Source organism: Taurulus bubalis (genome assembly GCF_910589615.1).
Source record: "Taurulus bubalis genome assembly, chromosome: 21".
NCBI classification, from domain to species: domain Eukaryota; kingdom Metazoa; phylum Chordata; class Actinopteri; order Perciformes; family Cottidae; genus Taurulus; species Taurulus bubalis.
The window spans coordinates 9,667,241-9,805,298 of record NC_136609.1 but is presented as its reverse complement, the minus strand read 5'-3'; the positions used below and the strand labels follow the sequence as shown (position 1 = coordinate 9,805,298).

General features: G+C 47.8%; 1 protein-coding gene across 1 annotated transcript; it reads right to left on the bottom strand.

Annotated features, from left to right (window-relative positions):
* Positions 1-29,018: 29,018 nt before the first annotated feature.
* Positions 29,019-136,247, bottom strand: LOC306753021 (partitioning defective 3 homolog B-like; the record flags this gene model as incomplete). Its single annotated transcript, XM_079236852.1, has 24 exons — positions 29,019-30,258; positions 40,913-40,989; positions 53,132-53,243; positions 59,731-60,021; positions 60,093-60,203; positions 72,095-72,284; positions 72,813-73,028; positions 81,337-81,381; positions 84,085-84,185; positions 84,883-85,030; positions 86,064-86,181; positions 90,929-91,015; positions 92,246-92,416; positions 94,744-94,929; positions 100,571-100,699; positions 100,877-101,016; positions 102,536-103,134; positions 103,385-103,510; positions 103,722-103,808; positions 107,396-107,478; positions 111,403-111,515; positions 117,410-117,578; positions 130,933-131,031; positions 136,131-136,247. 24 exons carry the CDS (start codon positions 136,245-136,247, stop codon positions 29,835-29,837), a joined length of 3,939 nt encoding a protein of 1,312 aa, XP_079092978.1. The 3' UTR covers positions 29,019-29,834.
* Positions 136,248-138,058: the final 1,811 nt, after the last annotated feature.

Genomic DNA, 138,058 nt, shown 5'->3' with positions numbered 1-138,058 from the left:
ACAGATAACACACATTGTAATGGTAAACCAGGATGCAGAGCTCCTCCTGAGGCTGCCTTCAAAGGAGCACAGAGGGAGAGAAAGCCCTCAGAAAGTGAGAGAGCGGCAGGGAGGAGTGCCTCACTGGGGGTAGAGGGGTGGTAGCGCAGCAAACATGGCACAAGGCCGCCTTTCACCACAGCACACATCAAACTCCCCCGGCCGATGTCGGAGCCCTCAACTCAACAGAGGGAGACCACCACCTCGGCCCTGCCCAATCTCTGCCCTGCAATCAGCAGGCCTAAATACAGAGCTGGAGGCCGTGTAATGACACAGCGCGTGAGCCCAAAATAATCTGCTGAGAAAGGCCTCCGGCGTCCAGCCCATGTGCCGTGCCTCTGGCTTGTGTTACCGTGTAATGTAAGGGACCGGCTGAGGCCTGGCTGTGTAGCGAGGTACAGTATGCAGCCTCGCTGGCATCTTTATTTGGAGCGGCTATAGGTGCATTCCTGCAGGCGGCAATGGAACACGCGGCACACCTCTCCTCTGCGTGAACTTTTCACCTCTTATGCCAGCTATTTAACTTCACGGTGAAGCAGGAAAATAACACGCTCCCGGAGTCTTCATCATCTTGTTCTCCCATGACAGCCATGAGCTGTAAACAAAGTCAACAAAAGACCCCCAAATGCCCTTGACAGAGGGCTGTGTGACAGGCCCGGGTGTCACCGTCTGCCTGTCACCTCCGTCAACTGTCATCCCCTGCTGCTCTGCACCCCCACAGGTTGACTAGATGCCATCAACTTGCAGCTTTCTTACATCCTGTCAGTCATTTCTTTAAGCCCACCTCTCGCCCGAGGGTGCGGCGGCTGTCAGACGTCAATGTGATTGGCTAATCTGAGCCTTTGGGGGAGGAGACTGGGGTATAGCAGTTTGCCATGTGCTGTGCTGTGTTGTTTATGCTATGTGTGTGTGTGTGTGTGTATCGATGAGTGGGCATTGATTAGACTCTTTTTGATGAGCGGCGGGTGATCTTCACTTAACCCCCCCGCGATGACCCAGAGAGAGATAAAGGGCGATAAAGAGAGAGAGAGAGAGAGAGAGAACACAGCCACTATGAGACCTTCAAGCAACACTGGGTCACTTCTTACTCCCTCCCTCCCTCCCTCCTTCCCTCCCAATCCCCAGTGGTCATTTGATACTCCTCTCTCCCATTTGTCAACATCTCTGCCCCCCTTGGCCCCCAATCCCCCAAAATATTGGGTCAACGCTTGGCTAATGGAGGGCAACCGTCCACCAGAGATCCAGAGAAAGACAGAGATAGAGAGGAAATGTTGTATTGATCCCACGAGGGAACACTGTCGCCTTCATGTACACAACAGGGTGAAGCTATTTTCTTCTTTCCCTCCATGCAGAATGAGTTTCTGCCCGAGTTCTTCTCCTCTTTGTATAAAAGAAGCTCCAAATAAAGAGGAGCAGGATGCACATTTATCTTCGAGTAATGAAACTCATATCCTTTCGAGCGCATGCCATGCCACTGAGTGTGAGCTCCGGCTTGGCCAGTGCGTGTGTCGGTGTCGGAGGCTGTGTGGCAGTGGAATCGAACACTCGACCTGCAGCCGCGCCGGGCGAGCCTCCTTTTCCGACGATGTTTTCCGGGTCTTATCATCTGTATTCCCACCGTCGTCTCCCATGCCCTAAAAATACAGTCGACAAATGGCTGCCATACAGTCCAGCACACCTGGGCTGCGTTCACTCGTGGGCGGTGGAGGGGAACACAACAGGGCCTTTCTCCCCCGTTTTGTGCGTGTGTGTGTGTGTGTGTGTGTGTGTGTGTGTGTGTGTGTGTGTGTGCGTGAGAGAGAAAGACGGGGAGAGACAGAGAGGGAAAGACTGATAGCAACCGCTGCCATACTGCCTCTCTTATCACAACCTGCCCCGGAGACTGACAGCATGACTGATAACTCTCCCTCTCTTTCTCTTTCTCTCCCCTCGTCTCTGTCACACACACACACACACACACACACACACACACACACACACACCTCTCTCTACCTCTTTCCCTCTCTCAACACCTCTCCTCCCCCGTCTTTCCCGTTTTCGCCAGTCAGCCGGCTGCAGGTTCAAGGAGGAAACCGTACGAGAGTCTGGTCGTCTCCTGGAGAGGCTGAGTGATCGTAGTCGAGGCCTTCAGCTTTCCTCTCTTCATCACCGACGGACTCGGTTTTAGATCTAACGGCCGGGGAGATAAGCTAGAGATAGCCTCGACTTGAACCTATCAACATCTTGAGTGTGTGTGTGTGTGTGTGTGTGTGAGGGGATGAGGGCATTGAGAGCACATCAAGGGTCAAGGAGGGAGTTTTGTGATCCTCTTTGATATTCATTGTGACACCTCAGCTATAGCGAATATCAGAGCTTTCCATCCATGTTATGGATGTATAAGAACATGAACTGCTACATGCACACACACACACACACACACACACACACACACACACACACACACACACACACACACACACACACACACACACACACACAGGTTAGAGGCAGAGCTCTTTCAAAGCCTACCCCCCGTATTAAAATGCTGCATCTCTAATCTTCAAACTGTTCTGTTTGTTGTATTTTTTTATCTTCACACTTTCCTTTGCTGCCGCAGTGACCCAATTTCCCCTTAGGATCATTAAAGTTTCATCTGATCTTTATCTTGTAAGCACATCGACGCGCGCACACACACACACACACACACACACACACACACTCTGCCTTGTGATACTTTTTCCAAATACGCCAATTCCTCCAGCGAGGAAGGTTCTCCCTCCTTTCACCAGGAGGCACACATCTCTCACATCTTGAGCTATTTCTAGACTTACTGCCACCGTCGAATTCCTGATAGGCCACCCAGGCTACGGGCATGCCCTGGCCAGGGTAATAATTACACACACACACACACACACACAGTACGGCATACACTAATCTTGCCTCTGCTGTGCTGGCTGGATTGTATGGAAACATCTGGTGTCTGGCTGCTGTCTCACCCTCACTCCTCCTCCCTTTTCCTCCCTTCTGTATGTGCTACCTTCAATACCAAAAACGTCTCAATCCCCGAAACTATTTCAGCTGCAGTTGGAAACGGCACGCACAGCAGACGCAGAGAGGAAACCTCAAAGCCGAGCTCCGTTGAAACGCACGTGTTTGGATTGAAGATGTCATGCTTTTCTCTCTCTTCTCTCCATGGCCGCTGCTGCTGTCAGCGCCAACACATAGCACCTAATCTTGGCGGGTTGCTAAAACCAGTTTGCCACCCGTTCAGGCGGTAGAGATGCACAGGAGGATTCACGTGCAGTACACAGCTGAGCCTAATGGGGGCAGGCAACTGCATCAAGCCGAGGCGTTTACGGAGACCAGACTGCAGGCAATCTTTAGGAACATGCATAAATATGATCAAACTCGATGTTAGATTATGCATACGGAAACGATTAAGATTATTAAAATCAACATGCACTTGACAGCTATCTACACATTTAATTTGCTTCATGGCATAATCCGCGGCGTCTGGGAGTGCACTTAAAACCAGGCGTTAATCATTCAGTAAATAAGTCACAGTGGATGATCAGCATGTGCCAAATGCCCTATTTTGATGAATTTATTAACCTGCTTCATAAATTGCTGTTTTTGATTCAGATAGCAGCTCTCTGCCCGTTTCACATTCTACGCTGTATAGCTGCTGTCAGCTCGGTTCAAAAAAATGTTGTTTGCTCACTTTAATTGCAAGATGCCGGCTCTATTCCCCGGCCGCCTCTTGTTTATGATACAGCATCATTATCCTGTGTATGTTGCAGGGCAGAAGGGAGAATGCCTCTCCTCTTCCCCGGCTGGTCCACCAGGATGCATTTTACTTCTGCTCCGGCTCTTTCATCTCTTTCCACTGGCCTGCTGTGTGTCTTTATAGTCACATCAAAGTGACCTTTGTCACCCTTTTCCCTCCAAACCCCCCTAAACCCCCCTAAACCCCTCCTTGTAGTCTGGAGACCAGAGAGAGGGGAGGAGGCTTTATCCAGACAGCAACACAATACCTGACATGATGAGCAGTTTTCAGTGAACAATGGAAATACGATTGCATGAAAACTTCCCTGCGGATGTTACAGCTAATCTGTTTACGCATTGTCTCTTCTGCTTGACATGAAGAAGAAAAAAACCAGTTGTGATGAAAAAAATGAAAAGGGAGAGAATCCACTTCAGTGTGTATTTGTGCATCTAAATGTATATATTTGAGTGGGCCTCTTTTTGTGCACTCATTCCAGTGGCGAGGCCCCCCTCCACCCCCCTTCCTCGCATGGCGTTTGTCGGTTCCAACCCCACTCCATCACGGCAGGAATGAGTGCTGCATTAGGAGGCAATAATAAAAAGACAAGAGGCCATTCTCCACGGCTTGTTTACTCTGCGGGGCCTTTATCACTCGGCCTCTGAAGGAAAGATCAGCGCTTGACAAACCGGGGAGAGAAAACACTGGAGGACAAGTGCATGCTAATGAGAGAGAGAGAGTTTTTGCATTGGGGGGATACAAGTGTTGCACGACTAAAAGCTACAGTTTGGTCTGCTAACACCAGAAGAAGAAGAATCACGTTGAGACATACTGTGATGTTACATCACCTGTGGGTTATTCTTGTATAAATAGACCCATTTATACTCTGCATAGGCTAAATGGAGAACTTTGTTATTCTATATTTTGTCAGCAAACAAAAAGATAAGTAGTTTTTCATTCAAAGTCAAACCCAAAGGTTTGTCCTGAACATGTACACTTATGTAGAATTCAAACAAGAGCTTCAATTGGAAAAGTATCTGTTGTATATAAAGTACAGACAGTCTATTTCTAATTTTAGAGTTAACAGCACGAGTTATGAGGTCACTGGAAGATATAAACTTTGGGTTGGGTGGAAACCAAGAGGACCGGGAACCTTTGTGATGACGACCGCTGAGGAGACTTTAGTCAGAATGTAAACAGAATAAATTATACAGAAAGGTATCAATTAAAACAGCCATCTATATTGAAGAACGCTTTGTTATTACAATCAGATAAGCCATTTTTAAGAACATCCTTCCTTTGTACTCTCAACACACCACGCCATTGTTGATTGTTGTTCATTTAAGTTGTGTGTGATTGTGATCATGGTCCTGAGACATATAAATGAATGATAAACCTTTAAAAAACATGTTTTTTAAAATACGAAATGATGTCCTAAAACAGCTGGACACTATATTTCATAGCAAACTTTCCTAAAGAGAGCATTTCAGAGCATTTCAGCAGACTGACTCATAACAAACTATGGTGTCTGTGTTCATTTTAATAAAGGAACATGTCACAGTGTGGCTCATTGATGTGTTTTTTAAAATAGTTTTTGGACACCGATGGAGCTCTATGGCAACGAAGAAAGAGGTGCATGAGGTCTGGCAACACAGGAAATATTACTAGGGTTTGATTTATTGTTGATTTAATTTGTTTTATGACATGTGTCAAAAATGATGAAACAGTGGCACGGGGAAGAGGAGGAAAACGTTCCTGAAGAAGGATCATGCCACTGAGTCAGATGCCAGTGACAGAAATGGGGAGACAGATGGGCTGAGGAAGTTTGAGATGTAAAGTGGAGATTTGCTGTGCATCTGCTGCGGAGAGAAAGAGGATGAAGGAAGAGGGGAGCGCACAAAAGAGGAAAAGTCACATTAAAACAAAGAGGCAGACGGAGCGGCAGAGGAGGGCACTTAGGATAAGATGGCCGACAATTTAAAAGAAACAAGGATCTTTGAGAAAGGCGGCTCCCTTAATGTGGTTTAACCCTAGTGCATTCACATTACCATGGTAATCTTATCAATATCGTGTGTGTGTGTGTGTGTGTGTGTGTGTGTGTGTGTGTGTGTGTGTGTGTGTGTGTGTGTGTGTGTGTTTGAGACAGCTAAGCACTCGGCCCCATTAGCAAAACCTAATTGACTTACAGCCTCCTGACCACAAAGGTAACATCTGTGTCAGTCATGTAAGTGAGTGCCCCGTGTCACCTCTCACACACACACGCACACACACACACGCACACACACACACAGGTTTAAATGACATTTGCTTCATCGTGCATCCCTTTGCCACTGATTGACCTTGATATGCACCAGCGGATGCAAAATGGACCGTATCTGTGTCTCCTTGAGAGGAGATGGAGTGGGAAATGGGGCCAAAAGACACACGGAGACACACTCTAGAAGCACGTATACAAACTGCCGGGTAAACAAAGAGCTCTTGTTAGTGTCCCATCTATGTTGTCTACCAACTTGTTCCATCTCTTCGTGAAATAGTCAAACCCATTTGGGAAAAGCAATATCCTCAGAGTGCATAATTGCATACGCGCCCTAATCTTTATTTATCTGACACATGTGGTCATTTTGAATGTTTAGGATCTTTAGGATAAAAGCACATTTGGAGCTGCAGTACATCATGTTGAAAACATTGAAAAACACCCCCAGGGTGCACTGCAGTTTTCTGTATCAGACTTTTTGGGGATGGCGGCCTTCCAGGAAATTATAGCAGCAGATGAATCAATCTTGGCATGGCACCTGTTTGTGGTGGGTTTAATGTAATTATATATTATTTTGATGTAGCTTAGCTTGAGAGGGCTGACTGAACAGAATGATGACTTTGCAATATCAATCCATTTTTAAAACAAGCACAAATATGGCAAATGAATGTGCACTTTCTGATTAGAAACTGTTGTCAAGCTGATCATCAAATATATAATGGAATACCATTAAATTGAAGTTATTATACCAGTATGATGGTGTAGCACCCACGCGCCGGTTCCCCCTAAAGTTATCACTCTTAGCTCTGCCAGAACTTTAGCTTTAGCTTGCACTGATAGCGCTGTTAGCTTCGTTAGCCGAGAGCCACCCACTCAGTTAAGAGCCGTTGAATTTCTCCCAATCAAAGACTGACATCATTATTACATTTGTGTAATTTGTGAAGAGTTTATATTGTTTATTATATGTGCAACTGAGGAATAACCACTTCAATATTATATGTGCAACTGAAGGTAATTCTGCATTTTAGCATTGCAGTTCCACAATGTTTTGGGACTTGCAAGAGAATCATTTGAACATGAATGTTGAAAATCATTACCGCAGGGGTCGTTATCTTCGCTCTCGGGGTAATAACACTGGATCCCAGCTCAGTAGCAAGGACATTTACCAGTTGGTAACGCATGCTTTCCATTAAAAACGTGTCTTTAAGACCACGCTGTGTAACCCTAATGACATCATCAGGGGTTATTCTCAACAGAAATGTCCCTCCAAAGCCACAGAGGACACGATGCGGCCATTTCCACAATCAGGGAAGCTCTCCTCAAGAGTTGAGTGCTATCTTAATTTCAGTGCATCGAGGATGAGCGCCTCAAACCAGCAGACGGACAGATTTAGAAAGCGGGAAAAGGCCGACAGGTGAACAAGACAAGCCCAGGGATCCATCATTATTTAGCCATGGATATAGAATATCAAATGGAGGACAGGAGACGCCTCCATCTCGGCCGGCCATTATTGAAAATGACTAATATATTCTGAAGAGAGATGGATGAGATATGGAATCCGATGGAGACTGACACTCAATCTTTCTGAGTAGTAATCCAATAACGTCTCCTGAGTTTCCTTATGGACAATCAATTGTGCCGCAGCGCAGAAACAAATCACCATATCGCCGAGTCAATAACCGTCAGTCACGGAAATACCTCGCCTTCAACTGTCAGTGTTTATCAAGCCCGGCCGAGTCTCGGCTCTGGCATCTGGCGGCGGGGAGAAGGGGCGACGCGGGTATGTTTGGTATGCAGCCGCTTGTAATTTAGATCGCGATAAGAGGGAGATTGCGAGGCGTTATCAAACGCGACCTGACCTCAGGTGAAGCCGAGCTCGACCAAAGTCAAGATGGATGATGATGTATGGCTGACAGGGCAAACACAACAAACACGTTTATCAGGCGAGGGGAAGAGGTCACCTCGCACCTTCATAGCACACGAGATACGCCCTCCAAATGTTTCCCTGGGATATAGCATGTTCAATCAATGAGGCTCACTCCGCTGCACATCCTATGAACACACGCATGAAAACCGATCTCACTCACTGACTTCTGAAGTGTGTGATCTTCACACTGGGAATTTCATCAACAGATCTTCAGGATCGGGATGAATAGAAAGCAGGAAGCTGCAGGTCAGATTGCAGGTCGCCTGCCACGCTCCGTTAGCTGTAGCCGTTCTGTGGCTGCAGCTCTGCTTTCAGCACCTGGGCGCAATAAGACACATTGCTAGGGTGACCAGACGTCCTCTTTTTCCCGGACATGTCCTCTTTTCGAGACCTAAAAAATGCGTCCGGCAGGGATTCCAAAAACGTCCGGGATTTTGCCTCGTTGGATATTTGTGTTTCTCTGGGTCTTTCACAAACTAGTTATTACCCCCTTACAAGTTTTGGAAATGGTATCTCCCTTACGTTCCACCTTCTTGTGCAAGCTCTGACTGTAGAGAGAACATCATTGGTCGACCGATCTTAGTGTTGCCAGATGCACCATAATTATCCTCCAAATACGACCATTTTGAGCCTTTGGTACGATTCTTCGCCATTTCCAGTCAGGCAACACTAAGCACCTTGCCACCTCCACTAGTTGCATTGTTTACAACAGCACATGACGTCTGCAGCCATGCCGAAACGTAAATGTAAGTTCAAATCTGGTCACACTACACATTGCATTGTCACTAATTAGCAAGCAGAGGGCGGAGTTAAGTCCCAGCAACAAACAGAAGATTTGCCAAAAACAAGCCAGTCAGATTAATTAACCGTCTCACCTTGGTTAGAGAGCATCTCGATCTTTTCCGCACACGTGTGTCGTCCTTGGGGCTGCACTTACCTCGGCTCCGGTGGTCGGAATGGAGTCCAAAGTTTAGACTAAAAGTATCGGCGGACAGGAAATACCCCGTCTAATCAGCTGCTCAATTAGACACACCTGTGTCTGCAACCCACCTGCACTATGCAGTCAGGGGTTTCCCGCCACGATGATGACTGAAACATGGAACTGCTGTCACTGCCAAACCAGGATTGACTCATGTTTAGCTCTGACCTAGATAAGCGGGGTGTTGTGTGTTTTAGATTTCTGTCTGAAGCATTTTGCATTAATATATAGCCCAGAGCTGGAAGGCCGTGCTCTTACCTTCACTTCCTGTCCTTCCGAAGAGGATGGGCATATTGGAAACCGGCTGAAAGCCAATGGCTCGGTGACCCAACATTGGTGATTAGGAATGCGTTTTAAATTCCAGATTTAACAGCATTATTCCTTTTTTATTTGCTTGAATTGGCAGAAAGTGTCAAACGACTTCCTTAACGACTTGCTTTGATAAGTGAAAAAGAAAAGCTTTCCAAGTGAAGTTCTTTTGTCACCAGATTAGAAGAATCCTCTGTGTCTTCACAGCCTTTAATTATCAAATATAATTAGGAGAGCTCAACTTTCTGACTTGTTATTCTTTCTTCAAGGGATGTATAAATCCAATGACATACAAGGACACGAGAAGAATAGTGTGAGATGTTTTTATTGTCAATCTGATCATCATTGTTGTCCACCTAGTGATGGATATTCCCTCATCGCCACAGCGGCAGACTGTAAAACAGCTCATGTCTGCTTTCATATGTGCATACGTGACTACATTTTAGATATTGATAACTGATGCTCTGTCTGTGTTGAATGTCACATTAACAGTGTTCTGCTTTGGCTTATTTTACACACACACACACACACACACACACACACACACCCACACACACACACACACACACACACACACACACACGCGTGTCTCGTGCCAGTTGAGCTTAATAAACTTTGAGCAGCGCTGGATGTGATGAGGGAGACATTAAAACAAAGCTCCTGTGGTGCAGAATTGACATAATGGGAATCTACCCTGAGGTCAAAAGTCTAGCGAAGTAATAGTATTTATTACTTAATGAATTACTAATTAATTAGTAAATGATTGCGCCTCCTCAGGCGGCTCGCACTGATAGGCTGACCTAGTATCCCGTTTGCTGATTTTGAAAGCAGACTTTTTTGGAAAAACTCATTCCTGGTTTTGTCAGAATGAGAAATGTTTGATTTTCTATTAGTCAAGGTTGAATGTTTTGAATGCCTTTATTCCCCTCACTGCTATTAACTTCTACTTTAAAAGGTGTATTTTCCGAATGGAGCGCACGTTGCCTGATAACTGCCTCTTTATGCCGCCATGCAGCTCAATTCAACGCACAATACGAGTGTTTAATCTCAATTATTTCCCTTGTAAAAAGCGCTGTAAATCATCGGTTTTTCCTCCATGCTTCCTGCGATGCTCCGTCCTCACAGTATCCTGATAAATTAGCATTCTCGTTAGCAAAAAAAGCTGCTAAATATACACGTTGAGCCCCGTGAGGAGTCTGATGTGTGTCAGTGTTCACTTTGGATGCTCGTGAGATTCACTCCGTGGCAGAGTTGTGAGTAGGAAGCTGTGGGTTTGGCTGGGTTTCACTTTGTGTGTGCGTACGTGTGTGTGTGTGTGTGTGTGTGTGTGTGTGTGTGCGCGCCATCTGTAAGTGTGTGGTTTTGCAGTGACAAGCCCGGTTGAGAGTCAGATGTGGTTCAGTAGCTGCGAAACCCAGCGGCCATCTTTGAAGGAGATAATGTCAGTCGTGTGCAGAAAGTTATTTTTTTAAAGTTGATTTGGGAAAAGAGGACGTATCCTAATTAGCTGAATATTCCAACTGCTTTAAAAAACCATGACTGCAGGAGTCAATAGTCGACTAAATTAACTTTTCTCTCTCTCTTGCAGTGTATGCGTGTGTGTGTGTGTGTGTGTGTGTGTGTGTGTGTGTGTGTGTAAGTGTGTGAAAGGGACAGTGATTATCTTCCTTTCCCTTTCATTCTCTTCCTCCGCCTCTCACCCAAGAGGTTTCTTCTGAAGAGGAAACAACAATGGCGCCATTAAGTGTCCGAGGGGGTCTTTGATGTGAATGGACCCTAAATGGTCCTTTCAACAGCCAGTCAGGGGCGGGGGATTAGTTAGCAGAGAATAAATTAGCTGGATGCGTAACCTTGCTTCAATGCAGTGTAGCCAACTTGTTATTTATATATATATGTAGTGTATATCATGCATTACTTTATCAAAAAAGTCAAACCAGGGGTTCACTGACATCGAAAGGAAACTATATCTAATTTGGAAATACTCGCAAAAGAATAACCTGACAATCCTTTTGATTGATATGAATAGCCTAACTTCACCCCCTCCACCCTTGTCTCCCCATTAAGTACCATTTCCCCGGTGCAGATCCATCTCCTGTATCTTATCAAACCATGTCAAGCTCGCCCCCAAGTCACCCGCCAACAAGCAACGAGCTCTCAATAAAAATGGAGTAAGTTGTCAATCATTTTGTCTGCATAGCCCATCAAACATGGCAGACAGAAGTGCATTCCAAAACACAGAGATCTGTATCAGTGAGTGGGATCTCATGAGCAATCGGACGGAGAGGTTGCTGCATGTGGGGGGCTACTTCCTGGTTTGGCTCCGAGCCCGCCACACCCCTGCACCGCACGAGCAGGTATGGATACAGGGCGGATGGGAAGCTTTATGATGTTGGGGGAAAGCCATTTGTTCAATATGAGGATACATTAATAATTCAGAGAAAAAGTATGATTGGGGAAATCAGTAATTGGGATCAGGCCACACAGAACATCCTCCACTTGCCAACATTTGACTTGAACTGAAGCTGTCCCAGACCAGAAATGAATATATATTGTTTTCTTGACTTACGGTGATGATTTGCATCGACAGGTATGAACAAGAAAGGAGCTGGAATAAGGAAAAAAGTGGAGGTGGATGATAAGAAATAAAGAAAAAGACATCGGGAAAGAAGGAGGGAAGAGAGAGGGGAAAGAAATGAGAAAAAATCATAATGCAAGGAGAGCAGGAAGGAGAGAGAAACTGTCATATCTCTGCTGTAATAGGGGAAAAGGAGCCTTTGCTGATTGGAGTTGCCATGGCAATGGTTGGCACCGAGGGTATGTGTGTCTGTGTGTGTGTATCTGTGCATGATTGTATTTGTGTGTGCCTGGTTTTGTGTATATGAATGTGCTTGTGAGCATCTGGAAATGTTTGTTAGTGTGTGTGTGTGTGTGTGTGTGTGTGTGTGTGTGTGTGTGTGTGTGTGTGTGTGTGTGTGTGTGTGTGTGTGGAGGTGGGGGTTTGAATGGGGGGGATCTTGTTGGGGGATTATCAGTGTTGTCAAAGGCAAATGAGGAAGGGGACCGGAGAGGCACAACAAAGCGCCACTAGCCGGCTCTGAGGATGGCAAACACACTGTAAACACACAACCAGGAGGCAGGCAGATGAGCGAGAGTGTGTGTGTGTGTGTGTGTGTGTGTGAGAGATGTCGATCTTTTACATTGATGCAACGGTAACACTGTCCTCTACTTTCACGCAGCTACGCCCGTCGATCTGATTGAATTCTGGCGCCGCAGAAAGAGGCAGAGGGAGCCGGGAGACGGGAACCGAGCCGGCTTGGACGTCCCCGCGTGTGAGAATAAATGTTCGTCCAAATCTTCAGACGGCGACACAGTTGCCTGCTTGAGCTGCGAGCTTCTTCCTGCCAGAGAGTCCCGCTGACATTAGCCAAGCGATGGGAGAATTTGCATGTGAAGGCGTACAACTGCACAGGAAATTACTCTCCGGCATCGACAACACAAAGAGCACACGGGAAGGTAAACACAGAGCATCTCCTTAACAACGCTGTGTGGGCTGTCAGCGCAACTTTTTGACAGCAACACACACGCAAAGAAATAGTAAAAATGAACCATATTGAGGGCATTTGTAATCCAATTGCTCTCTGACAGTAATACGCACACAGCCCACACTCCTCTCCTACAGGTAATGACTACAACCAGACTCATTATTTTCAATCCCAGGTTCCAGGGTGGTTATCGCCGAAAGGTCAGGACAATAGCCTCTAATTGTTTTCGGAGGGTCACAAACCTGTTTGTCGAACCGTCCAAGCCAGCACCTCGTGTCTCATGCTCATTATTAATAATGGCCACAGTGCTGTGGCGTCTCACGGCCTGCTCTGGGTCAATATGCTTTCAATTCGAGCAAGACAAACTTCAAAAACTGGAGATGGTAAGAGAAGCAGGCCGGATGCCATGCTGCTAGAAACCCACACAGGGACAGAATGATGGATGTGTTGAGTCAATTGGCCAGACTATGTCTTGGACTGTACATGTGCAGAGTCTCTAATAGGATTAATCTTTGACATTCAGTTTTCTTTGGATTCATGGATGTGTTTTTTTGCTTCGCGCTTCCCACAGTCAGTCAACTGTGTGGGCAGCATTGTTTTGTTGGATTTTCTATTGACAAACTTTCAATTTCCGCGTTCAACTTTTCAAGTCTTTTTCAACCCCAGTTCTTCTATTTCACATCAAATGTATCACTTGGTGTGTGTGTGCCAAAAGTTTCCCCATGGAAATAGCCACCAGACGCTGGGCATCAACAAGGCTATAGGCTGAGCCACTAATCTGTGATAGACAGGTGCATAATGAACATGTATTTATAGGCAAGGCAAAGAATGTTTATTTATAAAAGGTTCGTGTCGCACACAAAGGCAATTTAAAGTGCTTTTTATAAGGCAACACTAAATAAAATACTCAGCATGAGGCGCTAAGACGCGATGGAGAACATAGGCATCTTCAACATGTATTTAATGGTCGTCATACTTGAGCGAGTCTGCTATGTCATCTAGAAGTTTGTTCCAGATTTCATTACAATTCTGTGGAGCAATAATTACAAGATGCTGGTTTTCCATGAGCAATTTTTGGCTGGGAACAGTGAGCAGAGCGCCAGCAGACTGCAGAAGTGCACCAAAGGGATTAGTTCAATGCACTCCGGTAAAATTGGATGTCATCTGCATGTTAGCCGATGGATTTATTTGACCAAATGGATGCACATAAAGGGTAATTAGAAGAGGACCAGGGATGGAGCCTTGTGGATCTCCACGTTACGACGACAGTACATTAAAGAGATTTGTTTCATGCAGTGTCATTTTCATTTGCGTGATAATAGACCATTCATTTTGGCCAAATGGAAACATAATGGTTAAATAGAAGAGGTCTCGGGATGGAGCCTTGTGGATTACCACACGGCATGTATTGTATGTTTGGATACATGATTGCTCAATAAGACGGGAATAAAACCACAATCACAATTTGACTTGTTGGGCTGCAGTTTGTAATCACAGATCCATCTCAGATGTTAGTGTTCGTTATATATACTGAGTAAACTGCCAAGCTTTTGGCTGCTGTGTCACCGAGACCAACCCCTGCATGATTGTTGTGACTGATTGTGATTACACAATTATTAATATCCCTGCTATGAAGGAATAAATGGCAACAGCAGACCTGTCATTACAGCGGACCAGTTTCAGTTTACACTCGGCATTCCTGCTGAGTAAATACAACAATCTGCCTGAGCCTGTTGTCATTTCACTTCCACTTCAAATCCTCCGCAGCTGTGGGAAAGGGCTCCAGTTCATAAATCATTCACTTGTTATTCTGCAACCCAGATATGGAGGAGACGAATGCATTGCAGTCTACAGCCTCCCATTCCACATTATATCCGTCTTTTCGGCTCTCTGAGACTGCGATCGAAAATCCCGGCGCAAGTTTCCGACTTAGTAAATGCTAATCTCTCGGAGGTTTGTGAGGAGACTTGCTCCCATGCGGACACAATGGGCTTTTTATGACAGCTTCAGTGCCATGATAATTAGGCATTGGTTGGAGAGGCAGCCTAAAACTGGGACGCCATTTGCAGCGTTTTGCATGTGTGTGTGTGTGTGTGTGTGTGTGTGTGTGTGTGTGTGTGTGTGTGTGTGTGTGTGTGTGTGTGTGTGTGTGTGTGTGTGGTGGGGACAGTAACTGAGCTGAGCCACGGTACACAATGGACTGGCAGCTGCTGTAAACGATAGCAAGGTCATCACTACTGCAGCCGCTCGATCAGGACTGTGTGTGTGTGTGTGTGTGTGTGTGTGTGTGTGTGTGTGTGTGTGTGTGTGTGTGTGATGGAGAGTGTGTGAGAGCGAGGAGAAAGTTGGCAAGTGTGTGTGTGATAGAGTGCAGCTACATTTCCATCCATTTGTCAAAAGGTTTTTAAGAGGACTTTCATAACTTTCCAAATAAAATGCAAATTAAAAGCATTTCCATCAACTTTATTAGCGCATATAAAATATCTTAAGCAGAATGTATGACAGGTGTCTTGTGCTGATGCATAGTTACATTGAACTGTCTGGTAAGAGGAGTCAGATAAAACAAAACTACACAGAGAAAAATGGATCAAGGCAGAGATGTTTAATTGCTTTTCATGTTGCCATATTCATGTTGTCTGGAGACTGTCCGGGATCACGGCCAAAACAGCTCATCAGTCATGTTTCTTGTCTGTCCGTTGTCCTTTTTAAAGCATGAACTCCTCAGCGATAAAAAGCAAGCGCAGGCTTGAAGCATGAAATCTATTTTTATTGGGTCTCATATTTCTCTAATGTGACACTTCATGATGTGCAGAAACAGAATAATAACCTTGCTCGTATGCGAGTAGAGTGTGAAACGGAGGAAGTGGAGCGCCGTGAGCACGACCAGAGGAACAGGCTGTACCTGTGAGCTGATCGGTAGTGAAGCTGCTGTTGCTCAGGTGTTTTTCCTCAGTGATGGAGACTCTGACCCCCCCCTCCCACCCACCCCGCAAGTCCACTCTTAAATCAGACGTTTCCCGCTCGGTGACTCCGAACTCTCCGACTCTGAAATGCAAACAAGCCGAGCCATCGTCGCATGGAGGAACCGCGCTTTCAAAGTCGACGGAAATGCCAATTAAAACGCATTGCAACACAAGCACAGGTGTTTTTATTTATTCCGGCTGATGGGCTGACATCTGGATGACATCTGCAAATGTCATGTACCAAAAAAAACACAAGTTGGGAGTTCTGTCCTAATAATCAAGCATGGTTCGTGATAAGCAACAATAAAAATAGGTCTTATCAGACAGAATTAGACAATAAATGTGGGTGTTGTTATCCTTTTCTACTGCAGCTCTTTTCTGATTTTTCATCCTCTTTGTGATGATCGTAAAAAAATGAATGTCTGGATTTAATGAAGCCTGGCGTGTGAGTAACAAATATAGGAGTGCTTGATGGAGAGATGGCTGCACAGGTCCAAACTATTTTGTGCAACATGAAGAACAAAATTCCGGCACGTAAACAGAGGAGCAGACTATTGGAAATGTCACATTAGCTATATTTATTAAAATCTTCCTGCTACGCCTCACTGAGCTCTAGATTTCCTTCTGGTGCGATAAGGTTTTTAATGAATTGGCCCGCATCCAGCAGCACAATATTACCCCAACAATAGAAGCCTTTGCATGCCACTAAATATCTGATGGGCTCTGCCGATTTCTCTGCTGATGTGAAGCGCTAAATACGGAGAGATGCCATTAGTGTGGGCCAGGCAGTCCCCAGCCATTATCTTAGCAACGCCATCTTGACATAAACATTTTGGAGGCAATTAAAGCGCATATGTGTGAGTGTGAGTATGTGTGAGTGTGTGTGTGTAGCTGTCAAAGAGCAATTACGGTGACAATGTCCTCAATGTGGTTCCGGACGGCTCATTTTCATATCAGAGGAGGCCGTGATGTTTCACAAGTTGATTAATGTGTTTTCAGAAGGAGTCGCGCGGGGGACGTATTTGCACGAAACCCACGCACGAAAAAAAAACGCATCTGAAAATCACACACGCATGGAGACGAGATGGATGCGAGGCAGTAAATGGCTCTTAATTGATGCACGACATCCTTTGTTTCATTATTTACAGGCTCGCCTCATTATTCAAACGTTCGCAAACTCGAAGTACTCCACAGAGCGGCTTCCGCGATAGAAGCAAATAAAAACAGGAGCCTAGAATAGAATAGCAAATATAATAATAATAATTAATAATTCTTTGATTTTATATAGCGAAATCCAAACATCTTAACTGTACTGGTTTTACAGAAATATTGTAATATGTCAAACACAACGTACTGTTAAGATGTTTGGATGTGGTCAGAAATGTTCTGAACACATTCATATCAGTTAGTATTTTGAAAACCGGATGTTGGGTCCCGTCACTCCTTCCGCCCGTTTGAATATATTTCACGTCAGATTCTGCACTTGATGTGACCTCAGAGATCCGAGTGTCTGCTGATGATCGCAGTGGTTTACTGCACTAGATGGAGTTCATCACACACTTTGGGCTGCATTCACAAACAACCCGACTCAGAGAAGACCGGAGCCGGCGCGAAGGAGGCTGTTACCGACGGCCTGACGGCGGCGCCAAGCGTCTGGAGACCGAGCCCCGGTGCACGCAGTCTGAAGACCGGCCCATTACCGGCCCATTACCGGCCTAACAACGGCGGGCAAACGGTCTTCGCCTCCCGGTGCGGCCGGCTCTCACTGGCCGGCTGTCACTGCCTCACCCCGCCCCTCTTTTCTTTTTTTCTCCGCAGAGTTTAAAAATTAAAATATGCTTAAATAAAGCAAGAAAACAATAACACAAACACACGATTATAAACGTATTTGTAATACGTCAAACACAAACATAAAAACAATAAAACAAAAATACGTATAATACGTCAAACACAAACAGGGAGGAGATACGTTTCTGATCAAACGTATTTGGGAATGCGTATTAGTTCTGGGGGAACGTAATTTTTGGGAGACAGGGTTGCAACACAGGCTGGCGGAGCTGGGGATCGAGCCGCCGATCCTCTGATTGGAGGACGACCCTGCTCACCACTGCGCCACGGTCGCCCCAAATGGCCCAACTTCATTGCGGGAAGACGCGGTTGTGTGTGTGGGAAGTGGAAGTGGGGTGTAAATTATTTTGTGACAGAAAGTGGGATGTGTAATAGAATGTGAAGCCGGTTGGTTTTTTATGTTCGGGTTGACCTGAATTGAAAACGCGTGTGATTTCCCTTCGTGCCGCTCATGGTCGCACGAAGCAGACCAACGCTCGTCATCATTTCCCTTAAAGTCCATTTTCATCGTCAGCGCTGAAGTGCAATGCGCAACGCTTTCCAAGAAGCTCGGGGAAAAGAAACTGGAAGAAAAGGCCGAAGCGGAGAGGAATAGATGTGTTGACATTCAACCGGCTTCATGCCTTGGACGGGAATAGACGGCACTATTCTCTGTGCCATTACTTCTTCAAAGTGAAAGGTGTTAATACGTCTCATAACGCTAATAATAATGACCTATAATCTGCTTAACTTTCCTGCCAGCAGCAGTCAATTTATATGAGTCGGCGTGGATTCTTTCCAAATGATGTAAATGTCACTGTGGAAAGAAAAACCTGTGAAAATATAATTAAATTCAATGAAAGATGAAAAAAAAGAAGAAGTGTGATCCATTTGTACTGTATGCGTGATCACATCCGGGTGTGAGTGAGATCACATTATTCTGCAGGGAGTGTGTGTGTGTGTGTGTGTGTGTGTGTGTGTGTGTGTGTGTGTGTGTGTGTGTGGCTCTTAATTGAAGCAGGGTGCTGTGCCAGACTCGCCATTATGGGGCTGAATCTTGATCTAATCCACAGAGTTAGTGGCCTTAAATAGATAATGCTTCTGTACTGGGGTCCAGTCACTGGGGAGGCTGAACATCCATGTGTGTGTGTGAGAAAGAGAGAGAGAGAGTGGGTGCAATTGTGTGTGCATGTGTGTGTGTGTACAAGTACAGGAGTAGACAGCTGAAACCAAGCCAAAGGCAGAACGGCATGCCTGTAGCATGAGCAGCAAACTTTCCAGAGTAACCGAGACCCCCAGCTGGTCTCTGCAGAGCGGTGTAACTTTAACGCCCGCTCCGCTGCGCTAACATGAGCTGACACCCTGGATCCAAGAGGAGGAAGGCCCGGGTGTAGGACCACGAGGAAGATGAAAATACAGAAAGTGATGGAGAGCGGGAGCCGGACGGACGGACTGACAGCCCAACAGGCTGCAGAAAAAACACAGCGGCAGACAGATGAAAACTAAATAAGTGTGTGAAAATGCCAAGCGCCAGGCTCAAAAGAGAAAAAAATAAATAATATAAAATGTGTGTGTGTGAGGGGGGAAATAGTAGATGCCAGAGAAAACAGAGTGGAAGAAACCCCAGCGTACTCCAAATTGCAGGGCGCTAGAGTAGCTTGTCAATCACGGACCCCCTGGACGCGCACGGAGCAGGTGAGCCGACGTTTAACTGATACACACGCCGACGAGTCAATTACAGGCCGGCGAGGCAGAATGTCACGGCCGCCCGGACACTAAACCGACGGCTTAACCTCCTCACACTGCATCAATATGCCTCACCAGAGAGGAGAAGGAGGAGGAGGAGGAGGGCCTGGATGCTGCTGGAGGCTGGGGGCACGTGCATCCCCAACAAATATGCATGTGTACTTATAGTTTCAGACTTCACAATAGAGGAAACTTAAAGTTTCGCTGATTCAATTTCAACCTGGACTTCATTCCCCCAGTGTTTGCCAAAATCGCTTTCAGTTTGGTATCGCAATTTCATCACTTACCTCACTGAAAAGGTTGACGTAGTTGCTGCAAGAAGCTGGGAAACACACACACACACACACACACACACACACACACACACACACACACACACACACACACAAACAAACTGTGCCAGGATGCAATTAAAACTTTCCCTCGTAATAGTCACACTGCAATGGAACCTGACCGGGCGCCAACCTCCGGGTCTGGAAGAGGAAAGCCAATGCAGAAAGCTGCTCCATCAGTAGGCGTCGCCTGTGGCTGCAGAAAGAAGTCGATGAGAAAATGACCCAACTTCTCACCTGATTTAATACCTCTTGATTTATTACCTGAGTAGTTTCAAGTCCTCTTCAGTACGGCATGATGTCCACTTTGTAAATGATGGTCCCATTTAGAGTGAAAAGGACAATAAAGAAGGGTATCCTTTGGGCCGGGGCTACCTTGTGATTGACAGGTCAAACACGTTGTTCGTCTGTACTTGGCTCCACCCACTTATGTCAATTCTGGTTGCAGAAAAACCAAGATGGTGAAGGTAAAAACCAAGATGGTGACGGTAAAAACCAAGATGGTGACGGTAAAAACCAAGATGGTGAAGGTAAAAACCAAGATGGTGACGGTAAAAACCAAGATGGTGAAAGTAAAAACCAAGATGGTGACAGTAAAAACCAAGATGGTGAAGGTAAAAACCAAGATGGTGACGGTAAAAACCAAGATGGTGACAGTAAAAACCAAGATGTGACGGTAAAAACCAAGATGGTGACGGTAAAAACCAAGATGGTGACGGTAAAAACCAAGATGGTGACGGTAAAAACCAAGATGGTGACGGTAAAAACCAAGATGGTGACGGTAAAAACCAAGATGGTGACAGTAAAAACCAAGATGGTGACGGTAAAAACCAAGATGGTGACTGTAAAAACCAAGATGGTGAAGGTAAAAACCAAGATGGTGACAGTAAAAACCAAGATGGTGACAGTAAAAACCAAGATGGTGACGTAAAAACCAAGATGGTCACAGTAAAAACCAAGATGGTGACGGTAAAAACCAAGATGGTGACAGTAAAAACCAAGATGTGACGGTAAAAACCAAGATGGTGACAGTAAAAACCAAGATGGTGAAGGTGAAAACCAAGATGGTGACGGTAAAAACCAAGATGGTGACAGTAAAAACCAAGATGGTGAAAGTAAAAACCAAGATGGTGACAGTAAAAACCAAGATGGTGAAGGTAAAAACCAAGATGGTGACGTAAAAACCAAGATGGTCACAGTAAAAACCAAGATGGTGATGGTAAAAACCAAGATGGTGACAGTAAAAACCAAGATGTGACGGTAAAAACCAAGATGGTGACAGTAAAAACCAAGATGGTGACGGTAAAAACCAAGATGGTGAAGGTAAAAACCAAGATGGTGAAGGTAAAAACCAAGATGGTGACAGTAAAAACCAAGATGGTGAAGGTAAAAACCAAGATGGTGAAGGTAAAAACCAAGATGGTGACAGTAAAAACCAAGATGGTGAAGGTAAAAACCAAGATGGTGACAGTAAAAACCAAGATGGTGACGTAAAAACCAAGATGGTCACAATAAAAACCAAGATGGTCACAGTAAAAACCAAGATGGTGACAGTAAAAACCAAGATGTGACGGTAAAAACCAAGATGGTGACAGTAAAAACCAAGATGGTGACGGTAAAAACCAAGATGGTGAAGGTAAAAACCAAGATGGTGAAGGTAAAAACCAAGATGGTGACGGTAAAAACCAAGATTGGCAATCGCCAAAATGCCCAAACTCATGGCTTCAAAGCTTGCAAGTAGACCAATCTGCCCTGATGGTGAGTTCAATGGCGCTCTGTGAATAGTGACCACCAAACACAAAAGAGTAAACAGCATCAATTCTACTGATGGTGGCCGAGTAAGATATCAGTAATATTCACATCAATGCAATGAACTGCACTGAGCAAAATAATGTGGATGCTTTTCTAAGCACTGAAATTAAATCCTTTTGTTCCGCCGTTTCCGAAAATGGCGCCGCCATCGACACTGAGACCGCGTTCAACGACATTGACACTGAACCTAATCTGGGCTTTTGCAGAATCATCCAATATCAATGTTTTGTTTGGCGAGTGGCTTCGTCTGGAATATTAGGAGTGGAGCAGCGGCAGAGAGGAAGCGTGAGCTGTAGTGTTATCACAGAGCCCCGAACAGCTGCTTGAAAGTATGCGTCGTGTTAGAGAGCGGGCCGCTTGGGACACGGGGACATAAACTGTTCTGGTGATGTGATGAATCTTTAAACGCGGCCGATTGCACTTTGTGAAACTACCGGGGAGAGCGGACCATTTCTGTTCTTCTCGCCGACTAAATTCCACTCTTTTTAATCTCATGCATTGTGGGCTCGTCCCCTGGAGCGCCATCTGTAGAGTTGCTATCTTAAGAACTAGTGAGCATCAAGGGCTCAACGAGTCGACCGCAGAGCCCTCAAACACTTGCCAAGTCACAGCGGGACAGCCCTGAGCCCTTGTGGACGTTTGAAGTGGGCCAACAAGTCACCTAGCTCCATATTATGCTTTTTAAAAACTCAATACTATGAAGGGATTCATATAGAAAGACTTCAAGGATTCAGCTTGTCGGCACCAGAGAAGATCTGTCACGTGTACGCGGCCTGTCCACACGCTCCCCACTGTCAATCCTGCTTAACTGACTCACATATCTCCTGCCACACACATACACGCACACACCCACCCCCACACACCCACACACACACCCACCCACACACAGAAGGAGACTTATAAAGGGCCATTTTTCTCTCCAGTCGAAATGAGGAATAGGATGTGACTGTCCCTCACGGACATCCATAGGCCTTCACCCACTCCAGGGTAACTCCATACGTGTGTGTGTGTGTGTGTGTGTGTGTGTGTGTGTGTGTGTGTGTGTGTGTGTGAGCTAGCTTGGAGAATTAAGCAGAACACACAGGGAATCCCCGGCTCAGCTCCCCCCCGCCCCGTACCCGTCCTTCACCCTCTGAAGTGGGGTGGGCTGAGATAAGGCGTGTTATAAAAACACTCTCTCTCAGAGGGTGGTCAGAGCGAGCAGGTCACATATCTCTGATGTTTACAGGGGAAATCCATAAAGTGTGTGTGTGTGTGTGTGTGTGTGTGTGGTGTATTTGCTGAACTCTGGCTGCATCTGGGTTTTTTTTTTTTTTGTTGGGGAAAGATTGTTGATCACTCAAGGCGACAGTACACTGCGAGCGCGAGGCCATGCCAGGGAATGTGCTTATAAATCAGAGAAGAGGTCACACAAGTGCAGCGGGGTAACAAGGACTCTGCCCCCTGTAGGACAAAGTCAGCATCAGCATCGACGCATGAATAATGAATCTCCTTTGCATGTCTCATCTGCAGTTTTTTTTTCTTTATCAAAGCAACTTGTGAAGGAGATTAATCAGGCTGTGTGTGTGTGTGTCATTCTCATTTCCTCCCTATCATGGAGCTTATCTGTGGACTGCAAAGAATTGGTTGGGGTGGAGGGGGCGAGGAGTGACAGAATGGAAAGAGGAGACGGAGGAGAGAAGCACACAGACGGAGGCATGGAAAGTCAAGCCGCCGAGTGAGAAGGGCAGGCAGTTGGGAACGTGTGTTTGCGTGTGCGCAAAATGTGTAGTTGTGGCAGTTTGACTGTTATGTCTAGGAAGGAGGCATAATGAAGGGGAAGGCGCACTGAAATGACTCAGTGAAACTCCCTACTATGCCTTTTTCTTTGTGCATCGCGACGTCGTCTCTGCAGAAGAAGCTCTGAGCTGTCTCAGCAAACGGCAAAACATACATAATAAATAAAACAATTATGCAAAAAGGAATAATGCGTCGTTGTTTTCATTTTTCTTGCGTCACAAAAAAGAAAGAGGGAAACTTCTCCATGTGCTTTGCTCCTTATCTCCGTCGGGCTGCAGCTCAGTCCAAATGAGCTCGAGGTGGAATCCAGATGCGTAAAACTGGTCAAAATGCTCACGTTTGTGTGTGTGTGTGTGTGTGTGTGTGTGTGGGATAAGAGAAGCACAAGTTTGTCTTCACTGCAGAGAGCTTCTCAATTAGCCAGTAATTGCCTCGCCTTAACGAGCAGGACATTTCTTAGCACTAATGAAGCTGGTGGCAGCCGCAGAGTGTGTGTGTGTGTGTGTGTCGCTCACAGCTACAGTACGAGGTGTGTGTGTGTGTGTTTTTGAAAGATAGAAAGCCTGGAGACAGAGCGGAGATCTAATGGAGTCGGGTCCTCAGCTCATTTTCAGCGAGCTGTTTGGCATTCTCTGGAAGGAATGCGTGGATGGATTACACTGCTGGCTGCGACGGAGACTTTCCAATGAGGCTCCACTTTGTGTTCGCCCCCGTCTAATCCACGTTGGAACGGACCAGTGCAACATGAAAACGAGGCCGGAAGTCAAATGACCTGCCTGTCAGCTAAAGTTGCATTGACGGACGTGCAATTTATAGAATGAAAGTCCAACACATCACATATAACACACAGAAAGAGCAGGACTGTCCCCATCATCATGGAGGACATTAAAGGGCTAAGGCTACAGGAAGTGACTGCACCCGACCAAGAAATACCCAAAAAAACAAGACTAACAAGATATAATATGTGAATAAAGGAGCTTTAAAGGAGATGGTAGACCGATTTTTGTCACTTTAGCTAGAGCCAAGTTAGCTGTTTCCAACTGTTTCCAGTCTTTGTGCTAAGCTAAGCTAACCGGCTGATGGCAGTAGCTTCATATTTATCAGACAAATATATAAGTGGTATCAATCTGCTCTTCTAACTCTGCAAAAAAAGTGAATGCATGGCCCAAACACCAACATAACTCTTCACCAGTGCTTTTTCAAGCCCATACGGAAACTAAGCAGTCTCTAATTCCTCTTGGACCTTGCGGCGGCTCGCTCACCGGGCTAACAGGGACACGCGACATATAACCCCATCCTTTCCCTGCCGCTCACAGCAACCCAACACTCCTGGCACAAGCTCACCCCCAGCACCCCCGCACTGCCAAGCAAAACACCTGGCATCTGCACGAGAAGGGCGGCAATTTCACAGTGACTGCCAGGCGGTCAGCTGAGCCTCTGACACACACACACACACACACACACACACACACACACACACACACACACACACACACACACACACACACACACACACACACACACGCACGGAGGTTAGAGCGCTGCGGATGTGCTGCTGTGTCAGGAGAGACGTGTAAAAGTAAGAGTAAAAACTTCAAAAGCAAAGCATATGACCGACAGGAAACCGCAGCTTGGCAGCTTCTGAACTCTGGGAACCTTCACAGCTAGATATTCGCATACACAGCCACAGCGCTGCGCCCGAACTCGCACGCCGCTTTGTACCGTGTGCATACCAAGCGCTGGACAAAGTGTCGACATATAATTTTTTTGCGGTTCCAGTGTCTCCCCGACATTCATGCAGTTCCCCCGTTGCGTGCCTCCATTCCTTGGCGGAGGTTTTGTGCGAGTCAGAGGCCGGGGCGGGTGCTGAAAGCCTGATGGATGGGGTCCAGGGGTCACGGACTTCAGCTGTTGCTGGCCACATCACAACCCGCTGATCCATGCTGCTAGCCTTGGGTTAGCACCAGAGCGCACAGCACTTTTTTGGGGTGTTTTTCATTGGAGGCAGTGGGGGGAGGCTCTGGGGAGATGCATGAAGAGAGGCTTCTGGAGGGTTTGGACAAGAGGAATCTCACCAGCCTGAGCCTCTGCAGCACAGGAAGCAAACACACAATGCAGCTTGTTCAATTCAGTGGGGAGCCGGCGGGGAACTGGCAGACAAACCATTCGGTGGTTCTCAAGCTCATGTTGCATCCACAAATAATTTCTTATTTCAAATGTATGAAAAAAAGCAGCTCAAAAAGCAGAAGAAGGAATGCTGTGTGCAGCTTACAGAATATTGCTCTGTATTTATGCTAACTGGCTGAACCCACAAGAGCTTACCACACTGAGCTCAATGTAATGCAGATGGCATTCCAGCTGCATGCCCCCCATATAGGACAAGAACAAAGGGACCTGGTTTGATGGTGGATTTGACAGTACATGAGGCGCTCATCGATCCGGCCGCAAAAAGAAAAGGAGAATAATCCCGCTCTTCCCCATAATGGGATATATGAACCTTTCATTGTTGCCGCGACGATGTCATCAGCTCCGGAAGAGGGTGGGGGGAGCGGCGGCCCCCGTTGCCATGGCGACGGCTGGCGTAGAAGACGGTGGGGCCTGCTTGGCACGGCCGGGCGCTGCTCGTCGTGGGCCAAATAACGCCCTAAATTAGCGGCGTTTCTGTGTGTCGACTCGGCAAAAAAAAAAGACATTAAGTAAAAATGGATGTCTTAAACACAGCGCAAGGGGAAACCAAGCAAGAATATTGCACAGGATATGAAATTATTTCCAATATCAGCCCAACTGTGGAAATTCAATTTCACAGCTCGTGAACAATATCAAACAAACACCCTGGCTGAAAGCGCACACACTCCAACTTGAGTGATACTGTATCAAAAGGCTACACGGAAGACATAAAAGCGAATGAGGTGGGTGAAGGGCAGGCTAACGGGTAACGGTAATCCATAACTCCGCCAATCTCCATATTCAGGCCGTTTAAACTGCACATTAGCCACCAGCTATTCCCATGGCCTGCCTCAGCCCTGAGAGGAGCGGGGCGGGCCGGCTTTCTAATGAACTGTATAATTAAATGAGGAGCTCCGCTCGGCTCCATTCCCGAGACCGCGATGCCGTAACGAGGGCTGAATTGAAACGAATGGCAGCAGGTGAAGGACAGAAGGACAGCGGGCTAATGCGGTGGAATGTGCCTTTAATGAAGAGGATGAAAGCGGGAGAGGGTGGGGGGAGGGCGAGCGCAGGCCGAGGTCACCGCGGGCCTTCACCCACTCCTTTATTCTGCCCGATGAGGGGGTGAAGTCCCCACACTCTCTCCAACTACAGTATCTCTTTTTGGGAGCATGTGTGAGAGAGAGATAACTGTTCCAGCACCTCCGCTTTGCCCTCCCCCGACTAGGCTTTTGATTGACACATGCTAACAAGCTAAGGTGTTCGACAGGGGCGCGGGCAGAATAGGTAATGCTAAGAGAACATAACCGGGGAATACTCCCACAACCCGTGGTTCATGACAATCGACCGCGGGGAACAGCATGTGCTTCTGCATTTTTACTTTTTCAGGAAAGTGCGACAAGAAGGCTTATGAGGTGTCAAATTAATTCACACACACACACACACAAAAAAGAAAGAAAAATGCAAAAAAGAAAGGAAGTGACTTTTCAAAAAGAAACGGCCCAGCAGAATCGGAAGGGAAGAGAAGAGACAAATAGCTTCTTTTTTTTTAGGAGTGAGGGTCCTTGATATCATGTGAGGAGAGGAAAAGTCGCTGATGTGAGGCATGAAAATATGTCTGTCAGTGCATCAGCGGCCATGACCGCGTCCAGGGTGAGTGTGTGTGTGTGTTATGGGATTGAAACTGAAGCATCTCTTCCAAAAGAGCGTGAACAAAAGGACACACACACTGCAGAAGATGTGTGTTGCAGCCGAGCAATCCCAACAGCTTTTGTTTAATGGCCGTTAAATGCAGTTAATGCGAGGATGTTCCGTTGCTGTTGTTTATTGTCTTTGGCAGCAAACTGACCACAAGCACTTGAAGGAGGCTGTTTACTGCGCAGCTATTCTTTAAAGTACAGTGAACAGACAACTTAAGTGCTGGAAGTTGTTTTGCCCTCAGCGAGAGTGAGATAAGGTGGAGCTGGCTGGAGATACCTCCTTAATGGTGAGGTTAAAGGGGGCATATTAGTAAACACATTTGGGTATCTGGGGTGTCCACCAACCCACAAACTGTGAAATAAGATGAGCAGATTTTTCTTTTGTGGGCTGCTAAAATCAGAATAACATGCGCAAAGAATCACAAAGATTCGGCCCCTCTTCCTATGTCACATGCACTAAATGTTGAGGTATAGTTTGGGTATTGGAACTCTCAGTGGCTTAAAGAGACAGGCGCTAAAACGGAGTGTTTCCACCAGAGTGTACACACAGGTATGTTCAGATAAAGAATGTGTTTTTTGAACATTAAAGCATGTACACGTTTTAGTAGAAACCCCAAATATAAGCAACACCCTGAAGATGAGCATGATACGCCCCTTTAAGGTTCGTCTATAAGCCCCTTTACTTTTAGTGGAACGTGTTGAGCGGGGAAGTCCATTCTTGACCTTGAAAAACAACACAACTCGAGGCCTTCTGAGTACTTTTTTCTGGAGTTGTTAGAGAAAGAAGCTCCGTTGTCAGTGTGTGAAACAAGAGGAAAAAGAAAGTAAGTGGACCTTTAGTAAAGATTAATTTCTGGTCAAATGTATGTTGTTGTGAGGAGGAACTGGTTTTAAAAGAAATGTTACAGCTCAACACAACAGCCCATAATGTTTTAATCAGCTGAAAAAGAGCGTTCCATGTTTGCCACTGCATTACCATCGCATAATGCCATTATCGTAAGCCTTTAGTAGCGGTGAGGCAACAGTGCACGTGACTGTTAATGCACTAAGTCTCTTTACGAGTGTGAAAACCCGGCGGCTCTGCGTCGTTGCACGTGTTTGATGAATTCAACGCGGCGGCAAGACATTTGGTCATCACAGGATGGTCAGCAGGCAGCTGCTGTGCGTTTACCTTTGGTTGTTTATCCAGCTTGCTTCGTGACGGCGGCCTGAAAGGGACTATAGGAATAGAACGGTTATAATAAGCGTGTGTTTACAGCGTTACTCAGACGGCTCCTGCCGCCCCTGGAGCAGGTCGGGGGTCCTGGATGTGTGCATTCGCTCCGTCTGGGGAAAGAGTTAATTTGCTTAAAATGTGGAAGGGTATTCCAGTTGAGGAACAGGCGGATCAGCAGAGGCCCGGTCCTTGTTGGCCTCGGCGCTAATTAAACACTAACTGATAGAAAAAGCCGTCTCCACACTCTAATTATTCCCCTTTTAACGTCTAATTTCACCAATCAGTGCCATCTTCATTTCTGAGAGCAAATTGGGCAGTAATCATTTTCTAGTGGAGATTTCCCGGCCTCTAATTGTTGAATATGATTCAGTCATTATCAGAACGCTGGCTACTCTTATCAGTCATCTCACAGGGCAAATTTATCTAAAGATTGTGCTCAGAGAAATGAAGCCGAATATTTTTAATGAATTTTTAAAAGGGATGGCTCATGGTGTTGTGGTAGTTTGACTGGATATTTGAAATATGCATAGTCTGGATAAATGGGTGAAATGATTTGGTGGTGCTCGGAGAGAGAATATTCAAAACGTTTAATGCAAAATATATATATATATATATAAAAAAGAAAAATCATGCATTCATTGGATAGCCTGTTTGAATCAAATCAGTGCAGTGATTGAAAGCAGTGACATGTCAAAAGATAAAACTATTTTATTAAGCTCTTTATTAGCTGCACCATGTGTGAGGATTCACAGAACACTTTTATAATCTGTGTGCGGATCAACATTTATACATTTTCATTAGAAACACCACCAAAATATCACAAGTAAATTCATATGCAAGGCATTTATACATCTGACACATTCAGTAAATATATCAGCCACGTCCACATCCAAATAATCAAAAGGCAAAAGTACAAATATCTAAGTGTTATAGCCGGATGGAAAGGAAGTCCGAGAGACGAAACCTCAAGGACAAGTACTTTGAAGGGGAGTTGCTTCCTTTTCCTGTTTGTCCACTTCAACGTCCTGTGTCTCCCGGCTGGTTAAGGTTCTTTATTTCCTTCAGTTAGGTCAGCTTGTGCAAAATGCTGGAAAACGAGTCGATTCTATACACTAAATATGTACTGAGTTTACTCTATAGATCTTTATCATTAATTTAATTTCAATTCTACATCATAAAAACTGCCAGAATAATGTCGATATAAACATCGGCACACTTGCGTGTATACACACGCGGTTGCAAACATGTACCCACGCACACACACACACACACACCGCTTGTTAAATCCGTCTTGGCCTGTGGAGAGAGTTATGACCAGATGGTTGTGACAATAAGCCTTATTTTAGCCTCCCAGCTTGTCACTTAAAGCTTTCAGGGTTCCTGATCAGATAAGTTAATATTGCCAAATCTCACTTATCCACACTAGTAGCCCAGACAGCTGATATTAGGTTTCACAAATCTGGAAATGCATGAATTTGGAGTTATTTATATTCTTTTTTTTTTACACCGCACCAATCAGGGGGTTCTTCCGCCTGGGGTCGGGTTGTCTTTCGTCCCCGTAGCCGTAGCGGTCGGGGCTGGTGTAGCGCTCCCTGCTGTCGGGGTAACTCTCCGGGCCGATGTAGCGGCCCGGGCTGGCCTGCCGGTGGCCGTCTCCCCGCCCTCCGACGGCTTCGTAGTAGTGCCGCCCCCTGCGGCCCGCGGTGGGAGACGGGGGAACGTCCTGCCTTACTGCTGCGCGGTGCTGCTGTCCCGCGCCGGACGGCGGGGGGTAGTAGCGCTGGTTGTCGGCCGCCTGATGGGACTGCGTGCCCGTCTGGGGGAGCTGCGCGCGCCTGGAGGCTGTAGGGTCAAGGTAGGGGCCGGGGTAGGCTGGTTCTCTTGGCCCGGGTCTGGAGTGGGTGGGGTAATCATATGGATCCCTCCTGAAAGATTAGAAAAATCAGAACAGGCACACACACACACACACACACACATATATATATATATATAGCCTATTTATGTATGCTTCAGTGCACAGAGGAAGACGATATTTAACACTGGTTTAAACTGGTTTGGAGGAGAGGACGTGCCAGAGATTTGGCCTCCCTTGCAGTAAGCCCCCTCCTGTTATTCAGTTTACGTGGTGAGGCCGCGGCCTTGGCAGGATCGAGTTGTGGGGGGGGTGGATGGAGAGATGCCAAGAGATAACAGCAAATGCCTTGGTAAGCATATATGAGGTTGTGTGTGTGTGTGTTTAGCTGGAGTGTGCAGGAATGTGTGTGTCCCATGGGGTCTGCTGCAGTAACGAGGCAGCCAGCTGGAAGTCTCCGGTTCCCTCCTACTAGCTCTGGGTGATTAGGGGCTAAACCCTTGGGTAAGGCGACACGCGGGCCTCGGGGAGACGGAAGGAGAGAGACTGAGGAAGAGGGGGAACTGGAGAGAAGGTAAGAGAAAGAGAGAGAGAGAGAGAGAGAGAGAGAGAGAGAGAGAGAGAGAGAGAGAGAGAGAGAGAGAGAGGGGGCTGCTCACCTTTCAGACCCATTTGAATGTTTTCCATCTTATGTGCTGTTTCCAGTGCCGAGTGACACGCATGTCTCGCAAGTAAGCAAATCTAAAAGTCAGGTCTTCTTCGGCCGAGCTGTAAGGGAAACGCTCCTATTTATAAAAGTGGTGATCTACAATGAGCCCTGTCAACATCGTAAATGATCACTTTGGGCACTACAGGAGCCACATCGCCACCTCGTTTTGGCCATATATAGAAGTAAAGGTTACACTCAATCCACATGCAGCGGTCTGGCTGCAATCATTTCTTCCTCCATCTCCTGTTTTTGGGGATAATTAGTCACGAGGTATTCTACAAGTTCATGTGCACAAATTGCAAACGACTTTTCGTGCAATCTGAGCCGTTTCTATTGAAACTATTGAGCGACGTCAATCAGCAGCAGAGAGCTGCAGATCAGATTTGGACATTTACTTCCCACCCTTCAAAACAATGGCTCCCACTGTACTTATTATACAGAAGCCTTGAGCTGAGCCTCTCCCTTGTCCTGCAATCGTATCCCTGCGTCTCCTCTGTCCAGTCCCATGAGTGGAGCTCAGCACCTGTTGACTGGCCAATTAGAATGACTCACTCACCACAGATTAGGTCGCACACAGCTTGTGCATAAGAGGACTTCCCTGGAGGATATTCGTGGACTGTGCTGACGTGGATTTCTATATATGTGTGTCCCACATATCAGTGGAGTGTGCTTCATGGCCTGACCACCCAAACAGAGCGGGGAGGGGTTGGTGGGGTTGGGGGGGGAGGGGGCAGGAAACACAGGTGGTCCCAAGAAAAAACAGCACAGCCTTGTCAGTCAGCAGAGACGGAGCCGCACACATACACACACATGCATGACATTGCTGGAGATAAGGGAAGGAAACATACAAAAAAGAGAGCAGAGAGAGAGAGTTCATATAGAGTTATGATGTGAGGAGACAGCAGCAGATGTGGAGGGGGTCTGGGTGAGAACGGCATATCCCTCCACGTAAAGCTCGCCGAGGAGCGAAACAAGCGGCGGAGAGAAGAAGAGAGACGAAGGTCAACCTCCTCATTAATCCAGATTAAACGGCAAAGGCCACCAGGGGAGGCAACGAGGAAAGGAAAGAAAGGATGGAGGGATATAGGGGTAGAGGGAGGGGCAGCACCTGGGTCCTCAACCCGTCTCAGGGCCACCCAAACAGGCAGGAACCTCCGCCGGCTTCCCCATTCTTCTCTCATCACTCTCCTTATCCCCCCCCCCCCCCTCGAGATCTTCAATTTCCACATCTTTTTCCACCTCAATATTCATCTTCCTCTCCGACCTGTCCTCTTGCTATCCCCACTCGCGCACGCCGCTATTTTTGGCTTCTCAGAGGTAACAACGAGGGCAAAGTTGTAATTTGGAGATAAAACAAATTAAAATGTGATTTACGGAGGAACGTTGCAGGAAAAATTGAAGGTCTAGTGTCGTAACTTTGATAGACAATCACAGACGGACTCATCTGTTCAAACTAATTAACAAATGTTCCTAATTATTCAATAATAATTAGTCAAATGAACCAAACGCACCGGTTTAACATTACGTTTTTGTTCAATTTTCGGAATGACTCTGGGATTAATTAAGTAGGGTACATTCCTGTGGCGGCGTGGCACACAGGTCTGGATGACCTTTGACCCCGGCATGAAACGGCCTCGCAGAACCGCACCAGTGGCTGTGCTTGGGTTGCCTTTTGTCTGCTCATATGGGAGCACTTATGTTTCTTCAGAGAGGGGTCAGTGAGTATCCTTTTATTTTTAATGATTTAACCTTTATTTCATCAAAATATATCATTTGCGATATTATTGTCGCACCATTGTACAGAAGCAAACACAGGGGAATCCCTGACATATTGTGGTTCATAGCATTTGTCTATCTGTGTGTGCGGTCAAGCAGCTGGGGGATTAAGGGGGTCCCAGTGACCCACAGAGAGTCCCCCATCCCCGGGTCACGCAGCTGGCTTCAGCCGGGTGGAGAAGAATGAACGGGTTCAGTCCGCAGGGCGCCGCTAACCTCAAGTGTTCTCAGACCGCGTCGAACGCCCGACATGAATTAGAATTTAACGTAGCAGATCCAAATAAAAAGTGTGTGTGCGCCTCGGCGAGCAAGAGAGGAAGAGCGCACAGTTGCGTTTGTATATGCCAAGTGTCAGAGTGTTTACTTGGAATCGTGCGTGACTTCATCCGAGCATCAGTCGAGTATGCGGAAGAGAGGAAGCGTGGGAAAGGAAAAGAAATACAAACATTTACACCAAAAATGAAGTGACTTTAGACTTCCTCTGATTATTAAACTTGATGTAAAATATATTGAGCATTGGTCTCCCAGTCACATCACAGCAAGTGAGTAACAGTTTCAGGACAGGGTGGAAATTCCCTCCAGAGCTTTTGATTTTCATGCCAAACATGCCGAAAACACAATGCCGCTTGGCGTCAGCAGTGACAATTAAAAGAGCTCCGCTAATCTAGCTTGAAAAGAGCTTCTGACAACGAGAGACGTGCAGACAGTAGGTGTGTGTTCGCTCGGCTGTCGAGACACTTTTACGCACACAAAAATAAAATAAAAAAAAAATGAAATCAAATGCAAATGAGATGTTTCCATGTGATGTGGAAAGAAACAAAGAGGTTTGAATCAATGTCAGAAAAGCACAAAAAAAAAGGAATTGGTTCTTGGTTGGTTGCTATTTCTCTCCATGTTATTATCAAATATGTAATATCGTAAACAAAGTGGCTATTTGCAGCGGTGTAGACACAGACAGTGACGGTAGGTATGACATAAACCCCCCAAAAAACGAGGAAACGGGAAAAGGAGACGGCGTAAAGGCAGAATAATGAAGGAGAGGACAGATGTAGACACTCGTCAGTCCCTCTGAGGTCCATCTGGAGCGGTGGAGCAGGGTGTGATGTGAACCGCGGGGCGCAGCGAGAGTGGAGCGCTGTAATGACACACCGTGTAATACATTGAGTGACTCACACTTGGAGGACATCAGCGCCATGTAGCGCGCTCCCGGCCGCCCTCCGAGAGCGCGGCGCCGCCGGAATATTACATGCAGGCTCGCGTTGCGTGTTTGCGGATGCGGGTCGGGAGTGTGCGTGATTACAACAGCGAAAAGGGAGGGATGTGTGTGAGCGTGCACATCCATCTGGGACCATGAGTGTGTGTATGTGTGTGTAGCTTCTCCCTTATGACAGTGAAGAATGTGTGTGTGTATGGCGGTGGCATGGGGGATACCTTGCACCTGCCTCTAGGAAACGGAAGGCGGAAATTAGTTACCCCCCCTCCCAACTGCCCATTAGACCCCCACACTCACCAGGCTGGTCCCCCCAATACCCCCGGTCCCAAACAGCTGGAAAACACCCATGTCTCTGTCAGACTTGCACACAAAAAACAGCTTTGTGTGTTCCCACATTTTATATTTCAGAAAGGTCAAGGGATATGCATGCTCGGATTTTTTAACATTTTATGTAAATGTGTTTGTATCTAAAGAAAAAACAGGCCAGATTTCAGAGTAGTTAGAAATGCGGGACTCCGCAGATAACATCCCGGGGAAGATTTACTAAATCATATTAAGAAAAAAAGTGTTCAAAAGTAGAGCAATTTTGTAGACGTTGTTCTCCAAATCTTGTTTTTTCTCTTATATTATCATATTTCCATTACTTTACAGAAGTGTGGGGCGAAACATGATAAACTAATGAATACATAAATTCTATATATTACAGTGAAGAGCAAAAGGAGCTATAAAAGTCATAAGCAAACTGTTTATAAAATGAAGACACAGTTGTATACAGCAAGGTAAAAATCTTTGCTCATTATAGATATATGTACATAGATGTTGTGTACATTGTATAGCGTTTCGTAGATTCACTCAAACGCCTCATGCTGCGACTTTTTTTGCTGCTCGGAAAAACTTTTTTTTCAGGGATTTAATCAGGGGTTTTCATTTCCCCTGATTAACTCGACAAGAGAAGTCTCTTGAAGTTCGCAGGCTCTGCGTGCTCAGAGAACCACCAGTCACAACCATTCTTGATCAATGCGTTAAACAAAATAAAGAATCGACCACGACTTGAAAATGACCAAAGAACGGGAGGAAAAACACGTTTTGGCAACAGGAAAGATGATGTTGACCAAAAACAGGTGCACGCGAATAGCAGAACAATAAACTACTTTCCCAATATGGTGCAGCACGAAGGCCACAAACAGATGCCTGGAAGTCTGCGCTGTTTGGAGGAAAGTTTAAGGATGTTTCTATGTATGTTTATCTCCCTTTGTTCTCTCTCACACACACACACACTTAAAATTTGAGCGGCAACGCTTAAACACTGAACTGCATTCACTTAAATTACATTTGCACACGTAATTAATTCATGTGAGAAGACACAGATGCAAAACGTATGCACATGTACGCACATCTGTCAGCTCTGTGCTCACCTGTTGCTCGACTGATGAGGAACAGACACGCGTTGCATGCAAAATGCATTAATTTGCTCTGCAGGAGAAGAAAAAAAACAAACAGCTGCTGCACATCACTGCCAAACACTCTTCCCCCCCACACACACACACACACACATCCATCCATATGCATGTCCGCACACTCTTTTCTGGGTAAAATGTTTCACGTGTCCAGCGGCGTTGCAGGAAAATAATAATAATAAAAAAAAGTAGCTGGAAATGCATCCGTTTATTTTAATGTAGTGAAACCGCTGTCGGTGGTTTCTAGATGAGAAGCTGAGGCCAAAACATGGTCATCAATTATTATAAAAAATGTTTATTTAAAAGATGTAATACAGTATGTTTAGCAAGTTGGCATATTCATTAGTGGATGATGCATTCTCCACATTCTCCAAATTCATCCTTGTCCCAACCCCACACACACACACACACACACACACACACCCTTAGTCATAGCGCTAATGGCTGTGCTAGCTGAGTGCTAGAGACACAGAGCAGGCCCGGCTGGCTCGGCAGCAGAGGGAACCATTAGCCGGTCCGGCCCCGGCCCCGGCCCCGCCGAGGCAGCTCTGCTAATCAAACCAGGGCTATGTCAACAACAGCAGTGGAAATTGGCTCTCACCTAGACGCACGTGCCTCATCTAAATGGGCCCCGTGTTTACACTCCCCTGCTACCATATACCGAGCGGGGACGAGGGGATGTGTAATGTGTCGGAGGCAGCGGGCTCCGGCTGCAAAGTGGGAGCTTCGGGTTTGGAAATGAGAAGGCGAGGAGTGACGGCAAACAGCCACTAAGCAGAGGTACTCTCTGGTGAAGCTGGCGTCGAATGACTCATTCATCATCCCGAGTGATGTCATGCTTCGGACGGCTATCAATAAGCGGTTGTTCAATATGATTCTAATGAGTTACATTAGTAAAACTGCTGCTCTCATCCAGGGTGGATTCGAACGACTGCGAGCGAAAGCACTTTGCCACGGAGGTCAAAGGTCGGGTTCACTTCTTGGACAGTACTGCGACAACAGGCGCGTAATTGGAGACGTGCTTCATGGGAAAAAGCAGCAACAGTTAATGACGGGAACAGATGGGGAAATGCAGAAACTTTTAAGGCTCGCCACAAATCATATTCAATTTCTCAGATTCCTGGCAGTTCAAGCCAAGTTCACCGTCGGCCTTTTCTGCTCCATTCTGTTCGATTCTGGAGGAGAGCGTTTGAATTCTTGCTGACTCCTCTTCCACAGAGCTGCCCGTCCGTCTGTATTTGCCGACTGAATGTCACGCCGACTTGAACATGACGGTCTTTGAATTTCTCGCTGAGCTCATGGAGAGCGCCGAGTGTGTACGTTTTGTTTTATTTATGAAGCGGAGATTCCGTCTCTCCAACACACACACACACACACACACACACACACAGCCTCTCACACACGGAAGAGACGAGAGACGGAGACGAGATACGAAGGGATATAACCAGAAGCGATGCACAAAAAGTGCAGACAAAAAAAAGGATTGATGGAATCAGAGAAAGAGGAGTTATTGTAAACAGGTAGAGCCACTGGTGCCTCAGCCGGCCGAAGCCTTTTCATTTCTGATTCCATTACGCTTTGCTGTGTCTGAGCGCAAACACCGTTAGCTGGACACACAGCACACCGGCACCCTGTTCCTTCATAAAAGGGCCCTCGAATAAGAAAAGGGTCAGGCCGCCTCTCGGGAAATCAAACAAAAATAATCCGCACATCGCTTCAGATGCTCTTGGGTTGCTTATTTAACAATAAAATAACAGGGGGCGGGGGGGGTGGGGTCACGTGACCGTTTAAACCAATCACGTAGAAGACGACAGCAGCTGTTACGGGGCAAATGCGGAAAAACGACTGCGGCGAAAGACTCCCCGGGACCCGGGGAATGAAATGAGTTTCGGAGACAATAAGTCTAACTGAGTTTGGCGAGTTTAAAGTGAGCCATTCGACAGCTGGACAGCAGCGGGCGGGGAAACACTTGATCACTGATAATAAAAAAAAAAACGAAGCGCAATCGGTTTTTAATAAAGATGCTGGAGAGTGCAGAGAAAATATCACTTCTCCCCTGACCTTGAAAAAGCCATCCGGATTCATCGAGAGCTCCAAACGATGTTACTGCGCTGAAATAATAACGGGCCGTTTGCAATAAATACAAGCGAGGCGTGCGAGGGAGGAGTAGAAATAAGTGACGAAATAAGAGCATTTTAGAAGGTTTTTTCATTTGTAACATTCCTCTCATCTTTCGCTACTTATTCATCCTACTCTAATCAACACATTGCTTTCACTCAGGGGATACTCTGTGTGTCCGGTCTGGACGTGGCTCATTATAGCCTGAGCAGACACTGCCCAGGGGGTCAAATGTGCTGAGACGTGCTGGAGAAAACCAAGTGGCTGTAAGACGGGGAAGTGGGTCGAAGTGTGTGCACTTTAACGGGAGGTCAGACGAGAGTCCTTAAAGGGGACACTTCCCCTGCTGAGGACAACCCCTCTGGTTCTTAAGGACGGGGCCGAGGGCGCTTGATAAGAACCGAGCGCTCACTCCAACAATTACGAACCGGAGAGGCTGCTCAAAATGACTGATGGCGAAGCAAACGCACGCCCAAAAAGAGGCGACCGGGTCCAAAAGGGAACCGAAACCCAAGCAGGACCACAGTGGGTCGCCTCCACTGTCCAGATGTGACGGCAGCTTCGCGAGGCCAGCTTCGTCCTCCGGGGTCGAGGCTCTCTCTGACTCACTGGCCATCGGCTTCACATCAATCGGCCAATTATCAGCCCCGGCCAGCGACGTTTCCGCGCCAACCCGGCCCGCTTAATCCAATCACCTTTTGAGCTGGGGGAGTGGGTCAGGGGCCGCTCTTGATTGGATAACCCGGGGCTGGGTCGCTGGGTCCGTGACCCGCTGCTTTGAATTGGTAATGATGTTAATATTCTCCATATGGCCCTTGTGTGTCTGTGTGTGTGTGTGTGTGTGTGTGTCCCCGAGCGTGGAGCCTCAGCAGGCTGAGCTGCACCCCGGCGTTAATGGCCGACGGAGAGGGAGGTTAGAGCCAAAATAGCACTATCACCCTCCCTGGAGGCAAACCTCTCCACGCCGCCACTTCCAGCCCTCGTTCCAAATCCTCTCTCACAGTCTGCAGCTCCCAGGCAGAGGTGCTCTTCTTTCTGTCCACCGCCACTTCGTCATCCGCTCCTTCAGGTTCAAAGAAACTCTCGACTTGACGGTACAACTGCACTTTGGATCGGGATGAGAAATGTTTCCCCGATACCGGAGAGAGCGTGGCGGACTCGTTTTTGGTCGACTGTGAGAAAAGTGGAATATACTGTGTTGCTTAAAGCTACACACACACACACAGACACCCCTCAAAGATATATAAAACACAATAGACCATACTTGTAGCTGAAATAGGAATGAACATGTTCACGCTTTGCAACACTGAAAGTGAAATATTTAAATGTCTGCCTGCTTTGATTCAGCCTCGATTCCATCCCCATCCTTCTGACTCATACCTCTCCTCTCCTCACTCTCCATTTGCTCCCATCTGTGAGGTGCTTTGAAAAATCTCCTGTACTATCCATCCACACACACACACAGACACACACACACACACACACACACACACACACACCTCCTTCACTCCCACCCCTCCAGCTGCAGCCCCAGCCGGCTCCACACAAAGGCAGGCCAAATGTATGCTAATGAGAGCCAGGCCAATGGTGGAGCCGCACTCATTTTGAGAGGAAATGGCTTTCAATAATGGCGGCCCCCGGGGGGATTTTGCACAAAGTTCAGCTCCACTTTGAAAAATGCATTCAATTCACTGCTGTGTCTGCTCGCTCTTTCTCTCCGGTTTTTTTTTTCCTCCCCTCGATGAGAAGAAAAAAAAGGGAAAAGAATCCCAGAAAAGATTTGCGTCTCCTCCTCTTGCCTCTGTACTTATGCTGGGGGAGTCAGAGGAGGTTTTTTTGAGGGGGACTGAGGAGTCGTGATTTATCTTTACAGGAACATCAGAAACAAGAACACAAACAAACGACTCTGAATCCTGTTAAAACTCTATCTGGCACTTTTCCTCCTGCCGTTTCTTTGCTCTTGCTCTGCGGAGGCAAATGTCCCCAGAAGCATGTTAACTGTAGCATTATGCATTTCAAACGAAGGATATCCTCTAGGTCCTGGGCCTAAAAATACTTCAAAGAGGAGATGAACGCAGTGAAATAACAATGAGGAGATTTCTTGAGGTAATGAACATTATTTGAACTTGACTTATAATCTTCCTGCCTCGTCGTATATAAACATATGATGAAGTCCATTGGCCTTGAGTTTAACCGCTGACCAAAAGTGTCCCGATTACCTTTTCATGACCTGAGAACACACTGTGGAAAGGGTTAACGTTGTCGGACGAGAACGCGGACCACACTTGATGATGTTAAGAGGCAGCTCATCCTCAAGTCTGGTCTCTTTCTTGAAAAAAAGATTCCAACGATTAATAGATTATCAATTTTTGCTGTCGACTCATATCAGCAACAAAATGCAGAACGCGACTTTCACTCCCTGCCAGTCTGACGGGCATCAGAGGATCCTCAATTTTTCGGACCTGCTTTGATATTATTCCGGGGGAAAATGTTGATAAGTGGACGCCGCAACTTCTTTTTACCGTATACGAACCTAAGTATAGTTTGAGCTCTTAAAAAGGTCACGCGAGTCTCCGTCGGCCTGTCTGTCTCCTTTTAGGGTTCGTCTCCACAGTTGCACTTGGCCAGTCTCTCTGTCTCCCTGCTGCCGGGCCGTGTCTCTCCCTCTCTCCCCCACAGATTCTCAGTGTGTCTCGTCCTGAGCCGGTGCCGATGTCTGCGCTCCCTGGTGCCTGTCATATCAGGAGGGGCAATAACCCGTGAAATGACTGTTCTCTTTTTCGCACTCTCCTCCTCTCCCATCCCCCTCCCCCCCTCGTTGCCTCATTTTCCTCCTCTCACTTTCCACCGCGCCACGCCGCTCCACTTGGCTTGCCGGGGCACGGCTAACGCCACAGAGATGGCACACACACACACACACACACACACACACACACACACACACACACACACACACAGGTAATGCTCCGGCGTGGTTGGACTGATGTATGCGTGGTGCGGCCCTGCTGGGAAATGTGCATGTGCATAATTTGACATTAAGCAAATAGAAAGAAACATGTGCAGTTCCATTTAACCCACACTAGAGGTTATAATTTCATTTTAAGAGCAAACCATCCTCCGTGTGTGTGTGTGTGTGTGTGTGTGTGTGTGTGTGTGTGTGTGTGTGTGTGTGTGTGTGTGTGTGAGAGAGATCCCGCCTGGGCCTTGCTCTCTGGAGAGCTGAACACTCCTATTCCTGGGATGAGTAGACACTCCCAAGGCAAACACTCCAGATTTAATTATAAGCTCCAAAGAGGATTAGTTTGTGCCGTGTGTGTGTGTGTGTGTGTGTGTGTGTGTGTGTGTGTATGAGAGAGTGATGGAGACACAAAGGGAGGGAGTGGTAAGAAGTTATCCCTTAATTTCCTGCACTGAGGAATAAAACACACACACACACACACACACACGGTCTCACCTGGGGTGTGTGGGGTACAGCCGGTCCACCTCTTCGTAGCGGGGCGCGGGTCGAGAGTCAGCACCTCTGGGTGCCATCTGGTGAGGAGAGACAAGGAAACGGACGGTAAGCATGTGGACAAAAAAAATAAATCCCACGGTTCAGTCACCCAACAGTCAAAAAATGCCCTCGAGCAAGACGCCGAACTCACATCTCCGTCAGTTAGATGACAAACCAAAAATGTGTGAAGCTGTTTGCAGATTCTAAAGCTATTGATGCAGAACACATGCATCCTCAGGCTATATGTTTAACCACAGCGATATTTCACATCCAACTCGGTGGACGTACATCATGTATTCAAAGCTTGTGGTTTCAGTGAAAAAAAAAGAGGAAGAAGCTAAACATGGAATGCCCCACATGTGGCAACACAAACACATGCAACCACATGCAAGCGTCCCTCCGATGAACATGTGCGGGTTCGGTTCATGCAAATACACCAGTCATACGAAGATAAATTGCATTGTGGGTTGTTTTTTGGGGGCGGGTGCAGAGGATTGTTCGCGCTTTTCATCTGCGCACACGAGGAAGTGATGGACCGGGAGCCACGTCCACGCTGGTGGCGGACAGATCTGGAAGCTGTTTGCGTCTGTCCGTCTGTCGGCAAACAACTGCGGATTACGGGCCTCGCGCGGTGGAGGACAAAGACGTGGCGTCAAACTGTGGACACGGTGTCAGGTTACGACGACACAAGGGGGGGGAGGGGCATACAGTTTCAATTACCTGCAATCTGGGTTTCCACATACAAACACGGGCTTGTTTACTCAGTGGACATTTTATTGGTTGAACACACCAACCGACGCTGTGGCGTATTGTGTACACACACACACACACACACACACACACACACACGCGAGCGCCGACGCGTTGGCCAAACGCACCAAAAACATGTGCAAGCATAAACAAGCAATCACAGGTCTGACGGTCTGACGGACGCACGAATCTAGAGAGGTAAACAGCGATGTGTTTGATCCAAGCGACGCCCACGTGCACAGAATTGAACGCACGCACGTGGCGCACTATAGGAGAGTGTAAATGACTCCGTGGTCCGTCTCCGTGTTTTTGCACAAACGTACGAGCTCAAACTCATTGTGCATGTCAATGCGGCAGCGGAGCATTACCAGATATCATTAGCATGGAGCTCTAATGTCTCTGAATGGGAGCCAGGAAGTGAAAGCACATCAGAGGCAAGGACTAATGTGGCTTTGTGCCTGTGTGTGTGTGTACATGTGTGTGTAAATATTGGGGTAGTCGGGGGTTTAATATGATGTCGGGAAGCGAGCGCTCCATCTTTGGATGGTGGTGCGTGTGTGCGTTAGGTAGGGGCCATTATGCAAAGGGCCGCATAATGTGAAGTAAAGGGGACATTAGTCTCAGCAAGGAGATGGGACTCAGGTGGAGGACCTCCTGTGTGCGCCGAACGACGCACAATACATCTTCTGAGTATGGAGGAGGGCGAGGGGAAGAGGATGAGGAGGAGGAGGGGAGGAAATGTGTGTTTGGACAGGAAAAAAAATGAGTGAAACTCCATTGATTGTATTAGCATAATAGCCTGGAGCCATAGGTCTGGTTGTTTCCCTTATTAACTGACACACACACACACACACACACATATAATATGGCTGTCATATGGATGCTTTTCAAGCGGAAGCCTATTTCCCCAAATTAGAAGAGCCAGCTTTAGTGCCAGATGATGCGCTTTGAAAACACTGCTACGCCGCGCTCACACACAAACACAAACAAACACACAAAACAAGTCTTACTCTCACCATGGCAACTGGTAAAAAAAAAAAAAAAAAAAAAAAAGCAATATGAAATTCATCCAGGTTAGAGAGAAAATGCAAGCAGTCGGACTTCTGAGGAAAAGACGCCTCGTCTTCACAGCTCCGGAGGTGGAGGGCGACGACACTTTGCTATTGCCTCACGTCCTCGCCCCGAACCCGGTGACATCATATGTGTGCGTGCATCTACAATATATATATATATATATATATATATATATATATATATATATATATACACACACACATACTGTATATGTGGCATGTGCAAGTGGTTATTATCAGAGGATAATGCAGACAGTAGCTGAGAGAAAGCCAGATTCTCTCTGGACTCCATCCCAGACCACAACACACACACACACACACGATTGGGAATGTCCTATTTCTCATGTGGGGGGAAAAAATGAAAAAGATAATCGCAAAGCTGAAAAGACTTTTGAGCGTAATCAACACCCAAACCTGCCAATCAGCAGATCTTCCGGCTGCTTTTAAGACGTTCGTCACGAGGGAAAGCGAAAATGAGCTTCAACATATCGGGAACAATCTCTTATAAAGTGTATAATTGTGTTGAGTCATTGCCGCAATTCAGCAGCTGACAAACGCTCCGGCAAAATGCTTGGCACGTGTGTGAGTGAATGAGAAAAAAAGAGAAGTCACTTTCCCATTTTTCCAAATTAGAAAGCCGTGCTTTGACACACACCAATCAACTCTAGCAGCACAGCTGTCGCATTCATCAGAAAGTATTGCCGGAGCTCAGGAAATGAATTTTCCTGAAGCACTTTTGGCTTTGCTGTAAACTTGCGATGCTCCCATATACAATAAACCATCAACTGAGAGTCCAAGTGCTTTGACTCGATGCCTGAGATTTCATCCCGCGACTGAGATGCTCAGATTTGCCTTTTTTCCCAAACCGCTTTTTCCCGCGTTGTCTCTTGCCAAACGGCATAATTAGCCTCCTGTACTGCTATCTACTCCTCTTCCATCCCCCCCTCCATCTTGGAGGATAATTAAGCCTGCGTCTCAGTGTGGAGCCTCTGCCTGTTAGCAACCTCGGACCCCCTACGCCATGCATCCCACTGGCACCACGAGGCGGAATCGTCAATGGACTCTTCTCCGATTGCGAGCAGTTAAATGTGAAAATGTTACGATGGCTACTTCTGTTGTTTATATGATCATTTCGGAGATTGTTGGAAAGACGGTAAAATAAAAAACGGTTTTAATGAGTTTCTGTCAAGTCTGAATGAAAAATGACTGTCTGGTCGCTTGTAAGATTTGTGTTTTTTTTGTCATGTTTTTTCGCATCTAACGCGATGAATTAAGGGTTTTTATTTCAACCAATTGATTGTTGGAGCCGTGGAAAGACAAATCAAGTTGTAATTAGCTTCTAATGAATGAAACGTGTTTGGAGGTGAAACACCGGTTGTCTGACTGGAGTCTGGTGGCTTCAAAGGAGAGCATTGTAATGATATGTTTTGCATGTTCATAAATTATAACAATTGTCCAAAACCTTGATTTCATGATGCCGGTTGTCACCTCTCCCTCTCAGACAACATCCTCATGTCAGAGGGTATTTCTTCCAGTAGGAACGGAGCTTGAGCGTCTTCCTTCCAACTGAAATATTTAACAAATTGCCAATATTCCTTGTCGGCATAGTTGCCAACTAATAACCAACCAAATCTCGCAAAAGGTCAAAGCACCTCTAAACCGGCGGCACACGAGATTATGCTGCATTAGGAGGCGCAGCGTGGATCTCAAACCGGAGGCTCACTTGCCCCCCAGTGTACACTAAACACTCCCACACCTGGACCCTGCTCACTCGGAGCTCGTTAGCAGCAGATGGTACACACACACATACACACACACATACACGAGGGACCAAAGGTTACGCACACTCAGACTGGAATGCAGTCTATTTTGGTAATAGGCCAATCTGCTGGTAATTGTCTTCATTGTTAGTGTTGGTTTAGGTCTCAACTCTTGACCTTGGAAAGGCCTTCTTACATACAGGATGTGTGTTTGTGGTGTAATCCTCCCAGGTGAAGGTGTAACAGGTAGTTGCTACGTCTCCACGCAGACCGTTTCATCCGTCAGCGCACATTTCAAAAAGGGAGAATGACTTAGACGCTCCCGGAAACGCGCTGATGTCACTGGCTCCGAGTGGACAGACACAGAGGAAATAAACATGTTGTGCGGCCCGAGAGAGTATTTGATTTGTCTAAGTGGCTATTAGCCAGAAACATTTTTGGAACTGGACGATTTATAGCCCTCTTCAGGCATATGACAAAACGTGGGATGGGCCGGCTTCGTCCGACATGCGCTACAGAAAGCGCGCATTCGGACTGGAAACTGGAATATTAGGTTCCGTGTTAATTAAACTGCCAAATCAAATCATGGACTTCCAGAAAAGGGGGAAACCTGCACGTGTGGGCGTCTCGTCACTGCAATCAACATGCATGTTAAACCTGTTCCATGTGTGCGTCGGTGTGTGTGGCCGTGGGGTGTTGCATATTTACTGGAGCCGTGTCCTCCCTCCCACCCCCTCTGTGGGGGTTTGTTTGCCTCCCCACTGTTCACTGAAATAACATCCGAAGGCCCCTCTGAGTGTGTGCATGTGTGTGTGTGTGTTTGGCTTCATTCTTCCCCCTCCAGGTTTTGTACGATGCCCCCAAAAAGTACCTCTTGGGGCCAAATCACATCTTCCAGCAGCCCTCCCTCTGGTTCTGCCGAGTCACGTGTGTGTGTGTGTGTGTGTGTGTGTGTGTGTGTGTGTCATCTACAGCACAGGTTATTCAGCCTTCTGTTTCCCCCGCACCCCCCTTCCTTACAGTAACAGATTTGTGGATGTGGGGGTTGACGCCGCCACCGCCAGCGAGGCTTTTGATGAGTCAGTCCAGCGCCTCATGCCCTCCGACGGCCTGCTGCAGACGTCGTGAGGCTGAAGCGCTTGACCTTCAGATACTTTGATGCGGCTCCAGACCCTCCGGTGTGAGCGCTTTAAAAAGGGGTCCCGTTCATCCGCAGCGGTTTGTTTGTATGCAGCAAAAGAAAAAAGTAGTGTCTGGATTTGTCTGGCCTTAAGCCGCCTGTTCAATGTCTGCCTTTCAGTGTAATGTCTTACAAGGTTCCACTGAGTTTGCGTCCTCCATCTGTTGAAATTCCTCATCTTCATCCAGCAAAAACTGTAATTTGATCCATTTTCTCTTTTCCTTCTCTGGATAAAGACAATACGAGCATTAAAGGGAATAATAACTCAAAGTCATTGGGGCCTCGAGAAGGAGGCGATGGAAGAACAGATGTTCTCTTGCTTTTGTTTTGTATCCAAGATGTGTTCTTATTTGCATAGTATCCGATGATTTCTGTTTTCTTATTTTTGCTCTTCTCCCACGTAAGAGAACCCTTTCTCAAGAGCACCCTCAGCGAGACGGGGAATAAACGCCTCGTTTTCACACTGAACAATTTTGTTTGAACGGCAGTTTTGAATTTGAGGAACATAAAAACAACCTTACTGCCATACAATCAAATTCTTCTTCTTCTTTTATGCCATTCCTTTTGGTGGCTTCTCTCAAATTCTTCAGTGTTTGTGCACACGGCACCGCACTATTGAGGGTTTACGGGGGGGTTGGGGGAGGGGCTGGGATTCGTCATCCAGCGTTTGGTGCATCTGTAGTTGAGTTTTCTTTCATCTTTCCAAAAAAGTTTAAGAGTAAAGAAATCGAGATTTAAAGAGGATGTTGAAGGTGCATTATCCACAAGTCCTTTTCCTTTGGTAAGACGTTAAAGTGTGACACTCACTCACTCGCTCAGGACCCCGCTGAAGCTCCCCTTCTTTACCTCGAACACAGACCGGTGACGAGCTTTGAAGAGCGAGCGAGGAGCAGAATGGGAGATTTCTATCAACCTGCAGACAGATCACACTCTGCAGTTTGCCCGTAGGCCAGAGACAAGCTGTGGGGATGAAGACAGACACCACATACGTCCCCTGTAGGACTTTGCTGGCCCAGATGGGGGGGAGGGAGAGGAAGGTAGGGTGAGGAAAGAAGAGAAAAAAAAACCTCACCCGGTTGCTGCGCGGCATTGGAATGAAGTGACTTAAAACAAAACGAGAGGAGAGAAGAGCGTGTTGCGCCTCGGGGAAGAGCTGAGGAGACAAGGACAGAGGGGAGGAGAGTCCGTGGACGGAATCGCTCATTGTGACTTTGCGAAGAGAAGCTGACGGAGAAAAGGTGTGAGGCGTGTGTGTGAAAACTCTTGATGGCGGTGGGCGGAAACATAATGCCGGAATGAGATGTTCGCGCTTGTCTTCGTCTCTCAGGAGTTCAGCTTGTGCCTTGAGTCTCTATCTGTGTGTGTGTGTGTGTGTGTTCGAGGAGGTGCCGTCTGTGAGCGCCAATCAAACAACGAGTTGATGTAAAACAACGTGGGTGGTCCAATTCAAATCGATATGCGAAAGGTTTCAGGTGATTTTAATTGTTTAAAGAGCTCATTTGCTTTCATGAAGCGTCATAACCAGTCGTAGTCTGGAATATTTAAAAGGGGATTAGTGCGAGAAACAATTACATTTGCAATCAAAACATGGATTCATCTCACCTCGCCGGCAAATAGCTTCACCTAAAAATGATCTGCCAGGACTTAATCCTGGAACTAAGAGGCTTGTAAAGAGGAACTATCTTCCCAGCACTATTTTTTTTTATAATTATCACCTCCCCCAGTCCCCGGTGAGCTCTCCCTCGTTCCCCTTTCCTCCTCTGTACTTTCCCTCCCGCTCAGCCTCGGCTCTCCAGCAGCCCACAGTAGCTGGTTCGGGGTTTTATTCTGGGGCGTACGACCCGAACACTAACTTGCGGTGCGGCCTGCTGTAATTACGCGGGCCCAGAATAGCAGCGAGCCCGGTCCGCAGAGCCGGCACCGACCAGCAGCCTTTGATCGGCACGCAGGCCGGGAGGATCACGAGGAAAGGAAAAAAAAAACAGGATCAGGAGGCTGCATTTCTTGTAATTACTGAATTACGAGATTTCCTCCTCAAAAAAAGTTTGTGTGTGAGCTGCCAGCATGGACCTGGCTGGAGCCTCCTACCGAGAAATGAACTCTGAAAGCAGCTTCAGTTTTGGCCGAAGCTGAGGTTTGCAGCCCTTTGATGGTGTGTGTGTGTGTGTGTGTGTGTGTGTGTGTGTGTGTGTGTGTGTGTGTACATGGTGCCTTTCCATGGCTGCGTGTGTGTTTTTATGTGTTTGTGGTATGTTACCTCTTAAAAGTCCAAGTTATAAAGTGTGTGTGTGGGAGCGTTCATTTATATGCTAAGTGTGTGTGTGTGTGTGTGTGTGTGTGTGTGTGTGTGTGTGTGTGTGTGTGTGTGTGTGTGTGTGTGTATTCAGGAAAGACACGTGACATTTCTTAAACTTGTGAGCGTGTTTATGAAAAAATAGAAAGCAGGACTTCATCCAAGTTGCTAGGATGCCTCAAATTGCAGCTTTCCCCATGGGGATCGTGTGTGTGTGTGTGTGTGTGTGTGTGTGTGTGTGTGTGTGTGTGTGTGTACATGGTGCCTTTCCATGGCTGCGTGTGTGTTTTTATGTGTTTGTGGTATGTTACCTCTTAAAAGTCCAAGTTATAAAGTGTGTGTGTGGGAGCGTTCATTTATATGCTAAGTGTGTGTGTGTGTGTGTGTGTGTGTGTGTGTGTGTGTGTGTGTGTGTGTGTGTGTGTATTCAGGAAAGACACGTGACATTTCTTAAACTTGTGAGCGTGTTTATGAAAAAATAGAAAGCAGGACTTCATCCAAGTTGCTAGGATGCCTCAAATTGCAGCTTTCCCCATGGGGATCGTGTGTGTGTGTGTGTGTGTGTGTGTGTGTGTGTGTGTGTGTGTGTGTCACTTGTCTTTGTGAGGACCGATTAGAGTTTTAGACCTTCAGACTGGGGACATTTTTGAAAAGGGGTTTTAAGTTTCAGGTTAGAACTCATGTTCAGGTTGGGGCTAAAGAGAATGCATTATGACAATCCTCACAAAGATAGAAGTGCAGGGATATATGTGTGTGTGTGTTCATATGTGTGTGTGTGTGTATGAGATGGAGAAAGAGAGGTGGACAGAAAGAGAGAGATGTTGAGTGATGGTGTGTAGCCCAGTCATCCCTCTCTCTTTCCTCATTAAAATATGGCAGGTGCATCAGTAAAAACTAAAACCTCACACACACACACACACACACACACACACACACACACACACACACACACAGGGCATATGCTAACCTGATTAACACTAACATTAGACTAACATTAGTGAAGCCTCCTTCAGAGAAACTCCCCCGTACCAGCTGCTCCCTCCTCCCTCACTTCCTTCCATATGCACAAACCGGCATCTCGGCCGCCCACGCCATCCTTCACCGATTCATCCTCTTTCTGCGCATCTACATTTTTACCCGTTTATTTGACAGGAACGGCTCTGATTAACTGGACAGCACGGAGCGCAAAGAGGGCAAACAAAGCCTGTGCAATACACTGCGTGTGCTGCAGCATTCACGTTGAGGTTCGCCGACCTCCCGCGCTCGCTTCGGCCTCAACGATCCCTCCACCAGCCCAAAAACCTGCCACGTCTTCCTCCCACGCTCCATTCCTCCAGTCGTTTAAGTCAACGCCTCCGTGTGTCCGTCAGCACCTCCGTCCCATCTGTCTCCTCCTCGTGCCAGCCCACCCTCCCCATGCTAGACCCGTCTCTCCCCTCTTTAAGTCTTATTTGCTTTACTCTGCTTTACCGCTTTGTCATGTTCTCTCTCTCTCCTTCTCCCTCACTTTTTCCTCATCAACACACATGTTCTCTCTCTTCCTGACCGGCCCCCCCTTTTCACTGTTTCCCATTCCGCTCGTATATTCTCTCCCTCGTTTGCTTGCCCGCTCACTCCTCTCTCCCCCGGGTCCTCCTCTTGTCTTTATAAGCAGCTTTCTGCTGGGCTACAGCTTCTTTTTGTGTTAGTGTGTGTGTGTGTGTGTGTGTGTGGCAGCTTCCCCAACAGTGTGCACACAGCGGGACAAGCCCGCCAGCACATCCATTACACCCGCCGCTCCGCGTGAGTGTGCGTCTTCAGCCGGGGGAGACGGAGAGAGAGGGAGGCCTGAGCGGCTCGCAGCAGAAGGTGTGCGCTTGTCAGGTGGGAGCGGAGAGGGGAAACTGGCCGGTAAACACAACTAAATACAAATATCACCACAAAAAAGCGCCCGCGGACACATTTCTGGGCTTTCTCGACGTTTTTTTTCTTCCCGAAAGTGAGCTCACAGATGAATTTGAGCGCATTCATTAGGACTGCGGGCGCAAAACCCATCGGGGGCTGTTTGCCTGTGGGCACGACGCACAGATCACCAGCGCCCGTTTGTGCGTGTGTGTATGTGTGTGTGTGTGAGTGTGTAGGCCATCTATCACTGAGACAGGCTGGTGCGTGTTTACTTAATGATGTGGGGGGTTTATTTATGAAGTGATGGCCGGCGTGTGGGAGGCAGAGAGAAAAGTAAGAGAGAGAGAGAGATGGGGGGGATTGAGACAGCCTGAGGATGTGACATTAAAATATCATCAAGGTGATGGATGTCCACACACACGCGACATTAGAGAGTACAAAAATAAAAAATAAAAACAGCTGCGAAACGGAGGACAAGTCCTATCTGGACTGGAGTGGGAGAGTCTCTCTGTGTGTGTGTGTGTGTGTGTGTGTGTTTTATAATGACTTTGAGTGTGCAGTTGCGCGCGTGGTTTTTCTGTGACTTCGCCGTTCATTAAGGTGTCACATGTGCTGCCGCTGTTGTTTACGATTCACGGGGTAATGAGTTGAAGATAAGATGCATGAGTTCATGCATGTGTGTGTGTGTGTGTGTGTTTGTGCTGTTCCGCGTGCCTTTGTTACACTGTCTGTCGCTGTGGAGTCACACGTTATGCGTGGTCAGCTGGAATGCACATGCAGTGCATCTACAACCTAATAAACATGCCATGCAATCAGGACTGCAGTATACACAGTATGCAGTGCACAAAGGCACAGCATGTGTCAGAGGGAGGGAATAAGTGATAAGTGGACGCACACTAGCGCATGTCCAATAATGACCACTAGGGGGCAAATAGGCCAACAGCGGAAAAAAAAAGTAATAAAGAAGAAACAAAAAACGAAGGAACTGAGTAAGAGACTTTAAATTTATGGAAGCTAGATTGCTGAAGTGTCCCACATGGAAAAATTCAACTATTGCACTCAGTTACTGAAATATCAAGTTGAAAACTGCATTAAGAGTTATTCCCGACTCAAGCTATGGAACAAAGAAGCCCATAAAAAGAAACGGCTCGAGCACTTTTGTGGCTTAATTGGCCATCAAGACATTACAGAGAGCATATCATTAGCATATAGAGAAAAATAGCCAGAGAGAAGTGGACAGTGTGATTGTCATAATTACAAGTGTGACCTATCCACAGACAGGGAACATGGGGGAAGGGTCACATTAGAGACGGATAGACGGACACAGACACGGCAGGGAGAGAAATGAGGAAGGGACATGAAGTCCTTACTTTGAAGACCAGATTCAGCCGCACACACACACACACACACACACACACACACACACACGGCCGCTGAGAGGACAGACAGACGTGAATAGGTACGGTAACCACAGCCTTTTACACCGGCTTTTGTTCATACGTCTGCTCATGTTAGCGCGTTACCCGGGATCCTCTGGCTCAGGAGAGAGAACGGAGACACTCGCACTCGTCCTCTCTTTTGATCACACAAAAAAGCCCACTCAGAGAGGGAGAATGGCGCCTGGCCTTGTGCGGAATGTAACCATTCAAGGCTACAGAAATGTCAAAATAAAAGAGCAGCTCGACGCTGGTGATGGCGGATGAGGAGGCAGGCAGCTAAAAGGCTGATCGCACAAGGCCGGAGCGAGCGAGAGTGGCTCCGCATTCACGCTACTGTGGCGCCGCACGGAGAGAGGGAACGGGTACACATGTGAAACACCTCATTCTAATCTGATGCACATATTTCATATCTACTGGTCATCTCAAGTTCTGAGCCACCTGCCGTACTCAGGGCAAAGGGAACTCGTAGAAGACCATCAGCTTGTTTTTTTTTGATCACAGTTGCAGTACTTTTTTATTTCCAGGCGTTGGATAAAAATATTCTTTCAGTGTTATTTTTCAGCCGTCATGTTGCGTTTCAATACAACAGTCCATTATCACGTTCTCGCTCTCTATTGTTCCCAACATTACTTCCCAGGTGTTTTACTGTTTCTATTCTCGCTACGTGTGTGTGTGTGTGTGTGTGTGTGTGTGTGATTGTGAGTGGGGTGTTTCATTATCGGGCTCCTCGGGGGAGGGACCCACCGCTGGCTATTTCTTTCTGGTGGGGTGAAAAATAACAAATCAGTGCGGGAAGTTGTGTCTCACGCTTGTTGCGCTGTAATTGCATCAGAGCTTCGGTACCGGCGGAGTCACGGGCCTCGAGTTACCGGGCCCTTCAGGCCCCAAAGGAAGAAACCTCGCCACGTGTCCGTGGATGAGGCCGGGTTTGCAGAGCTTCACCGCTCAATAAACACCGTGATGAGCGAGGAAGTGAGCACAGCATGGCGTCAGGCGATTGGGTATCGGCGTTGCCGTCTGTGAATCCATACCATATTTCCCAGATGCCTCTGCTCGCGGAATGAAAAAAGAAATCCAGCTCGGAGGAAATGCCTTTCGCAAATCGCTGCGGCCAGATTCAACGATTCCGATTGGGATCAAAGTGTGATTTTCTGCATCCTTGGGCTCACTATTAAAAAAAATAAGAAATCCCATTTTCAAAATGGCTGATAAATGGCTATTGATTTTCATGGCGAGTTTGGGAGTGTACGGAGGTAAATGATATGATTCCTCAGGCCGGATCAATACAGGTTCAGGGACATTTAGCAGTGCTGCTTGGTTAGGAGAGGCAACTACAGTGAGATTTCAAGCCGCTGTTGTCTCTGCTAAAACAGGAGAGAGAGGGAAGAGGGAACGGGGGCAGTAACACCAGAGAGGAAACGTAAAAAGAGAGCGAGAAGGTTGCGCTGTCGAGCTGAAAGAAAGGGTGGATGGAAATGTCACTGGTCTAATAGATCTCTCCATAAACTAAATGAGGAGGCGAGCGGGCGCCACCTCAAAATGTTAACAAGAGAACTGAAAATAGCCCGAGAAAGGCACCGGGGGGGGGGAACCGTCTGGGCTCGCAGGAACACCGGGAGCGCTCTGGAGATAAAACACATGCTTCCATTCTTTCAAACGAGTGTCCCTTGTGGGTGAACATGTCTCGCTGTGATTCTGTGGCGTTTGGGTTGGATGTTTAGGGCGAGAAGCCATCAAGCTCTCGCTGTAATCTGATCCCCCGGCGTCCCCGTATTTGTTTTAAAGGCGTGCGTAGACTCACCCGGTGCGGGTCGTGCTCCAGGACCCTGCGGCGTTGGGCGTCGAGCTCGTCGTAGCCCGGAGCGGCTCGGGCCTGCGGGTACTCCCTGCGCGGCGCCTGGAGACGCTGATCACTGCGGGAGAGACGGAGAGGGGAGGTCAAAGATTTAGGCAGAGAAGGGACCAAAAATCTACCTGTATATATATATATATTTTTTTTTGCTTTAAAGTGACAACCCTTGACAGCGCAGCGAGACTGACAGGCCCCGGCAGACAGATAATATCCACAAAGCGCCGCCTCTGAGAAGACATCGGCGGCTGAACTGAACTTTCTACAGCTGACAGACAAAACCAAGGTTGGAAAAAATACAAAAAAACCCGAATAAAAACATTTGATGGATGTGCCTTTTCACTCTGAAGGCAGCCTGCGGCCGACCCTCGATTGAAACTCGCCCAGACACGTTGGCGAGTCAACGATAGATCGACCTAAAAGGTGAAAAAGAGAAATAATAATAAAAAAATAAAGAGTTAAGAAAGAGATAAGAACCCAGGACAGAATGGGGACAAAACTTAAAGAGAAACGTCATCATGCTCACTGGACCTTAATGCCAGATAAACCTCACACACACACCTGAGAGTACAGAGCCGTGCGCGCATGAACAAAGGAATTGGACACACACAAAGACACACACACGCACACACAAAAGGCGACAGACGGAAATGGCGTGCCTGAGCGAGCACAATCCTTCAGGATGTGCGACCCAAAGTACGACGCCGCGCTGCCGTTTATCTGTGTTTACCGGCTGCATTGGAAACAGGTATCTCATATTGACACTGATATGCCGCCCGCTTGCTATTTCGCCCTCAGGAGATAAACGCTGCATGACAATATTCAACGGCAAAAAAAAAAAAAAAAAAAACTTTACACCCCGTCCTCTGCATGCACCCACTCAAACACCTGGAACGGCTAAACAGGAGGAAGGCCTTTTGAACGACACTCATAACACGGGACGGTGCGCCGCACATCCTAATGGGATGACCCCGGGCGGATATTGACCGGAACGGGGGGAGAGAGAGAGAGAGAGCGGTGCGAGAGACACAGAGCAGATAGAGAGCTTCATTAGTGGAGTACATAGCTTACATCTTTAAGTCTCTCTTGTGACCCTGCCTTTAATTAGAAAATCTGGCCGAGGCTCCGAGTGTGTGCGTGTGAAGAAGACGGGGAGGGTGTACTTTTCTGCGTGCTCGTAGTTAATCCTTGTAATGCGGTGTGTGGGAAACGCCGGGACAGTAAACCCCTCTATGCAACTCAGCGGGGACTCGGGAGGCCGAGTCGCACACACACTCCTGCGTCTCGATATGCAAAGCGCCGCGGTTCTTCTGCACAAAGTGCTGCAGCCACGGGGAGAGAACTTCAACGGGAGTTTCCATGTCTTTAAATAGATTGGAATATCTGGAGTTTACGAATAGTTGCTGCTTTAACGTGCAGCTAATCAATACTAATCTCTGCCCCCGTGGCCTGCAGACAACCTCACTGTGAAGATATTCACACTTAATCTCTTTTCATCATCATTTTTTCCACTTATTACTTGCTTTTTATTACTCATACTCACCCTCGGCCCAGCAGCCCATGCACAAACAAACAAACAAACAAACAAACAAACAAACCCCTCAGAGGACGGTTGCATTTTTTTTTTTCACGCCACCCAACTTCCAGCGAACCCATTAGCCGATCCCTGGGCCCGTAATTAGGGCTGCCATTTTTGATTGAGCGTGTGTGTCGCTCTCCCAGTGAAACAACACCGTAATTATCTCATTATGCCGTGGCCTCCATCACTGACAACGCCAAATATTATCATATTAATAGCTGAAGACAGAGGCTGATTCTGGATAAAACATTAGAGGGGGGGGGTAGATAGCAGTTTGATGGGTTGACAATCCAGGCAGGCTGCTTTCTAAACAGTGACAGAAAAGGGAGAGAGAGAGTGTGTCTGTACAAGCACACACATGTGTCCTGTCCTGTGTGTGTGTGTGTGTGTTTGGAGGGAGACAGGTAGGCTCCCCTGTTGTCATCAGCAGCTAATAACGGCTTTCTGATTGCCTGTCTGCAAACCCGAGGCCAGGAGCATAAACACAACAGATTGGAGCTTTAGCGATAGGACGGTGTGATGTGAGGCTGTTTGTCAGATTAAGTTAGATTGTGTGGGGATCTTCTGATGTTTTTGTTCTTTTTTTTTACCCCAATGTTTCTGTATGAGACGTATGGAGGGCATCAATACACAACTGATCAATACAGTCTTATTTTGGAAATCGCTGCCACTTAAGCCGTCAGATGTCATCCACATTTCAGAGTATCTGACTATGCAGGTTGATCAGAGAGCGCGCTGAGGAGGAGGAGGAAGAAGAGGAAGAGGAGGAGGATGGAGACCGAGGGGGAAGAGAGGGAGACGCAGGAGCAGGAAATGAAAGGTGCGTCAGAAGACAGAATGAGAGCAAAACCAAACAGCGGCAAAAAAAAAAAGAAAAGAAATAAAAAGACGGGGATGGGAACTTGGAGAAAGGAGGAGCAGAGGAACTGGAGCGGGAACAAACAAAAAACCTGTCTGCTGTTTGAAAGCGAGCGGGGGGGGGGGGGGGGGGGGGGGAGAGAGAGGCAGAGAGGTTGCAGCTATCCCGTGGTGTTAGCCAGTGTGGGGGCAGACTAATTAGGAAGCGTGCGCCGCCGTCGGCCGGTTTGGCGACTTCTTCTTGCTGCGGCCAGCTGATTCAAACACAACACACCGGGGGGGGAGGGGGGAAAAAGCCCGGGCAGGCGGTTTATTCTTTGCTGCCTGCGCGCTGGAGGTGAGCTCACAGCGAAGTGCACGGCCAATGTTCCATCTTCTGTTGTGGCATCGGGAGCAGAGCCGGACAGAAATGCAGTCGCGCTCCAAACCAGAATCAATGGGGATTCCCCCCCCCCCCCCCCTACTTCACATCCCATAATGCAACTCAGACTAAAATGCTCTCATCTTCCAAGTCCTCCCCCTCCCCCCCAAAAAAATAACTTTCTCCAGAGACACTGGCATGCAACAGAACAGACACATTACTCATCATGTATCTGTGTTCTGTTAAGTGCACCGCCATAGAAAAATGAAACTTGATTAGCTCCCAATCAAACACCAGCTTCCAGTAACCGTCGGCCTCCTCCGTGTAACTGACCATGAACAAAAGAAGAGCTGGGGGGGCTGCTTGGATGCAAAAAGAATAAATAAAAAAGGAAATTGCTCCAATGAAAGAGGCTTTAGAGGACGCAGACTTAATGTGCAGACTGCACTAATGATGTGTTGTTTTCAAGGGAGCAACATATTTTCTCTTTGAGCTCTTCCTCCGGCAGGTGTTGCCTGACAACTAAATCCGCAACAGAAAACAAGTTGATGCATTTTCTGTTGGCAGAAATAGTGAATTTTCTGCATCTGCCCTAATGGGAAGTCTCCTTATATAACGTCAGCGTTCGCATGCTGTCTGCTTCCTGTCTCTCTCCTCTATAGAGGAACACAAACGTGGCATCAGTGTCACACCACGGGGGAAAAAAATAATGAAAAACGACAACATTCAGGCCGACAAAACGACATCCAAAAGAGCTTGTAGCCTCTCACGGAAAAGCGTTTCGGCAATTAGTCGAGGCCTGTCTGGAGCGATTTGAGATTTGGACTTTGTCGCCGCGTCAGGCAAACTTAAAAGGTGCGTACTTCTGGTGACACGAGGTAGGAATGTGGGAGCACGCTCGTCTTAGCTTACAAGCTAACCTTCATCTTCCTTTTCGGAGCACAATGGGGCTTTTTTTATATTATTTATTTGGTGTGCACCTCTCTCCAGAGAGAGAGAGAAAGTCTTTACATCTCTCTCTTCGCCCTCGCTCCTCTTTCATCTCATCTCCCCCCGTTTCTTCGCTCCAGCCATGAAGAGTGCCTTCCGGCTAATAAAATTTGACAAGCATAGCTAACCTTTTTTCTCCACAGGTCAGCCCGTAGCGCAGCGCTAATCAAATGTGACGCCCATCACGGCACACACCTGCCATTGAGGGCCTAATGAAAATGTCCCACAGTAAATTAGGGAGACAGCGCTGGAGTCCGCTGTTCAGGGCCGAGACGGGAGGGAGGGGAGGGAGGGAGGGAGGGGCACTAATATGTCTCAGTTGGCAAAACTAAGCAAACATAGTGGACGCCGAGGCATGCACATTTACCTCCAAAAACATTAGCGTTAAGTAAGTCCCTCTTGGATAATGAGCACTTTCTCCTCAGCATCAATAAAACAGTGGAAGATGAGAGGAACCAGATATGTTGTTCCCTTGGAAACACTAAAACTTGTGCATGCTACAGCTATCAAAGAGAGCTTTGTGTGTGTATGTATAATATACATACACACACAGTAAGTAATCTTACACCTATGATTTTAGCGCAGTGGTATAAAACGCGCCGGGCCACACACAGCATTGTTGCTAGGTTACACTGGGCTTCCTCGCCGTTACAAGTGGGTGGCTGTGTGTGTGCGTCTGTTTCTGACCGCGCGTGTGTGTTCATGTGGACGAAAGGCTCCGAGGGTTCCGGCCTCCCGGCGGGCTCTCTCTCTCTCTGTGTGTGTGTGTGTGTGTGTGTGTGTGTGTGTGTGTGTGTGTGTGTGTGTGTGTTTAAACAGATGCGGCGACTTTGTGAATGGAGCGCCCTTGCCCAAGCCGCAGGTGGCGGAACGGAGGAATAGAAATAGCCGGCGACGTGTGTGTGTGTCTGGGTGAGCGACCATGGAATACATCTGAGGTCATCCAACATGGCCGACTGTACTTAAATATTAAAGACACCTTCATTTTAGCGTTGAATTGTTTCGAGCTTCCGCAGCACGACCGCCGTCTCCCTTTCGTCCCCGGGGGACCCGGAGGCAGCGCTAACAAGCCAAACGGAGGCTCCTCATCCGTCATGCTAACGCTAAAGACTATCTAACATACATTATGAGCGAAACCGGGGAGGGAGAATGGACATGTGACACACCGAGAGTCTAAGAGAGAGGGAGAAAACAGGCTGGTAATGAAGTAGCCACCACTAGTGGATGAGAGCTAAAGTGGTCTAACGGATCTGTCAGGCTGCTAGACTGTGGCTAATTATCCCTCCTCCTCCTTTGTCTGCATCCTCTCCTCTGTCACTTCTTCCCTCTCGAATTTACTCTGCCTATCTGACGGGCTTTACTCGCTCTCCATTTTGTCTTTCCCTACACTCCACTCCCTTCCTTTTTGTCTTTTCCGTCTGTCCCTCCGTCTGTCACTTCGTTCCATTCCCATCTGTCTCCTTTCCACCTCCAAACCCCTCTCTCTCCCTCTCTTTGTATGCTCCATCTTTCCTTTTCTCTTCTTTCCTGGAAGAGATTGGGTGTCGGGGGCTTAGTTTTTGATTTGCAAGTCAATAGTAATTTCTGTCAGAGACTTTAAGTTGACGGAAGTTTTAATGTGGCCTGTATTATTTCACACGGGAAATGATACATTTGCATGAGAATAAGTTTTCTCTCATGTACAAAAACGGCTGCGAGTTAAACTCGGAGGTTTCAAAAACTTCTGCAGTAATAACACATAATAAAGAGAGGAACAACGGCTCTTTCTGCGAGCATTAACCCTTTTTTTTTATAAACTCGCAATTCCATATTTGAAACTCATATGGGAAATACTTTCAAATTCAACGATGAACAGGACTACCTCAGGACCGGGCCGAGGCAGTCACCTGACCTCGGGCCTACTGAGCATGTGCGGCATTACAGGGCCGAGCATCAGCAGGGAAGCAGTGGAGAAGACATATTTGACGTCTGTCTTTCGAAGGTTTTAATGACTACCGGCAAAGGATTTGTACCAAACATAAAACGAGTTGAGAATTGAAAAAGCCAAAAATGTGTCACTGGCATCTCGAGCGATTCCAGCGCTGCCCACTGGGGATGTATCTGCCCTGAAGCTTTCCAGTGAGTGGCCTGAGGAGTGCGACGGCTTGAAATTCAAACAGCGTCGCGTTGAAGAAGAAGAGGGCAGAGCGCAGGCGACCTTGTGCTTTCAGGAACATGTTCTTTCTCCACCTGGAGATATTTTGTTGTGTAATTGCTCGCAAGGAGAATGGGACACGGGGAGAGAGGACACACAACGCTATTGCTGGGGTGGGAACACTGTTACAACATGGACAACATTATTAGTTCTCCATATGTTATGCTTGGCGGTCAAACTGACCCAAAACAAACTTTTTTTTTTTTTTTAAATAACTTGATGCTAACTTGTTCTTGCTCTGCAGGTCAAAGTAATCTCATCAGAAGTGTGGCATAAATCCTGCATGGCATTACTGTACACGTGTGTGTGGGTGGGTGTGCATATTCGAGGGTGTTACTACAGTGCGTTCATGTTTTATGCATCTCTGCGGCTCGGCGGCGCATGAATGCAAATGCTCCCTCAGGCATGCCGGTCGAGCCGTGGCCCGTGACCTTGTGAGCGCGCACCGGCCTGCACAACTACAGATGTGAACGCTGCGCTCGCATTTAAAAAACACAAACACCCGCGAGGGGAACCAGCAGAAGTTGGGTCCCCGTAAGTGTAGAAAATGTAAATGCGCCCTCCCTCACCTGTCTGGCTGTGTTTGATGCTGGTTCTGGAGAGCCGGCGGGGGCCTGGACTTGTTGACCTTGGCGTAGAGCCCATCCAGCTCCTCGGAGGAGGCCCTGAGGGGGTTGGGCCCGCCCGGCGGCGCCGCGGGGGAGGGCGTGCGACTGATGAACGGCTGCGGCGAGGGCGGCTGGCGGAAGTTGTTGATGCGGGCGTAGTTGGGGTCGCTGTCGTCGTCCTCCACGTCGGGGAAGGAGGCGGAGTCCGGGGTGCTGTAGCCGGCTTGGATCTCGGTGTAGCGCGGGTCGTAGCTGTCGGAGAGGAGGCAGTCAGACACCGATGCATGCATTCTTCACTTATTCCACCCAGGTCTGGTTCCTACCTGCCACGTTGGTCCTGGTTCCTGTCCACCTCCTCTTCACTGAGGGCCTCCAGTTTGCTTTTGGAGGCTTTGGCAGCATCTTTGCTCTTGTCGTCTTTCTTCTTTCCAAATCTGGACAAAACACAGAAAGGGACACGGATGTTAACGCGTGTTAAACAACACGGCTCGGTCAGAAGCGAAATAGTTTATTTAGATTGGGTGAGTTACGCCCTGCAACTTCCTGCTCATCTGTATGAAACCTGGACACATCACAGGCTGTGCTTTTATTTTGAAGGCAAGATTCATGCGCAGACTTTAATGATGAAACGATAAACTTCACTCAGGCTTTGATTGAAGTGGCTCTTTAGCTCACATAACATGCAACCGCCACACACACACACACACACACACACACACACACACACACACACACACCACCTTGCATCACATGTCTAAATGTCAACTCACACACACATGCACATTGCTCGGCAAACTCATTCTCACTCCTGTGTGTCCATTAGTGGCTTTGCCTGCTCCATGATAGATGTGGGTATAATGTCTCAGCAGGCATTGACAATCCACAGTGTGTGTGTGTGTATGAAAAATGGGTGTAGTTGTCACGCAGCATATGGAGCATGAATATTTGAACAATTTGTCCAATAAAATAGCCGTTAAACCACAGCGTGCCGTGTTTTTCTTGTCATCTCCGCCATAACGACCATCATCATCATCCCTAAACTCTTATTCTTCAAAATATACTTGTCACCTCTGTTCGAGTTAGAATAAAAGCTCCACTTCACACTTTCAAAGTAATTTAGCAAGACTCCCCCTCTAAATATTTAATAGTCTTCTATCTCTCCTTCACATCGTCTTTCTCACCCCTCTCTCTCCCGCTCTCGCCTCCTCCGTCTCACCCAACCAACCTACTTCTTCTCTCTCTCTCTCTCTCCATCTCCAAGCTCCTGCTGAGCCAATCTAGCGTCCGTGTTTATCTCATTAACTTCTCGTTGCTGCTACAGGCAGATATACGTGGCCCGAATGGCAACCCGCCGGCCCGGCCGGGAGCGCCGCGGCGGCGAGAGCTGGACAGGGAGGCCACGCCGGCCCTGCCACCGCGCCGCACACCAATTAGTGTTGTTTATGAGCTAATCCAGTCACCTCACTTATTCATGTGTGTTTACCGGGGGCAGCCGCCGAGCTGATATTCACACTGCTCATGTTTTGCTGTGAAGAAGGCAGAGAGGGGACATCTTTTTCTTTTTAACAGTCACTATATATCTGTATTTTCTCAGACCTGACACAGACGATATTATACAAATAAACAGGCTGAGTCGCCGCCTTTAAGCAAAACCAGCATCCGTTACAGTTTCAACCGGATCTTTGAGCCATTTTAGCAAGTATAAATGTGTCATCTGCAACATCCTCCCTTCATTTTCTATTTCGTCGTCAGCCCTCGTCGCTTCCTCGAGATCACTCGCCGCGGAAACTGAAAAGTGTGGGCGCTGCCGCAGCGGCTTTTGTTTTTCGGCGAGATCCTTTTTCTTCTCGGGAACTATTTTGATTTTCTACGCACTCCCACATTATGCGGGAGACAGAAACAGACTACCAATTACTTCCCTGATGAGCATATAGAATTCAGCGTAAGTGTAAAAGAAATATCTGCACTATCCCTCCCAGCATGCGTCAACCGACGTGTAATTATATCACACGTAAATATATGATTAAATCCAAAAATCCCAGGTTTCTCTCGTCTTAGATCCCCCCCTCACACACACCTTAATCAACATTCAAAGGGGGCAGAGGTCCACAGTTGGACTCATCATTATATCTGCATTAATTAGGAAAGGCTCTTTTTCTCACTGCGTTGTCTGAGAAGTAGATGGAAGGAGAAGGTGGGGGATGCAGAATGGGTGTGGGACTCCCAATTAGAGACATGTACCTGCCATGAGGGAGGGTGGGTATCCCCCCCGCTCTCCCATTATCTTATTCCTCCTTCATCGCCAAAACTCCCATCTTTTCCCCTCTGCGGTGAGCCAACTGTTTGGTAACGATGTCTCCTGTCTATTTTCTCCTCTCTTTTCCATTACTCTCTCTCTCTCTCTCTGCCCTTTATTAAGTTCTGTCTCTTCTTAGGACAGTTTCTGCTCCATCACTCTTTCACGGTTCATTTCCTGTCAAGTGCCCGACTGTTGCTAGATAAAAAAAAAAAGAAAAAGAAGAAGAAAGGAATAGAAATAAATGACAGAACGGTACGCGGAGGTAAGCGAATGCACCGACACACACACACACACATACACACACACACAAAAACAACTTCACAACTACACACGGCAATCTAGAAACCAATATATTGCACACAAGCGCAGGTAAGCGGCCACACGCGCTGGAGCAGACAGCAGCATACATCAACACACACACACACACACACACACACACACACACACACACACACACACACACACACACACACACACACGGCAACTCTGTGGGGAACTGCAAACAGTCTCATGGAGTAGGACATCTCATTAACTTAGCATTATCTACCTCCACAACCACTCCATCAAACCCTCATTAGAGGGGAAGTAGGGGGTCCGGGGGAGTCGGGCTGCTCTGGTGTCCCAGTTAATACACTCCCCACTGTCACCGGAGCTACTGGGAACCATTATTAGCGCACCGCTGTCATCATTAGCCTGCCGGCGCCACATCTGCGAACCCGGCGTCATGGCGGGCCACGAAGCTCGACTGTTGCACTGAACTCTGGGAATGAGAGTTCCCTTGCTGGTCACGAAGAGTTTATTGCTGATTTAGTATTCATTGCTCAAATTCACAAGAAGATGATGAACAAATTAGTTCTTCAGCATTTCCTTTTGCTGGTGAAAAACTGTCGGCGATCATGGACGATGACCACGGCCAGTCGCACCGGAAGAAACTGGAGTGTAATTACTACAGCTACTGTCATCTTCATAGCTTTAGGAAGGGGAGGCTCAGTTAGCCGGGCTCTAATGAGGCTCTCTATGCAACATGGAGATCACAGCCAGCCAGGGTGCTGAAGTCACCAACCTGACCCGTGCAATTAGCCCGTCCAGAAAGGGAGGGAGAGCTCACTGCATTAGACAAACTTATCTATTACGGAACATCTTCTTAACTAAGGGCATCAGATCGCTGCGCACACGATCACAACGCTTTCCGCCGCTGCAGACTAAACGGCCGTTCAGGAAATCATCTCGCAGCATTGGGGACGCTTCTTCTTGGGGGCAATTGTGACAACAACTCTGCCGGTGTGTGCAGTGTTGTGAGTTGTGCGTCGCCTTAATAAGCTTTCCTCTCTGGATGCAGCGGGGAGTGAGTGGGTGGCTGGGTCGGGCATAACGAGAGCACCGTGTGTGTGTGTGTGTGGAGGAAGTCGTGTTTTCAGGATTTAATTGACACGAGTGCATGTGTGCCTTGTGTGTGTGTGTGTGTGTGAGCTCACGATCACGCAGACTTGACGAAACACCTTGGCATACGGTGTTTGCACACACGGACACACACACACCTCAAGTCAAGAGGAACTGAAAACACACAGCGACACAACTGGTTTCGGGCTATGATGAGCCTTAAAAGTGACGAGAAAGATCTTAAAAGTGATCCTCAACCGCACTGGGAGCCGATGCCAAGAGCCTAAAACACACTTCTGGTTTTAAACGCTGATGTACTTGCTCTCAACTACACGTTCATGGGTGCATCTTGCCCCCATCCCCACGTGTCCGGGATTCCTTCGTCTTCACGCGCCTCCCTGAGAAGATGAAATCGGTCTCTTAAATGTGCCATTTTTAAAACATGATTGGACAAGCCTCATGGTGTGATGCTCGAGACTTAAATCACAGCAGATGCAGAACACAGAGATGTCTTGCAACAGGCTCTATGCGCTTTATGGAAGAAGAAGAAGAAGAGAGAAAACTGGACAAATATCCCATTTGTTTTGGGGGAATGAATGAAAGTGAGATACAGAGGCAAAAAGAAGCAGAGAGGATGAAAGAAAAAAAGAGTAAGGAACAGCACGTCTGCCTCGGAGAATAAACGAGAGACCGGGAAGAATGGGAAGAAAGAGAGGAAGTAAAGAGAAGTGAGAGAAAAGAGGAGAGACGGATGGGTGAGCCAAAGCTTCCGTGAAAGTGCAGCTCGGCTGTGGAGGAGTAAGGAGCTTAGGAATATATGGAAGCGATGCGGCGGCGTTCAGAGGCACGGGGAGAACAGTTAATCAGCCAAGCAGAAATGTTATCGCAGTAATCAGATTGCTCTGTATGTATCTGGAGACGAGCGCGGGCATCTCAGTGGGGTTTGCTGTTAGAAAAAAATGCTAAAAAAGGAGAGAAGAGGGAGACGGATGGAGGAAGGGTGAGAGAGAAACAAACCGAGGAGCAGACGAGGGAGAGAGAAATGGGAGACAGAGAGAGATTAACACCATAGAGGGTTGTGACGTAACTCGGAGCCTTCCTTCTCCCGTTCTGGCTGCTTCGCGGTGAGACAAGTCGGAAAATATTTCCGGCTCAAAATAGACAGAATGACACTGGCGGCAAAAAATAGACAACAAGTGCGCTTTGAAAAATGGCCGCGGTTTCCTGGTGGAACCGAGGGATCGGGCTACAAGGCTGCAGCAGCGAGGTCAAGCCGGGCCGCCGAGCGCCCTTGATTGACGGCGGCGTCAGCCAATCCTGGGCCTCTCTGCGGAAAAGCCCCCCCCCCCGTCTCCATCTCAGTTCGGTAATGAAAACCGCCGGCAGGTCCCAAGTTTTCCCCCACTGGGCATAATTAAATCTATTTATCAGACTTCCTCTCCGTGTGCCCTGCGCCGCATCCCCACAGTTTGGCCCAAATCAGCTCCCATTCATGGATGATATTAGCTGAGATAAGACTGGAAAAAAAAAGAAAAAAGAAGAAGAAGAAGAAGAGGGAGAGAGTGTGAGAGATCCGCCCGGCGCTAATCGTAGTTAAAAGAGCTTCGCTTATAACGTATTAATAATGTAGGGAGGAAGATGCGGGTGGAAAACTCATCCGCTAGTTCTTATTTTAGGATCTAATTCCTGAAACTGATTGAACTCAGACAGACAGACAGACAGACAGACAGCAGGTTGGTCTCAGGGGACCAGGAAGCTGATATGAAATGCTTTCCTTAATCAACGCCTGATACTTCAGTCAGACAAAAGAGAGAGTGGTGGAGGGAAGAGAGGTAAAGGGAGGGGAGGGGGTGCCAGGAATGGTGATAGGAAAGGAAGGAAGACACCGGGGAGAGGAAGGAAAAGAGAAGAAGCGGCAAAGAGAGAAGAGGCAGGAAGGATGGGAAGGGGGGGCAGGAAAAAGGAGGTGAGATAAAAGAGAGTTGGAGAAAGGAAGAACGAGGTGTGTGGCTCAATGATCTAGGAAACAGGAAAGTTAAGAAGAAAGAGGGCAGAGGGGAAAAAAGCGAGAAAGGGGTGCAGATTGAGATCAATGAATGGATCGGTACAGAGAAAGAGAAGGGAGAGACAAACGATGGAGGGAAGGAGAACAGAGGAGCGGAGCAAGGAGGCAAGAACAGTTCGAGAGTGAATGGGGCAAGAGAGCTTCTGTCAGGGAGGGCATTAATATTGAAACAAGACCACTGGGCTACACACACACACACACACACACACACACACATGTACAACCAAAAAGGCCCGGCGGCTGTTTGGTTGGAGCGAATGGGGGGGGCGTGGTTGGAATATTTCAGATTTAAATTCGCCGACATTCCACAAACAAAACGTGCATTTTAATTAATGTTGGCTAGTTTTTAATGTGTGAGGTGTCAACCCCTTTTCCTTTTCTGAATTCTTCACATTCTCCCAGCTGGCGGCAGGGGAAAAGGCCAGGTCAGCGGGACTCCACATGAGAGCCATTGGCAGACTGGGAAAGGTTAGACTCTTGGCTCCTCGGGCCCTCCGCACATCCTCGGACAAGAAACACTTAACCTTCTTCGTCTGGAAAAGCAGAGGTCGCGCTCTGTGTGTGCGTGTGTGTGTTTTAGAGGGAGATGTGTGTGTGTGTGTGTGTGTGTTCTCTTGCATGTGTGTGCCATTAGACGTTCGATGCCAGAGGAAGCTCATCGATCACGCGCGACGTGAAGATGACTGTACAGGACATGACCGCCATCGGAGGTGTAATCGCTTCCTGGCGAGATCCAACGCTAATTGGTCACGACCGTTTCCTGTGGCCAGATGAAGACCTTTAATTGGCCGGTGAGCGATGGGCAGCCGGCTGCCCGAATGCCCGGCCGATATGGATGCGTCTGCGCCTTGAAGCGCCGCTCCCTCTGGGTCAATCCAAAATGTCATAACTCGATCGGAACTGATGGATCGCGAGACTGATCGACAACAAATGGGAGTCCCCGGCTCGGCGTCTCATTTGATAATTACCTCATGGGCAATAATTCACCGTACAAATGCGGGTATCATGTTCCTCAGCTGGATGAGTCACAGACGTTACCGGTGGAAATGAAAAATAATCCCAAATGAGATCGGTGCCGTTTGAAAAATGTGACAGCTCCTGGAAAAAAAAAACTCAAGAGGACATTAGCGAGTGATTACCGCTCCCGAAGATTGCTCCTTACATTCCCGTATAATAGATAATGTGGCTGGCTGAAGAAGTTGGACAAGAGAGCGTATAATTGCACAGTGCAGACCTCCAGAACTTCCTGGGAAAACTCTGGAGGGCGGAGGAGGGAAACAAGCCGTTTGAAGCCTATGAATGAAGTCATTAATTCTTCCGGCGTGCGGTCAAACCGCGGAGGAGTGAGTCGGCATCGCCGCCGTAAAGAAGAGGGCGCTCCGAGCCAAACGGTGTGGCTGCAGAGAGGGGAAGGGAGGCAGGTGTAGCCAGCGCATGAAAGACGAGCAACATAAAAGGCCTTTCGTGTGAGAAGAGGAGGGAGGAGGGGAGGGGGGTTCAAGGGGAAGGTGTGAGTGATGTAGAGAGAGAGGGAGAGAGGGAGGGCCTGTTGTGACTGCCCCTTTATCAGCTGATATATATGCATGAGGATTTCCTCATCATCTCCGCTGTCAATTCCCCATCCCTCTGATATTTGACTGACAGCTCGCATCAACACCAATAAACCCGCACATCATTTCAGGGAAGCTGCCCATCGCGCCGCATTGGAGGGTGAAAAAAAAGAAAAGGGAAAAAAAAGAAAAAGTTAATTTGTTTTCCGGCGGCTGCCGTCGGTGATAGCGCACCGCGACTGTTTGCCTCCACGGCGAAGTTGTAAATTAGAATTATGCCTCAATAGAGGTTGCATGGAGGAGGAGGCGGCTTCTGCTCCTCCAACGGCGGGGAGAACACTTGGCAGCTTTTTACATGTGGGCTGGCGGGAGAGGAGCAAATTGTGCACAAATCTGAATTATGAAAGGGAAAAAAAACAAAAATAAATCATTTAAGACGTCAATGGTTCAATGTTACGGCACCTTTCTGGAGTTGAGAATGTAAATGATAACGACAGATGTAATGGCTTCAAATTACAAGAATTTGAGGACATGCCCAAACGCCACGTGGTCATTGTGGGTCCACACGCAGACAACCAACTCTCCGTCCCCCTAATTGCGGGTTGAAGCCACCAGCGGACAAGAGAGGCGCCATGAACCCCCTCCCCCGAGGGATTTGCATGATTGCCGTCTCCATTTCAAATCATTCCAACCTCCGACCGACACGTGCGGCGCGTACAAGTGCGCGAACGCGGTCCGAGAGGCTTCCCCTTCTTCGCCGGGAGCGTGTATCCAACGCAAGCCCTGATTAGCGAGCCGCGGCCCCGTGCTCCATGCATGTCAAGTGTAGCAAAGAAAGTGATTTGTGGTTTAGCATCTATTATTAATGCAAAGATAAAGACATGAATAGAGATGAAGTGTGTGAGAGAGAGAGAGATAATGTATATCCAAAGGAGATGGGCTTGTCCCATGTGCAAAACGTATGGCCCTATGCATATTTTACAAAAGAGAATACCGACATTAATAAATACTCTGTTGAAGACTCCACTCCGGTGTTCAACGTCAAGCGCCGCTAACCGCCCTTAAATGCCAGAGGAGACGGCGGATCAAAGAAATCCACCTGCAGCTCACTCACCGACGGTGGGATTAGGTAACGCACCTCCACATTAGCTTAGAGTCACGGCTAAGACGCCCACACAAACATGTCACAGGGATTTCGGTGTGGAGGCAACACGTTTGACAACCGAGGGGCGATCAAAGAGTCGCCTTACATCTACCCTTCCTTCCTTTTTCCTTTCCTTTCCTCGCTGTGTTGAAAGTCACAATCGCCGGCCGAAGCTTTTACTCCGACGTCTTTTCTCGGCTTTTGTTTGGAACAAGCGGGAACGACTGAGGAGACAAAGAGAAGAGCCCCGACGACAGGAAACCTCACAAAAGGAATCCGGGGGAACAACATGCTTCGCGCCTGCTTAATTGGCAGGAGGTCTCTGGGGCCTCACAGCTCATATTAGCACTCTTAATCGTAGATAATCACAAACTTGTGTGAATTCAAGTGGGACTTGAGAGCTCATGTTGTCTAACGCAGCCTGGCAAATCAATAGTTCATTCAAGGAAATAAAGAGATGTAACACACGTAGAAAAGGCAGCAGAAGGAAGTTACGGAGGCAAATGAAAAGGGCAGAGTGAGGGGCGGGGGACTCACGGTGAAACTTAAAGAGGAAGGGAGCAAGTGCTCAAGGAAAGGGAGCGAGCATCAGAAATAGCGGTGTGACAACCAGGCTTTGGTTTCCGTGGAGCACAGCCCACCGGTGTCTGCCATTCAGCATCCTGCCGCTCCGCGATAGGACGGCAGCGGAACGGACGGCGCTAATTGGCTTGCTTCCCCTTGTCGGATTTCTTTTTTTTCGGGGGGCCTGCAAACAAGAGGACCGGGGGTAGAGGATGTATATGCGGATTCGCAAAAAAAAAAAAAAAAACAGGGCATCAAAAAGAAGCAGCTTTCATGTCTTTTAAATTACCGGCGGGGCGGTGGGCGGCGGGACGCGCGTTGATGGCGACAGATGAACGTTGATCCTGAGTGACTGGCGGGACAGACGGGATGCGTCAGCGCCCAGCAGGGCTGACGGGGTTGAGAGGCGACACACAGAGGACGCTAGTCACAAGCTATATCCTTCAAACCCTGACCTCCTGATTAAGTCGCGTTGGCTCACACTTATAAGGCGTCTAATCCCTCCACACACACACACACACACACACACACACACGGCGACACAAGAAATGACGCCGCAGTTCATGGGAAACTGGAGGAAAAACCTACTTCGTTTGTGTTGTCACACCCACGGCGCGTGAAGGCCTTAAGTAGGCCAATTACTGTCATTTGCAATGACATTTGTAAACGTGTGGCATGTTTAATATCACTTGGACTAAACTTTGACCACTTAAATACATACATCCCCCCCCCACCAATCCTTAATTGTTGACCTTTAAAAGACGCACTACCATTATGCCAGCCGGTGACAATGTCAAACGGCGGTAGACTCACACCAGCTGTGCTGAGGTGGAAAAACACTGGATGGAAGTGATGCTCTTCACATAAAGAGGATCACGATATGGATTTAGCGCCAAAAAAAAACTAATGTTGCCATAGGTCACCTTACATCCAGCTGTTTGCGATGCCGCCAAAACTTGTTCTTCAATTACTGCCGCGGCTAAACTAAATATCGATGGCAAACGCTGGAAGGACAGAGCACTTCCAGCGTTTGTTGTGCGAGCCGCTATCGCACACACACGTTCACTGCGGAGGTAAACTGAGGTCATGTGTTTGCAATTTGCCCTTTTCCTAATGCCGCCATTGGAGTAAAATAGCATTTGAGAGCTGCAATTAGATTGAACCGTGCAATACTGCGGCTAATTAAGTCATATTTCAAGTTCAATAACGATCAAGTCGGCCAGATAAAGGCCAGAGAGAGAGAGAGAGAGAGAGAGAGAGAGAGAGAGAGAGAGAGAGAGAGAGAGAGAGAGAGAGAGGGAGAGAGAGACTTTGTTCTATTGTTGAGGCACTGAACAGTGGGCTGGATTTAAGTGTTTGGGACTATTGTTGCCAGTTTAAAAGGATGATTTCGCAAACAAAAAAGAGGAGGTGTGTGTGTGTGTGTGTGTGTGTGTGTGTGTGTGTGTGTGTGTGTCAGCTTTCATATTTGTGTCAAAAGGCGCACAGAAGGATTATGGCGTAAAGACTCCGGGTCGTGTTACCCACTTCTCTATTTTTATAAAGAACGTTATAAATAATAAGAAATTGGATCCAGTGCATTTTCATCAATCAACCTTGAAATGCTGTATTATTCATACGCCACAGGCCAGAGCGCTTGCAGAGCAGTCGCCACACGCTAATCTACATCTACGACATATCGATGTTACCTGTAAGACTCGAGGCTTGACCGGCCTCGAACGTGATCGTCATCTGTGGTGTGAAGAAGTCACATTTCCACACAGTCCCAGAAATACGAATAAATGTGCATCCCAAATGTGTAAAATGACACGCGTCTTTTAATGAAGTCAACTGCTAGTAACCCTTTCAAAATAAGAGTAGGCAAGAGCAAAAGAGGGAGATGGAAAGAGTTTAGAGCTGCAACGATTAGGTGATTGACAGAACATTACTTTTTTAAACCAAAAAGCCAAACATTTGCTGCTTTCGTGCTTCTTGAATGTGAGAATGTGATGCTTTTCTTTACCGAACATGATCATAAATTGACTTTTTTTGGACTGTTGGTTGGATAAACATTGGAAGACGTCACCTTGGGGCTCTGGGAAATTGCACACAAGCTTTTCACTATTTTTATCGGCCAAACCATTAATCATGGAAATAATGGGCAGATCAATCGATCATTAAAATAGCGGGGAGATGCAGCCCCCTTGAAGATAAAAGGAAGAGAAAAACCCCAAGCTCTGACGTCTGAACTGAGAATAAACAGGAGACGGCGCTGGATGCTCGTGGAGTATAGATGCAGAGACTACCTCCCAAACACATAAACACAATCTGTCACACAGCTAGCGGTGTCAGCCCCGACATCGTCCGCCGCTGAGACACAGCAGAGGCTTGATGTGGGTAATAGATGGAGCCATAAAGTACATTTTGCCGGGGAAACGTAGCGCTAGCTGGACTGGATTCGGAGCCTCTCACACGCCTTCCCTGCATGCACTTCTTCTTCTCTGCGCGCGTCCTTCGCCTTGCCCTTCTCTCCACTACCAGCCTAACCATGTGAACATCTCCTCCATTACCGCCCTTGACACTGCGACCGATTGGATTCTTATCTTCCATCTGTGGGCCGGCGCGCGGCCAGCGCTATCTCTCGCCACGGCCTAATTGAATCTCAAGTGTTGGAAGTGCAGTGATACACTGACCACACCGTGTCACTGCCAACAGATAAGGGTCGCTGTTGGAGGATTGGACCGCCGCAATCACGATGGGGACGCGTTGATAAAGGGCTGACAAGCGGCTCGTGTCGGTGGGACTTTGCTTGGATTGAGAGATAATGGATACCCTCCATTACAGCGAAGGTTGTGTTCATAGCCAATAATCCAATGTCCCATAATCCTGCTGGGCTCAGTGGCTGATTTGTTGAAACTTAACCAGGGGAAAGTAGGGCAGTTGTTCCCATTGATTTCCACATAAACCCTAAATTCGACTGTATACAGGGGGGATGCGTCGGGTATTTTGTTTCTTTCACTAGGAAGTAAAATCACCAGCTCTCCTCTGAAAATGTGTTGAGCTTGAACACAGAAACAAAGGTAATCACGGCTCTGTTGATGCTCCAGGAAGACCTTGGGGTTTTTGGAGTATTGAAGCAGCGCAAGCCTCATTACCTGCTCTGTTTTATCCCACAGGTGACCTTTTCAATGTTCAGTCTTTGAAGCTGCTTTGCTTGATTTATTTATTTAGAAGAGTCACCTTGATGCTAGAAAGTTTAAACCCCACATATGTTGTTTAAAGAGCAAACGTGTGACTCATGGCGGAGGACTTTTAATGAGGTTCAAGTATGAAAGGACTCCTACCTTAAGAGGCCGAATCCTCTCTTTTTGGTCTTCTTCTCCGGGTCGTCCACAGACTTCCCTTTGCTCTTTTTCTCTTTCTTCTTCCCTTTGGTTTTCTTCTTCTTCTTTCCGTCCTCCGTGTCCAGGTCCTGGCGAGAGGAGCTGCTGGCGGGCGTCTCAAAGCCGGAGCTGCGGTCCGACAGGTCGTCGTCTGCGGAGAGGGCGAAGGGTAAGCATCATTTCATTGGGTTAGCATCACCTGTCCAGGAAGCTAGTTAGCCAAACGTGTGTCATTGTCATTCAACGCCAACCGCCGCCAAAGTGAGACTTCTCCTCTAATGCGACCGCAGATGGGTAATTTTTCACACTCCAGATTCCTCCAAACATCATTAGTCAACATTCTGCATTGACTCACTCCTCCCAGCTAACGCGGAGGATAATTTCCTCAGTAATCATCGCACACGCACACGACATCCAGCGTGTCCGTGGGTTCACAAGGTAGAGCATTAAAAAATATGCTGCCGTAAGATATAAAGTTGCTCTTCCTAAATTGCTGAGTGGATAAAATCATGTAGCATTTCATTAAGGTACTCAGGCTAAGCACCGTCCCTTGGCAGGCCTCTGGCTCTTCTTGAGTGCCAGTGTGTTATAAAGCCTGAGGGATGTGCGGGGTCCAATTTAAAAAAGGATACAATGTCTCAGAAAGACTCTTTTAAGGCAGCAACAGGGAACGTCTTACCGTCTTCAGAGGGCCCGTCGTAGGACTTGTCGATGGCGATGCGGAAGCTCTGGTTGCACCCGCGCCCGCGCACCATGTGCGGCCGCGGCCGGTGAAAAGGCACCTGGGCCTTGCTGCGGCTCTGATTGGCCTCCGACACGGCCGTCTGGAGACTCTCGAGGGAGCTGGACTTCCAGAGGCCCAGGGTCGGGCCCAGCGCTCCGCCGGCGGAGGGCTCTGGGGGAAACAAAAGAGACGAGAGAAGAGGGAGGGAGGGATGTTTAACAGGATGAGAGGGAGAAGGGAGGGCAGAGGACGCCTCAGTGATGGAGGAGGAGGGAACGGGGCCTCTACAATGAGATGTGCTGCCGCTGATAAAATGGGCCTGAATGATTTTAAGTGACTCTGGGTATTGAGATCATAAGCTTTTAGCTAAATTCCCCCACTGCTTACAGGACATTATCATCCACGGCATTCATATTTCCTTATTTAAAGAGCATCTGCATTAAACTTTAAGCAGGAACGCTGCCTTAAATTGAACTGATTCAAGTTCATTGCAGGAGAGGGAGCTGGGACGAGGCATTTCGGATGAGTTACGGGACGGTACACTGGAATGAGTCCACCGGCCCAGTGGGGCCCGATTAGGACGGAGCCAGTGTAAAGTTGTGCATTGCGTCTTATGAACCAAAATTAAGTTCATGCAAAGTTTATAACGGCGTTTAGCCAGCATGCCACAATTTAGCCATTTCTTTAAACTACTCTTTGTACTTTTTTTAACCTTTTCTTTCTTGTGTTTGGTCACAATTTGCTCGATTCCTTTAGCTTAACATGAGGAAAACAGCAAATAAACGTAAAGGAAGAATACAATAAATAACACATATTTTAAGGCGTGAGGTCAAGCAATGTTTATTAAAGTATAAAGGAAACTATTTTGGAATCGGAATCAAGACATACATATTTGAGTTGATGCTTATCTATATTCATTAAGAATATATAAACAGTATTAATATCTCGACTTCATCAGCCGGATTTTAACCTGAGCAATCAGCTCACACACTCTCTCCCGTTTGGACGAAGCTTTTTGGAATAAAGCTGCAGAGGAGAGAAAGTGAAGAGAAAGCCGGAGTCCTAAAGGAGCAGCATAGAGGAGGTGGGGAGGAAACAATGAATGAGGTGGAGTGGTACAGGGACGGCACCGCGGGAACTGACAGGCTCATGCATAAAGCAAGAGGGAGAACAAATGAACTGCCACCATACTGTACTCAGGTGTGGCCTCCGACTCCAGAGAGGAGGAGGCGGAGGAAAGGGATGAAGGCCACGGCTGATTCAGCGAAGACTTGCAGAGAAAAGGGGAGGCGGCCCCGGGTGAGAGGGAGGGAAGACTTTAGGGAGGGCGGCGCTGTGGGGCAAACGGAGAAAAAGAGAGGGGAGAGGGTAAACGTCACTGTGAGGAAGTGACGGAGAGGTGAAGAAAACGACAGACAGGTAGCGAGCAGCTGCTTTTTTTTTTGGCTTTGTTTTGTTTTTCCGTCCGAAACTTCTCTCCGGTAAGGGATGACTTTCTCGCATCGTGGCGCTCGCTGCTTAATACGTCATTTCAGAGGCTTCAAAGCTCCGAAGTGAAACTGAAGCCGGCGATAGAGGGCGAAGCGGTGGGAAAGTAAGCGGAGCGCCGCTGCCTTTTAAGTCCTAAATTGACTTTCTGAGAGGAAGTGGGATTTATGGGGAATAAGGGGTTATAAATAGAGAGGGGGGAGCGCTCAGGAATAAAACGCTCAATTTGAGAGGCAGGATTTGTGTCACAAATGTAATTACGGCTGTCCAGCTCGCAGCCTGATAGAATTAAGCTCCTTGCCAGCGCGCTTGCTGCACTATGCACATAGAAACTGAGTGTGTGTGTGTGTGTGTGCTATAAAATGTGAGAATTGTGAAAAGGAACAAATTTAGAAGTCCCGATACTGCCTGTATGAGATAGCGGTGTGTGTCCTTGACCACTTTAGATGAAACAGGAGAAGAAACACTTTTGCTGGCGCGTGTGTGTTAGTGTGTGTGTGTGTGTGTGTGTGTGTGTGTGTGTGTGTGTGTGTGCGTTCCACGCACGTCAGGCGGCCCAGGCTGGCGGTAAATGAATAATGAGGGTTTAATAGGATGGATGAGCGGGGGAGAGGTGGCTATCATCGCCAGCTCGATCCAATGGAGGGTGAAATCAGCGTTTATCACATATCGCTGCCCGCTGTGCCAGCAGATGCTCCCGCGGACCCGCTCACATCGCCATGCCCGCCTGATTGCCACCAGACTCAAGCTGCTGCACGCGGTTGACAAACAGCCAAACGGGGCCCCCGGACCCCGGGCCCCGGCGATGCCCTTCACAGCTGTATCGCTCCTCCCATCCGAGATCAAGCAGCAGTGTCAGTGTTTCTCGCCTCCTTGTTTTTTTGGTTTTCAAAGACAATGTTCGGCGACGGCGGTTGAATTCAAAAGACGATTAACTGTGTTTTTAAACTCCAAAAGGTGCATTTCAGTGAGAAGCATCCAACTACAGAGTCTAAATATTACTCTTTGTAGAAATCTGATAATACATTCAGCACACAAACCAGTGCACTGTTGCATTATGGATGAATAATTCATGCGTGAAGTCACTATTGCGTGGTGCGTTTTGAATTCGGTACAATATAACGTTAAAAAAAAATCAAGTTAATGTGTTAAAACAAACATTAATAACTACACATAATAATCTACGATACAGTGCGGTGCCATCAATTTATCCACGAGACTCCAGTGTTTAAAACATTGCGGAGGGAAAACTTTCAAACGGTACTTTACGCTGGGAAAAAAACTATAAAAACAACACTTACACAACTTTTGATGGACAAGAGGCTCCTGGGAAACGCAGTGTAAGAACACCCTTAATGCCAAACAAGCGCTGCTAACAAAGAACCTGCCTATTACCTCTTCATCCACAAACATCCACTCAGAAGCCCACACCTGCTCACACACACACACACACGGAGATGTGGGCACAACAAATGTGCCGCACACGTCTGGATGTGATCTGTACATCCAGACTTCAGTGAAGCCGCCGTGTCGGCAGTGAAGTCTTTGCCTGGAACGTAGCCTCGGGGTCCTGCTGCGCCGACAGGCCCTTCAAGGACGGCCGCCGCTTTGTGCCTTTTTAAAAAGGAGTGCGACACACCTGCGACTGAGGTCTGCTTTCATGTCCCGCTGGGAAAACGATAAAAATAAATAAACAATAATCTGGCTCTAAGATGTGCGTTTCGCCATCAAAGCGTGAATAAAAGTTGTCTGCACGCAACCCTCTAATTATTTCACCCAACGAGCACAATAATTAATGAACTCGGAGATGTCAAAATTATATGTTTTGCCACGCAGACTGTGTGCGGTGCAAAAACCTAACATGCCACTCAAGACTTATGAACACACACACACACACACACACACACAGCTAATTACACTATCCAATCAACCAAACTATTAAACAGGATATTGTCTTATTTATGTTCAATTTGGCTTTTGTTGTTCCAGTCCAAACATGCACGCACACAAACACACACACATACACACACACACACACACACCTCCCAACATAAGCCCTGGCACACTGCTGCACCCTCCCACAGTGTCTCAGCAGGGTCTTAACACTTACCTATCAACTGGACTACAATGTGCTCCACAGCAAGCAGCTTTTGCAGCACATTGGCTGAAAGGTTGCCACGGTTACAAGCAAGTGCCCTCCCTCCATCAAAACCGCTGGGGGTGTTACGGACAAGTTGTGTGTGTGTGAGAGAGAGAGAGAGAGAGAGAGAGAGAGAGAGAAGGGTGACGGTGAGTTGCCAAGGAGACACTTTAGCAAACCGGGAAAAGGGGCTTGTTGCTTCTGGACATAGTTCTTTAAATTGGGTACAGAAAGCACAAGCGCGCACACACACACACACACACACACACACACACATGACCAGTCCTCACAAAAACACACACACATTTCCATCTAGTATCCAATCTCAGGACAGGCCAATAAAACTTGTAAACCAGGGTCTGACCGGCTCTGTTCTATAAAAAAACACACACACACACACACACACACACACACACACACACACACACACACACACACACACACACACACACACACACACACACACACACACACACACGTAAAAAGAAAGCCTGCTCTCAGTGTCGCCCCTTTTCAATAAAGGTTATTGAATTCAATCCAACAGAAGCATTAAACACAGTTACCAGGGACAGAACGGCCCCTGCTGTGTTGCAGTGTTTCAGTTAAAGTTGTCGAATTCAAGAATATCTTTCAAAATCCTGAACGACAATAGACATTAACAAATCTAATCTCAGTAAATGTTTATGAATGGGTTTTAGTGAGACATGGACAGAGCACACACAGGTCTCTGCATGGCTTCACCTTATATTAAATAAAGGCTTTTAGAGCTTTATTAGAGCAAAACTGTGACGACATGTGGGGCGTCTAAAGAGTAAAAGGCATGACACATACGTCTGGCAGTGTTCTATATTTCTCTTCTCGTGAAAAAGGCTGCGGTCAGATCGTATTTCCATGCTTAAAGAAGGATGCTAAGTGAGTAAAATGACCTTCAAGTATTAAAGGAGCCACGATAAGAGCTGGTCGAGTTCTCTAAACACTAAGGAACCTTTCCTTCAGCATAGGGCACACGGACCATCCTTTATCTTTTATTTTTTAATAGATCTATCAGGGTCTATTTCCCTCTGAGGATGAATACACGGTGGACTGCAGTGAGTATCTGCAGCATCAAGGCGCTGCACGTGGGATTGACTCAAAACAAACTGCAGCGTGTAGTAAATGAACACGTCACAGTGCGACAGCACCGGGATCAGATCATGGTCGCTTTTGGTCCCTTCATGGGATTTGATGACAAGAAGAAAAACAGGCGAATGCCAGCCGTATCCCTTAAATAGCGAACACCGTTTCGGCAGCGCGGGACCAGGATGTCATTAAAGCTTTCCGCCTCGCATTCTAAATGTTTTCTTTTCCGACCGCAAACTCGACGTCAAACCAAATCACTCCGGACGTCTGGATGGCCGGTAGAAGCAAATCCAATTCATGTTATGGCCAATCAAAACTCCACTCCGATTAAAGACCTGTCCCATCATCCGAGCATCCCTCCATCGCGATCTGAATGCACTCAGCTATATCAGGGGGCAGATGATGAAGCTGGCCGGAGGCGCTGCTCCCGCAGTAATTGGGTTTAGCTGTTTGGATGTACGAGGGGAACGCGGACGTATGTATGTATCCGGCCTCCGACGAGATGAATGGCTTTAATAACCGGAGGGGACTTAAAAGGCCATTTCATAATTACTGCCTACCTCTGCTGGATAGCGGCGGCTCAGGGGGCTGGCAGACTATGGATGAGGGCTGGGGGAGCGGGACACGTGCCATTTGTAAACGCACATCGAGGTGAAGAGCCGCTCAGTGCGCACGCACCTGCACTGACGGCTGCAGCCCGAACGCATTCTGCACGGCGGCACCGGCGGGTCGGGGCGGACGATGCCCCCAGAATTGGCCCCGATTGCCTGGATCTACACGGCGGATGCAAAGAACGAAGCGAGGGAGGGGGGGGGAGAAAGAAAAGATATAAAGAGAGAAAGAGAGTTACATAGCACCCAAACAAAGAGAAAACAAAGAAAAGGCTTCAGCGCTGGCAAGAAGCCGGCTGGTTTTAAAGTCTCACGGAACAGCAGGGACTAATGGCCGGCGCTGTGTGTGTGTGTGTGTGTGTGAGTGTGTGTGTGTGTGTGTGTGTGTGCTGGATGAGATCCCGGGGTGATGTAAGAAGGCAGCCTGCTGCCAGGGGAGATTTTTGACTCCAAGGGAGGAATATGAGGGGATGAGTGAAGGGATATCTGTCTCTACTCTCCCTCCCTCACACACAGAACATACAGAGAGCTGCTGCTTCTGACTTGGTGGAGGGAACTCAAGAGACTGGAGCATGTTCCACGTAATCGCATGAGGCTGGAACAGATACAGCTGCAGAGGATGGAGAGAGAGAGAGAGAGAGAGAGGGAGAGAGAGAGAGAGAGAGAGAGAGGACTGGAGATAGCAGCGAGTGAATGAATAGAAAAGGATCAGCCTGTTGAGAGAAAAGAGGACGAGAGTGAGCATAAAGAGAAGAAATCAGATGTAGGAAAGACGGAGGGAGAGAGAAGAAGAAAGAGAGACGACGGTTTGGGATTGAGAGGATGCTAAAAATGGGGATGAGCCTGGCGACAAAAGAGGCAGAGAATATAATCAAGAGAGAAGCGACTGGGAAGAACGAGATTGGTAGCAAAGATGAAAGCGGAAATAGGAAGAGAAAAAAAACACAACTAAAAGCTCTATTGAAGATGGAGACGCCTAAAACTGGAGAATGAGAAGAGAGAGAGAGAGAGTTAGTGACAGAGAGAAAGATGGAGCGAGAGGAAAGAGAGCGAGAGGAGTGAAGCGCTGCTCGCAGCGGCTCTAGCCAGAGAGAAAAAGGGTTTTAGCCAGATTAAAGAAGCCAGGCAGGCCTCTTAAGACCATCCGCCTAATGAAATATGTCAAAGCCCATAAAGAAACACTGAGGCCATTTAGGAAGGGGGAGGAGGGGGGAAAATACTCTGCGTCAGCAAAAATGAAAAACACGCAAAAGGCCTGTCAATACACATTAGCAAAGACGTCAAGGGGAGAGGAGATGAAGAAGAAGAAGAAGAAGAAGAAGAAGAAGAAGAAGAAAATAGAAAAAAGGAATGCTGCAGCAGAGAAATGGATCACTTTATATATCATGAGGGTTCTGGGTGCTGATCAGAAATGCCAGGAAAATCATAACAGGAGGAGGAGGAGGAGGAGGAGGAGGAGGAGGAAGAGGAGGAGAAGGAAGAGGCCACTTGTGTGAATGCTGAGTGTGGGGGATTTGAGGTCACCGGGGTGTTCGGGCCATTTGTATTCCACCGGCAACAGGCTTAGTTGTCTTGTTGCAGGTGGATTTAAGAGATCGGTGTGCGTGTGTGTGTGTGTGTGTGTGGGTGGGTGTGTGTGTGTGTGAGACAGCCACACACACACAGAGGCAGAGAAGAAGCCAACATCAGGACTCAAATTCTGGTCGTGTTTTCTTTCTTACATAAGCCTCGTTTGCCACATAAAAAAAAAAAAAAAACACAGATGCGATGAAGCGACACTGCAGATCACGATTAGATCGATTAGAGTCGTGACTTCTGCAGCTCGTTGTCTGCGGACGCCAAAACCGATCGTGCTCTCTGTCTGCAACAGTCTTGATTTATATTCATGCAGAAGCCCAGAGCAACCACACAGGGAAGCGAACGCTGGAGCGGTTTTATCTGACTTTATCTGACTTTATCTGGTGGAATACGTTTGCAACCAATGTGTCAGCAGTGCTTTGCTCTGTTCGTGTATATTCTCTCAATGTCGAACCTCCAGTGGGTTCCACTGTTTGGCGTTTCAGACGCGGTGCACGTCACAGTGCTGGCTTCATTCATTTTTAGTGCTTCCTTTCCCTCATGAAGCTGTCCTCGCATTACAGAAAGAGCCACAACTCGTGGGCGATGTTTGGCACCTGCTGCACCAGAGGGACGTCGAGGAAGAAGAAGAGTGTTCTGGCTGCAGCGCTGATGGATTTTAAAAGTTATTTTGAAGCCTTAATTACAGATCGCTGTGAGCGCGAGGGACGCTTGATTGCCCCCTTTCTCATGGAGGAATCCATTAATAAATTAATTTCATCAAATGTATTTTTTTTTTGTATCATTAGATCGCTAATTCGGCGGCCTGAATGTACGACTTCTGACGAGCAGGGAATGACCAAATGTTAGATTGGGACCTCGCTCACGTGCATTGGAGAGCATTTTGATGGATATTTACAGGCAAACAGGATGTGAATTTAACATGATTATCTGCGTGTTGAACATTCGGTTCAGACTTGAGTTCCGACTTAGTCAGATTGCCGTCAGGACTTTTGTGTAGAAGTGACTCAGGACGGGAGATTTGCATAAGGAGGAGCATGCCTGAGAGGGGTAATTCCAAATGTGGCCCCTTCCAGCAGAAAGTACTCCAATCCTTGAGAGTGAATTATATACAGTTTGAACCGCTACAGTGAAAGCAAACAGTAAAACCGACTTTATATTCTGCCCTTAACCAGACTTCTCTCAAATAAAACAAGACGGAAGTGTGTGCGGAGGGACAGGCGAGGCTGGAGCCGATGCGACGCTGTGCGGCTGCTGTCAGCTGGGCGAGGATTGAGCACCGAGTGCCTGCTGACCTGGACGGCTATAAAGCAGCGAGAGCTCCGACACTAAGTGCTTCACAACTCAACTTTGTCAGCCGGAGAGAGCGGAGGGAGGCGGGGGAGGCAAAGGAGAGTGAACTACGAAGAAATGTTGGCGGGGAGGAGAAAATAAACTGCAGAAAATGAGAATCTTCCATGTGTTTTTTGGTGCCTGGATGGAATAGCCGTTGCATTGTGGGAGGAAAAGAGAAATGTAAGCTTAGTTTGTATGGATCACTCACCATTCCTCTGCCCGCCCAGTGATCCCATGTTGCTCTCATCAGCCGCTGCGACACAGAAAACAAGACAAACAGTGAGTAGCTCGTATCATCATGTGCCACACAGCTTCGTGCTGCTCCGTAATTGGTTATAATGGCGCCTACTGGTGCTGGAAACGGCTCCCTGCGAAGAGTACCGCGGGACAGAGGACGAGTGGGGGACGGGAGAGGAAATGAAAAGGAAGCAGGGATAGAAGAAACACCAGAAGAAAGAGTGACATTGCGCCCGTGAGAGAAAATGAGAGCGGAGGTGAAGGGAGGATGAAGGAGAAAAAACAGGACTGTGGTCGGGCGCGACAGGCCGCACCGTGGGATACAACAATAGGTTTTCATTACGTCGCTATTTCTCTTGAATAGTCTTTTTTTATTTCTTTTTTCATGAGGTCAGTTTTCGGGTGAGGGCGGGAGAAAATGGAGGCAGAGGGAGCGTGTCGGGATAAACAGGGGAGAGCAAACCTGAAATCAAACCGGCTGCTTCACGAAAAGACCTGCAAAGAAAACATCTGTAGCAGCTTAGAAGGCTTAGAAACGCCTTTCTTGTGCGCGTAAAAAATACCCCAAAAAAAAAAAATATAACTATTCCAGGCGACGTGACCCTGGCGGATAATGAAACGTTTACTCCTCCTGCGGAGGAAAGATAGAAGTCTGCAAGGCCAGCAGCCAAATCTGTCACCTCGTTCCACAGTGGAGGGCTAAAAATGTCTCACAGCGTTTTATATGTGTATTACTGAACGACAAAATGTAAGTGTATTCATACAAAAACCGCAGCGGCATGGCACCGCTGCAGCAACTCATATATATATATATATATATATATATATATATATATATATATATATATATATATGGAAGTGAGGTGAGGAAGTGAGAGACGGGAAAAGGAAAAACACCAAGAAAGAAAAAGCGTAGGATTGAGGGTGGGAGCATCAAAGAGTCAGAGAGACAGAGGAAAGAGGGCAGATGAGACTGGATCAAGAGGTGGAGAGACGGAGACACAGGGTTTAATGAGACAGATCGGTTTTCACAGGTTTCGCTCCACGTCCGGATTTGACCTCTTGGCCTCTGAAAGTAGGAATGTGCTTCGGAGGCTGTTGGACTATTAGGCCTCTCTCATGGAGCCATACCGTCTGTCTATTACAACATGACAAATGTAGGACACTGAGGGGCACTTTGAGCATCTTAAAGCGAATCCATACAGACCATTTAGTTTCCATTATTGCTCGCGCAGTCGCACTGCGAGACTTGCAGCACGAATAACTTATCTTTTTGAGTTTTGTTTTTGTGTGTCACATAGCGGCGTTACATAATGCAAACGAGAAGGGACAAAACACTTCTTTCTGGTGCTTTCAGGTACAGCTATAGTGTCGTTGACTCCGCTATTTAGCTCGCAGGCTGTGAGGGTTTCTGTGTGTGAGCTCTGAGTCAACAGACTATTTTCCAAGGCATCCAGGGTCAATAAAAGAAGATCATCTCCTCCTGTCAAGTGGCGTTTAATAAAAGCTAACCTGCGCCGCGGCGCGGTGAAAGCTCGGAGACATGTGACCGTGAACTCCGACGAGTGGGGAAACTCTCCGAAAAAATAATAAATAAAAAGAAGCACTTAGCTGTTCAAATACAAAACGTGTGGGTCTGAGGTCTCGTGTGTGTTCGGAGCTTTTGCAATCTTTACAACACACACACACACACACACACACACACACACACACACACACACACACACACACACACAGGAGCTCTGCTAACTACCTTGTTTCAGCTCTGAGCACTTTGGAGAGGGAAGGGATGAATAGAACCAGAGAGATAACACGAAAAAAATAAAAAAACAGATTGAAATGGAGGAAGGCCAGAGCTGGAGATGGGAGCCAGATAGCGGTGGGCATTGGAGTGGGTCCTCAGTGGGATGGAGCAGACACGGGTGTGTGTTCGGGAGTGCGCGGCCGTGCACGCGGACCACCCTTGTCCGTAATGAAAGCCAATCAGCTTGGGTGGCAGAGGCGTGTGCTGCAGGAAGAAAGCCAATCCACTGAACCTAATGAACCGCGATTGGAAATCAGAGCGAGGCAGGGAAGGGGAAGAGAGATAGATGGAAGAGAGCGAGAGCAATGAACCCGGCGGCTTTCCCGTTGAGAGAGAAAGCGCTGAAGGGAGAATGAAGAGATAAACAACTACGGAGGGAATGCTGGGAGAAAAGAGAGCGAAAGAGAGGAAATAGCGCTCATCCCAATAGTCAGGGATGACGGGAGAATTGAAGAAAAGCATCAAAAAGTAAAAGAAAGATGAGAAGATCGGTGAGACAGAGGAGGGGACGGGGGTCGGCCCGGGTTAATACGAGGAGATAAGCCCCTTTCGTTTTACCCCGTCCACACACACACACACACACACACACACACACACACTCACACAGCAAGCCGTGAGATTGGAAACCTTTCGTTCACACACACAAATAGACGACGCACACACACGGCTTGTTCATCCAGTCCGTTGGAAAGCCCCTGGGTTTATGAGGAGGTCAGGAGGTCAGAGCCCCTCGGGGCGGGGATAATGGGAGCGGGCTACATATCACAACGGAGACGGAGCGATAAGGGCCATGTGATCGCTGCTGTGACTGCGTGTCGTCTGGCCGCATGATTAGACTCACGTGTTTGGGCTGGTTGAGACTACAATGAAGCTGTGTGTGTGTGTGTGTGTGTGTGTGTGTGTGTGTACACGCACCCATGTCCATGCTCTTGGACGTTCTGTTGCGAGGCACGTTGTTCTTGTCGTCTGCATAGAAACCCGCCGCCGCCGCCGCGCGGGGCTGCTTCTGGAACTCGCTGCGAAAACAACAGCAATTTTTTTTTTAAATAAATGACCGCTAATCAATTGATATTCTCTCTTGAAACGGTGCAGCAAGCAGCAACAACAAAAACAAATCTTTCAGGGACTTGACGGTTTCATTACTCGAACGAGAAATTAAATTTTTAATCCACGCGCGGACGACAAATCATTCAATTTCCTCCACTCCAGATGGCCTGACTCAGTGAAACAATAGCATGTGCTGTCTCTATTAAACTTACAGGGAAACAAGAATATTGATGCCAGACCTCTGACTGACCACAGCTATCGTACACACACACACACACACACACACACACACACACAGAATTGTAAACATACTCATTCAGAAGACTGTTGTGTGTGTGTGTGTGTGTGTGTGTGTGTGTGCAGCAGAAGCATCATAGCTCTTTCTAAGCCTTCCAACTCCAACAGAACTCACTCGATTATGCGGCCACCATAATTACTTATTCATAATGCAAATAGGCTATTGCAATTAGGCCGTATAGTCTAAATAATGCATATGAGCCTTGTAATATTCGGCGTAATGGCTCTTCTTTATCTCATAACACAGCGCCCTATATTAAGAGTGCCATTAGAATATAATAACTCTGGCCCTGTGTGTAGTGTAATAGAGTGCTGATGGTGCAGCGTACGTGTGTGTGTGTGTGTGTGTGTGTGTGTGTGTGTGTGTACCTTTGGCGTGGGAGGGTTTGTGGCAAGTCTCTCTTCATTTTCTCCCCGGCGGCGAGGGAGGGCGGCAGGGGGAAACCTTCCTCGAACTCCTCATCGGCGTTGCCGTAGTGACCGTGGTTGCCATTGGCGGTCGCAGGGGGATGCAGAGCTGAGGAGACAACCAAACAAGTAAATAAAAAAAAGTATTAAAAACACTGATTTGGATTATTAGGGTCGACTAAAATCCAGAAAAGTTTTTTAAAAGTTGTTAAATGTTTCATAGATTTTTACACGTAATGGAATTTATTTCAAATTTATATTGTGTTGGTTTTAGCTTGATTCCTGAGTTTAATACAAGCTAAATACATTCTAAAAAGGTGTGTGTAGGCTTCTAAATATTATATAATGTTCTGTATTATCAGGGATATGCAAACACAGACATCAGACACAATGATCGGCGCGTCCTTCCTTTGAGGAGTGATGCTATCGATACGGCGCTCGGTAAGGTCAGACGTTTAGAAAGCAGCAGCATTTTTTAAACAGAAAACTCCAGACAAACGCCGCACTCTTAGCTCCTTTGCAGCGGTGTGAAGCGTTCGTGTCCTAAATGACTGTAACTGTAGCGTCTGATGGAGAGCTGACAGGAGCCTCGGCGCTCCCCTCGTCCCAGGAGGCGAGGAGCGGGAGACGAGGGCGTGAGAGAAGGAAAGAATCTTAAACAGTTTGGTCGTCTTTCTATTTTTTTACACGACTGCACGCATGCTGCACAATACCCTCTATGCAAATCTGGCCCACTTAGAAGCCGTTTCATCAGCGTAATGATTCCAAGGTCAGATCTTTTTGCACATGAAAAGCAAGCGTCGCATTCGGCAAAAAAAAAAAGAAAAAGAAAGCTGTTAATGACTCCTCTTTCTCTCGCTATAAATATGCAGGGAGGGGGAGTGGAAAGAGATATAAAGAGATGTGGCAATCCTGTAATGCACTGCTGTAGGATGCTGCAGACATCAATGTCTTGGCTGGGTGTCATGCTGTGCAGCTATGGCAAACACACGTATATAAGCACACACACACACACACACACACACACACACTGTGTGTACACACTCAGGGGTCGATAACGGGAGCACACAAACACTCAAAGCCTAATGTTGACTCTCCCACAGTTCAAATGGACAAATATTGTTTCCCGGCCGCGTGCTCACCGGTCCCGGGGTTGCTGGTCGCCATCGGGACGGGACTCGCACCGTTCATGCTGGGCTCCGCGTTCGGGGGTCTGGAGGGTCCCGAGGGCCCCTGGTGTGCAGTGTGGCCCCACGGCTCCTGTGGACAAACAGAGATGAGAAGAATGCTTATTAAAAAAAGGGGCTCATATGCAAAAAATATATATGTGTGTCAAATCCAAGCCAAAGTTGTCATTCATGAAAAATGGATGATGTTGCCTCACATCAGAAGATGAAAGTCATTTCTTTTATTACCCCGTAGGATTGGACCAACGCCGTTTTTACTACTTTTTGTTTTTGGCAGATCCGCCAATGTTGTTGCTGCTGGGATAAACGGAGTAAATATTGTTTTTTTTGGCACACTAGCACAAAATATCAGCGAGCAGAAGCGGTCAAAAAGGTAGAATTCATCCAATCCTACTATCGAATAAATGAGTTCCATTTCTGGTGAAACGTCGGGTCCTTATACAATGTGGTCGCCATCACACACGTGTGTCTCTTGGGTCGTCTCCTTGACGAAATGTCCCAATCAACGCACAGATTTAATACTTCATTCTCAAACCAAATATCTACTCTCACACAGTCCAGACCCGACTCCTCTGGGAGGGAAACCAATCAGCCCAAAGATTTATATTATTCATCCTGGATCTACTACAGGTAGATTAACTTCTGATGAAAGCAGAGGAAACAATAAAATAATAATCTTGAGCGACTGCAGTTTAGTCCAACATGAGGAGGATTTCACATTAATGTTGTCGTAGTCGAAACTCGTAACAAATCAATTATCATCCGGCTCAGATGGCGATGTGGGAGCAAAGCTTTGAGGAAACATGAGCAGATTTAGAACAACCCTCTGAGGGGCTTTCAAGAGACGTGCAGCGTGGGCGATGAACGAAATATCGCCAAGATGATCGTCATTGAGGGACAGGCGTGCCATCCACGTGGACGGAAAAGGTCCCGTTGCGTAATGGCAGAGAGGTGTTCAGCGGGAAAGAGGCTCACAGGTCAGATAGCGCTGCGTGTGCACTATTTTGTTGGGATTGGTGACAGGAAGTGAACACGATGGACGCAGAACAGAACCGTGTCAACGCGCCACTCGGCATCGAGCAGACGGGTTTCTGTACTTCTGACATTCGACATGGAGGAAGCCGAGAGTAACAAGATTACAAGGAAGCATAAATATATATATTTATATACATATTGATTGCCTTTGGCGGTGCTTTTGAAAAAACAGACTTAATGCTCTGCACCAAAAAAAAGAGAAATGTTGATTTTCTCTTCATGTGCACAACTGGAAACGCAGTAATTAAGACAAACCTGAGCGCCCTGACAGGCATGTTATCCAACAGCCCAGCACTACAAAGGACCCCCCCCTCCACCCCCACCCCCCCAGATGGAGATAGGGACTTTGAGTGCTGCTGGGAATCGGTGCTGGTGGAGGATGAAAGAAGCTTTTTCTGGTCAAAGAGATGGGAGCTACAGTACAGCTGTCTCACACACACACCTATACATGCATTAAAGGGTAATAAGAAATAATCCTTAGAATAATGAAAGGTGCTCCCGTGTCTTTGTCATACCAACGCGTCGGGTGGGATGTATGCACAGTGTCATGGAGTCCCTGGAGCATCATTAGCACCCACCACACATGTTAAAGTGTCAGCGCACCGGAGCTGTCAATCACTGGAGTGGCTCCGCACACAAAGGTCTGACAGCTCTCCTGCACGAGCCACAGAGACACTTATAGCACATCACAGCCGTCCATTCAGTCCTCCATGTATCCAGTATATATATATATATATATATATTCATCTATCCATCCGTCCGTCTCCACATACTAACGACTCGCCTGGGGCTTTTGAAACAGCCGGCATACAGCAGTCAGATATCTTAATCCCCCAACAATAGGTAAACAGGGAGGGTTGCTGCATACAATAGGCTTCTGAGAGGCTTAGCCCACCTCACCCAACTGTGTCACCCACCCACCCACATCTCACTGGGCTCGGGCTGGACAGCAAAACAGATAAAGGACAAACTTCCTCTTTGTCTTTGATTTTAATATCTATATCTAATAAGACTCAAGGTTTAGCGCTTCAATTTATGTTTTATTATTTGTGTCGGTGACAAATCGTCCAGCGTGACCGTGAGCGAGAAAGACTAAAAGAGCCGTTAGTCTCATTTTCCAGCAAAAGTCTGTGACAAATGTTTTTCCAAGCCGAAGATAAAATGTTCCTCGTGTGGCAGCGAGTAAAATTTAAAAAAAATAAGCTTTTTGTCCATGAAAAGAAAAGAAAATCTATCATTAAAACAAAAAAGAGGAATCAATCTTTCAAGAAGTGGTTGAAATGGGGCCGGCTGCTCGTGGGCTTCAGTGGTAGCTCATGATGGACAGATGTTAAGCTCTCGGCCAATAGAAATCAAGCGTGCATGGCAGCAATTATGCCATTTCACTTTCTATACGCCAACTACGTTGAGCTCAACGCCAACATTAGCTCGCTCACTGGAACTCTACCTACTTAAATGTGGCCGGACCGCCATCGTCAACAAAGATGTCAGAATCGAATGCAGAGAGAAATATCCTGCGACGCCTCGATGGATTTGAAACCAAAAGGGTTTTCATAAAAAAAGGTAAATGAGGTGATTATGGTTTGGATTTAAGATCACATCACCCAGACGGCCTCGGGCGGCTCAGCGTTGAGGGAGCGTTCCGTTTTATCACGGTGCCGCCAGCCGGGCTGGTTGGTGATGAGACTATGCAGATACACACTGAACTCTGAACTTGCATTTATCTGCAGGCATGGATCACTAAAACACACACACACACACACACACACACACGATGATGGGAGTGCTGTGTAGACGAGGTGGAAACGGGTCAACGCTGGTCAACCCTCCAGTTATTACTCCCTCTCTTGTGCACATTATCGCCGGGCATCTGCTTTAACTGCTGCTCGACGTCTTTATCAGCGTCTGAAACAATCAGTCACGGCTGGACGTGGCGCTCAATAGACAGACTTTAACTAAGAAACGAGCTATTTTTCCACCGCCTGTCACGCTTGATGTCTTCATCAGTCCGTCCATTTGTGCCGCTTTCGTAAGCACTATTTGAACACAACTTCTGGTTGTGACTTTGCGATTGGCTCTCATGTTGCTCGCACCGTTTCCCACCGGGGACACATTAATGTTTTGTTTTTTAAAAAGCACTTCAACAAAAGAGAAAAGAAAGAGAAAGCTGTAAAAAATAAGCAAAGGTTAACACATTCCATGCGGTCTGATTTTTAACAGATTCATCGCAGCTGCATGAAGCCTTCGTGAACACGGAGCCTGCGCTTGTGTCACTCTTCATTATTATTCCTGAAACATGTTCACGACACACACATATATGGCTGTGAATGTTGTGCATCTTAATGTTTTTTTGTTTTTTTCTAGTTTTCATGAAAGTGAGCTGGTTTCTGCGTGCAGTGAGTAACAGCGGTAAAAGGAAGAAAAAAAAAAGGCAGGAAAGAAAGGAGATTGAGGCCAAAACAGAGAACAGGGACCCAAAATGTCATTTAATAAACAGGGAGAAGTGCAAAGGAAAACCCAACAGAGAAACAAACAGACAGGCATGCAGGAGGCTTCAGATTAGCTTTATTCAACAGAGCAGAAACAGGCGGGTGAGACAGAAAAGCAGGAGTACATTCCCTTCAAAAAAATATGGAAATTAAAAAGGAAAGGTTAAAATAAAACCATATACGAACAGACAAAACAGGAAGAAGCAGATTAGGCCTTTACGAGACTGGAGGGAAATGTACAGCTAATTCTAGTGCATTAAGACCGAGGTGACAGAAAGGAGGAGTGAAGGATTTAGTGTTGCGTTGAGTTTATGGGTAATATTATTTAAAAAAAAGAGAGCTGAAAGTTCGTGCTGTGACAGTTTGTGGCGTCGGCAAAGGGGAAAAGCTTTCAACCAGATTAATATGCGTCCACGACGTCGATCACGAATAAAAAAAACGTACGGTATTTACACATTCAGGAGTTGGTTGCAAAAGAAAAAGGAGGAAGTGACATTTTACCTAATAATCCCATTAAAAATAGAACTTCATAGGCACTGTCCATAACGTTAGAGATTTTAAACTACTTTTGCAGCCAAAATGTCACATGCACTCCTTTTGCAACGCAGCCTGCATATATACACCGCACACACACACACACACACACACACACACACACACACACAGTCAGAGTCCACCAGACAGCTGCTGGTGTGGTCTGGTGAGAGCTCGGTTGTGTGCGTAGTTATGGCCGTGTGTGTCGAGGTATCTGCCTGCGGACGCGTGTGTGTTTCGGGTGGCGGGGGGCGGGTCTCCGTACATCTGCCCGGCCATGGCCCGGATGTTCTCCGTGTACGTGCTGCGGCTGCGCACTAGCCCCGCCCCCCGGCCCTGAGCGTCGGCGTACCCGTGTGTGTATCCGCAATTGCAGCCTTCCCCGTTTAAGTTCCCCCCCGCTGGCCTGTCGAAGCTGCTCAGGGTCTGACTGTGAGAGACGAACCCAAACTTGTACCTCGAAGCCGGTCTGTACGCGTCTTTTTGCGCGTACCCGCCTTCGTCATCGCTGTACTCAATGTCCCTCTGTGCGAGGCCGAACGTGTAACCGCGAGGCCTCTCCCTTTGAGTGCAACCGAAGGTGTATCTGGTGTGCGTCTCCCCCGGCCTCTGCGCGTAACGCTGCCGGTGGCTGTGAGGCAGCGGCTCCGACACTCGCCTCCTCAGCGCCGGGAGGAGCGAGGAGGAGCGGCAAGGCGGAGGCGGCTGCGGAGGCGGCTGCAGAGGCGGCTGCTGGTGGAAGCGGGCGTCGCTCGCTCGTACCTGATTGCCGGAGGCCGCGTGGCGGTTCGGGTGATAGGCGGCGGACCCGTTGGTCGCCGCGTTCGGTGCGAGGTTGCCGCTGCCCATCTGTAGGAGAAAAAAAAATTACATTTGGAGAAAGCTGCGGATCTTCAGTGAATAGCTGGGCTCTCTTTCGTGTCGCTGACACGCATGTGCATGTAGGTCAGCTGCTCCCGTACACTGGAGCCTCACAGAATCACATCAGCCTCGTGTCATTGATCCTGCCGTCAAAACTCTGGTCGCTTCTTGAGAATAATCTTTGAACACAAGAGGCGGCGTGCAGGATTTCATAATGCATAAGCAGCCCTGAATGTTTCATGGAACCAAATTCATCCAAACTCCGGGAGTCTAAAAGTCTAACATGTCGACCCACATCCAGCGAACCCTGGAGAGGAACGACCTGACAGGAAGTAGATGACAGGTTAGATCACAGTTCATGGTTTTAACCCTTTAAAAACAGGGTGCACCTATATATCATCAGACAAAAAACAACAACATATTATCTCCGGAACCACATCGTTGTTTAACTTCATTTAAATTGCTACAATACCGCAACCCTGTGAGGAGATACATCTGGTGTGAAACATGATTAAAGTAACCGTTAAGTTTAAGTGTTTACGTAAACTCCATTTTTTAACCGAACGACACAGTTTTTTGACTGAAACTCCTTTGAAAACCCAAATGCTGAGTTCTACTATGATTTATGTTGCAGATTCCGATTCTTTATGTCCAAATCTTTCCAAAAAGGCTTAATAGTATGTGGACTGTTGTTAAGGCACCATAATACAGTTTGAAAAACTCGGTGACCGCTCGAGGCGGCATTTTTGGGAAATCTTGCTCATATCGTGCTGGATGTTCATAGTTTTGTGTGATTTTTTTTGTAGATATACATTTTTTTTCCCAAAACTTTGCTGAACAAATACATCATTAATTTGGGGTTGCTACGACGACTCAAACACAGGGGAAAAGAAGAAGAAAAAGTCTAGAACCAAAATTGGTTCCACAGTGCTTAAAGAGACATTTTTACTTTTTTTGGTTAAGAAGTAAAAAAAACATTTTGCAAAAGTATGACACTATACTTCACTTTAATTATGAAAGTTCTAACATACATCATGACAACATCAGCCAAATATGTTTTTTTTCTATCAGCTGATTGACCTCTCTGTCTTTTCCAAGATGTCACTTCTACTCATGACGTTTTATGATTTCGAGGTTGAAATCCTCTCACGAAAAGCGAAATACATCGTAAACCTGCGTGACAACTCCCCAATATTCCAGAAAGGTTTAAAGTACTACCTGCTGTACCTGTCTGGATGTCCGGAGCACTACGAGCTGGATGGTCCCCCTGGCGTTGCCCTCGGACGACATGGAGCGCCTCAGCGTCTCCATGGCAGCGTGGTTGGAGCGTCCCAGCAGCGACTCGCCGTTTACCGCGATCATCTGGTCGTTGACGCTCAGCCGGCCGTCCTGCAGGGACGCAGAGAGGTTATCGGCATTTTTAGCACACAGTTGCTGTTATGAGATTTTTCAAAATAAAAGCATTTTGTTTTCATTTTATCGCACAGGAAGTGAAGCGATTTGCAGCATTTTGAGGAACTTCTTATATGTATCATAAAAAATAAATCATTTTAAAATGCTTTCGTACATAAAATAAGACACACAAGGCCGGTCACCAATAAAGTTTTCAGAGAGGAGTGTGAAAAGTGTGCAAGAGAGAGAGAGAGAGAGTGAAGTAGAAAATGGAAGATGGGGGAAGGCAAGAAAATTGTAGAGTTAGCAATCTACTGAGAGCGGGAGAGCCGTGATAAATACATAGAGCAGCTAATGGAATAGCCTCCGTGGGCACTAAATCACTTCTAAGTGTTTTAAATAGCAGCCTCTCATAGAGGCAACACAGAATAGTGCCCTGGAGGGAGAGGGGGCGAGGGAGGGAGAGGAGGGGGGATCAGATGAGGAAAGCAATGCAGAGGGCAATATCTTAAAGAAGAAGAAGAAAAAAAGAGGAACAATAAAGATGAGGACACTTGGAGACACACTAAAGACTCTCTTTGAGTGTGTGCGTGGAGTCATGATTGGTCCATTATGGTCAGCACTGGCCTTTGACCCCCATCTCATTAACAAGGCACCGTCGGGGCTGACCTCGATGCAGACTGGGATGACACACACACACACACACACACACACACACACACACACACGATGTGCCTGTATCGAATCGGGGTGTCATCAAGAATTGATGTTGGTGCCAAAACCAGCGGGTGTCTGTGATATTCCCTATTAATATCTTCACTCGCCCAAGTTAGCAGCGGAAGCGCTCTACATGTAATTTTAATTTGTTTTCTTTCGCATACTCTTTGATACGCTCGTGTGACGGGATCAGGAATGAAGTCAGAGAAGATTTTTTATTTTTTTGGGAGGGTGGGGGGGGGGGGGGATGTAATTGAGGCCCCGGGCCCCCGACGGCAGCCAGGACTATTTAATGGAAATAGGTTAGATCTCTCCTCGTCTCCTCCCTGTTGTTTCCTGCTGTGTGTGTTCGTGTGCGACTCTGGGGACGCCCGGGTTCCCTCCTCTGCACCGGCCCCGCACTGCGAGTCGTCGGGCCCCTGAGCTGCTTTTCATTAGCATGCATTGACACCGAGGAGGATCCGCACAGACGCCCTCGTGCATTGTGTTCCCGCTGAGTGTCTCCACTTTTCAATCACCCCCCCCCCACCCGTCTTATCCCGTCTCTCTATTGTTCGATACCGCTCATTGCCTCCCTTTTAGATCCCCATCCCTTTTCTCTCGCTCGTTCCCCCGCCGTCTCCTTTCAACGGCTTCCCCTTCTTTCCCTCGCCGCTGTCCGCCTCCGTCTCTCTTCCTGCGTGTCTTTCTTCCTCTTCTGTGGTATCTTGTCCCAGAAACCTGTTTCGCAGCCAGCCAGGAGATCTTACTGGGCCATTCTGTCGGAGCGTTATCCGCGTCGGCAGCTGTCGGAAAAACTACTTCTGAAGGCACTTCGGGGAGCCGTGGTCTGGCCGCCCTGATCCCAGACCAGCCGTTTATCTACAACGCCGCACTCGTCGACGTGCGCTGCAGATCTGGGAGCAGCGAGGAGTTGTGAAATGTGGAGGAGGGGGGAGGGGCGCAGATATTGAGGCCAAGTGGATGAATCTGAAAGTGCTGAAACGGGATGTTACTCTTCCTGATGCACTCACAACTTGAAGTGAGTACTGAGTGATAACGAGAAGGCGGCTGCAGCGCTGACGCGACGAGGCCGCGTGGAGTCAATGGGGGTCAAAGGTCGGCGGGCGGGGAGGCGGGCCGTTCTGGCCTCGGGGAAAGACAGGAAATGAGATGGAGAGGCGAGAAGTGCAAAGGGAGATGAGGTGAGAGGAAACGACAGAGAGAGACTTCACAAAGAAGGGGAAATAGTTTCCCACACTTTAAAAAAAAACAGTTCTTGGTGGTTCTGGGTAAAACGATACACAAAGCAGCCCGGATTAGTATTCAGAATAAAGAAAACAGTGCGGCTCTCGAAGTGTGTTCTTTTATTCTCATGTTTGATGTATTTCTAAGGAGCTCTTTAAAGCCCCAAACGGGTTCTTTCATGGTGAAAACCTAATGAGGCATTTTGGGACTATATAGAAGCCCTTATGTCAGTTCATATTTTGCTTTTACTTTGTCTCCATCGTTGGTGTCAAGAGGTCACGGCTGTGGTATTTATTTTCTTAAAAAAGGACCAGACTACGTCTAGTTTAGATTTTTTTTTTAGATGTAAAAGGTCCCCCATTGTAGAAAGGATGCTCTACCTTGTTAGCGGCCCCTCCATTCATGATGGACTTGATAAAGATGCCCAGGTCCTCCCCGGTCTCCCTGGACTTGTTGCCCTTCAGGCTGACCCCCAGGCCGGCCGACCCCGATTCGTTGAGGGGGATCTCGTACATCAGCTGCTCCCGGCCGTCCTCCAACACCAGACTGCCGTCCTCTTCCCCTTTCTGAAACACAACACATATTCAAGACTTTTACCCTAAGTGGAGATATTTCCTGAAGTGTTATGTAAAAAAAAAAAGCTGTGACACCAGACAGGAAACGCCTGCTCACACACACACAGCTACTTTATGATCTGACGGTTGAGGTAAGAGCACCATATCTGATAATGCATGCTTCTACGCCACACTGATTATACTCAATGCAGGAAGAAGAAGAAAACTCACACAGAAAGAAAGAAGGAGGAAGAAGAGAAACGGATTAAAGAGTCGGATGGAAGAGAGGAGCAGGTGTTGCGCACTGGAAAGAGAGATGAAGGTGTAGTGAGGAAAAGAAGAAAGCTACTGTAGAGAGGTTATTCCATTTGGAGATGAAAGGCGCAGACGGAGAGCGAGCCATTTCTAAAGGAAACATAATAACCTTTTCATACCTCCTCCCGGAGCACAGTGGGGGAGGAAGGGGGAGGCAGGGAGCAAGAGAGGGGGGGACGAGGATGGAGGCGCAGAGGAGCATTTAAAAGTAATAACCCATCCCTGAGGTATACCCGCTTCTCTCATTCAGACTCCACCCCCCCTCACTCTTTACATTTCCTCCTAATCTCTCAATCTTACTCTCTCTTCCCATTCCACCTCCACTTCCTACAGGTCTCTCTCTCTCTCTCTCTCTCTCTCTCTCGTCATCTTCCACCCGCTGCGATTTAATGTGAGGAGAACAATACAACAGGATATAAGATGGGGGGGGGAGCGGGAAGAGAGAGAGAGAGACAAAAGGCAACAAGAGAGAAGAAGGGAAATGTCTGTTATTAGAGGATGGCAAAATGGAGAGAGGCAAAGAAAAGCCAGGTTCAGTCACCCAGGGAAAAGAGGGACGGCGGAGGGGAGGCGCCTCGACAACACTTCACTCCAAAGCCCTATTTTTCTTTAAAGAGGACGGATGGAAGGTTACGGGGGTGTGTGTGTGTGTGTGTGTGTGTGTGTGTGTGTTCCTGCGCTAGTTGAGACTGAAAATTGCTCAGAGGTTCATCATTTCAGGAAGTTCAATAAAGATGCTCAAAAAAACCTCCACTCGTGAAAGCACAAAATAAAATGTCAAAGTGGATTTTGGAGGAATATGCAGATACGGTAACGCCAGCCCTTCCTCCCGTTGTCACGGCTTTAAAGATCTGAGTGCCCTCGCCGGGATTGCAGGAGCCTTACATCAGGCGGCTGCTATGGAATCAGACGTTCACGTTCAGTGGAAGCGAGGGAGTGGCGGTCGAAAGATGCTTTTCGCCAGATGCGTCCTCCGCTGTAGCTTTTCGCCCTCAACCTCAAATCCCCCGCTGTCAGCGCCGCTCAGCTCCTTGCAGGTGCAAACTCAGAAAAGCCCGTTGAAGCCTTTAAGGCCGGGGAGGAGGCCCCGCGAGTCGCAGCTCGCGCCCCGTTAGTTAGCCTTTACGAAAAAACGATGAAAATGATTTCTGATTTGGCAGCGGGGTCTCCTGAGGACAGTCTCCAAACCATGACAGTGAAAAGTCAATAAAGCTTCAGTTTTGCACGGCATTAATCTGTAAACTAGAGATTAATAAACATGAAACCCCCTACTTCCTTCACCCCTAAATCTGCGACACAAGACGCCTCCTCCTCTCCTTTACATAACAGCGTCGGCTGCGCTGCTAATCACCTCCGAGTCAGTTCCTTGATGTGCCGATAACGAGTCGCATCGGGTGAATCGGGTCCTTCAAGCCTCCTGGAATCTATTTTCTATTTCCGTGCGATGCAAGGCTCCCAGTCGGGGCTTATTTTTATCAACAAGGCCGCTTCAGAGCGCTGTTACTCAAAACCGGAGGAATTACAAAGACAATCCGCTGCTTCCCGCGTGAGAGACACTTGAGAGGACTCAGGTGGCAACCTGGGAGGTTTTAAATACCTCTGTGATGGGGGGGGGTCGAATCCGAGCACAGCTTTTAGCGCACAATTATTTTCCTTTGCGTTCTCATTCACCGTGCTTGTGTGCCTCACATCTTGGAAGGGAAAAAATGGGGGGAAAAAAGTGAAGTCGCGTGAACTGAAAGTGTTTATTTATTGTTTCCGATTACGGGTTAATAAAATGATTATGTATTTACACAACCAAGTGGATCTCCGTGGTGGTCCAAATGCACTCTCACACTCTCCAGTATCTCCTCTAATGCGCTTTCCTTTGGGGGAGATTGTGTCCCCAGGGCGGCTGAGACCCCTTGGCTCCACTCTGAGACCCCCGCCCCCCCTTTCCTCCCTCCACTGTTAGCCCTCAGCAATGGCTCTTTAACAGGCTTTTAGCCAGGAGGGAGACCACCCTCTTCAACACCCAAATGAGGAGACAAAAGGGAGCTTTTTCTTACCCCAGGGTGGGTGGTGTGTGAGAAGAAGGGGGGGGGTGATACACCACGATTACACACAGAGCCTTTTGTCGCTGAGGATTTCTAAATGGGAGTTTCAAAGCGGTGGGATTAGCGGTGAGAGCGACATTCAATTAAGATGAGATCTCCCTGCGCTCGGCGCCGCTGACGGAGCTGCCAATTAATCGCCTTAATGTCTGCCTCTCTGCCGCTTTACACCTTTACCTCACAATGAAGAGAAAGGGAAAGTGAAATGACTGATTGAGGGATAAATCTGGGGAGTTGGAGAGAGGGGGGTGAAAAGGAAAGACAGAAAGAGAGCGAGAGAGAGAGAGCGGTGGAGAGGGATTGGCCACAGATACAGAGATCAGAGGGGACAAGCTGCCTGGCGACCCCTCCTTCCTGGGAACTGGCCTAGGCTTGCCGGCCACAGAGGGTCAGCCATGTGCAGGGCGACCCCGGCCATCCTGTCCTCGCCGTTATTCTGCAGCGCGCACACACACACACACACACACACACACACACACTTTCACTCACACACGCATCACGCCGCAAACACAAACCCGACGAGAAACTCGCTGATCTCCTGAAACAAAACGGGGCGATATCATGGAAAAAAACGCTGGAAGAGGCAGAAAGTGCTGACAGGAGTGAAACTGTGATTAGAAGCCATCACTCTTTAATTAGCACGGGGGGATGGGGTAGAAGGAAAGCATCCTCCTCCTCCTGTATCCTAATGAGGAGCCCGATTCACGTGATATTCCTTCGGCTTCCACCGAAAAACATTTAAATCAGCGCTTCAGCTGGTTCCTCTAAAAGTCAACTTGGAGTGGAGAGCGTAAATGTTGGAGCGAGACGGGGAACAGAAACAGCGATGGCGACCATGTTAGCGTAGCATGTTGCCATCAGTGTACGGCCTCACAAACTCCTCACAGAGGCCTGGTGTTTATCGCCCACTTCAAGCCTCGAAGTGAGCGATCTCATAATAACCTTTCGACCCGTTCTTTCAATTAAACACTAATGAACCGCGGTGTTTCACACACCTGTCGGCCTCAATGGTCAACACGTCAATGGGATCCGGTGCAATGCAAGAAGCCGGGTTGATGGGAGAGACGGCTAATGAGGAAAACACGGAGCACTGTAAAATGAGTCAATAATGAGATTCCCCCTTCTACAAACTGCCATGATTAGAGGAAAGAAGGGCATGTTTGCGAGAGCGAAAGTTGCCCGCAGAGGTTCAGCACCATGAGAGCAGAGTCGGCACACACTCTTTCTTTATAGTGCAAATGTGGCTGGAGTTTTACAAATAGTCGGCTGTGAAAGCAGACGTCCTTGGACTTTTTTTTATTTATTCTGGTGTCAGTTTCAGTTTGAGTCAGTGAGATGTCGGGTTTCTTTTGGGGAAATAAGTTTCACCCAGTTAAAGTAGAGCTGCTCCCCTGCATGTAAACAGGCATTTTGATACCTCAAACTAGATTAGTGTTTACAGAGAAGCTGGACAGGTGAGACGCCGGATTAAACCACGGAGCAGAGGCAGGGGGTCTTTACTGCCGCACTGCGAAGCAAATCCCAACAGGGAAATAAGCCCTGCTTACTGATCATATCATTACCATGCGTCATAAATGCTCCCAGAGACACTGCTTTTTAATTCAAATAAGCCAAACATGTAGTATCGCGTGAGAGAACCGTGATAGATGCAATAAGATGATATTGAAGTTTCAGCCAATTAATCTCAGCAGCTCCTGAAAGTACAACTGTGATAATGAACTGCTGATTTGCATCAGATTTTTTTTTTTTTTTATTGTAATAAATATGACCGGAATAATGCGGATGCTTAAAAAAAAAAAAAAAAAAAAAAAGGCGGCTTTTACAAGACATCGCTCTGAAACATTGTAAATATTCATGAGCACCCACACTAAAGTCAGAAGCGCGCACGGAAACGCAGACGGACGCCTACGCACGAGCGGCTTTGTACCACGGGCGAAGCAGATGGCCGCGGCCGCCGAGCGCCCCGCCATCGCCATCGCATCTTTTGCGAGGCCGCTCCTCGCTAGTGCATTCCCACTCCAATCGAGCAGCAGGAGAAGGAGTCGAGCAATTAAAACCTGCAAGGGAGGAAACAAATCGGTATTTTTCCAGTAAGGTGTAGATTTTGGGGAAGGTGTGTTGTTTTTGTTTTTATTGCTCAACTTCTTCTCCATGGTATAGTTTCTGCAGCCGTGTATTTATGTAATGCTTTTAGGGTCTGCTCAGAAGCTCTGGAGTGCCTGTGTGTGGTGTTGTATGTGTGTGTCTGGAAAAATGCATGTGTGTGTGTGTGTTTAGGGGACATCAAACTGTCTTTGAGGTGGAGGACTGTGCTGGAGATAAGGGCCAGATCTCACGGGGCACTGACAACTTCAACAGCCTCAACAGAGACAGGAGTGAAGGCTCTCTCTCAGTCTGCCGTCCCCCCCTGCACCCCCCCCCCCCCCTCTTTAAGTCTCTAATGCCCAAATACAAGCAAGTGTTAGATGAAGACTGCAGAGGCTCATCAAAGTGCACTTGTTATGCCAAGACTGCTGGGCCATTAATGAGGGCAAACTATTTTCGGAGGCAGTAACTTGGCTGTTTAAAGATTGTGTGATGTGTTCGCGAGAGAGTTTATTTATCAAGGTGTTTAGGAGTTTGCGTGCACGAGTGTGTGCGCAGCCTCTCTAGGTGTGAATATGCATCAGTCACTACAAAGCAATGCGCTTTCTTCAGAGCTCTTTGAAGCCGCGGAAGGGGAATAATCAGAATAACCGGCGAGGACAGAGGGGAGAGAATAGAGGCACGCGGGGCAAAAAAACATCTTTTCCATCGAGATGGGTGACTTTCAAAGGGAGGGGGGGGGGGAACCTGGCTGTGTGTGCGTACGTTTAAAAGTGTGTGTTTATCCATGAAATGTCCCAAGGGAGGCTCGGTCAACACGACCTATGACCCCCGTCAGCTACCGCAGGTAAACGGCGTGTCGACAATGCCAGCGCGTTTCCTGTGGCGTGGACTTCCTGTGTCATTGCTGCGTCAACAAAACCGGACTGGGACAGGAAGGCCGGAGCGTGCTGTGCGTATGTTGCGGTGTTTATGGGCAAAACATAGAAAAAGGAAAGAGGTTAGCTCCTTTGGGAGAGGATAAAGGAAAACAAATATAATGACACAATGGTGTGTGGAACAGATGAGAAGGAGGGGACGGAAAAGGACAAACGATCAGCAGAAATGACCAAAAGAAGAAGAGACGGGGGGGGGGGGGGGGGGCGCTGTGTTGCTCTTACCAGTTCCCGCGGCAGGAAGACGTCCTCCTGCCGCGCCACCACCACACACACATTCTCTCCCTGCCGTGTGCTGCGCAGCATGCCCACCAGTTCCTCCTGGCTGCGGCCCGTCATGTCCACTCCGTTCACCTGCACACACACACAATGAGAGAACACACGCAGCTGAGTATATTAGAGGGAAGCGTATTATCCACTGGAAGGTGCAGTTACTCAGTTTAACCAGCAGGTGAGCCACACGGCTCCATTTCCCGCTGCTAAACCTGCTGCTGACGGAGGCGATCTGTTTATTTTGTTGGCCAACCTCACCTCCAGGATGCGGTCTCCGGGCTGCAGGCGGCCATCTTTGACCGCTGCGCCGCGCGGCAGGATGTTCTTCACCAGGATGGGCCCCGGCCCGTGGACCGAGGAGTCCCGGGTTACCACGGTGAAGCCCAGACCCTCGCCGCCTGCGGGGGGAACAAAGCAGCCTGCGTCACGGTGGGCATTAGACACGTCAATCGCTCCTGCGGGCCAGACTTGAATTTTCACATTTTATTACTGAACCCGGTTGGCGCTTTGAGCTTCTTCCTCCACATTAACTACTGTTTAAGTGGCTGTTTTCCTCTGAGGGGGGGGTTGTTGCCTGGCTCAGCCTCCGAGCCGCCGGGAGAAGGCTTCTCTCCTTGCCGGATTAGACAGACTCTGCCTTTAATTTCACGTGTGAGCAGGCCGAACGGTGGCTGATGAAGGGAGGTGGAGGGAGACGACGAGGGAGGACAGAGAGAGAGAAGAACCTGGGAGATATTATTCCCTTCTCCAGCTTCCCTCCCTGAGGACGCGACGTGATTCCCACAAAGATTTTTCTTGTGGGTGTGAGCCTGCGTTTATCTGTGTGTATACATTTACAAGTGTGTGTATTTCTGAAGCCACACACACACACACACACACACACACCAACCCACAGCCCCTCCACCCTCTTTCCCTTTTTCACGGCCTCACAAGCCCCAAGCCATGAGTGAAATGTGCCACGCTCCGTGTGTGTGTGTGTGTGTGTGTGTGTGTGTGTGTGTGTGTGTGTGTGAGCGAGCAGGGAGAGCAAAGCCGGCGTGGCACACTAAAGGCGGTGAGCGATGCTATCTGGTCTCCAAGCTAAGCCTCTGCCTGCCCTACATTAGCGCACCTAAACCTCACCGCCTGTCAATCACGGAGAGAAAGAGCCTGTTGCCAAGGGAGAGGGTGTTAGAAACCCCGTAATATCCTCTCCTCTGATCTTGCATCAGGTGAAAGGGATGGAGTGAGACAGGGAGGGAGGGAGGGAGGGGGGCAATTCTAACAAAAGAAGGATGGAGGGGAAAGGTGAAGAAAATGGGAGGGATGAAAAGATGCGGGGGGAAAGAAAGGAGCCAACAATAAAACGGAGCTGGAGAGTGTGGAGCCCAATTTCTTCTATCCTTTCATCTGGATCTCTTCGCGCCTGTAGCAAGTGTGTGCATGCGGCCCAATTACAGCCGTCCTTTCAGCGGCCCACAACACGACAGGTTGCTAGAACAGAGCCCATTCACGGCCCTGCAAACCCATTCCAGTGCTATCAACACATCGGCGCTCCAGCACTGATGTGTTTCACAGGGATGATGGATAAGGCAGCAGGGGACGCCAGACTGACTCAGTCTGGGTTACAAACCACAAAGTAAAACATTCTAACGGATTGTGAGCTTATTCCCTTAAGATACTTTTAGTTTTTTACTTTGAATATGGACCTACATTGCTTTCAGTGGTCCAGAGCCTTTTATGGGACTATTTCTTTACCTGAAGTCAAACTTTGTGCGACACATAAATGCTGTTTAAACAAGAAAAATAATTGAAAATTCTCCTGAAACTAATTAAGACACAGTAGAATACGTCTTAATCACAAAGAAGTTAGTACACTTTCATGAACGAGAGACTGAATATATTGATTATAAGGATAATACTAAGCTGCACATTTACCTTTATTCAGGTCAATTTTCATCTTCTTGCCGCCCTTTCTGACGGGAAGGTTGGTCAGGCCAGGAACCGGGCTCTGACCTTCCAGGGGGCTCTGACCTTCCAGGGGGCTCTGACCGGCTAGTGGGCTCTGACCGGCTAGTGGGCTCTGACCGGCTAGTGGGCTCTGACCGGCTAGTGGGCTCTGGCTTTGGGTCCTGGGTGTCGGGGAGGCGCTCGCCCCCCTGGCCAGAGGTGTGGGTGAGATTCTCTCCAGGGAGCCGTGCACAGGCCGGCGCTCTGGCGGCGGCGGCGTGTGCTCTGGCGGCGGTGGCGTGTGCGCTGCGACCGTCTCCGGCGTCCTGGCGCGCGCGTTCGGTCGCCTCACTTCCAGTCTGGTGCTGGCATCGGGTTTGGGTTTAGGTTCTGGTTCGGTTTTGACCCGGGTCACCATCGGACTCCTCACTTTCGCGGGTAATTCTTTGCCGTCGGCGGTGAAAAGCTGACCTATCAGGCTCTTCTCGTAGCGCGGCTTGTTGACCTGGGGGAGGACCTCCAGGCGAACCGAGGAAGAGGACGACGAGGAGGACGAGGTCATGGCCTGGCGGAACACTTCCTGTGACCTACAGAGAGAAAAGGACACATTTAGAAATATCGGCTTTTGATTTTGAGCTGTGTTCACTCAAATCACAAGATGATCACTGAGATCACACAAGAGAGCGAGAAAAGTCACAGCAGGAGAGCAGATGTGGTTGTGAGATATGGAAAGACAGAGAATTGCATAGTAAGCTGCCTCAAATGCCCCTAATCCCTAATCCCGCCGCCCCCCCGCGTCACTCATTCAGACGTTATAATCCCATCGCTTCGACTTACTGTGCGAAGGTCTTGTCCTGGAGCGGCGTGTCGTTGATTTGGACGATGCACTCGCCCTGCTGGAAGATATTCTCCCTCGCGGAGCGGCTGTTTTTCTCGATGCCTTTAATGTGCAGGCCCAGGGTCCTAACAACACACACACACACAGTGAATATTAACTCATGGAGGCAAACACACATATTATTACATGCCAACGCTTGTGCGTATCTATGAGTCAACGTTGCCATCTGCCTTTCCTTGTGAATGTCTGGATTGATGACAAGTGGATGTGGCGGGAGGAGAGTGCGTATTTGCATATGTGTTGTACATGTGTGTGTGTGTGTGTGTGTGTGCTTACCGTCCACTGAGAGAGGAGCAGTATGGGATCACGTGGATTCCAAGGGGTCCCCAGTCACCTGGAAACTCCACCACCTTTGTCAGGGTGCTGTCAACGAAACACACACACACATTTGACATCAGATAAACACACACATGCAGACATCTTGAAAGACATATTGAAAGTAAGGATGTACCACATGCAATCGTGACAACACTGACACACACACTCCAAGCCTTTTTCAATGAGCAAGCGCTTCAAAATAAATTAGCGTTTTCCTCGGGGCTCCACAGGTAGGGACACAAATGAGCTTTCAGGTAGTCCTGCCAGACATCAGAAAAACAAGGGTGGGTGGGCGGGCCGCAGGTGGCTACTTCAGCCTTTATCTACCTGCGCTCTCAACCACCCCATCAGGCCGGTGGACAAAGGAAGACAGCGGGAGATAAAAGAGAAAGACGGAGAGAGGAGCAGATAGAGATGAAACGGAATGAGCGTCTCTAATAATCTCGGCGGAGCTTCTGACGGCAGATAAACAAGGACAGTGCCACTGAAGATAAAGACGGACGAGGGCTGCGTTTGATAGCGGACGGAGAAGAGAGGGGACCCGCATGACGGGAGCATGGAGGAAGATCACAGGAGGCGGAAAACAACCGTAAGGGGTTTCTTTTCTTTTTTTTAAGTTAGTGAAATCATGTTTCTTCAGGTCGTATTTGACATTCATCTGAAATGTGTGGCGCAGCATTGTCTCTCCTCTGTGTGCAGCTGTACAGTCTCTCCTGGTGAAATGATAGATTGTATGCATGCAGATATTTCTGATATTTGAGTTATTCCTTGATGGTGTTGCTTGCTTACGTAGGCTGTAAAGAGGCATCAGTATGAAACCCAGTTTGTTTCATAACCTGTGAGAAGTTCCTCGTCGTATTTTTAGTCTGTGTGTTTTGGCGAGAAGACGTGGGAACATTGAGACACTGATCTGCATTTACTTCTTAATATTTCCACCTGAAAGCAATTTGGCAAGGAATTTCCTTCAAGTGGAAGTGTCCTTAACTGAGACGATGAAACCCAAATTGCAAATTTAAAGCTAATAATGTTGATATTATGAGTAGTGAGAACTTGATGAAAAGCTTTGATATCAGATGTTTGAATGAAGTGAAAGGAAAAAAGAAAATGTCTCGAACTCTTTCCAGGTAAAATCAAATGGATTCCCAAAATGTAAAAGTGGGCCGAATACTGTCTTTAGTACAATCTTCCGAATAAGACGTTCACCTGACCCAAACAGAACAATGCCTAAAGGTCATTTAGCTGACTAAGGTCACTCCTCCCAATTCCTCAAAAGAACACGTCTCACTCTCCTTACGTTCCTCCGTCAGCCCCTAAAGGATCGGTCCAAAAGGAGGTGGCGGCCAAGAGGAACCGGTACTGTTTTTCTCCAAAGATTCCCCCCGAGTAGCTTTCACAAATCTACCACGCAAGTGCTGAAATAAAGTTCAAGGTTTGTGTGTTTCTTACACGTACACAAGCCGGGATCATTATAACCCGCTCCTCCGTCACTGTCACCCCCGCTCTCGTTAACCTCTGCCAGGGTCGCACACACTCACACAAACACACACACACACACACATCCCAATTTGCATTCTTATTGCTACATCTATCGCGTGCTCACAAACACCATCAGTCACATTCCTCCAAATTGAATTCACAGAAACACACATGCATCCGATTTGCATCTATTAGGAGAACGAGGTTACATCCGAATTACACATGCGGACGAGCCGCGAGTCGCACACACACACACACACACACACACACACACACACACACACACACACACACACACACACACACACACACACACACACACACACACACACACACACACAGGTTGTTGTTGATGCTGCTGCTGTGGTAAACAGTCAAACCCGGACAGTGTGAAACACGTGCAGGCAGTTACAGCGCCGTGTGTGTGTGTGTGTGTGTGTGTGTGTGTGTGTGTGTGTGCAACACGCGCACACTTCACGCAGCCTCGGCCCATTTACATTCATATAAAAACAAACAGCGGCACAAACAAGCTCATCAGAGGCAGCCGCGGCTTGTTAGCGCCGCACTCTAATATGCAGAATAGCTCCGCTCAACCATTTTAGCATCCCGCTGACACAAACACAGTCGTTGCACTGGGGGGAGGGAGGGAGGGAGGGAGGGAGGGAGGGGGAGAGAGAGGGGCGAGGGACAGTGGGACGGAGGAAAAGAGCAACCAGGAGCGAGACAGATGGAGATCCCGCTCCTGGTTGACGTCCTCTACATCAACCGAGGCCCGACTCGCAGACCGGGGACTCGCCGAAGAAATTGTGTCCTCGCTCGCCGTGGCTTCCTCAACCGCCAACCATCTGTTACCACGGCGAACCCTCTGTGGGAGCAGCGCCTCCATTGTTTTCGCGCCGCTGTCAAGGCACCGCTGCACTGTAAAAGTGGAGAAGAATCACCATCTGTCACCGCGGCCCGAGTCGTTTCCCCGTGACGCTCCCCGAGTTGTTTTTCATTCTTTTCTTTTAAAAAGGACAATCGTCTAATCGGAAAATCACTCGGCTGCCGAGGCCGCGGTCGAGATGATCTTTTACGTCTGTCACCGGCTCGCTGGTTCGAGGGACGGGGCGAAAGAGCTGTGACTGACGGCCGGGCGAGAAATGAAGATAAAACTCCCATCGGGTCACGAGGTTGCCGTGGTGAGACGTCCCTGCTAAAATAAATACATAAAGAAGCACTTGATTTGACATTGATGACAAATAAATAACGACAACTCCATATAAAGTCGTTTTTTTCAAGTTACTTCCACTTACCATTCTTACAAAGGGGTCAAAGGTCAACACCCTGGATGTCAATTAATTGCAACAGCATCCTAAAGAATAATTAAGAGGGCAGATATAACTTCCACGGGGACTCCTCCGCCACTTCAAGAGAGGGATGTTTGTTATGCAAATGTCGCCTTTTGGCGGATCGGCCGGGACATCACACGCAGGGACGGGTTACAACCGAACATTACATCTCAATTTGCTCACAATGAATGGAATTAGTCACATGCAGGGGGACCAATCCCGCGTGAGCCTCGCTCGAACAGGGGGCGGGACCGCCGGCGTCCCAGCGGGGGCCGACGGAGCTTGATTAACCAAAAGGAAAAGCAACATTAAATCAACCGTGAAAATCATGAAGAGCAGCCCGACTACTTGTCCACAACCTTCCCTCGTCCAGACTAAAAGCCGGATTTGGGGTTTTATTTACATCTTTTCGACTTTTTTTTTTTTTTATTCCTTTTTACGGTAAAGTGCCGTCAACCTTATGTCATACAAGCAAGTTGCCTTTTCATGATGCAGAGCACTTTCACACTCATTTGAATAAGCCCTACTCCTACAGAAGTGGAGGAACTTACCACCACCAGCACATACAGTACAGATCAGAGCCCACCCCTTAGTATTGGGACTCACACACACACACACACACACACACACACACACACACACACACACACACACTTAATCCAGTCACAATGTCAGGCTGTCAAACAAAGACTGGAGCGTTAATCCCAGTCTCCAACACTGTGGCGTACCCAGCTACAGTGTGATCCGTAAACACACACACACACACACACACACACACACACACACACACACACACACACACACACACACACACACACTTCTTACTTATAGTTCGCTTTGCCCATCTTGGCGGGGGGGTTGTCCGTGCGCAGTCGGTCCAGAGCGCCTTTCAGCAAATTGTTGACTTCCTGTAAAAAAATAATAAACAGACCCGTTCAGTCAACATGATAATCTCTACAGTGACACATTAAGAGTGTCAACATTTACACACACACACACACACACACACACACACGGTAAACAAACAGTAGCCGGTCTGCGGACACGAGGAGGCCCGTCGCCAATTAGCGAAACAATCTCGCGCCGCCATCAATCACCTTTGCAGACGGCGAAGAGAGAGCGACCGCCCCGACGCCGAGCTCCCGACCACGCGCCGCTGTCCTTCCTTCACTCTACGTATATTTCTACCCGTCTACCTCTCCCTCCCCCCCAACCCCCCTTCATCCCTCCATCCATCCCTGTGTCAGGCACGGCTCTATTTTTAAGTCGGCACAAAAATCAACAACCCCCGGGGCATACGGGTTAAAAAAAAGAAGGATGAGAGAGAGAAATGTCGGAGGAAAGGAGGAAGACGGCGGCGTCAAACTGTTGCGAGACGCTCAGACACAGTGGACGAGCGGGCGAGAGAGAGAGAGAGAGAGAGAGAGAGAGACATTGCCCCAAATCGTTAAAGACAAGAGGGGCGCAATTAGGTCCTTCTGCCTTGTCACTTTCATTGTGTCACCAGTACTAATGGCTCAAAAGCTCCCGCCCACCAGCCCGCTCCTTAGCAACCCCCCTCCTCACCACCACACCCAGCTCCCCGACGGACCCTCTGTCACACGGCGAGTAAATCAACGCTTCATAAGACACACACACACACACACACTTCCTGCAAATATCAACAACACGTATCGACTCTGTGGCGCTTCAAACGTAGAAATGGTGCGTTTATGAACACACACACACACACACATGTGCCTGCACAAATAGTGACCCACTTATCTGGGCAGTGTGAGATTACCCCACAATAGAGTGTGTGTGTGTGATTGTGTGTGTGTGTGTGTGTAGGAAGACAAGCTGCAGGCTCCATTGTTGCTGTGCATCTTCCCGCAACGCCGTTAGCTACCAGGCTTCTCCTCCTTTGGTGCGCACACACACACACACACACACACACACACACAATGCAAGTGAGCTACTACATAACATGAAACCCCTTGTGTTTTGCTAAAACTACAGTGTTATATAAGATACGCCATGTTGTGGGATACACCCCCCCCCACACACACACACACCCCCCCCCACACACACACACACACACACACACACACACACACACACACACACACACACACCTGCCTTTCTTTACACTGCTTTCAAATAAAGGGATCACTCCCAGTGTGAATCTAATCCCCGATTGAGAGCGCATCCCGTTTATCTACACATCAGAACGGCAGCGTTCCCCTCCGGGCGTCCTGCCGGTGCTCAGCCAATCAGCTCGCGCCCACGCTCGCCGCTCACGTCAACACACAAAGAGGAGACATTACCGCCGACCCTCCGAGTGTGACGGTGAAGCCTTGACCCTCGAGTGATCACACACAGCAGACCGCCTTCGCATAGTATTGTGCGCTTGTGTATTGGGTTTATTGGGATGTTTTCATTCACTCCCGACGACCGCGTACATTTACCTTTACCCTATCCGTGCTCACGCATCAGTTGGCACTTCCACTTCTTCCACTCACACTTGAAGCTGACAATAAATTCTTTCAGCTGACTCTTAAGACTCCTAAAAGGCCGCTCAGCGCAGACTCTCACGCTTCAACTCCTATCAGCACCTTCGCTTTAGCTGCTACTTGTTTCAGCACCATCGACTTGAACTAAACTGAAATCAATGGCTCCTTGTTATGAATATAATTCTTCAAACGTGGCGGGTTCCCGGAATGATCGCTCAAATAATTTGTGAAACCTGCCCGGAAACCCGTCTGAGCACAACTAACAGGTAGTCGGCTCTGTCGCCGCGCTGCACGCTGCCAGACATGCTTCAGTGTTTGGTTTGTAGTCGGAGGGAGGTGTGAGTGACACGGCGGAGTGCAGACCTCGGAGAGATGAGGTGTGTGTGTGTGTGTTTGATGGATGAGTAATAAGGTGTGTGTTGCTTTTGTGCAGTTCCTCTGGGTGCTGTAGTCATCTGCTACACGTCAGGAGAAAGAAAAAGCATGTGTGTGTGTGTGTGTGTGTGTGTGTGTGTGTGTGTGTGTGTTTCCATGTACACACACTGCAGGATCACAGCTTTCTCCGTGCTAGCCACTGCTCCTTGACCTCCGTCGCATCCATCACATTAACTCGCTGCCACATTCTCTCACGTACAAACTTTGAATCTTTGGGTGGCGAGGACACACACACACACACACACACACACACACACACACACACACACACACACACACACACACACACACACACACACACACACACACACACATCCAGCTGCTGCATGTAGCACAGGAACACACACTGTACGGACAGAATGTGGTTTAGTTAGCAGTGGCGTCGGCTCGGGGCAGAGGGGAAACATCCCCACCGGACGGAGTGCGACACATTGAAGCCAGACCCTCTGCTATGTTGACACGCATTGCATCACCGCGCCTCCGGGGTGTTGAAAACCAGCCAAAGAAATGTGGCTGGCGGAGGGAGTGAAGGGACATAACAAGGATTGTATATTAAAAAAAAGGGGATGGAGGAACGAGGAGCGGTAGAACTGAGCAGGTAGCATTCCAACGGCTCGTTTATTAGCTTCGATCGAGGGCGGGGAGTCAATTAAAGGGCCGGCTGCGTGTTTAGCACTGCTCAGCCTTTTGCCGGTTTCATTAGCTCGCCTGATAAAGACTTGTGTGCGTGTGCGTGGGCTGCTGTACGAGTGAAACAAAAGCCAGAGAAGAAGTGGGCCAACCTTGACCTTAAGCCAGTAAAAAAAGAAAATCACTTAAAGGGGCGGGACGCTTTTTTATCAGCCTCAATTAGACTTTATCTGGATTTCAATACCTCCTCCAAGACAAGAGTGGGACACAAGAGTGTGTGGTAGTTCTAAGTGTGTATGAGTAAGATAAAGTGTGTGTGAGGGGTTTATAGAGGAGCAGTACAGTGAAGTGATAGTGTATTGATCTATGGAAGTCCATCAGGCCACGACTCAATATGTCCAACAGCTGTGACGGCCTTTTCACGCCTGCAAGGCAACGAGTGCTCTGTGTTCTCCTCTGTGTGCGCACGGGAAACACTTTTAATTATCTTAATATTAATTAACGTGATGAAAAAATATCTCATAACCTCTTTATCTTCGATGTTAAACACTGTGCTAATAGGTCTCATATGCATTGTTGTTGTTCGCCACATAATAAAGCAGAAGAGCGCCTTTAAAACAGTGCAAATACACATTTATATCATCTGTAATGAGCCTGTTCTTTCTGGTTTCAGGTATGGAGCCTGAAATATGGGCTTTGTCATCATGTTTACTCGCCGCTTGAGTTCTACTTAGTCACCGCTGTGTGTAACACGGTAGGAGGTGGACAACGGGACCCTCTCTCTCTACCTGACACACACACACACACACACACACACACACACACACACACACGTGTACCACGGTGACCTCACGCGGCCTCCGTCCCGCCCACCGCGCACGCAGTCACCCACAGAGAGGGACAAGCATCCTCCTTAATGGCGGAGAGCGCTTGAAAAGCCGACCCTTTCCAAAGTGCAGCCCGGGGGGGAACAAGAGGAGTATTCACTGGGCTGCTGCGTCTTCACACGGCACGGCAGTAATGGGGAACATCTTCATCTCTCAAACGTTATTTATTTACTGCATTTTTTTTTACATTTTCCACATCTTTTGCGTCGTCTCTCGCTTTGCTTCAGAACTCGCTTCTCCCTTTGAACGACTAGTTTGAACAGCAGGAGTTTATTCGCCGGAATCTGAACGTTCTGTCAATTTTTTACTTGGTTCTTTTCCGCTTTAAAAATGTGACACCTTTGGAGAACAAAGGGGAATTTATCCACCAAGCGTGCAGGATGCTTACCCGATCGGGAGACCTGTTGCCGGGGTCATCGGGCGGAGGCGGAGGCGTGGCTCGGGCCTCGTGGGTCGGGACCAGAGCCGAGTCACTGCTGCTCCTCACCAACAGAGGCGTGTCTGCGTGGAGAAGGACACAGTTAGAGACACAGACAAAGGCGGGATGCTTTTTGTTTGACACACTGGACTGATAAACTGAATGTGCTGCGTTTTTTTTTTTTTGTGAGAGAGGAAGGGAGCAGCTTTACTTTCGTCGTCTGGCGACTTTCGCACCGAGCAGCTGGCCTGCATCTTATTGAGGTCACCGAGCTCTGCAGAAGCATTTTTACATCAAAGCAGACAGAAAAAAAAAATTACCCTGTATGGTAAAAAGAAACTAAAAAATATAATTCATTTTAAGATGACTCACAAACCAACAGCCACCCGACTCTTTCAGCAATACGCCCAAGCCCCACAACCACAGTGTACATTTTCATAAAGACCAGCTGTTGCCTGCCTGCCTGCCTGCCTGCCCACACACACACACACACACACACACACACACACCCCTGTTCCCCGCAGCCCAAAGGAGCCGGGACATGAGCAGGTCTGAATGCACAATACAAACTATTCAACAGAATCTAATTTGGACCTTTGTGCCGCCTCTTGCTTTTAATATCCACCTCCAACGAGAGCAGACTGTTATTTGTGGATGTTAAAAAAAAAAACACAACAACAACAACAACAAAAACGTGACAGGGTGTTTTTCAAATTTACCTCGACGGGAGAAAATAAAGACAGGGAAAAGTGTGAGATAAACAAAAAGGGAAGGGGTGGGGGAGCTGGTGAGACGGCGACCTCGGAGGAGGGAGAAAACCCTCGACACACAGAAAAAGGGAAGGCAAACAAAATGCTCTACTTTCCTGTAATCAATCTCTCTTTGGAGGGTCAGTGACAGGGTCCTGGTCTAACGTGGTCGGAATAGAGAGAGCAGAGGAGGAGAGCGAGTCGAGAAGAAGGAGCGGGCAAGGGTCTCAGTGTGTGTGTGTGTGTCTGTGGTTTGTGATTGTAGACAGATGAAAAATGGCCCGTCACAATGGCCCGGCACACACACACAAAAAACCCCACACGGCTCAAACAACGCCCACGTGTTGTGTTCAGGTTTGTCGGACTAATCATTTTCATTAATTGTCATATTTGATGTGTTGATCCTCTGCTGGACTCGTCCCAGTCGCTCCCTCGCTCTACTTCTGCTGACGACATTCACAAGGCGTCAAAAAGCACACACACACACACACACACAAAAAAAAGCTTCAAAAAGTGCATTTCTCTTCTTCTAGTTCTTCCTCGAGGTTCCACTTTGCTTTACTGAAGCAAAACCGACACGATGTGGTCTCATCCGATTTGGAAAAGCAGACTTCGTGAAGAAGTCTCAGGCAGAAGCAACACAGAGAACAGTCGGTTTCTTCTCCTGCTTTGATTTAACACAATAACACACAGGGAAATAAAAGGCGTCTTCTCCGTGCCGGCATCAAAAGACCCCAGAGAGATACATGGAGTCCATCAAACAGGCTCCGACGAATCAATGGCGTCTGATTTCTCCACCTGATTATCTATTATACTCGCGTGCGTCTGAAAATAGGTCAGACCACTGCAGGTGCTCTTTCAATGTTGTTAATTATGAGTGGTTATCTCGGGATGATGTGGAGTTTACGGGACAACCTGACGGAAGCCTTGGCATTTTCCAGGCGGACGCGTGCGAACGTTTACAAGTTCAGAGAGGCCATGTATAGAAGGCAGTAAAACTTAATGGCTGCGCTTTGCTCTGACCTCCTGAACCTGAACCTGAGCAGATAAGAATACACCGAACGGCATCAGGATTTTAAACCAGTCTGCAGATTTGCCCTCACCATGAGGGGGAAAAAGTTGCACAACAACAACATTAAATCCCACTGCAAGGACAACATGAAAGCACCTTCACTCCTGCGAGGCCAGACTAAACAACAGCGCCTCTTCAGACTGGATCCTGTGGATTTTTAAAAGATACACAGTGACTTTTTTCCCCCCCAGGAAATGGCGATAACGAATTTTCATAGCGAGCGTTTCGGTGACGACACCCACGCACTTCACGGCGATGCCGGTGATGCAACTTTGTGAAGCGACCGTGGTCACGGTCAGGCTCCATTACCCGGCGGTCAGCCCCATAAATCCTCCTCCGTTTAGACGTCCCTCATGTGAAAGAACCGGAGGGCCACGGGCTTTCACCTCTGACCTGCGTTGACCTCTGGAGGGTCAAGCGGTGTCACCGAGGGTCAGATACTGATGAGTGTGACAGTTTTAGGCTCGCTTAGGTCAGCCTCGGTTTAGCCGGTTGTAAACAAGATTGGCTCAGAGCCATTGCTAATCAATAGTGACTGGGACGGTGGAAATAGGCTCCAGCGTGGGTTAATACTTCTATGGGATGTATCCTTTTTAAAAAGGCCTGAAGAATAATCTGTCCAAATGCATCCTGAAAGAAATGTGTCTGGCATACAAGAACATTTCCTTGGATTGGATTATCTCTCATGAAACAGTTTATTTACTGTAAGGTTTTGCATCCTTAAAGTCAAAGTTACTATTTATGGAAACAGCGGCAGAAACATTTGGATGGAACGTGGTTAAAGAAATTATCTCCTCTAAATGACAGATGATATAATCTAAAAGCACTATTTTACCACATTGTTAATGATATACAACAGCTCTTGCCTTCAATTTAAATTACGAAAATGAAGTCTAAGGAAGTTATGGGGAGAGACCTGCTCCTGAAGCAGCTGAACATCACTCAGTCAGTTTGCGTTTATTTTAAGATCGCACACATTTGCTGACTTCAACGCGCCGTCTTCTGCCAAAAGGGTGGAGGAGAGGAGGAAGCGCCGTAACTTTGGGTCTATTTCAGGTCGGGTAATTTAACGCCGACTGCGCAGCCGCAAACCACATGGTGCCCTGCCACTTTAAATACAACGCCACCCCGACGGACCCGTGTCAGCGGGCGCTTCAAGGCCGGAGAAACAAACGGTGAAGCGCATTGAAGAATGCCCCTCGAGTGTAATTGGAGGGACCCTGAAGAGGCCTTGAGAGCTTCCACCTCGGCGTTCGTCAGCCTCCGACTCTCCATCTGCAAATTCTGGGAACGCTGAGGTTTCTTGTTTTTTGTTCCGTGAAAGATCTGCAGTTCACCGCCGGGCCAGGATGAAAACAAGGAGGCATCATGTTTCTCTCTGACTGTGTGTGTGTGTGTGTGTGTGCGCCTTACATTTGCAAGCATGCGTGCATGGTGTGTGTACTACACGTGCATTTATCACAAACGGCTCCTGAGTTTATATATACTTGTCTGCGTGAGGGTGTGTGTGTGTGTGTGTGTGTGTGTGTGTGTGTGTGTGTGTGTGTCGTCATGCTACAGGCCAGGGTGGTCTTGCTTCTCTCCCAATCGATTGAGCAGCGCGGCTCAGGCTGCTCATGGGATGATGCGATAAGGACTCTTTTCCTAGAAGTGTAAGAGTGTGTGTGTGTGTGTGTGTGTGTGTGTGTGTGTGTGTGCAGCAGCGGATCAATGCCGGTTTAATCATCCCACCGGGGCTGTGTGAGGTCCAATCACCCTGTTCAAACAAGCGGTCCAACCCGACACACAAACACTTGGATGCCCGACTGATTACTGAATTACGCCGTCGCCCCGTCCGCCACCACTCGGTGCGATTACATGAGCGCACATAACCAGATTATTGGGAGTGATCGGATTAAGGTGATGAGTGTGATTAAAGCGTCCACATTTGTTTGCAGCGGCCCAACTCCTCCCAGCAGTTGATTTGTTGATGAATGGGTTCAGTCCTGACAAAGCCACAGTAATACAGCGATGTTTGCTCTCATGTTGGCTTTAATTGAAATATGATCACCCAGTTGAAGAGTTTACATACGGTACCTGACAGCCTTTATTGCTTTTGTCTCGTCTAGTTTAACCCTTCATGTACCTTCATTTAGAGTCCCATGGAATAGAGTCACTGCATGTTTTACTATAGGTTTCCAAACAAATGTCAAAGATGTATTTAAAAAACAGGGTCAAAAAAATGTAATAAATAAGAACAAAAGCAAAATGCTCTCTCTTAATTATATTCGTGAAGAGTGGGTTCGGACTCAGAGTTCCCATCATGCTTTGGGTGAGGAGGAACAGGAAGTGAGCTGGCAGTTATTTTCGTTTCGTGCAAACCAAGTAAAGTCATCTTGAATTAGTGGATCGTGTTTGCACGACAAACCACTGCTGCGGAGACGACAACTGGATTATTTTAGATTTGTTTTTAATCAGGAGAGATCTGAAGCTTGTTTATCTGATTTCAAAGCAAATTTGCAGACAGGTATCCTCGATGGACGCCGAGGAAACTGTTCGCACTGGAAAGATCTTCCCAGCGGTGGATGGGCGACCGGTTTCGGTTGTTTAACTGGCATGCTGGGATTCTTTTGTCAAATTGTGTGTGCGCGTGCATGTCCAGATGACAAAAGCCGCCTCAATGCATGAGTCTGGCTCTATATGAGGGGGCGTCACAGGGTCACATCATAACTACGTTAGTCAGGGTTTGGGAAGAGGGGGTTAGGAAGAGGTCCCACTGGGTTGAAGACAGGATGGGGGGCTGGAATTAGTCCATTCACGCTCTGCTGGACCCTGGGCATGCTAAATGGCTACAGTGCTAATCTAGTTAGAGCTGGAAGCCACGCAGAGACGGGGCGGGGGATGCAGGCGGGGGATGGAGGCGGCGTCGGTTGCGGCCGGGTGGGGATGGGGAGCTGCATGGCAGGTGGTTGAATAGTAGAGTAGGCTAGAAACGTCTGGACGGGCCTGGAGAGAGGGGCCGATAAAAGGGGCAGAGGGCGAGAGCGGGCAGAGGGCGAGGGGTGGCGAAGGGCAGGTGTGTGTATGGTGGAGGCTCACTGCGGAAACAGATGGAGGGAGGAGAATGAAAGGGGAGGCCCAGTGATTAGACAGACCCCCTGGCCGTCGGGCTCTTTATCCGCTCCCGTCATAGATAAACGTAACCAATACAAGGCAGACTCAAATCTAGATTATTTGCAGTGAAATGTATCTCCAGCCAGAGTGACTGCAGCCCAGACAGAGCAGATATTCCCCAGAGGCTCCCTAAGGCTTCTGGCTGACTAGACTTGTGATGAAGTTTCCCACTGGAGATGCCCCATGACCCAGCATCTTACAAACCAAATCTGTCATTCCACGCTCCTTTAAAAAGCTGCTTAAAATGCAGTTTTTTGGTGTGTGTGCACACACAGACACACCGTCATTCTCACTTACTGTTTTTACTCGCGGAAGCAACTCACTGAACCAGGTGTTTTTCTCTTTATTTATTTATCTGACTGACCTCTGACTTCACAAGAAAACATGAAAAAGACCGAGGCTTGGTCATACGATAAAAAAGGACCTCAACATATTAAATTAGAGATATTTATTATCAGGAGCAGAATCTGAGTTCACCCATCGCCTTAAGCTTTGGTCCGACAGCATGAAGAAGAAGAAGATATCATCGTATAGATATCATGTTCGCCACGTCGTCGTCGTTGTTGCGTCTCATTTGCGTCTCTCCGCTGATCCGCGTGTGAAAACCAGAGTCTGTAAAGAGCGACGAGGTGAGGACGGCGGGAAAGAACGCAGCGTCAACACTGCATCTGTTTTCACACGCAATCAAGTTACAGGCAACACCAAGAGGAAGAGAGAAAAAATACCTCCTTCTTTACGCAGCAGGTTCAGCTTACAGCTGTTCCATAAATGTATTTTCTGACTATTCTCACACACACACACACACACACACACCAATGTGTTGATTGGCCGCCGAGATTCCTGCAGAAAACTTCTCCTACATTTAAAACTGAAACATCTGGTGTGCAGTACAGAATAGTTGATATCGCTCAAGAACAGCGATATTGTAATTCAACAAAATGTATAGAAAACCTTGAGCTCCAAAACAAATGCTGTTTTTTTTTTTTAAGCAGATCTGACATACTGGCTTTGAGGACGGCCTCGTTGACTTCGATCTCTCCTCTGATTGGCTGCTGCAGGTGGGAGAAGTAGTGGAGCGGCTCGGGGCTCGGCGCGGCGCTGGAGTAGCCGTTGGACATGGTTTCCCTGGGACTCTCCGCCCTCCCGCGCTGGACGTCGAACACCGCCACGAGCTGGAAGAGACAACGGGAGAGTCAAGCTGCAGCCGGACTGTTATGATGTGTGTGTGTGTGTGTGTGTATGTGTGTGTGTGTGTGTGTGTGTGTGTGTGTGTGTGTGTCAAGGAAACAGAGCTGGATTCAAACCTCTCACAGCAGATTCCACTTCGGCGACACAATGACTGCCTCCATTTTTAACTAAATCTGACTAGCGGAGGCCGGGTTTCGCAAAGGAGAAGTTATCACGCGCACGAGGTGTGCGTGTGTGGAATTAGCAGTCGAATGAGATCCGACACGAGAATGAGAAGCTGTCAAACACAATGACGCCGCTGCCACGATGAGGCGGCGGGAAGAGAAGGGAGGGGGGCGGGGGACAAATGAACAGGGGATGGAGGGCAGAGCAACGACAAACAATCCTAATTGAGACAGGGACATGATGGCAGATAGATCGAAAGGGGGAACGTGTGCGGTTGTGTGTGTGTGTGTGTGTGTGTGGCGAGGTCGTGCAATCGCGGCCGCGTGGTTTGATAAATGTGCGCGTGGCGGCGTGACGCTCTCATTAGACGGCGCCGGCGAAGGAAATGACCACTTAATGAAAAGCAATAACCGCAATGGAAACCAGGGATGTAATAAAAACAACAGACGAGTGGAGGACGTCAATTAACAACAAAAGGAGCATGGAGGCCGTGTGCGTGCGTGTGTGTGTGTGTGTGTGTGTGTGTGTGTGCAAACAATAAGCGCGAAGGAGGCGGCGAAATATGTATCATCCATCACGCTGCGGCGCCGCCTCTCACCTCAACCTCCCGTGATTCAATAACCTCGTGACACCCGGTCGACGCCACGCAATGGAGATTTGACTTCTGCGTTTGCGTGCATGTGCGTGTGCGTGTGCGTGTGCATGTGTGTGTGTGTGTGTGTGTGTGTGTGCTTTAGCAAGCGATAGTTGAAGGAAAGATGCAGAATCGAGGCGCTAGTAGATGCGGAAAAGAGAGTAAAAGAAAAGACCGAACGCCAGGAAAAACAATCTGATTGGCCGCTTGATGGATGCTTCTTGAGCTCTTTCTCTCTTCTTTATCTACTCACCCCTCCTCTCTCTCTTTCCTTATCTCCGGCCCTCCCCGTCCTCTCCAAAATCGCTGACAGCATCAATCAAAGACGAAGTCTCGGAGCGTAATGTGACGTGTGCACGCGACACACACACACACACACACACACATACATAAACACAAACAAAGCGACGACCTGCCCTCAAAAACTATTTATTCGTTCGACTTCTTTTAATGTGCGGAGCGCTGATGATGATTTGCTTTCCGGGAGGGTTGTTTTCTTTACGGCCGACACCGGCGGGGAGCGATGCAGACGGAGGCCGCCCCGCTGCTTCCACTCATCACTCAATCAAACACCAGCCATCAACAAAATTAATCACCTATTGCTTCCTTTGGGAAACAAGCGGCGGCGCTTCTTGAGGTGCTGTATTTCAGAAATCTACGGTTTCCCAAACTAGACCGAAATCTATACGCGCCAGTGTTTTTGTCTCGCTGCCTTTTGGGTGAACCGGCCCTTTAACGTCGTAGGATGTGTCCCCTGTTGTTGCAGAGCAGCTTTGCTTAATGTGCTACTGAAGAAGCTGGATGCAGACATCACATCCCAGCATCAACAATCATCATTATTGTGAATAACTACAGCAGGGGAGGAGTCTTGGGGGAAAGCTTTTTTTAATATGTATATATTTTTTTAAAAGCACTCAGTGGATTGAAATCCAGTCCTTCAAACACCAACGTGCTCTTGTGGAGCCCCGGGATGAAGAATGAGAAGAAAAAAACAACACCTTGAACGGCTCCCAGTGTGTTTACTTAAAGCACGGCTTTCTCTGCGTCCCTCCTGACTGCCATTAGCATGCTAGGAAACAAATCGCCTTATTTTTCCTTTCTGCGTCTGTGGGGGGATATTGATATGGACCTGGGGAGCCTGCATGTCAACGACTGCTGAATAATGTGACTCCTTCGTCTCATTTCCATAAACACACACACACACACACACACACACACACGCTGGTACCCGGGGCCAACACAAACGACTAAACCCTTCAAATCGTCATGTTATGATCTTGTGTAAATCATGATGCGGCGCATGTATCCAACATGACCGGACTGGCTGGGGAGACTGTGTGTGTGTGTGTGTGTGTGTGTGTGTGTGTGTGTGTGTGTGTGTGTGTGTGTGTGTGTGTGTGTGTGTGTGTGTGTGTGTGTGTGTGTGTGTGTGCAGACCCAAAGCAATTATCGTGACATACGTGAAAGCCACATACAATAACACGAGAGAGAGATAAACACGGCTTCACACCGCCTCGAGCACTGGTGTTGTAAAACGTTAGAATTCACGTGGCCCACGGCAGACAAACACACACACATCCCATAATATGTTGAGAAATTATAATACCGCTTCGTTGTGATTTACATTTTTTCCTATTCTTTGCCCAAGCAGATTTAATCACACAATGTGTGGGACTTTGCTTCCTCTCAAATCAGAGCGATAACACAAGATGGAGTTTGGGGACAGCGTGGTGAGTGTGAGTGTGTGTGTGTGTGTGTGTGTGTAAGGGTGCGGGGGTCATGGAAGTTGTTGTATTCACTTCCATTCCTTTCCTGCACTGAGAGGAAGCTGGATGCAGGCTGTACATGTAAGGTGAGCGTCATCGTCATTAACCAACGTCTAGAAAAAAAACATTAAAAAAAAGGGTCTATTCCCGCTGGGGCCACAGCTGCGACTCTATACCTTCAGAACTCTGAAGGGACGGATTGTAAACTATTATGTTCAAGATAAAGTAGTCCCCGGTTGATACTGTGATATTGCTCCAGATGTTGGACTAATTCTTCAGGGGACACTCTCCCAGCAGCCCCGTGGCCACCGAGCACTCCGCCCTGTGGCTGGAAAGGCTGGGAAGTGGACATCATGAAGCAAAAGTGCTTCATGATGTCAGGATTGTTTCTCTGCGGTCGATGAATGGACGCCTTGTTGTTGAGGACATTGCTTCCAATCAGATGCAGAGCTTTTTATTATGCGTTTTTTTTCATAGCGGGGATGTGAACTGAGCCCAGCTGCTGCAAACAGTGGACGGTGTTTACATGTTGCAACTCACAGCCGGAACACTTGAGTGTCTTTAATAATTAATGCACTTGCTCAGAATTAATTAGCTAAATGCGACACGTCCCGTATAACACGCACTGTGGGGGATGCATGTTCAGCATGGACACACACATATATATATGCAATCATGCATGGCGTAATGCCATTATTGCAAAAAAAAAAAAAAAAAAAAAAAAAAAAAAATACAACACACAATTGGTTTATATGTGGAAACAATCAGACACACACTTTTCTCACAGTGAGGATGAACAGTGCCACCTTGCTTTAGTGGATCACCACTGCATGCTGGTACCAGTACAGCCTCTGGTCTTTACATAAGCATCAGGCGCACACACACACACACACACACACACACATATACACACACATATACACACACATATACACACACACAAACAAACATACACACTTCCCTATTTCATCTGCTGGTACTAATCAACCCATTTTTCTTCTCCTCTCTCATCGCTGTCTAGCACTGCTGTGTGTATATGTGTGTGTGTGTGTGTATATATGTGTGTGTGTGTGTGTCCAGTCTATTGAGATGCTCTGCTTTTGTGCTGTTGTCATTTATCTTACGACTCCCCCTCCCTTCCTCCCTTCCTCTCTCTCCCCCGTTTCCTCCCTCTTGCGCTATTCTTCATTCTTTCTTTGAACGAGAGATGCATAATTCAGAAGCAGCGCGCGGCGTCCTGACAGCGAGTGCGGTAACCCAATCATCTCACACACACACGGAGAGAGAGAGAAAGAGAGAGAGACTTACACACACACACTTTCTTTACTAAAGTAAAGGTTTACAAAGACCGTTTTAGACACCTGCTTTTTCAAGCGCTAAATCACAGGGCCTAAACCTCCCACCGTCTCGACTTCACTACCCGACGCTTCCTGAGCGCTTAAACTGCACTTTATGATGAACAGAACCGTGCACAAAGAGCGGATACTTCCTCCACACTGTGCGGCTCCCAAACATCGGGTGTTGGTGTTGTTGTTGTTTTGTTTTCCCAAGCGGCTGAGGAGCGTCGGGAAAATATCCCCTCCCTGTGTGTACGAGTCAGATGAACAAAGAGCGGATCAGATGCGAGGAGAATGGGCTTCTCCGTGGTTCGTGAGGAATATTGACGGCGCACAGGTAAAGGGGGAAGGTGAGGCGCCTCGCTCTCAGCGAGCGGGAGATCTTAGCGCTTGATATGCACGGCGGCACGCGGGAAACGGCAACCGATTCACAGCAAGGCGCAGGGCGGTTATTTGGCTTTTAAAACGTGAATAAAAACTAAATCAACGAGCAGTTAATTGTAATTTGTGATACTCTTCTGCTGTGTTTCTCCTTTTGTAACGAACAACTTGTGGTACCCAAGCGTGCCTACCAAAAGCTAACCCATGTTCAAGGGCACATACTGTACACTAAACACACACACACTAAACACACACACACTTTCCAGGGCCAACAGAGGAATGTGTGGCCTGCGTTAGTTAAACAAGTAGAAAATTGGGAGCATTACCGGTGAGAGCAGGGCTAATCCTTCTCTTTCAGCCTGAATCTATAGCACACTAGCAGATGTAGAGTATTACCTCTTAGGAAAACACACACACACACACACACACACACAAAAGATTAGAGCAGCGCCGCAGAGACACACCAACCTCCCACTCATGAACTGAAGCACACAAACGGATGCACAATTCAACTTGTCAGGTCTCTTCAAACGATAATGACATCACCGCTTGAACTTCTGAACGTTTCCGGCGGCCCGAACTAAACACCAACACACTGAGGTGAGCTGCTCAGTCTGTTGGTGCAGCGGTGGTCGAAAAGAAAATGACGACTCAACAAAAGAAAAAAGAAGCTGCACAAGGTCAGGGATCAGAAGTGAAACATTGACTTGTGTCCCACAGAGAGAGCAACGCATCGACATTCCTGACACTCCTTTTCGCACCGAGCGTGTTTATTCAACTCCCTGAAATATGTGCAAAGTCGAGAAAACATTTGCAATGCTAACTTTCAAATGGTAGTTGAATTATGTAGATAAGACTATCATAGCCACATTTTTTTATACGAGGACTGAGATCAAGCTCGGGATCCGAGGCGATATAATAGAAACTGTATGTAACACATGTTAACGCAGCTGGAAATCTAGTCGGTCTGTGAGATTTTTCTTTGTTGGGGTTAGAGTTGTTCTCATACTGAAGATTATCAAATGCAGGAATCTCTTCCAGGCATAGGGGCAGCTTACAATCCAGCTGCGTGTGAACCGCACTTATTCGACAAAATATTTGAGTGCAAATCCAGAATACATTTTTCCACCTTGAAGATTGTGATCTGTGATTAATTATCGACAGCTCAGGTTTGAAATTAAACTTTATTTATGCCGATAAATCACAGTTTTGGCACACACAAAAAAGGCGATGTTTGGGGGGAAAAGAACAGTTTGCAGCGCTAGAAGCCGTTTGTTCAGGCACACTGCCAAAAAGGTTTCGAGTTATCATTCTCTCTCTCTCTCTCTCTCCCCCCCGTCTCACCCTCACATCGGTCACATCAGCCACAGTGATGGAGCATGCGTGCACCAGCCGCGCGCACACGCGTGAACACACACCAGCTGAGGCACTGCGGTGGCGGCTATGCGCGGTGAAAGGCCACATTATTATTTATGCACACTCATAAAGGGAGAGGGTAAACTCTTCATAAATCACACACAGCCGAGAGGCTGTGAGGAGGAGGAGGAGGGATGTGGGTGACAGGGGAGCTCCAGGCTTCGTATTTCTCAGGCCGGCAACACAAACATCCAACCGGCTCGTTCGTCACTCCCGCAGCGCGAACACAGCGGCGGCGGTTACGCCGGTCCTGATCCGCCGTCCGTGGCACGCCGACGAGCTCCCTCGGCATGAGCGTGTAATAAAAAGCGTGCACATTCCAGCTCTCTTCCCCCGAAAGTCGGAGTCTAATCATCAGCTTTCTTCTCCCTGTGGCCTTTGCAGGGCCAGCTGCTCCCTCCAACCTCCTCCCTCATCCATCCATCCTCCCTCTTTCCATCCCTCCCTCCCTCCCGGGATCTGACAGAGAAATAGAAGGAGTGATTAACTCTGAGCTGCGAGGCTTTTGCCCTCTCACCTGTGGCTCTCTCCTCCACAGGCTGCCCCTCCTCCTCCATTTGCCCTCCCTTGACATTAGACTTTCATGCCATACGTCACCTCTTTCTCTCGCTTTCCTTTACGGAGGTTTGAAGGGACCTTAAGAATGTTTTTCCGTATTATAATTCATCCCATTATCAATAATTTACCAGTTTTTCACTGTATCCACGATGACCAAAAAGCTTTGATAGAAATGTTCTTCTTTAGGGGTAAACATTCAGCTCTCCTCCACAACTGAGCATACTGATAAAAATATATATATATATATATATATATATATATATATATATATATATATATATATATATATATATATATATATATATATATATATATATATATATATATATATATATGTGTGTGTGTGATACATTACTGACACGCGGTACTTGCCGTTGCCATGGAGAGCCAACATCACTCACAGCCCGAAGGTGTTTGCGAGAAGAGAGCGAAGGAAAAAAAGAAAAAAAAGCCCTCACCCGGAGATTTTTCCTGTACCCATCAACATGCGTGTTCCTTCCAACACGCCTTATTAGATAGTTATTGACTCAACATCAAAGCCCGGAGTAGGAAGGTGGGATTCGTGCGGCGGCTCATGTCTGCGAGCCGCAAAAAGTACAAACCGGCACCTGACAGCAGCATCCATCAGTCGGCGAGCCGGCGACGAGGCCGCAGCGCCGACTGCTCGCTCGGCTCGCCGCAACATCAGATGAGGGCATGGCGCTCGGACAGTTTGATCCCGAATGAAAAGGAATCCGCATATTAATAACGACTTCTTCTATACGAGCCGGTTTCTCATCAGGTTTACGCCACCGAATAGCTTTTACTCCGGATACAAATCAGAACAACATCACAAGATGTAAATTAAACCTCATCTATTTTCATACGAGTGACCCTTTTCAATGCAAATATAAAAATATGAATTATAGCTTCAGACAGAAATGAACTAAATAAGAGTAAAGCATCACATTTGCCAATTTATAGAGGCCTTTCGTTTTTTATTTCTTCCTTTTCGGGGTTTGGAAAAACTAACAATTTGAGACATACGATGGGAATTTATAGTTTTATCTGTGAGACCAACTGCCGTTAATCATCTGACATCATCATCATCATCATCATCATCATCATCATCATCGGCGATGTTGAAAACTCCTCCTTCCCACAAGCCCCTCCCATGTCCAGTGTGGGCTGCCTAATAATTCAAGTGGCCCATTCAGACACATTACCGTCCACGAGGCTCCCTTCATTAACCCAATCAGCTCGGCGATGGGAACGAGAAAAATAGACGGGAATAATAACAATAGCGGCTGCGACACAGCAGACGCAGATGCGGCTTCAGCTGTGTAATTGCACCAGAAATCATTAAATACTCAAACCTAAATGAGTTGGACTCAGTTTCACCAGCATTTATCCTCTAGCTGCGGTGGCAGTGAACACTTACACACACACACACGTCCAGGGGTGTGACTTTCTGCTGATTTGAGTTATTAGCCGCTGGAGTGAGCGGAGCCTCGGCGAGCGGAGGGAAAACACACACACACACACACACACACACACACCTGCGGAAGTGTCATCCAGGAAAACAGATGGCGTGAGGCTGGTGAGGTCAGAGAGTAGATTTGCTGTAAACAAGTTGATCTAGAGTAGACCATTAGCCAGACGTGACGCGTTTTCTTGATGTCCGGGTGCGTATAGATGCGACACACGACTGCCTCGAGCACATCCCCTCCTGACACCCTCACGCGGGTCACCTCTGGCCTCGGCACCGAGCTCCAACCCCCCCACAGCAGGCCGGACGGGTCAGGTTGCAGCCTGACCGTCTCACTCCATTAGGAGCTAATAGGTGGTGCGATGGCGACACGGAGTCCGTGTGATTAACAGGAGGCGGAGCGGTAAAAGGACCAGATCTGAGAGGGCGTGATGACCCCGCCTGGCCTCTGAGAGTCTCTCACACACCTACGCATGAGGATGGGGGGCGGGGGGGATAGAAACGGGGGCCTTATCCCAAACTAAATCCCCGGCCTTTTGCTTCAGCGATCTGACAAATGACTTTGGAGAGGCGCCATCATTCAAAGTCGGGATAAAAAAAATAAAAAAAAGGTGGAGCGACGGATCGTCTGCAGGAATTAAAATTCCAAAAGTGCAACTTTGAGAGGAAACTTAAATGAAAAGCAGACGGGCACGGCGAGAGCTCCTTCTCCTTAAGCCCTCCTTGAGGTCCCGCCTCGTGATTACAATCAAACAAGGTTTGGTGAATGTGTGTGTGCGTTTTAATTGAATATAATCAGATGAAGAGCTGCTGTGGTGCTCAGATGGTGGGTGAGGGAGGGGGGGGGGGGGGTTGAATCAAGGTCAAGGCTGATGAGATATGATGAAATCAGCTCAAGTGACCGAGTCCCGCCGGGCAAAACAGTCAACCGCTCCGGTCTGATCTGATCTGATATGCAGGCAACTGAGATAATCTGACTTCATTCAATATACTGGATGTTTACGGGAGATTTGAATACATGAATGCATAATTGACGTTCGAGAGAGAACGCATAATAAACACAAGATAAGGACAAAGCAGCGGGAACTCCTCTCCCCTCCATCTAATTCAATAGCTCCAACAAGTCTTTATGAAGGTCACGCTATTTATGAACAATGCAGGAAACAAACTTCACGGCAGAGACTTTTTGGTCAACGCGAACTTCAGGTCTAAAATGAGTCGAAATCCATCAGATTCAGGGAAGTCACGAAGTTAGTCCTGTAATTGTAATTTTTAAAGAATGAATTGTCATCAGACATCTGTCCTGGAAAATGGACAAACAATATTTATAAATGCGTCTTCATATAATGAGAATAACTGACTGAAAAGCCCCCCCCCCCCCCCCCATCAAATCTCTGCATGTCTGTAGCCTCAGGGCTACGGCAGAAATAAATGTTCTTTTTGCTAGAATAAAAAAAAAAAAAAAAATCAATTAAGCAGACGACAGGAGGTGAAATACGGCCGACTCATTTTACACACTGAGCATGTTCAGAGTCCACGGCAGACTTCTAGTTAGTATTAAAATGTGCCAGACAGACACAGGTGAGGATGTATGGATCATGATTAGAATGATATTTTGGGAAATACACCTGTTGCAGCTCTCAGGGGGCAAACTAAACACGGAGAAGCAGACTGTGCACCACAGAGCTGGAACTTCCATCAGACGAGCTCAACTATGACCACCTTTAACTTTTACGTTCTGCGCTGAACACTGGACTTTTCAATTGCCTTTAAACCGGTTCCTATTCTTTTACTTTGCATTTTAAATGTCTTTATGCCGCTTTTCCCCGCCCTTTCTCGCGTCACGCAAAGCACATTGAATCGCCTTTGTGTACGAAACGTGCTATAGAAATAAACTTGCCCCTGCCATGACATTTTCTTCTAAATCAGCGCATTTGAACCTCGTGCTCTCGCTCATCACAGGCCATTCACACAGGGGCCGCGGAGTTGCGGGGACTATTCTGGTGCCAATCAAACGGCGGCGGTGAATGGGGGGGGGAGCGAGATGTCACAGAGGCGTCAAAAGGCTAATCAGCACGTCTGCGCCTCGCAATCACGCTCCCATTCACGGAACTTTTTAGCGCGTTTGGAGCGACGCCTTGTTGTCGCCTGTCGGACGGGCCCAACGTCTGACGTGAGATAAATGACTTCAGGCGAATCCCAAGACGCAACTGCTGGGAATCAAATCTGCAGCAGTATTGTGTAATCTGCACAAACCCGGGTGACCATATATGGATGTGAAGAAAATAAAAAAAATGAACCGTAGTTTGAGAAATATGAGCTAAATATGGAAGAAATTATTCAAATAGGTGTCCTTTCCTCTGGATGGGATATGGAAGATGTATTTCCGTGGGGGCCTCCGACTCATTTTTCTTCTCGGCATCGCGTCCTCCACGGCAGGAGAGATGGATGATGGGAGATGGCCCCCGTGATCAAGCGGGTGACATTTCGGAGGGAGATCAGCTGGGACACGCCACCCTGCACCATTTACAGCGAGCCGAGACCGCACAGGAGGCTTGTGGACGCCTTGTAGGCGCAGTGATTAAAAAAAAATTTAAAAAAAGAAGAGGGCTAATTAAAGTGAGATGGAGGAAATCATTCCCCGGGTTTTTTTTTTTCTATTAAATTTCCCATGAAATTAGATTTCTCGTTTGGCTGAATTGGGATGGAAGGTTGACTTTTTGTTATACGTTATCCCCCCGACCCCCTCACTGACAACACGGTCCGTGTGGAGCAATGTGTGTGTGTGTGTGTGTGTACGCGTTGAATGAGGAGTGACAGGCCACTTATGAGGAGACGTTATGCTCCCTGAGCTTAATCCCCGTTCTGGAGGAGATCGGCCGTGACCAGAGGGGACACTCACACATGTTTGACATTCAGATTCCAGTCGCACGTCGAGGGACGCCGTAAAGATGGCCTCCTAATCAAACGCCATCTCGATGGCGGCTCGTTCGCGCCGCAACATCTCTAGCCACGTAAATGGTAAACATATACAGGAGAGCCTGGGAGTAATGGCCGCGGCGTGTGTGTGTGTTTGTATGAAAGAACACACACTGACGGAGGATGAACAGGTTAACTAGCCTCTGAGCTGCAGCCATTTGACCTCGCAGCGTGACATAAAAGGAAGAGATCGAAAAGGCGGTTATATCCTCCCGCTTCTACGAACCATTAACAAAGTGGTGGGGTATCTGACAGGTCAATGCCTCCAACTGTCTTCTGAGAGCGCTCTCTCTCTCACACACACACACACACACACACAGTAAAGGGTCAAAGTCGAGGAGCGCTTCATAGTATAATTGACTGATCTGTGACCTGCTCTCTTCATACTGTGGTCTTTTTGTGCGATTGTGTACTGTGTGTATACGCGGTCACACCTCAGCCAAGAGCCCGTGGTCTTCCTCGCATTCATCAGATTGATATTAATATTCATGAGGAGGCTGGTGGCCGGTGTGCCTCGAGATGGTGGTGGGGGGTGCTAATGAACGGAGTGTGTGTATGTGTGTGTGCGTGTTCGCAGATGCAGGGAGGGGGTGGGAGGGAGCGAGCTGTAATCAAATCACAGCCGCCCCCTCATCTCCGCCCTCATCAACCACCAGTGGTGCTCCTTCCGTGGACGATAATGCTAACATGCTACGCCGCGCGCCTGCCTGCGGTTCGGCGCGGGGCGGCGGAGACAGCAGACGTGTGTGTGTGTGACAGTGTGTGACAGTGTGTGTGCGCGTTGAGTAATGGTAGGGGGCCGGCCCAGATGAAGAGGTCTGGACTCGCGGGCCAAGCTAACCACTAGGCGTACAAATAGCGTAGCATTATCTCTCATTAGCATCCGCGGCTAACACAGGGCCCCCGCTGTGCGGTGGAGGGCCCTCACAATGGGACCACTCCTGTATGATTGATGGGGAAACAGCGTCGGCCACAATAACGGAACAAAAAAAAAAAAAAAAGAGAAAGGAAAGCAAAGCACTAAAGATAGAATCTGGCGGCGAAGTTATAAAAACGTAGACAAACAAAAGGGAGTCGGACTAATCAAGAACGCCAGGCACAGCTCATTAATCTGAGAGCCGACGCCGGTTGGAAGCCCCGAGATAAGCCGGATGACTGGCGCGTTACGAGGATCACGTGCGCCCGCTCGTCCTAGTCAGCGTGCTATCTTTTTCATCAGCGGGCGAAAAAACAAAAGGATGAAATGAGGAGCGAGATGAAAGCCGGAGGGAGGGAGGAAGGGAGGAGGAGGAGGGGGCGCCTGGAGAATTGGGTGAACGCCGAGAGAGTGAAAGAAACAAAAAAAAGGTAAATTAGACAGTTCCTGCGCAGGTTGGAGGGAAGCGTTTGCTCAGCAGAGCTCCTAATCACAAAGAGCACCGCAGCACGAGTCGGCGTCGGGGGCGACTTGTTAGTGAGGGAATCTGATCTGAAATGGGGATGTGAGTGGGATGTGATCTGTGACACTTCATCATCATCATCATCACTCCGATGAGTCATTAAAATCCACGCCAGACTCATCCTCTTATGCACAAATAAAACAGATCTCATGATTATAATCCCATCATGCCGGGAAAATTAAGCTTCTGTTCTCTGTGATTGCAAAAAAAAAAAACTTCCCGACAGTTGAAGATCCCCACCAAGTTTACACATCTATTATTTAGCTTTGTCCCCCTTTTTTTTTACTCCCCACAACCCCGTCAAAAGAGTATTTTGCCCAACTCGCAGTCCTACATGCATAAACATGCTTCAGCACGCGCTCTATTGTTCACGCAGCTTAAAACACCATTGTTACCGCGCGGTACAGGGTCGGCGGAATATTCCATTTCCATTTCATTTGGCCTTCTTGCTGACTAAGTGTTGATAATTCATCTTCCGTCTGGGCCCGGGGCTTATGAATATGGATTTCGGGCGGTTTATTAGCACATCTTGGGAATGCATTTATGGGGAAATTAGCGAGAGGAATAAAAATGTGCTCTTCATAGGAATCGGGGCCGCCGTCTGTGCCGGAGTGTGAATGGAGCGCAGTTAACTCCCAGCCCGGCTCCAATCCCTGAACGTTTCTAGGGGACTTCTCGTTTCTTGATTTGTTTTAGAATCTGAAATTGATGTCCTTTCATCCGCCTCGGTGAAAATGAACATGACAGCTAAAAAGCACACGGCGACGTCACCACTCCTACTCTGGCGTTCTAAAAAAACAGAGGGAAGGAGGAGGAGAAAAAAATAAGTTCATGCATGTAGTGCGATGCAATCAAACCAGAGTTGATGTTTCTTTCTTCTTCTTCTTTTCCTTTTTTTTGCAGCATACAAAAAACTATTTTGTCACATTTGGTATGGAGTCGTTTTAAGACTCCAAACAAGCAGTGACAAGCTAACCACGGTTTTGGATTTACAAAATACCTTGTTTGTTGGACTTCCTGTCATCCTGCCAGGCTGGAGACTTTAGCGAAAAGAGTCAAAATAAATCTGAGAACGACGGATTCTCCGCCTCACACCGGGCGAGAGCGATCAGAGGAACAGCGTGCCGTCCGGCCGCGGGATTCGAACAAGGATGGCGCTCCCAAATGCATAAACGCAAGAGAGAAAGAACCTCACCTTGTCCCTGTCTTCCACCAGGTCACACAGCAGGTCGTCCATGTCCATTATCCCATCCATGTACGTCAAGTGGTGGGTCTTCACTTCACTCTCCTCATACTGCACACACACACACACACACACACACACAAAAATAGCATCAGAACACAACAAAAGGAACATCATTATGTGTTTTTATTTATTTTGCAACAACCAGTGAGTCTGGTTCGGATGTCTTTAACTGGTAATACTGGGATTAATTAGAATTAAGGAAATTGTAATGTCACAAAAAAAACACACAGGCTGATTAGTTAAACTCTTTAACAAAAGCATATTCTCACAAAAGGATTCCAGATGTGTCATTTCCACACACACACACATTTTACAGAGCTATGTTTTGAAGATTCATTGTCATTGTTTCAATATAAGATATGGTAAAAATAAATCCACTGCCATTGTGCCCCACTGTGATTGTTTACAGCAGCAAATGTCAGTCAAAAAAATAACCGCACATCCACCCAGACCCTCCCTGTTCGTGCGGCAGGTACAGTTGCAGCAGATGACCTACATTGCACAACATCGAGTACAGTATGTGCAGAGGAATGTGAAAAATGAGGGTGGGAGCGTGTTTTTCCCCCTCAGTTTCGCCGCCCTGCGGGTAGCGGTGGTGAACGCATTCCAGAGCCACCTTCGCCGTCGCGGCCCACAGAGCAGGAAGTACCCCGAGCCGGGCGCTCCGACCGTTGTCAATAAGGGAACCGGGGCTGAGCTCTGATCTGTTGTGCTGTCGACAAAATCAACAGAGAAGTACGCGAACAATAGCATCTTCCCCTTTTTTGGGTGAGAGTGTGGGAAGAGTAAGCAGGCATTTTAAGATAAGACCAAAATGAAGCCCTAACAAACACATTTGCTATTTCTTTCACCCCAACATTTCTATTAGAAGTAATTTCTCGACTAAGAAATCTTTGACGAGCCTTTATCGTTTCTAACAATGTGTGCAGTAGAAAATAGCCCATTAGGAAGTGCCCATACCAATAAGCAATCTGTCCAGAGCGACACAAGACTACATTAGCGGCTAAATTACCAGCTCTGGGCAATAAGCCGGAGGAGGAGGCTGGAATGACTTTGGCTGAGACCCAGCGAGTGGCTTCTGCTGCATCGCCGCGTACCGATGTGAATGGGCTCCTTCTTGCTCTGCTGCACCCGAATAAGAATTACGGGGGTACAAAAAAGCTAAAAGAGAGGGTATCTGTCTTGCACAATGGGCCCAGTCCATTCTCCTAAAAAACAAATGGTCGGGTCCCTTTCTTTGGGAGGTGCCCCTAACAGCCGGGGACTGCGAGAGAAAGGGCAGTGAGACAACTTGCATGCAAACACGGTGCAGTTTTTCCCACAATGCAACGGCATGCATGCAACCGCAATGCTTTCTGTATTGGCTCTACTTATATTTGCGATTCCGAGGAAGGAGGCACCTGTTGTTTCAGCTTGAGATGCAGGAAGAGATGGAGACAGATGACCTTTCAAAATAAAGTGGCGTTGCTTCAAACTAATTTGAGTAGATTTTAATGGATCCATTATAACATTGTACCAGAATATAATATAATAAATGTGTTTATTGAGGGGGGGTTATATTCATGTTTACTATAGGCACATGTGAGACGGAGACATTGAAACCGGTGCAGCACATATGTAGCACAGACATCACGGCAAAGCATTTACACCTTGCCAGAAAAACCGGTCCGACCTGAACGACCGCCGGCATTCTTCTGCCTCCAACCGACACTGTTCCCAGTGTGTGTGAGAACCTGTGTGTGTGTGTCAGCACACAGCAGGAGGGAAGCACGGTAATTGGCTCTTTTGCAGCGACATCACCGGCATTAAGACGCACACCTTTATGATATAAGAGGTATGAGTGTGATTTTTCAAATTCGCGTCAGTGGATCGGAACGCAGCGGTGCCTGAGTGTTAATTGGCATCACCTCTGGCATACTTTCGCGCCCGTTTCCTCAACCGGAAAAACACACTTTCCTCCACCCTGTCGTTCTGCCTCGTGATGAAAGGGGCTGGATGCATGACACTTCAGAGGAAAAGTAATCTATGGAGCGGAGCAAGTGGATGGAAGAAAAAAAAAAAAAGCCTCCTCTGAAGTCCTTCGTTGTCAAGCCCTGGTTATTCCCCTTTGTATCTTGAACTTTTCCCGTGACACGGGGGAAAACAAAGGGAGTCAGTCAGTCAACATTGGAGGAGAATCACCATGACAGTTAGAAGAGTAAATTCCCTGCAAATTACTCAATTACCCCCCCAAACCGCCATTTAAAGCGATATGTTCACACTCCCCGTCTGTCTGGTGAGCAAACGTGACGACGCTCGAGAATGGCGGTGCGAGTGGCGGGAAAGAGAGGGGGACGCCGTGGTCTCTGAAGGAAGGAACCCGATGAAGGTCGGGTGACCTTCAAAAGGTTAAGAATACTCCCGATGCAAATGCTACACAGCAGGCTGTTTATAAACACACTATTTTGCGTTGTGATATCTTGCTGAAGCAGTTTTTCGTCAGGTTTCTTTCTCCTGCTTTCACGTCTCCTTAAGGGAGAACTAAGTTTAAAGTCGCATGCCAGCGGGCATCTGTCCCGCCGCACCTGTCCCGCCCTTCGGCTAGCCCCGGGATGCTACTCTGTAGCTATACGGCTAGTGTTTTTTCCTTCAGGGAGCAGAGAGTTTAACGCGACGCAAAGTTAGAATACGCTGCTGCAATAGTCTGAGGAATGCAGCCAGCCAGGCCTAAAAAAAAAAAAAAAAAAAAAAAAGCACAATGACACAATTGCTTCAACGGCCACAGTAGATGCCTTCTGCATAGCTGAGTTCTGACGCACACTGGACAACACCTCTCACTCCACACACACACACACACACACACACACACACACACACACACACACACACACACACACACACACACACACACACACACACACACACACACACACACACAGGAGGCGGAGGAAGAGGAGGAGGGCAAAGTACCTCCAGCTTGGTTAGTGCTCTGTCAGGTGTCAGTATGGGGGCTGTAATCTGAACTGAATCTGCAGACAGATCACGGGACAAGGAGAGACAGCTACAGTACCTGAACTTGAACACACAGCTTACATGCTGGTTCCCCACCCCCCTCACACACACACACACACACACACACTTGGAAGAGGACTTGAAATGATGAGTCAAAAGGTCATCTGCAATAACATGTATCAAAATAAGTGTGTTACAGAGTCTCAAATGTAAACGTTTGTAGAGATTCCAATCTTTATAAATTGAATTCAAGTTGCGTGTTGAAGGCAGACACATATTTAGAGCTAGAAATAGGACCTGATTTTCTACATATCAAGCCTCGGGGTGCAAATCTTTACACAACTCCCCCAGACTTCATCGCAATAGCAGAGATGGAATAATGTGCGGAAAAGCTTTTGTCGCGTTCCACAATACACATTTATGCAGTGTGATTTAACAACTGTATAACACGTCTGACTGTTCGTTAAGAGGCTTTGTCAGTTAACATGACAACATTTCCTCAACAACGGATCCACGCAAGCAGCTGCACACGCGTACGGAGTCACGCCCGAGATTACGTTAAAACAACCTGCTAATGAAGGAGGTCTGCAGAATCCTGTTCCCCAACACACACACATATTTTCTCGGCGATTAAACCCCGTTTTCTTGACACCGTCCCTGCTGTCAGCAGCGAGGCCGGTGAGTGGAGAAATGTGCGGTTAATGTGGCCGCTAAGTGGATTCTGCTGGCAGGAGCAGCCGGCTCCTCCGGTCAGATCTATTCGGTCCTCCTCTGGCAGCCGGACTGTCCTCACGGCGGTCTGCTTCTATTAGGAGGAAGAGGAGGAGGAAGAGGAGGGGGCAACGGACTGCTGAGTCAGCAACGGCTCCTCCTAATTAAAATGCTCTGTGAAAAGCAATCAGGGGGCCGGGTGCACGCTCAACGTTTAGCCGGATTTAGAGCGGAGACGTGTGTGTGTGTGTGTGTGTGTGTGTGTGGCTATTCAGGTGTTTGCGTGTGCTCCTTCCCTGAGAGAAAGCAATCCATCCAATCCATCCTTCCGCGCGGGCCTCTCGCATCTCCACAAGCCAGCTTTTTTTGTTTGCCTCGGAGAGGGTGCGGGGGCTGAATTGGGAGGGGGACCAGCCAACCGATAAGACCCGGACCTGTCACCAATCCTAATCCCCAATCACTCATGGGACAAAAGCCTCCTGTCTGCGGCGGAGCCCGTCCCCGACTGCGGCCACGTTGAGGGGCATCAAACAGCAAACTCCCACCTGCCCGCTGAGATATCGGGGCTTAAAACAGGGAGCTATTGTACCGGGAGACAGCCGAAGGGCCGCGGCCCGGCAGCACTCTCATCCTCACGTCGGCACGCTATCACGTCGGGACAGCGTGCACATACACGGCGGCTGATTAGTCAAAGGTCAGTTCGGCGGAGTGATTAATGCTCAAGTGATTGCAGCATCAGGGAGGTGGAGGGGAAATATCTTTGTGTACATGTGGGACATTCAAAACAACACACGTCACGGGAGAACAACACTGCACACCAGTGCATATGTTTTGTGATGATGTGCATTTTCCCAGAATGCCTTTCGTCTCAGGTTTGAACTTTGTGCATCCAGATGTTGCATATAGGCAACTACAAGAGGCTTGTTTTCTCTTCCAGTTGAGGTATGTCACACCTCTTACTCGTAATCCTAAATGTTCTGCAGCTGCATTGCATTCTGGTCTATTGAGGCATCAACCGTCTGTGATGGTTTTCTTCTTTAGTGCAAAAAAGATTATTTATATGAAACGTACAAGTGGATCACTTGGCAGATGGACTGTTTCCAGCAGCAGTTGCACCAGCACAAAAAAACAACAACAACAAAATTTAAATAAGAGTCAAACTTCTTAAGGAGACTTCAGTGAACCAAACTTTACTCAATTTGTGACAAAATAAAACATTTTCTCGACACAAAAAACGTGTTCTGTCTCCAACATTGGCTTTAAAAAGTATGACCATGTCCACATATGGGTCACGTGACACCATAAACAAGTTATGGGAGCCATTGCTCTGATAAAAACATGAAGAATGAGTGGAATTAAAACATATCGTTGTGTCCCGTGAGACAGGGTGGGGAGAGAGAGCCCTGAGGAAACTGAGTAGCTAAGTGACGGTGTGAAGTGTTTACCTGCTCCAAAATCCTGCGGTACCTCCGCGTGGCTTGGTCGACTAAATCCCGGACGGTCCACGCAGCTTTGCAGGGAACCACCACCGCGGTGTCCCCGAACGTCACGGTGACTTTCATGGCAGCCGTGAAGGTCAAACGTTGGGGGAAATAGTAAAGCAATTAATCCAAGTTTCAGGCCGGTGTCTCGACCCCGGGAGCGGCTGCCTGGTTGGCTCGAGGAAGGTGGCACCTGTCTGCCGAAACTGGAGCAACAGGTGTCTCAAGTCAGGTCGAAAAACCCGATGAAGTCACTTTGTGTGTCCGCCTCTACCGAGCGACGACGCGCGCGCACGACATGTTCGTTTCACGCCAAGTTGTCGTTTCTTGTCGTGGGGAAAAAACGCAGAAGGTTTACGGTTCACAGCCGCGGAGCGCGACGAGTTTCTGTCATTGCTGAGCGCCGCGCGGATCCACCCAAACAAAACAAACTGCGCGAGGAACCCGGAAGAAATCACAGCGGCTCGAGCGCTCCAGGAAACTGCATTCTAAGCGACACTCAGGAGCTCACCGCGGTTTTAGTTCGCTACTTTGTTTCTTTTTGCGTCTTGAGCTTGATAATGTTTCTCTTTAAATGTTTTCTCAGAAGAAGTTTAATGTGTTTGATGTCGTTTTAGGCTTTTGAGAGAAACACCTGTTGGACAGTGAACATCCAAAAACACACAATGGTTACGTCATCTAATTAACTCTCACTTTACAAACAAAAATTGTATAGGAATGAATTTCAAATGTGACATATCCTCATGAGCTACAGTTTCATTTAATCTACCACATTTATTCAGGGTTTGGACCGCTCCAAAATAGAGTAATCCCAATTTATTATAAACGCAACACGCAGATCATGTGACAATAATTAACCAATCAGTTCCTCGGGACAGCTTTCATCCGTTCTATCTAAACACATCACAACATCAGGTTGAAAGGTCAGCCAAATATGCAGTAATATGATACCATGACATCAGTCATTTAATCAGAGGCCGATATTGTGCATTTATTTCCCAGGTATTTTTGTGAGCTACATTATATACACTGTAAGTCAACAGAGTGTGGATTTACAGGCACGGTTCAAATGTCCTCCACCTTAATGCCCCTGTAAAAATGATCAAATATTATACATTTTAATATGTGATAGTTTAACATTGACAGTGGTCATTCCCCTCCACAATGAGAACCTTTACTTGTAATAGTTTATGTTGCCTAGTATTGCCCTTAAATGCATATTCTGGTTTTTAAACCATTTCCAAAATGCCATAATGTGTGTTTCTACATACTGTGAAGTCATATTATATATGGACAGAGGTAAACTGTCCACATTTGCAGAGAATTATGTCAGGCTAACTCCTTCTAATCCCCCTGTACTCACTCACACACACACACACACACACACACACACACACACACACACACACACACACCCCTCTACATACTAATTACCTGCCCATTATTGTCTGTCATTTTATGTCATTAGGTGTGTTGTGAAATTGCCTTTATGGATATTAATGGCCGCTGACACGCTCCCGTGCCTTATTCCTGCATATTGTTTGGTTTTGCTCCCGGGAATTTCCTCCCCGTCAAATCAGAAAGCCGCCGCTGCAGATGGATTCATAATTGGGACAAGCAATTATTTCCACTGCCGCTGTAATTCGCCCCGAAATGTACGGAACGGAACAATGAAGGGCTGACAGCCTCTTTTGCCTCTCGTTTCATCTCACTCCTCTCATCCCCAATAAACACGGGGAGGTGAGCCGAGGAGAGAGCGAGAGAGAAACAGATCATCTATGGGCTCTGATTTTTTTAGATCATCTTTCATTCTCTACCTGGTTTAACACGGTGTTTAGAGCCACTGAGAGTGTGTGATGCTGCTTATGCTCCCCCAGTGTGATTGTGGCGGC